At 44.9% G+C, this 144,179-nt stretch overlaps 1 protein-coding gene and 1 pseudogene across 3 annotated transcripts; one reads left to right on the top strand and one right to left on the bottom strand.

The window, feature by feature from the left end:
- Positions 1–26,486: 26,486 nt before the first annotated feature.
- On the bottom strand, positions 26,487–108,609 carry Katnal1 (katanin catalytic subunit A1 like 1). 3 transcript variants are annotated; one of them, XM_045154520.1, is made up of 11 exons: positions 108,488–108,609; positions 92,072–92,247; positions 89,458–89,618; positions 74,223–74,388; positions 61,165–61,292; positions 60,673–60,778; positions 49,505–49,663; positions 48,156–48,282; positions 45,408–45,542; positions 28,767–28,893; positions 26,487–27,415 (listed from the first exon to the last, which is right to left on the bottom strand). In XM_045154520.1, exons 2-11 carry the CDS (start codon positions 92,231–92,233, stop codon positions 27,217–27,219), a joined length of 1,470 nt encoding a protein of 489 aa, XP_045010455.1. In that variant the 5' UTR covers positions 92,234–92,247; positions 108,488–108,609; the 3' UTR covers positions 26,487–27,216. The 3 variants fall into 3 exon arrangements, with proteins under 3 accessions (XP_045010455.1, XP_004660043.1, XP_045010456.1); XM_004659986.2 differs by lacking the exon at positions 108,488–108,609 and adding an exon at positions 108,123–108,254; XM_045154521.1 differs by lacking the exon at positions 108,488–108,609 and adding an exon at positions 107,940–107,998.
- A 2,541-nt stretch (positions 108,610–111,150) lies between these two features.
- LOC123462394 lies at positions 111,151–111,273 on the top strand (annotated as a pseudogene).
- The last annotated feature ends 32,906 nt before the right edge of the window (positions 111,274–144,179 follow it).

The raw sequence follows: 144,179 nt of genomic DNA on the forward strand, positions 1-144,179 counted from the left end.
GGCATGATGACAAATTGTCAAATACAAGTGAAATGCTGTCAGGCAAGTGTCCCTGTCTGTCTTGCTAATTTGTGAGCAGACAGGCATGGGTATCTGTGCCACACATACATATAGTCAGGTCTCAGCAGTAAGTAAAGCTTGGGACGATGTGAATCTAATGTATTTTAATGATGCATACAGTCATGATAGTGCTAATTAAATAGGAAGGATGACGTGCTCCACACAATTGGCATTGCTGAAACAACTCCCATTTACAATTAGGAGAAGTCCTACCAAGGACTGTAATAGACCCTCCTTGGCCCAGCGTTCCCAGTCTGCAGCTGAATTAGCCAGCTGGGGACCTGAGTAGACAAAAAGAGTCGAAGAATACTTTTCCAGTTGTCTGAGAGGAGAGAATGGTCTCTGGAAAGCCAATTCTGGAAGTTCGCGTGCAAGGTAAGAACCTCCATCTATTTTATTAGGCAAGAAGGAGTAGGCTACGTGTACAAGAGTTGCTTTCCTCTGACTGCATGTGTGCACTGTGTGTGCATTGTGTGCGTATGTGGAGGTCACAGGCTCCCACTGGCTGGCTACTCATTCTCCACCTTATTTTATTGAAACAGGATCTCTCTCTCTCTCTCTCTCTCTCTCTCACGGAGGCTAGAGCTCCTGGATTTAGTTGACTAGCTAGTTAGCCCCAAGGATCCTCCTGTCTCCACCTCCCCAACACTGGGGTCGCAGGTACACCTCCACACATGGGTTTTACACGGGATCTGAACTCAGGTCCTCATGTGCCCACAGTAAGCACTTGACCCACTGAGACAACTCCCTAGCCCATTTGGGAGTTCTTGCCAAGGGTGTCTACTCGAATCACCTAGGAATCATTCATGAAATATGAGCCAGAGGCCGGGTGTGGTGGCACAACCCTTTAATCCCAGCACTTGGGAGGATCACTGTGAGTTCAAGGCCACCCTGAGACTACATGGTGAATTCCAGTGTTAGCCTGGGCTGGAGGTAGACCCTACCTCCAAAAACCAACCAACCAACAAACAAACAAAGTTCAGTTCTCTGAAACCTACCAAATCAAGAGTTTCAAGGAAGGGGGCTTGGAGATAGGTGCTTTTTTTGTTTGTTTTTTTGAGGTAGGGTCTCACTCCAGCCCTGGCTAACATGGAATATACTGTGGAGTTTCAGGATGGCCTCTAACTCATAGTAATCCTCCTGCCTCTGCCTCCCAAGTGCAAGGATTAAAGGAAAAGTACATTGAATAACTTTCTGTAGTCCTGATAACTACCCAGAGATAATCATTACATGAAATAGATTCTGTCTCCAGGGATGACTAGAAATTGTAGCCAAAGAAGAAAGACCAGGAAGAGCAGAATGAGGAGGCAGTAGCTGCTAAGTGCCCGAATTTCACCACAGACAACCAAGGTCCATCCATGCTGCCTGGACACATCTATCGTCTAGACCAGCAGCATTCTGGGGTGAGATGAGGTGAGGTGAGGTGGGGTGAGGTGAGGTGGGGTGGTGTGGGGTGAGGTGAGGTGGGGTGGGGTGGGGTGGGGTGAGGTGAGATGAGGTGAGGTGGGGTGAGGTGAAGTGAGGTGAGGTGGGGTGGGGTGAGGTGAGGAGAGGTGAGGAGAGGTGAGGTGAGGTGGGGTAGGGTGAGGTGGGGTGAGGTGAGGTGAGGTGAGGTGGGGTGGGGTGAGGTGAGGAGAGGTGAGGAGAGGTGAGGTGAGGTGGGATGAGGTGAGGAGAGGTGAGGTGAGGTGGGGTGAGGTGAGGTGAGGTGAGGTGGGGTAGGGTGAGGTGGGGTGAGGTGAGGTGAGGTGGGGTGGGGTGAGGTGAGGAGAGGTGAGGAGAGGTGAGGTGAGGTGGGGTGAGGTGAGGTGGGGTAGGGTGAGGTGGGGTGGGGGGGGTGGGGTGGGGTGGGGGGGGTGGGGTGGGGTGGGGGGGGTGGGGTGAGGTGAGGTGAGGTGAGGTGGGGTGAGGTGAGGTGAGGTGAGGAGAGGTGAGGTGAGGTGGTGTGAGGTGAGGAGAGGTGAGGTGGGGTGGGGTGAGGTGAGGTGAGGTGAGGAGAGGTGAGGTCAGGTGAGGTGAGGTGGGGTAGGGTGAGGTGAGGTGAGGTGAGGTGAGGAGAGGTGAGGTGAGGTGAGGAGAGGTGAGGTGAGGTGAGGAGAGGTGAGGTGAGGTGAGGTGAGGTGGGGTGGGGTGAGGTGAGGTGAGGTGGGGTGGTGTGGGGTGAGGTGGGGTGGGGTGGGGTGAGGTGGGGTGGGGTGAGGTGAAGTGAGGTGAGGTGGGGTGGGGTGAGATGAGGTGAGGTGAGGTGGGGTAAGGTGAGGTGGGGTGGTGTGGGGTGAGGTGAGGTGGGGTGGGGTGGGGTGGGGTGAGGTGAGATGAGGTGAGGTGGGGTGAGGTGAAGTGAGGTGAGGTGAGGTGGGGTGGGGTGAGGTGAGGAGAGGTGAGGAGAGGTGAGGTGAGGTGAGGAGAGGTGAGGTGAGGTGGGGTGAGGTGAGGTGAGGTGAGGTGGGGTGGGGTGAGGTGAGGAGAGGTGAGGAGAGGTGAGGTGAGGTGGGGTGAGGTGAGGAGAGGTGAGGTGAGGTGGGGTGAGGTGAGGTGAGGTGAGGTGGGGTAGGGTGAGGTGGGGTGAGGTGAGGAGAGGTGAGGAGAGGTGAGGTGAGGTGGGGTGAGGTGAGGAGAGGTGAGGAGAGGTGGGGTGAGGTAAGGTGAGGTGAGGTGGGGTGGGGTGAGGTGAGGAGAGGTGAGGTGGGGTGGGGTGAGGTGAGGTGAGGTGGGGTAGGGTGAGGTGAGGTGAGGTGAGGAGAGGTGAGGTCAGGTGAGGTGAGGTGGGGTAGGGTGAGGTGAGGTGAGGTGAGGTGAGGAGAGGTGAGGTGGGGTGAGATGAGGTGAGGTGAGGTGAGGAGAGGTGAGGTGAGGTGAGGTGAGGTGAGGTGGGGTGAGGTGAGGTGAGGTGGGGTGGGGTGAGGTGAGATGAGGTGAGGTGAGGTGAGGTGAGGTGAGGTGGGGTGGTGTGGGGTGTGGTGGGGTGGGGTGAGGTGAGGTGAGGTGAGGTGGGGTGAGGTGAGGTGGGGTGGTGTGGGGTGAGGTGAGGTGGGGTGGGGTGGGGTGGGGTGAGGTGAGATGAGGTGAGGTGGGGTGAGGTGAAGTGAGGTGAGGTGAGGTGGGGTAGGGTGAGATGAGGTGAGGTGAGGTGGGGTGAGGTGGGGTAGGGTGGGGTGAGGTGAGGTGAGGTGAGGTGGGGTGAGGTGAGGTGAGGTCAGGTGGGGTGAGGTGAGGTGAGGTGAGGTGGGGTGAGGTGAGGTGAGGTGAGGTGGGGTGGGGTGGGGTGAGGTGAGGTGAGGTGAGGTGAGGTGAGGTGGGTGGTGTGAGGTGAGGTGGGGTAGTGTGGTGTGAGGTGAGGTGAGGTGAGGTGGGGTGAGGTGAGGTGAGGTGGGGTGAGGTGAGGTGAGGTGAGTTGGGTGAGGTGAGGTGAGGTGGGGTGAGGTGAGGTGAGGTGGGGTGAGGTGGGGTGAGGTGAAGTGAGGTGAGGTGGGGTGGGGTGAGATGAGGTGAGGTGAGGTGGGGTGAGGTGAGGTGAGGTGGGGTGAGGTGAGGTGAGGTGAGGTGGGGTAGGGTGAGGTGGGGTGAGGTGAGGAGAGGTGAGGAGAGGTGAGGTGAGGTGGGGTGAGGTGAGGAGAGGTGAGGAGAGGTGGGGTGAGGTAAGGTGAGGTGAGGTGGGGTGGGGTGAGGTGAGGAGAGGTGAGGTGGGGTGGGGTGAGGTGAGGTGAGGTGGGGTAGGGTGAGGTGAGGTGAGGTGAGGAGAGGTGAGGTCAGGTGAGGTGAGGTGGGGTAGGGTGAGGTGAGGTGAGGTGAGGTGAGGAGAGGTGAGGTGGGGTGAGATGAGGTGAGGTGAGGTGAGGAGAGGTGAGATGAGGTGAGGTGAGGTGAGGTGAGGTGAGGTGGGGTGGGGTGAGGTGAGATGAGGTGAGGTGAGGTGAGGTGAGGTGAGGTGGGGTGGTGTGGGGTGTGGTGGGGTGGGGTGAGGTGAGGTGAGGTGAGGTGAGGTGGGGTGGTGTGGGGTGAGGTGAGGTGGGGTGGGGTGGGGTGGGGTGAGGTGAGATGAGGTGAGGTGGGGTGAGGTGAAGTGAGGTGAGGTGAGGTGGGGTAGGGTGAGATGAGGTGAGGTGAGGTGGGGTGAGGTGAGGTGAGGTGGGGTAGGGTGGGGTGAGGTGAGGTGAGGTGAGGTGGGGTGAGGTGAGGTGAGGTCAGGTGGGGTGAGGTGAGGTGAGGTGAGGTGGGGTGAGGTGAGGTGAGGTGAGGTGGGGTGTGGTGGGGTGAGGTGAGGTGAGGTGAGGTGAGGTGGGTGGTGTGAGGTGAGGTGGGGTAGTGTGGTGTGAGGTGAGGTGAGGTGAGGTGGGGTGAGGTGAGGTGAGGTGGGGTGAGGTGAGGTGAGGTGAGTTGGGTGAGGTGAGGTGAGGTGGGGTGAGGTGAGGTGAGGTGGGGTGAGGTGGGGTGAGGTGAAGTGAGGTGAGGTGGGGTGGGGTGAGATGAGGTGAGGTGAGGTGGGGTGAGGTGAGGTGAGGTGGGGTAGGGTGGGGTGAGGTGAGGTGAGGTGGGGTGAGGTGAAGTGATGTGAGGTGGGGTGGGGTGAGATGAGGTGAGGTGAGGTGGGGTGAGGTGAGGTGAGGTGGGGTGGGGTGTGGTGAGGTGAGGTGAGGTGAGGTGAGGTGAGGTGGGTGAGGTGAGGTGAGGTGGTGTGGGGTGCGGTGAGGTGAGGTGGGGTGGGGTTGGGGTGGGGTGAGGTGTGGTGGGGTGAGGTGAGGTGAGGTGAGGTAAGGTGAGGTCAGGTGAGGAGAGGTGGGGTGAGGTAAGGTGAGGTGAGGTGGGGTGAAGAGAGATGGGGTGAGGTGAGGTGAGGAGGGTTGGGGAAGGTGATTCTGACAGGAGGTGAGGATGCTGAGCAATCTTTGATACCATGAGTCTTTGGAAAGATTAAATGAACAGGGCACTTTGTTCACAGGAAGATGTTTTTTGAAATAGAAAGGCAGAAAGTCGTTTTTCCATATTTTGGTCGGACTTATTTTGCTTTCAGTGTCCACATGCCAGGTTGTTTTTTGTTTTTCCTTTCAGTGAATTTCTCTTACATGCATCCCTGCCTATGCCGAGAAAAGGGAGCACGGATTTAAGTTGTGTTGATCACAGAAGTAACAGACTTTAGAATGTGAAGCTCCAAGGCAGAGATGCAGCCACCCATCACGTGTGTTTGCTCACGAACTCCCTCAGACAAACGGACCAGTGCAATACGTAACCTAGGCTTGCTGGGACACGCAGCCAATGTGCCATGCAAGTTCCCTCCTAACCTGGCAGCTCATGCAGTAAGTACTTTGGCTTCTCCTGTGGCCGTCTCCTCCCACAGTAGTGACAGCTCACACCTGGTCTGTATCTACTGCCTCCCGCCTCTGTCCTGCACCGGGAAGCGTCTCAGGTGCCTACCTGGTGCCCTCTTCAGTGATCACTGACCTCAGAATTTGAAATCTGTAAAGCACACGTGTGGTGCTGGGAAAATCAGGGACTGAATAAATAAAGGTTACCCACAATTCACACAGGCAATGCTGGCCCTTGTTATTATTATTTTTTTAAATATATTTATGTGAGAGAAACAGAGAGAAAGAGAGAGAGAGAGAATGGGCCCACCAGGGCCTCTTACAACTGCAAATTAACTCCAGATATATGCACCACTTTGTACATCTAGCTTTATGCGGGTACTGGGGAATCAAACCTGAGTCATTAGGCTTTGCAGCCAAGTGCCTTAACTGCTGAGCCATCTCTCCAGACCCTGTTATTATTTTTTTTATCAGATGAGCCGCACGCAAACATTAGCAGCCCACAAACTACCCTCTGAATAGCTCTTGCCCAGGTCAATGTCCCCAGTATGAAGAGTCATCTACCTTCTGCTCCTCTATGCAAAAGATGAAAGGAAACACGCTCAAAACTATACGCAGGTTACATTTAAAACCAAACCAGCACATGGTGCACTGTTTGTAAAATACAAATGCAATTTGCCTTGGCAGGAACTGTGACTTATCAAAGTATGAAACAGCTCCTGGTGCTGTGTTGATGCCACATAATCAATTTAAATGAGTTCGCTGGAACTGGGGAAAAGAATGGATAGAAAACAAAGCTAGTTCTCACTTCCAAACTGACCACTCAGGTTCTGTTTTATGTTTCTGTCTCCCAGAGGGGAGCGATTTCAGGGACAACAAAGCGTTTTCTTTCACAATGAGCAAAGTGGCAATTCTCTGCTAACATTTTCCCAAGCTGATGTGAAGGAAGTGCCCATTGGCCGTATGACCTTGGTTCTCACTGGAAACGCAAGAGTACTAGATAAAATCTTCAATGTCCACCCAGCCCCAGAGCCTCCTGACTTTCCGGTCTTTACATTTCCAAATAATAATAATAATAATAGCGTGGACGTTAAGAACAATGTCACACTGAATAGTTCCATCTGCCGGTGCACAATGGATGTGTCAGCTGTGACAGAGAATGCTCTTGTTTCCAGGTACTTAACCTCCCTCCCTGGACTGACTGCCATGTAACGCTTTGCACAGGCCATGTCAGAAGCTCTTTCTTGTGCCACATACTTCCTAAAGGCATCATGATCTCCAGGCAACGCGAGGCACAGAGCAGAATCCTGGGCTAAGCAGAGTGGCAGGTGACATGTACAGACGCCTACGTGTGACCAAGAAACGCACCTTTGTTGGGCTGGAGAGATGGCTCAGTGGTTAAGGGGCTTGCCTGCAAAGTCTACCGACACTGGTTCAAGTCCCCAGTACCCATGTAAAGCTAGATGTACCAAGTGGTACGTGCATCTGGAGTGCATTTGCAATAGCTGGAGAACAAGGCATGTCCATTCTGTGTGTGTGTGTGTCTGTCTGTCTTCTCTGTTTCTGTGTATAAATAAATAAAATAAATATATTTTTTAAAGAAATGCACGTTTGTTATCACAAGCTACTGGCCTTTGGGGTTGTTTCAGTATCTCAGTGTCCTTGAGAAAGCTGACTCACCTGCTGTCCCTCCAACAGGCATATGGATAAAACCCTGAAGAAAGTTGAGCAAAGAGCTTAAGGAACCTTAGGAAAGAACTGGCAGCAGAAGCCTTCTCAGTACTACGGTGCTGTGGACATCAGACAGACACAACCACTCAAATATGCAGCTTCTACTGGGTGTGGTGGCGCATGCCTTTAATCCCAGCACTTGGGAGGCAGAGGTAGGAGGATCACCGTGAGTTCGAGGCCACCCTGATGACATAGTGAATTCCAGCTCAGGCTGGGCCAGAGTGAGACCCTACCTCAAAAAAACAAAAATATATATATAATAATAATAATAATAATAAAATATGCAGCTCCCGCTGTGGAGCCAGTGTGATATAACCTCTGTGGAGTCCCCTGTGGTGAAAAGGACTCTGGACCTCAGGTCACTCCCGAGTGGGCAGGCTTAGGAGCCCGGCAGGCGACCACGTAGATCCCGGGCTTCCATCCAAACTCCTTCCCATGAGTCAAGTGTTTCTGTTTGCTTGTGGGTGTTCATTTACATGAAAGTGCAACATTTCAAATTTTCTCATCGAACAAATGGGCTCTAGCTTAGTCTAAAATATGTATTTCTTTATTTACAAGCCAAGAGAGAAAAGAGACAGAGAGAACAGGTGTGCCAGGACCTTCAGACGCGGCAGATGAATTCCAGGTGCATGCGCCACTTTGTGCATCTGGCTTCATGTGGGTATTGGGGAATCAAACCTGGGTTGTTAGGCTTTGCAGGCAAGTGCCTTAACTGCTGAGCCATCTCTCCTGTCCCTTAGTCTAAACTATGACAACATACAAACCTTAAAACATTACCCAATCTGGACATGACTTCCCCTGCCGCTTCACAGGCCGGCACCACATCTATTAAGGACACACATCAACTTGATGCATCACATTACGGCGGGGGGTGGGGGGGGGGGGGGACAGAAGAATTTTCTAAGTGAACTGACAAGATAATTTAAGAAAAACACAGTTACAGGCAAAGTTGCCCTCACTTAGCCGACTTTGTTCAGAGAGCAATGCCTACATTACTTTAAGATTAAAAAAAGAGAAAGAACTAATTAGATTTACAATCTGCGAACAAAATCAAAATAAAGAGCTCAAATCCAGCGCCCCCCCCCTTCTCCTATGTTGCCTGAGGGCAATAGCCAAGAGAAATTACTATTAAGTGTGAGTAATGCAAAATAGATTGTGTGAATTTCTATCTGAAATGTGTGAATTTAATATACAACTGCAAATTGGGAAGTGCCTTTTGATTTTCAAAGTTGGCTAGTTTCACAAATGTAAAAAAAAAAAAAAAAAAAAAAAAAAAAAAAAGCCACACTACTGACAACTCCAAGATGGGCCAACAGCCTGCATGGGGACTTGGAGAAGTGAAGGGGCATTTCAGAGCCCCGAAGAGATGAGGAGACTGTGGAGCAGAATCACCATTCATAACACGTAGAAATGAAACCGAAAATGAAAGAAGGAAAGAAAAACAAAAAGAGAGAGAGAGAGAGAAAGAAAGAAATTAAACCAAGATCAGCCACAGCAGGTCAGTGGCATGGCTGTGGGGAACCTCAGTGGCCAGGTAACCACTGCCCTCCTCTTGAGCTGGCAGAGGAGTTTATCAGTGACGCCACAACGAGCCATTAGATGTTTCCTTCCAGATACATGCCAGTGAGAGGAAAGTTTACAGAGCAGACCCACAGACCAAACACTGACTTTTTCTTTTCTTTTCTTTTTTTTAAAAAAAGAAGAATCAAATGTATTTATCTATTTAAAAGAAAAAGAGGCAGCAGAAGAGAGAGAGTGGGGGAGACAGAGAGGGAGAAAATGGGTGCACCAGCCACTGCAAACGAACTCCAGGTGCATGCACCATCTTGTGCATCTGGCTGACATGGGCCCTGGGGAATTGAACCTCGGTCCTTAGGCTTTATAGGCAAGCACCTTAACTGCTCAGCCATCTCTCCAGCCCATTTTTTTAAAATTATTATTTATTTGAGAGATAACAAAACAGAGAGACAGGCAGAGGGGGAGAGAATGGGCGTGCTAGGGCCTCTTAGCCACTCCAAAGGAACTCCAGACACCAGCGCCACTTTGTGCATCTGGCTTTTGTGGGTCCTGAGAAATCAAACCAGGGTCCTTAGGCTTCGCAGGCATGTGCCTTAACCACTAAGCCATCTCTCCAGCAACGCCCCCCCCCCCACCATGTGCCTCTTTATGGAGAAACTGCTTGCTGTTTAGTTTCTACTGAACACAGGGGAAAATGTGACTGCAGGAGACAGTAAACTAGGTGACTACCTTGGCTGGAAGAGGAAACGGGAGATTTCACTAGCACCATGCCAAAACACTTGCATGCACACGTGTCTGTCATGAACACTAGGTAAGCTGTGACCACTGGGGGATTTGGAACTTTTCTCAAAAGTCTAACGGCAGTGTGGACATAGCCTAGGGGCCAGCGAGTGACAGGGGAGTGGACACTTTGGTCTGATTTTCATAACTACTTTAAAAGGGACCAGCCCTTCACTTTGGCACGTGCCAAAGCAGCCATCCATCTCGTGGAGCCCCGAAGCCTTCAGTTGCCATTGACTCCATGCACCGTGACCAGTCAAGGTCAGGAGCAGCGTTCATCGTCACGGCGACAGGTGTGTGACATTGACAGAGTGAGCGAGCCTGTGAGGCACTGGGAATATGGCTCACAGAGGACTGTTGGTAAACCAGCTCTCCAGAGGGGCTGGGCTAGAGAGAGCCGAGACTTCCAGTGGGGCATGACCAGAGGGGCATATGCCCATCCCATTTTCTTTCCACAAGAAAGAAAAGACGTGGCATGACTGCAGAGGGGCTCAGGTTCCATTGAGGAGATTTTCCCGAGGTCTCCCGTAAGTAAGTTTCTCCATGGTGTTACACCAGGACTTCTTTTCCCATCTGTCCAGTTTCCATGGTGTTGGATACTCTCATCACGGCTAATCAACAGCTGAAAGTCCGAGAACATCCCTTAACAACCAACAGCTGGCTCTGGAAGTTTTTGGTCCGCACCAGCATTCACCCGTCGGCGGTGGTCACTTTATCTTCAGCACCTCATGTAACCTCTCCAAGACAGCCATTCAAAAACAACCATCCCTTGGCTTAGCGGTTAAGCGCTTGCCTGTGAAGCCTAAGGACCTCAGTTCGAGGCTCTATTCCCCAGGACCCACGTTAGCCAGATTCACAAGGGGCGCATGCGCCAGGAGTTTGTTTGTAGAGGCTGGAGGCCCTGGCGCGCCCATTTTCTCTATCTGCCTCTTTCTCTCTCTGTGGCTTTTAAGTAAATAAATAAAAATAACAACAACAACAAAAAATCCTTGCTGTGCTCTCCATTGTAAAGTGAAATAGCACAGGCGTAGAGAGGTTACATAATGCGCCCCAAATCCCACAACTTGGCTGGAGTTGAAATCCAGGTCTGATCGCACAGCTGAAGTCCTTACACCACCAAGATACCTGTCCTTTTTTTTTAAAAAAAAAAAAATTATTTATTTGAAAGAGAGAGAGAAAGAGAAAGAGGCAGACAGAGAGAATGTGAACACCAGGGCCTCCAGCCACTGCAAACGAACTCGAGACGCATATGTCACCTTGTGCATCTGGCTTACATGAGTCCTGGGGAATCGAACCTGGGTCCTTAGGCTTTGCAGGCAAGCACCTTAACCGCTTAGCCACCTCTCCAGCCCCCAGTGCCTTTCTTGATCTGATGGATGCTCAGAGGCATCTAGCGGAAGGGCAGGAATGATCACTCCCACCAACCTTCCTTGCTCAGTCACAACAGCCAACATCGGGGTTCCTTTTCTGTGAAAACTCAGCATCCTCCCACTTTTTTTTTTTGATTCTTCTTTCCAATCTGTGACACCTAACTTTTTCCTATTAGCAACTCCGAGTCTCTGTTCTGCTCTGTTTTTTTTTTCTTGAATGATTCTGGGCCCATGCCATGGAAGACTACTGCCACTCATGGTTAAGGCCAGCCAGCCAGCAGCCAAGGGAGCTCAGAGCTGACCTGTTCCACAGTGGCGCCAGAGTCCCAGGGACCTGGCCCCTCTCCTAAGGACACTCTTTACATAAGATGGGGAGGCATGGACAGCGGCCTGTTTGTGAAAAGTGAAGAAACCTTGATGATATATTCAAGTCAGGATTTTAAGACTGTGGATAAATGAATTTCATGGGAGAATATTGCAGCTCCTTACACACAAGGGCAACAAACCCCACCTTTATCCATTGTTTAGTTATGTACATATGCATATTTATGTAAAATGAAGTGTTCGCAATCATCTACCACATCATTCTCTTAAAGACGTATGAGGAAATAACTACTGCTTAAAAGAAATCTGTTCTATGAAGACAAATGATGTTGAGAAATGTTTCCATTGTTACGATTTTGTTGCCCAAAACATTGAGTCTGTTATTAAAAAACTTAAACTTGAAACAACTTTTCCTATTTGCTTAAAAAATCTTCCAGAGGAAGAGGTTCACTGGAGTCTGAACTGGTAATATAAAATGCAACCTTCCAATTAATGTGGAAGAATGCAGTGACATCACGGAAAATGCAAATTGCACAGCCAAAGTTAAACAAAAACTTCTGCATAATTAGTGGGCATGATTAAAAATGAAGCTCGGTAAGGAGCTGATCTCATACAAGCAGAGAACAAAATAAGAGTTTAGCAGAGCGCAGGGGAGAATGTGGGGGAGGGGAGGCTACAGAAAGGTTGGCTAAGAGGTTCCAGGGTGAAGCCAGATGAGAGGAACGGAAGCCTTCGCCGTCCTGCTGCAGATCAGCATGGTAACTGCAAGTGAGCATTTCACAGCGCCTACTAGAGGGGATGCCGAATGCGTCAGCACAAAGAAATGTTTCCAACGAGAAGCTCGCCACTTCAGAGATGCACACAATTTCCTTCCGTCTGGACCTATGTGCACTTTCACAATGTGGTTTTGGCAGCTCATCACCCAGGTGGCAACGGAAATAAGAGAATTCATTGTCCTTAAATTGTTCCCTCCGCAAAAAAAAAAAAAAAAAAAAAAATTATTGAGATACATTTACCTTATGACTATCAACACATAAAGCACTCACATTTTCCCCAAGGATTTTGCACTAAAAATTTGCCTTTACAACGTTTTCAAGTCTAGCCTTTAAATTCTTTATGCTGCATTTTCATCAATCATATACAAATGCTGTCAGTTACAAACTTTTTGTGAGCTAGCAACAGAGTAATGGGGTGTTGCTTTTTGTTGTTGTTTTGTTTTTTCTTGCTAGCGAAAATCCAGGCAGGTGCTCTACCACTGAACTATACCCCCGGCTCCTGCATTTTTTTTTAATTCATTTTTATTTATTTCGAGAGTGACAGAGAAAGAAAGAGAGAGAGAGAGAATGGGCACGCCAGGGCCTCCAGCCACTGCAAATGAACTCCAGATGTGTGCGCCCCCTTGTGCATCTGGCTAACGTGGGTCCTGGGGAATCGAGCCTCGAACTGGGGTCCTTAGGCTTCACAGGCAAGCACTTAACCGCTAAGCCATCTCTCCAGCCCAGGCTCCTGCATTTTTGAGACAAGGTCTTGCTATGTCGTTCAATCTTTCCTGAACGCCGACGTACTAGGCGCCCCAAGCTGGCCTCCCCACCCCCAAGGGCTCGACTGCAAGTGTGCACCACTATCCCTGGCTGTAGCTCACATTTTATCGCTGGCACAGTGTGCTCAGAGCTCGGGGAAGACTTTCCTAGCCTAGTGAACAGGACTGGTCCAATCTGGCCCCACGGGTCAAGTGGAAAGGTGCTGAAAGCCGCAATACCTTTTGAGAAGGAGAAAGAAAGTCACTGATTTGATTTCTATAAACATTACTCCTAAAACCTCAATCATTTTATAATTACATTTCTTTTTTTTTAATGTTTTTATTAGCATTTTCCATGATTATTAAAAAAATCCCATGGTAATTCCCTCCCTCCCGCCCCCCACGCTTTCCGCTTTGAAATTCCATTCTCCATCATATTACCTCCCCATCACAATCATTGTACTTACATATATACAATATCAACCTATTAAATACCCTCCTCCCTTCCTTTCTCTTCCCTTTATGTCTCCTTTTTAACTTACTGGCCTCTGCTATTAAGTATTTTCATTCTCATGCAGAAGCCCAATCATCTGTAGCTAGGATCCACATATATAATTACATTTCTTATATAAAGAAATTATCACATGAAAAAGGGATAAAGAGGTAAAATCATGTCTCCTAACGTAGGAGATTTTGCATCTTCGTTTAAATAAAGAAAAAGATTTTAGAGCCGGGTGTGGTGGCGCACACCTTTACTCCCAGCACTCGGGAGGCAGAGGTAGGAGGATCTATGTGAGTTCGAGGCCAGCCTGAGACTACATAGTGAATTCCAGGTCAGACTGGGCTAGAGTGTGACCCTAGCTCGAGAAACAACAACAAAAAGATTTTAATTAATTTGTGTGTGGGGGGGGGTTGCATGTGGATGTGTGTACCAAGGTCTTTATTTGCTGCAAAGGATGTTCGTCAGGCTTTGCGTGACTATTGGGGAATTGAACCCAGACTGGCAGACTTTGCAAGCAAGCACCTTTAACCACTGAGCCATCTCCCCGCCCCTCAAAAACTTTAAGTGTTCTTAAAAAATTAATCTAGGGCTGGAGAGATGGCTTAGCAGTTAAGTGCTTGCCTGTGAAGCCTAAGGACCCTGGCTCAAGGCTCAATTCCCCAGTACCCATGTTAGCCAAATGCACAAGGGGGCGCACGCATCTGGAGTTCGTTTGCAGTGGCTGGAAGCCCTGGCGTGCCCATTCTCTCTCCCCACCCCCGCTCTCTCTCTGCCTCTTTCTCTCTCTGTCACTCTCAAATAAATAAATAAATACATAATAAATTTATAATTGTTTAAAAAAATTAATCTAGCATTAAAGTTTTTCCTAAAATATTAAGAGTCCTTTTATAGCACAAACTAATTAAATATATAAGCAATTGTCTGACTTTGAAAAGATGTTTCTCCTCAGTAAGGAACTCAGAGGAAAAACATGAAAGTTTCTATTAAAAGTAAGGACTGAAGGTTATTTCTCAGGACTAGTAAAATTGCATTTCATACAGTTTCCTACCAAGAACTGTTGGAAATGGTGTCTTTCTGGAAGCATATTTGAGTGCAGCGTCTGGCTGCCTTAAGCAAACTGCTTTTGTTGCTACGTTTCTGCAGATCTTTCCCAGAGTCACGGCGGCTTCTGACATTTTGTACAATTAGTTGTCAGCATGTCTCCTTCTACCTTACTGCAATGACCTTACTTTTCTAAGAAGATTCCATACCATTAACTTGTTCAATTAGAGCCAAACAAAAAAGCTGTTCTCAAAACCCGACTGCTAGGCAACGGAAACATGGTGAACAAAATCTCAGGTGAAAAAATACTCCTCAAATAAATAAGAACAATTATAGTAACTCCACAATAAATTATTAATCCAACCGAGGATAGTATCTTGTTAAAATTTGCAACTATGAGTTGAGAATCCCTAATCTGAAAATCCCAACTTTTAAAACACTGATGTGATGCTCACATTTTTCAAGATTTTTGAGCATTTTGGATGTCAGACTTTTGGATTGTGGATGTTCAACTTATAAAAATCTATGCAAACAATCTAAAATCCAAAGAATTTCAAAATCTGAACCTCTTAGTCCTCAGCATTTTGGATAAGGGATACTAAACCTATCCAGGTAAAGCCTAAAAAGGTAACCACCTGGAATTTAAATGAGTATTTTTTCAGGTATATAAATACAAATTCATATAAATTCAGCATAAATAACAGGTAACTTGTCTGGTCTACCTGAGCTGCTCACCTCTGCTGAATCTGGGAGACATTCAGCATAAATGCTCTGTGTCTTCAAGAGCACTCAGTTATTATAAAGCCCTTTATTGATACTCACTTAAAAAAAAAAAAAAAAGAAGAGCAGTTCTCACAGCAGCAAAAGCAGAGTAATTTATTAGCCTAACTTCAAGGCTAGCTCAGATTTTGAAATATGGGCTCTGAATCATAAACTGAACTAAAACAGTCCATCCACACTTATTTATCACAGGGGGAAAGTTCTGAGCAGGAGAAAGGCTCTTGAAGGCTATGAGAATTCACGAGAAGGGTTCCTAGAACTTCTTGGAAACCAAACTGTTCTTAAACAATAACTTTGATGAATTAAGTGCAACTGGATCAGAAACACATGGTTTAAACTTCCCTTCAAATGATTTAAAAATTAGAGGAAATGTGTAAAGTATGCTAGAGAAGTGTTACAAAACGTATTTCAGAATGCTATAACAATAGCTCGAGGTGTTTGACAAACCCCAAATGAACACAACTCATCCATCCCTAATTGCACACCAAGTACGCACACTATAGTTTTAAGATTTATGTTATGGGATACAGTAGCTGAGCTGCGGTTAGTTATTTGTTTAAGACGTTATTTAAGATGTGCTAATTAAATGACATGTTGAGCGTCGGGCACTAGACTCAGCTCTAGAGCAGAGCTTCCTGGAAACTGATGACAGCCATACATCTAGCTGAGGGCCCTCGGGCTGTCAGTTGGTCAGTAGGGAAGTAATAGAAATCGCATTACAGCTCCATGCCCCTTAAGTTGGTGGCCTGGATGTAATTCATGGATGCTCCTAGAATGATTTAGTTCACTTCGTAAAAGCTTTGTCTTAAGAAACCACAGTCACACGTGTGCATTCTGATGTGGCAACAGCATCAAGTTCATTTAAATCCCATGACACACGTATATGTAAAAATATAATACATAAATATACTATGCTGTATTTTATAATCATATATGACATCATGATATTAAAAATATTATATTTACATTATTATATATGAAAGATATAAAAAGCAACCAGGGCCTATTATGGTAGTCTTCCTACAAATCCTCAAGAGACCAGAAGGTCAGGAGAGACGTAACAGTTCAGAACTTCAGGAAACAAGGTGAACGCGCTATTTGAAGAACTGGTGTGCTCCACGTGCGGGCTTAGCTTTGCAGAGAATAATCTTGGAATACAGCAGAAGCAAGACTCTTGGACCGACACCAAGCTGGGTTCTAATCCTCTTCCTGCTCCTTGGGCACCTTGCACTGACAGCGGGTCAGGTCACTCGACAGCCCGCTTGCCGCCGCCTTCTTCTTCTTTTTTCCAGAAGGTAATGTAGGACCTTAATAAGGCAATAAGTATACAGCATGTGCTGAACATTATGGACGTTAGTTCCGGGTCTTGGGAACCAGTTTCTTAATTATCACCAATGAATGAATAGGTTGAGCATCTCTACTTCAACACGGTCCAAATTCTGAATTCCTGACAAGATGCCACAAGTGGGAAATGCCACAGCTGACTTCATCACAGGTCGCAGTTGAAAATATAGGTGCATTAACTGGGGTGACTCAAAAGCCATCACAATGCTGAGAAGTGACAGTGGAGTGAGAATTGAGGCAGCTCTATCACAACTTCTAAGGCTCAGGGTCCATTGTGGAAGAGGTGGTGGAAAGAATGTAAGGGCCAAAGGAAGGGCAGGACTCCTTACAATGCACTCTTCCAGACACAAAACGGTCTTGGATATCCATGACCTCACAGTGCCTGATGCTACCTTACCTACACAAGACCATCATAATAGGAGGAAAAGATCATGACATCAAAATAAAAGAAAGACTGATTGAGAAGAGGAGGGGATATGATGTAGAGTGGATTTGAGGGTGGAGAATGGAGGTGGGGAAGGGAATTATCATGGTTTATTGTCTACAATTACGGAGGCTGTCAATAAAAAGTTCAAAATAGGGCTGGAGAGATGGCTTAGTGGTTAAGCGCTTGCCTGTGAAGCCTAAGGACCCTGGTTCGAGGCTCGGTTCTCCAGGACCCAAGTTAGCCAGATGCATAAGGGGGCGCATGTGAGTGGAGTTCGTTTGCAGTGACTGAAAGCCCTGGTGCACCCATTCTCTCTCTCTCTATCTGCCTCTTTCTCTCTCTGTCACTCTCAAATAAATAAATAAAAATGAACAGAAAGTTGAAAAATATATTAAGATCACTTCCTACCTTTGGGTATGGAGTATATGTGAAATTTGGGTTTAGGCTTGGGTCTCCTTCTAACATAAGTATATATATACACACACACACACTCCAAAATCCAAAAAAAGTTTAAAGTCTTAACTGCTTCACACAGTCTTAAAAGCCCTCAGCAGATGTCTTGCTGTCTCCTGTGCTGACTTGCTGGAAGCCTTGTCGGCAGCTGGCTTCTCTATCAGAGCTACACGTATGTCCTCAGGTCTCCATGGGATCATCTCTTCACCCTGAAGATGAGAGGACAGGACTGTTGTCATTTGCTCCCCATTTCAGGTCTGGGTGACGGCGAGACTCTCAAGACTCGCATGGACGGTCTGAAGACAACGTCGGGAAAGCAAAGAGCTCCACTAACCATCAGGGGAACAACAGAAAGCAATTACGGCCACCCGAGTCTCCTCAAGGTCCTGCGGGAGCAATGGTGACACGGAAGGCCCAGGGGTGCCCGGCGGAACCCTGGCCAGGCGCAAGAGGTTGTGGAGGGAAGCACGTCAGTGCCAGCTTCCAGAGTGGAGCTGACGGAACTGGCCAGGTGACACGTGGAACCTGTCGCGGTCGGGTTCGCATTGCTGGTCGAAATCACCTGACCAAGAGGTTTATTTTGGCTTACAGGCTCGAGGGGGAAGCTCCACAATGGCAGGGAAAATGATGGCATGAGCAGAGGGTGGACATCACCTCCAGGCCAACCTAAGGTGGTCATTAGCATCAGGAGAGCGTGCCAAACACTAAAAAGGGGGACACTGGCTATAACACCCATGAGCCCGCCCCCAACAATACACTCCCTCCAGGAGGTGTTAATTCCCAAATCTCCATCAGCTGGGAACTAGCATTCAGAACACCTCAGTTTATGAGGGACGCCTGAATCAAACCACCACAGAATTCATGCTTGTCTTCCTGCCTGGACCTTGGAAAGGAAGCAGCGGACGCAGGAAAGTTCCAGGCAATGCTCCCTACCCTCTCTCATGGTGGTTTCTGGCTCAACTCCTGGTTTTTATGGGCAAGCCTCCAACAACGAACCATGCCCTGCCCCAACCATGTCACGTCCCCAGGCAGCACTGGACCCGGGTGCTGGACACAGTGGACAAGGCTGTCGGCAGAGTAGGACACTTCTGATCCCTGACCCCTCTGCTCCCGCTTACCAAATTCTTTGCCTTAATACATTTCAAGAGATCCAAACATGGCTCACAGTCACAGGATGAAGAAGGGAGGAAGACCACAGGATTGTTTCCGGGCGCACTGCCCATGCAGATGTAACCCAAATGCACGGCTGCTGAACCGCACACAAATACTGATACCAACTTGGACTTCCTGGGGCACCTCTGGGACCCAGAAGCAAAGTTCAAAATGCCATGGAGTCCGGAGACATGGTGGAGGCAGGCACAGCGCTCTGAGAGCAAAACTCCGCCCTCCTCTCTAAAGAGCCGCAGTCACTTCTCGCGGCTCACTGGTCAGTCTAGTGATGGTGAGGATTGGAGAAGGAAGACAGGCCGTCAGTCTGATGCTCATGTGTGGAAGAAAACAAATACCAACCAAGTGCTTGGTTCCCACAACAATGCCGAACCACAAAAAAGAAAATCGTTCAAGATCTCTAATTTAGGATCTCAGGGTACAAGTGTGATGTACTTTCACCTCATCTAACCACAAACTAAGCAAGTTAAACCAATTACACACCTATCAGAATGGCAACCAGCAAGCCAGTGCCATCACCAGATGCTGATGAGGATTGAACAACAGAACTCTTGCTGCTTGCCTATGCAAAATGCAAAATGCAAAATGGGGCAGCCGCTTTCGAACACAGTTTGGCAGTTTCTTAGAAAAGTAAAAATACAAGCTGGGCATGGTGGCACATACCTTTTATCCCAGCACTTGGGAGGCAGAGGTAGGGGGATCACTGTGAGTCGGAGGGCAGCCTAGGGCTACAGAGTGAGTTCCAGGTCAGCTAGAATGACAAGAGAGAAACCATGCTTCAAGGGGGGGAAAAAAAAAATCACAAGAAAGGGGCCGGGAAGATTGCTCAGTGGTTAAAGGCGCTCATTTGCAAAGCTTGCCAAACCCAGGTTCAATTCCCAAGCCAAACATGTAAGGCAGCCTCAAAAAGTAGTGCAAGTGTTGGGTGTTCATTTGTAGAGGGAAGAAGCTCTTCAGAGCCTGTACACACACACACACACACACACACACAAATTAAGGTTGGGTTGGAGAGATGGCTAAGCAGTTAAGGTGCTTGCCTGCAAAGCCAAGGCCCTCATTTAATTCCCCAGGACCCATGTAACCCAGATGCACAAGGCGGCACATACATCTGGAGTTCATTTGCAGGAGCTGGAAGCCCTGGTGCACCCATTCCCTCTTTCAAATAAATAAATAAATAAAAACATTTTATAAAAAAATTAAAGTACCATGTTCCAGGGATCACACCTGTAGGCATTGCTCAAATGAGCTGAAAGCACAGGTGCGTGTGCACAGCGACACCTGGGCACAGGTGTTCATCGTGGCTTCACTTCTAACTGCGGGGCTTGGCGGCGTTGAGACATCTTGAGTAAGTGAAAGCTCGAGTGAATTAGGCTCAAGCCGAATGTGGCAGCGCCATGCAATGGAACTTTGTTTGGTGCTAACAAGAAATCAGCCGCCAAGTGAAAAGATGTGGAGACTCGTGTGCGTCTGCCTGAATAAAGCACAGCGTCTGAGGGGGACCCGTTCTGTGATTCCAATGACACTCCATCCTGGGAAAGGTTAAGCTAGAGGCTGGGAAGAAGCACAGAGAGGAGTGGAGCGGTGAAAAGATTCTGTATGGAACATTACGGGAGGGCACGGCATGATGCTTGGGTCAAAACTGGCAGCGCCGTGCATCACAGACCGAAGCCGGATGGGAACGCTAGACGTTAGCAGCAGGAACGAATCGGTTCTGGACACGAGGTGGTGGCTACTTCCTGCTCTCACAAGGGCTCTTGTTACCTCCACAAGACCCACACAACAGTGAGCCCCTCAACATTCCTACATGGATGATGGGGGAGGCGCAAGCACAATGAAACATACCAAAACGGAAGAGGGACTAGCTGGAAAGAAAGAAGCGTTCAGTGGAAGGGAATGGGGAGTGAGACGAGAAGGTAATGTCAGGGCATTATGATCTAACTACGCTATGTTCACATATGAAAATTAACAAACAGTTGAACATAATGGGTCAGTATCAGTTCCTAAAAGGAACACATGTACCACACCAATGCAACATAATAAAGGGGATCTGGGAGAACTGGCAGGGAGTGTATGTATGTGTATATATGGATAGCCTTGGTACTTTCTGCTCTAATCTACTGATTCAAGCCAGTGTTGGGGGATCATAAAATAAACTAACTCAATGGTCTGGAAAATCACCATACAGAACATCCATCTTTACAACAGTGCTACACACATTTTTATTTAAGCAATTAATTGAAAAAAAAAACTTCTTATCTTGTACCAGCCTTAAAATTATTAATATACTGCACAGGAAACAATGTAGTCAAGTTTCCCCCATATGATTTTATGAGAATCAGAAACAAGATTCTGGGGAAAGTCATTTCCGATTAGTGAGGGGTTCACAGTTGCTAGTGGCAGCGAGAAGTATGCCAGTGAATATACCAAAAACAAACCACAAAGGAAACACAACAATCAGTCCTATAGAAATTTATTGTCAAATCACAGCTTATACACAAACATAATTAGCCTCAAAACTAGCAAACATAGCACAGATGTAAGGAAAAGCATATTTAATAAATACAATTTTGATATGTTTCCTCTAAATTAGGTTCAAATACTGGATAACAAATCAGGAACCAAAATCTTCACAAACTGACAAGCCACTGTGGCTGTAGTGACCCCACTGGACACTCTTTGCAGCAGTGTCTGCAGAGCCAATGCCCAGTGCCCACGCCACCACAGGACACAGGTTTATCCAAGCGTGTGTATTTTCACCGAGTACTCAGGTCCTCAACGAATGGACGCGGGAATGGCTAGGCTCTGAGCACTGGTTGGTCTTCACAAAGCTGTGAGAAAAACACAGGACGTGTGCTGTGTTTGCACTTACTCTTCGGAATGAAGTTTGCCCAAACACAAGAGCTGACTGACCACACTGAGGGAAAGTGACCTGGGCACCACCTCCCAGGTCCTCAAAGCGGTGCCTGGCTTTGCCAGAGGAAGAACAGCAAAATACCTGTTTTTAAAGAATCCAAGTTTAAGCTGGGCGTGGTGCCGCACACTTTTAATCCCAGCACTCACAAGGCTGAGGTAGGAGGACTGCCATGAGTTCAAGGCCAGCCTGAGGCTACAGAGTGAGTTCCAGGTAAACTTGGACTAGAATGAGACCCTGCCTCAAACAAAACAAAACAAAATCCCAGTATAAATTAAAAAGTCACCAGGGGGAAGTAAGAGTGGGAAGGTAGGATGTTCTTAAAGAAACCATCCTAGCACGTGTGACTGTCTTGGGGGGACGGGGCAGCACACGCTGGGAAGACTGGGGAGTTTCTAACAGGTGGCTGCCGTCGGTTCCAAGAGGTGCAAGTCAAAGTGCTGGGCGTAGTTTTGAATGTGAAAAGCCCACGAAAGCTCTCACAGGCTTTCATAGGCAGGAAGCTTTTCTATAGGAACCCCTACTTGTGGTGCCAAACGTACCAATTTCATGCACTGACAGTGATAAACCAATATTCAGGTTTTATCTTTTTATTTTCTCAAGAAATGAGAAAAGTAAAGCAAAAAATAATTTCATGATGTTACCTTAATATTTCTGTTTTTGTTAACAAGACACTTGCAATTTAGAATATATCATCAAAACTAGAGCTGTCCAGAGCCAAAACCAAATAAAAATTACTGTTAATAAGATGAATGTGTAAAAATATATTATCACAGAAATTAGATTTTTAAATACCCAGCTTCCACATTAAGAAACAATATTAAAAACAAATGACCAAAAATAATTAAATAAATAAGTATGAAAGGCCTAAATTAAAAGTATAAATAAGTTAACTTGTAGTAATTGCAACAGAGTAAAAATAAATACAAAAATAATTAGTGAAGATGATAGTTAAACATTTGCAGTTTAAATAATTTTATCCCCTGACAGGTCCTCCAACTTGTTCCCACTGTTTTTGTTGTTGTGACACTCTTAGATTTACATAAATATTTAATTAAAAACATTATATTATCAAAAGAGTGAAGGGACAAAACTCAATTACAAAAAGTTAGAATGATCATGATTTTTTTCCCTCATAAGTGACCTTTTCTTAGAAAAGGTCAAAATAAATCCTTAACATACTATTCCTAAAGCGTAAGCTATGTCCTCACAGGAGTTCTCTTTAACACATAAAGAGCAACTGTATTAGTGCTCAGATAAGGTGAGAAGGAAGCAGGCGTGCGCATCACACAAGCCCTGGCAGCCTCCACATGTCTTGAGCTGGGGAAGGCGGGGGGGGGGGGGGGGGGGGGGGGGGGGGGGGGAGGTGGGGGAGGGGGGGAATGTGTGCAACTCTGTAAGCTGGCTACTGTCTCTTGACCCTGCTCTCCAGCTCAACTAATGCGCAGCAGCTTACTTCCAAGAACTCAGTTTACGTAAAACCTAAAGATGCCAAGACTTCCAAGTCCTCCAGGGTCAGGACACACGCCGAAGAAACTGGCCGTGAACAGTGAAAGCTTGGCCTGCATACGTACCTGGCCCAAGTAGGGCTGTTCCTACTGCGTTTGCTAGATACCTCCTTGCTCATTGCTGAGTAGTGATTTCAACCTATTCCTTGAGATATATGATGGTTAAATAATTGCTTCATGGCATCTGCTATCTCAGGAGCTCAATGAAGCCCTACTTATATGGCCAGAGCACAGCGTGGTCCTCCTTGTATAGTATTCTGGGTGTTTTTGGAGACAGGAGCCAGTCTGAAGTGAGCTTAGGTCACTGAAATGCTCGGCTGCAGTGAACAGAGGTGAGGGCTGGGATGCATCCCCCATTTCCCACCAGATAACTAACAGTTACCTAAAGTTAACTTAGAACTAGACGCTAGCTGCAGCCCTCTTTGATCTGCTACATTTCCACAGGACTAACTTCCTTAAATGAAAGTAATGGAAGCAAAATGTTTCGAGTAAGTACGCTGCCTATGTACATGCTTACTGTAATGGTACAAAGGAAATGGAAAATGATAAAAATGGCTGTGTTAAAATGGATCTATCATGGACTTTGTACAGCTTAAATAAATGAATATCACATCCCAATTTTAAAGCCTATTCAAGAGCAAAAGGAAAGGGAAAAATCTTTTACATGTTGTCTCAAAACACACAGAGATTCCCATGCCTACCTATGATCTAAACTCTTGTTTCAACAGAGAAGCCACAAGTTCCATGGAAAAGGACACGTCAAGTCTGACCGTCGCTGCCTGGCCCAGCTCTGCAAGCCACAGAGCTCCCACAACCGTCTTATGGACAGAAAGCAGCCAACACAAGCTGCCATGAAGGGACTGTCCAGTCAGCCGCCTGTAGAACACGACTGTACACAAGTCAGCCCCAAAGCTGTGTGTTGCAGCACCCAGCTCTCAAGCGTTCACAAGCAGAAGAGGACCCAAGTATTTCTGCATGGACGATGCACCTGCTATCAAACACGGAAGAGCAAACAGAATTAGGTTGCCTATCTCGTTCTGAGCAAGGCCACACAGTGCCACGGTGTCAGACAGAACATGTGAGGAAATCTCTTCAGGATCCTTTACGAAGTGCACAGCTTTCACCATCCACCAATGCAGCAACATGGAAAAGGAGGGAAACAGGAAGCTCATCTGACATATGGGTCAAGATGAGCTTCCGGGAAATGTCAGTCTCAAAATACTGCAGAACTGGTGATAAACAATCAAATTACCCAGGCCATTATCTATGAAGCACTCAGGAAAAACTTAAGTTTATGGCAAGATAAGATAAATACAAAATCCAGAAAACGTCTGCTAAGCAGTTACAGCGAAGTGTTAACAGGCGTAGCACTATTGGATGGCAATGGTGATTGTAGAGGGATTGCTCTTTGCCACTTCTTCATGCATGCACACGTGTGTGTGTGTGTGTGTGTGTGTGTGAGAGAGAGAGAGAGAGAGAGAGAGCGAGCGAGCACTGGTGCACACTGCCATGGCACACACACGGCGGTCAGAGGACAACTTCGGGTCCCCAACTCTCCGCCTCACTTGAGGCGGGGTTCTGGCTCCGGACCTCACTCTGCTGTCTTCTTTGCTGCTCACTGAGAGCTTCTGGGAAATTCTCCCGCCACTGCCATCCATCCTGCTCAGTGCGCTGGGACCGCAGCCCTCCGCGCCTTCTGCTTACAATGTGGGGCTTGGGGAGGGCTGAGCTCGGGTGCTCAGACCCGAGTGGGGCACTTTCCTCGCTGAGCCTCCCTCAGCCTCGTCGCTCTCTCTTTTGAAGACAAAGTCTGGCTACCTCGCCCAGGCTGGCCTCAAACTCATCATTCCCCTGCCTCAGCCTCCAGATTATTTATTTTAAAAGTTCACGATTAAGCTGGATTCAATGACCTGTGCTTACAGTCCCAGCTACTCAGGAGGCTGAGGCAGATGATGTCCTGAGTCCAGGAGTTCAAGACTAGCATGAGCAACATAGCAAGACCCTGTCTCAAGTAAACAAAGAAACAATAAAGTGTGTGAAATAAGGGGAAGTCCTACATGTCAATTTTTCAAGATGAATTACAGTAACATCATGGGACACAAAATGGACATCCATATGCATGCACACTCACTAGTGAAAGAAAATCACAATGCCTTATGATTTGAAACTTTGTAATAATCTGTGTCTCAGAAGAAGAAAGAGCAATCAGATGAACACTGAGGTTTAAATAAAGCCAACTTATGTCATCTGAAAAGAGCACAAAACATTTCTCTTAATCAAAGTACTAAGAGTTTTTAAAGTGCCTGTAGATGCTATCCACAAGTGAGAAGTCAGGATATCTTCAAGGTGTAAAGTTGACTGTTATAGCTGACCTGTCTAATAATCCAAGCGGGGCAGTGTAACTGACTACAAAGGACTGCTACGACCAGGTCCATGTCATTTGCTTCCCTGGCTCCCCTGAGCCGTCCAATCCCACTGAGCTGAGTAAGCATGCCAGATTTCTATCCTAAGCCTACTCTGGACACTGTTCTTGACTTATCAGAAAGACCTGAGATGTCGTCAAAGGAACACCACTCATGATGCATGTTGTTGTTATGTTAAACAGGCTGGAAAATTACAGTTTGTTTTGTATTAGCTAGAGAAACTAGACTTATACTTATGTTCTAAAGTCAAGCAAAACTCAATGTTGGCACTAAGAAAAGCAATAGCTATATCCATTTGAACATACTAAAAAGAGTAAAAACAAATAGACATCTAGAATGAATAACAATGCTTCTAATGCAATCATATTTTTCTTATCTTTCCAATATGAGGTACAAGAAACACTGGCAAAAAATAATAACTACAAACCAGAGAAGCAATCTGGCAAAATTATTCAAAAACCACATATTATGGGATATTCCTTGATATAGCTCAAGAAATAATACAACAGCTGGCAGTAGATCTGTTGGGGGAAGGAGCAGAAAAAAATTTAACTTGATTACCTGCCTGAGGTAAAATGTAGGACCCCATTACTGAAGACATTGTAGGCTGCTGACACAGAGCACAGAGACCTGGCTAGAGTCCAGAAGAGAGCCATTGGTCCCCAGACAATTAGGCCACCTAGTGCACTATATGAGCTACTGAGGGAAAGAGGTCAACAACGGTGTGAGCAAGCAGAGCTCTAAGTTACTCAGAAGCAACCAGCCTAACAAGAAGTACACACCCATGCAATGGTGGCACACAGCCTTGGTGGGTAACCAATGGCTTTCTGATGGGCTAAGAGATCTGTTTGCAGACAAATATTATGCTGTCCAATATCAAGCTCCCACCAGTCTTTGTCTAAAAGGGGGGCTACATCCATCAAATTCCCCCTAAATTAATAATGTTTATCCACTTTAACCTATGCTGACTTCACTCTCAGTGTGAGAATCTATTTTTCTTTTCCAGAAGGAAGCAAGGCCCGAGATAAGCCACCCCTTGCATTTTAGCCAAGTCCCAGGTGAAACCACAGAGCAAGTGGGGAGAGGGCTGCTTTCATGGTGAGCCTGACAATCAGCGCCAGGGAGAAGGAGGCAGACGCCGAGGACACTCAACACTTTCCAAAGCAGAGATCCGGAAGTTCCTGAGAGCTCATTGCTGAAGCAGACTCAAAACTCACCCACCACGGCTCAGGGAAGTTGTCAGAAGAGGGGGGAAGATTGTGAGAGCCACAGGTTGGGCACTGCCTCCCCCCAATAACTGGCTGCTGCTCCCACAAGGCCCCATGGGGAATATCAGCAACCCCACTGAGGAGCGCACCCTGTGGATGGGGGCAGGGAGGAGGGAAAGATGGTACCAACACATGATGTGTCCATACAAAATGTGTTCTTAATAAAAAAAGAAAAAATTAGCTATATGTTGAGTCTAACAGTAAGAATTAAATTCTATAGATTTCACTAACAAATTCACTTTTTCCTGCAGAATTTACTATCACTCTTCTCATAATGACAATTAATTTGACACAAACCCAGGTTTTTGTTAAAAACACATATATAATGTTTTAACATATATTATGTTATTATATTAACATATATTAATATATTATATATACTTCATGTTCACAGAGCAAAGAATTGAAACAAATTAAACAGGAATGGATGCAAGTGAGAAAAAAGAAATTCCTGCACTTTTTGTAAGCCAGTTCCTCCCACAGTACACTGCTGCTTTTGTGGGCACCCTGGTATACTGGTTTGGGTTTAACATTAACGCATGGGTATGCAGCATATCAGCACAAGGCTGGGAATTGGGGTGGCACCAGGAGACTTCCTATATGAGCTTTTCTACTAAATTAGATATCTTTGTAGTTCCAGATTCTCCCCCTCTGCCCCCTTGGCCTCCAAGTGAAATCTCTCCAATGAAAGATTCCAAACCTCTTTTTACTTTAAAAAAATAAAAAGGCAGAAATTTCTTCACATTTTATAAACCAAAGTACCAGGAGTCAAAGAGCTGACAAAACCTCAAGCAGATCCAAATTCAACCATCCACTTCTCATACTTCTCCAAGTCCGCGGCAGAAACGGACTTGGCGATTTTCTTGAGAGCCGACTCGAAGTCGCCCCTGGTGACGGGCATCTGGAGCTCCTCCTTGGAAAGGGCACGGATCTCTTCCGGGCTTAGGCCGTTGATGCGCCGCCGCATGGCCATCAGGGAAGCGTCCCTACAAACAGCCCAGTCAGTCAGTGGCAAGTCCCACAACCCTTCCCCCACACAAAGTTAGAGGAACACATGCTCAAGAGCCTTTTACATGCTTCTGATGCCACTTAGGTCCCCTTCACAGACCTAAGGGTCCAAGAAAGAGTATAGAAGAAACAAAGGACCCAAAGCATGAATGTTTACTAAACACTAAAGTCTGGGCTGAGCAGAAAATACTCAATTTGCTTTTCCTACCTGTGACTCAAAATTAGCCAGGAAATTTAGAAAGCCAAAACCAAATTTCGAAATACAGAAATAAATTCTTAGAAATGAATGCATGGCTAATGCTGAGATAATTCAAGCCATATATTAGTCTGCCTATCACCAAAGTACAGGGAGGAACCCCTCTCTCTTGAGCATGAACATACCCATCTGTAGTGGACAGGGAATATCTGTGGGCAACTAGAGGTATAACTTAGGCCTCTCACGAGCTCATTTGCCAGTTCTGTTTGACCAACTGGCAATCAACACGAAGGCTTGCAAGAAGTGGATGAGGCACACTCAAAGGACAGGCCAAGGAAACACTGAAGGTGTAAATGGTTTACTGCTGTGATGTGCAGGAACAATTGTGAGCTGACTGTGGGCTGCTAAACTTGGATGCACCTAAGAAAAACACTGAGAGAGAGAGAGAGAGACAGACAGACAGACAATAAGGCTTCAAAGAGAGGCCGCCAAAGCCAGTGTAAGGGGAGCTGCAGGAGGACACACAGAAGAAACCCTCTTTATCGAGTGATGTGAATTGTCTAAAAATTATGATGTCACTAAGTTGAAAGAAAACTTTTTCGAAGTGTGTTTCTCCCAATGCTCAAATTTTGTTCATGTGCAGATGGTAAAAAAAAAATAATAAAAGCCCAGTTAATTAAATAATATTGCTTATGTTGATGCAGCTAGGGTCCAACACAGAGCTAATTAACTATAGGTTGTTCTGCTATTATCACCAAGTTAAGCACAACAGTTTTTTAAAAATCAAAGCTCAAAACCTAAGTGAAAATGGGGCTTTAGCTCAGTGGAAAAGCACTTGCTCGGCATGAGCCATGTGCCTAGCATTTTAATTCCCAATATGGGAGAAACAGCCCTTCAGAGTGAGGCAAGGCAGGAGTCACACAGACCCGAGGACAGTTTGGACCTCTAGCTTAAGAACTAAAAGAAAACAAAGTGATTGTATTTTTATGCTTATTTATCTAACGAAGACCAGTGAAGCTGTATGTTAAAGAAAACAGTTTACAAGCTGGAAAACCTTTCAGGGAAACTAGTAGTTGCTTTCAGGTCAGGCGTCCTACAAAATCCACAGGAGCGCCTCAGTCACCCCAGCATACCTGCAGACGTTGGTTATGTCGGCACCAGAGTAACCCTCAATCTTCTCCGCTATGTCCTCCAGCTGGATGTCGGGGTCCAATTCCACCTCGCGGAGACTGATCTTCAGAAGCTCAGCTCTCCCCTTAGCTGTTGGAAGAAGTTGTTGTTACATGTTTTATTTTGCAAACCATTTTGCTGAAAATCACCTGCTGACATCCAGAAAAGGGCAATGCAAAACAGAGTCAATAACTGCAAGTCCCCCAGCATTATCAACACATCCCATGACTCAGGGAATCGTTCAACTTCTGCTCGGCTTGCAATCACAAAAGCATGGAAACCACTTCATTTTCTTTATTGACGGGCAAAGAACCTGCTTCTACGAACAAGGGTCTAAGAACCTTTACAAACACAAGCACAAACGCTAGTGTGTGCCGGCACCAGAACCGCTTTCAGTCAAAACTATTTGGCTTAGTTTTATAAAGTTAGACTGCAGAGTGTAATTCCTATGAATAGCTCTGTTCCAATTTTAGTATGGCAAAGGAGATTTACAGAACTCTCATCAGTATTTCAGACAACTCCTAAATCTCAACAACTGGCACAACAGCTCATTAATATATATATTTTTTAATTTGTAGAGTCGGCCCAGAGATACTCACTGTTCCACTATGAGTCTTCCCTGGTGCTGGGTTTAGAAGTTGCTCTACCACTGAGCTGCAATATCCCCAACCCTACATAAGGTCTGTAAATAACCAGTCCACACCTGACTGCTTTTAGTGGCAGCTCTGCTTAAAAGAGCACACTAGGGGACTGGAGAGATGGCTTAGCAGTTCATGTGTTTGCCTGCAAAGCCAAAAGATCCCAGTTCGATTCTCCAGGACCCACATAAGCCAGATGCACAAAGGGGTGCATCTGGAGTTTGTTTACAGTGGCTGGAGGCCCTGGCATGCCTATTCTCTCTCTCTCAAATAAATAAATAAAATAAAAACCCAGCACACTAGGGCTGGAGAGATGGTTTAGCAGTCCACCAAAATCCTTATGAACCTCAAGCTTTGGAAAGTGACTGTATTTGGAGACAGGCTTTCACAAAGGAGATTAAGGTAAACTGAGGTCAAAAAGGTTTCCCCTAACCCAATAAGACAGATATTATATTTTTAAATTTTTATTTATTTGAGAGAGATAGAGGCTGATAGGGAGAGAATTGGTGTGCCAGGGCCTCTAGCCACTGGAAACAAACTCCCAAAGCATGTGCCACTTTGTGTAGCTGGCTTACATGGGTCCTGGAGAATCAAACCTGGGTCCTTAGGCTTTGCAGGCAAGCACCTTAACCACTAAACCATCTCTACAGCCCAGGACTGATGTTCTTATGATAAGAGGTTATGGGAAAAGATACATGAAGAAAGCAGAGGAAGACAGCCATCTACCAGACGAGGAGAGACAAGACATTCCACTACACACCTTTGATGCCAAGGGCAAACCCAAATAACTTGCTCAGGGGACTTAGAGGACACACAGCAATACATTTATGAGCTCCCCAGCAGTTCTGCCACAGTAAGTGTGCGTTAGCTTTTGACATAAGACAAAAATGTTATCATCTACAAAGTTTACATGAGAAAACATTGCAATTAGATGACAAAAAATAATTGCCAGCTCAAAAGATGTCTGCAAAGCCTGATGACCTGGATTCAATTCCCCAGTACCCAGGTAAAACCAGATGTACAAACTGGTACATGTACCTGGAGTTCGTCTGCAGTGGCTACAGGCCCTAGCACACCCATTTTCTCTCTGCTTGCAAATAAAGAAAATATTTTAAAATAATTGCAAAAAAAATCACCGAGCAGGGTGGTGCACGCCCTTAATCCCAGTACTCAGGAGACTGAGGTAGGAGGATCACAGTGAGTTCAAGACCTGCCTGAGACTACGGAGTGAGTTCCTAGTCAGCCTGGGCTACAGCGAGACCCTACCTCAAAAACAAACAAACACGTCCTGTTTAAGTTTACAGTTCCATGTTGGGCTGCATCCATGTTGATCCTCAGCGGACTGCATCTGACACAGCGCGAGGGCCACAGGGCGGACGTGCTTCAGGGAGAGAGTACCTCGGCAGTGGGGCATGGTCATGGTGGCACAGGCTACTTTCTGGGAACTTGGAGGCTAGTTTTGCAGAAAACATTGGCTCTTTATTTGGGCCTGAAGATGTTCAAATAGATGCTCTATTACCTTACCCTTTGGGTCAGATTCTACTTGTTCATCACCCAAGAAATGTTTTGACCAGAACTATAATTCAGTGTTAACATGATCTAGAATTGCCTAGTCTATCTCCCCATGTCAAAGTCACAGTCGCCTACTGGCCACCTGACCAGGAATGCCAGACCTTGACAGGAGTGATGAGATAGCACTCGCGTTCCTAGAAAGGCTCTGGTGATTCCCAAAAAGGAAGAAACTTCCTCCCTGGTATTACCTGCCAGTGTTCATTCTTACCCTGTACCTGTCACCCAGTTCCCTGGAGCTGAGAAACTCACTGTGAACAAAGACCCCTTTTCTCCATGTTTCGGGCATTAAATAAGCTTTTCTTTGCCTCCAGTACTCATTTCCCAGAGACTGGCTTTCCATGGGATGAGCTTCCAGACCTGAGCTCAGTAATATCTTGTACTTGGGTAGTTAGGCCTCCAGAGCTATGAGCATGTTAATTTCTATTGTCTATTCCAACCAGCATTTGGTATTCATGATGGCAGCCCTAGAAAACAAGTTAATGGAATACCACATAGCAACAAAAATTAACCACATCTATATGTGATAACAGATGAATCTCTAAAATATACCAAGCAAAAAAATACAAATAAACACAATCTGTGTGATTTTGTTTATGCAAAATTTCAAAGGAGGTAAAACTTTTTGAATGCATTATTAAGCGATAGTGTTACAAAGAAAAGCCATAAATTAGCTCCGTAAGAGGGCCCACAGTCGTTCCTGGGGGTCAGGAAGGGAGGTACTTGGAGGAAGCACACAGGGGAGCTGAGCTGTTGCTTCTCAGGATGTGCCATTCTTTCCTATAAGTAGTTACATGGCTGTTTGGTTTGCCAGTTATTGGGTAAGCTGAAAATTTTGATGCATGTTTCTGTACTTGAGTTTTGTTTCCACACATGCACACCTAGTAAGCCAAAGCAAGGCAAGGCAAAGTGCATCCCTGTTGCAAATGAGCAGTCCGGGTGGGAGGAGAAGCTGGCCTATCTGAAGCTGTCCAGAGAAAAATGAAAGGAAGGGAATGACCAGAAAACCTTCATCTCCTAAGCGCCTTAATCAGGCCCTAAGCCAGCAGGTCCACGGTACAGTCCACAGGAGTCAAGTACGTGGTCTGACTAAAGCACCCTCTCTCCGGTAGATGGTCAGGACTGGGCAGAAAGAGGGAAGGGTACCAAGGAGTGGTGTCATTTGCTGCTAGACACCTGACTGTGTGGCTTTGGTCTTTGGAGCTGATTTTCAAGAGGAATGTGGAAGGATTTAAAACATTGGCCTAAGAGATGCCTTGCAGTGCTGTAAGTACAGCTTGATGGAGTATTCTGGTCAGAGTTGAAAGACATGAATGCAGTAAGAACTACGGACTGTGAGATTTGGCTTGTGAAGGTGAGAAAGAGCTTTGCCTGGACTGGTCTAGAAGCAGGCGGTGTGAGAGGCTTGTTGTAATGTCCGTGTCCTGAGAAGTTGTGCAGGGTTGCTTTGCATAGAAATGGACTGGTGTGAGCAGAGGTATGACAGGACACAGAAATGAAATCTTTGGGCTGAAACTGCTACCCATTCAGCTGCAATTGTATGAGAGATTACAACCATTGAGACTGGGCCAACTGACCCGCATTGGGACAATAGGAAGAATGCAGACTCTTTTGAAGGGGCCTAGATGCTCAAAGAATGTCCTATTCTTCAAAGTCTGCTTTATTCCCCCCTGATTTAACAAACTGGCACCCCACCTGGTATTATGCAGTATAAGAAATGCAGGAAAGAGAGGGTCACTGAATTTGCAACAAGGTCTTGTATTTGGAAATAGCCATGGGCAGTGTGAAGCAGGTTTGCTGGATGCCTCCATGGAGACCTGATGGAGGCGTGAGGATGGACCATGGCTTGCAATGGAGACCCAGTGGAGATGCCAGAACCATGAGATGGCTGCCAAGGAGAGCTGCCAGTCCTGGATGAAGTTTTCCAGGATTGTGAGTAGCCTAGCTGGAGAGGCAGAATTAGAGACTTGTCAATGACTAGAGTTGTTGGACTTGGAGCTACAGAGTTCGGGGCTTGCCTTGTTTAAATCTTGTATTGCCTGAGTATTTCTTTGCTATGCCCAATGCCATCTTTTGCAATGTGAGTGCTTATTCTGTGCCATTATGGGTTTTCTGGGGACACCCGCCACTGCACAGGCTGCCATTCCCAAGGGGTAACCAGGCTCCTGAAAAAGCCAGTGTGTGTGCTGAAGTAGCAGCATGTAATTCTTCAGCCCAGTGTCGGAACACCAGTGTACACACAGGTGTCTCACTGTGGCTGAGACCACGCCCTGCCTCGATAGGACGTAATATATTCTCCTACAGAATTCAAGTCCCAGGCAGCTGGCTTCCAAGGACCTGCCCCTAAAGGAAGACCTTCTGGCTTTGGAACATGGTAGGCCACCCACAGGAACTAGGACTTTGGGAGCAATTAACTTTTAATAGCAGCCATATCTGTAATTTGTTAAGAAGATTTTTCAGTGAAATTTATTAGCTCTGTAAAAAGGAATTAATGATATTTAATATCCTTGTGAAAAGATTTAACAAGGAACTGTGTTAGTAATAGTATAATGAACTTCCAATGCTATATAACAATGTCCACACACATTTTAAGTACAAATAAGCAAAGTTAAAAATACACACTCCAAGAAAGAATGAATGCAGGGGGTGAAAAAGGTCTTGGTAGGGGGTAGGAGGAAGGGAGGGTGGGGGAGAGTTATACAAAACTAATGACAACATAATCAATTCTATAGAAACCTTCTTCGTAGGTAGCATTCTATAAGATATAACCCTCAAAAGGGGGGGGGGGGGAGAAGGACCCAAACAGAAGAGTCCCGTAGAAGATGGAGAAACCATGGGCACTGGCTGGTAAACCTCAGTGACAGAACTGGGTTGCCCCCCACAGTGAGCTGTTGGTCAAGGAGACACATGAGGATCCCCAAATAATGTAGGCGATTGCGAAAGCAACTTGGTCACCTGCCATAGCTACACAGTGAGACCCTATTGCTGAAGACACCACAGCCCGCAATCGCAGGACATGGGGAGACCATGTCTGAAGCAAGAAGAAAACCAGTTCCCCTCCTGGCTAGTCCTCCTAGTGCTGGGTAGTGCTGTGGGAGCTGCTGGGGAATAGCAGTTGTTAATAGAGTGAATAAGCAGGAGAATACTAGGGAGATTCAGGAGACATCACTGCCTACCATGAGATGGGTCATCTCCACCACATCTACCAGGGCCCAGGAGTCACTGCACAGGAAATGGCAACATGAGTACAGCTCTCATTGCTAGCCTGACAACCAGTTCCAAGGAGATGATGACAGACACTGTGGTCACTCAAACCTCATCAGAACAGATCCAGAGGCTACAGAGAACACTAAGTCAGATTTCTAAGGGGGAAAGATTGGAAAAGCCCCAGGGAGGATGAGAATAAGCTGAGACTCCCCTCACCCCTGCCACCACAGAGACTGACTTCAGCCTTTAGGGACCCTCACTGAATACCAGTAACTCTACTGGAGGACCTCCCCTCAGTAGAATGGTGGCAGGGGAGAGGGGATAAGGAGTACAACCTTTTTATAAAACATCAATATTTTTTTTTAAAAAAGGAAAGTTCACACCTTACCTCTTATTTTCACAACCACTCGAGCTGACCAGGGAGCCCTGCTCACATGCCTGTGGGGCGGCGGCCCTCACTGAACCTCCGAGTTTCCCACTTCCTCTCCTGTGCCATCCGAGCCAGACAGAAGTCTACGGCATCAGACTACCTCAACATTAATAAATGTTCTCGGCACCCTGCCCCAAGTCAATTAACAGACAGGCCACGGAGAGTCCGAGAAAATTCGGAGTCCCTTCCACGGACAAGTACCTGGAAAGTACAGCACGCGCCAAGGTGAGACCAGTGTGGGAGAGAAGACTGCAAGGAGGGGACGCGTGCTAAAACGGGCTTCGAGTCACGGGAAGGTACAGAGGACAAGCTAGGATACAGGGCGCCTCAAACAATGACTTGGGAATGAAAAAGTTCAATGGAGCCAGGTGTGGTGGTGCATGCTGTAATCCAAGCACTGGGAAGGCTGTGGCAGAAGCGTCACAGGGTCAAGGCTGGCCTGAGTGACAGAGACAGAATGTCTCAAAAAGTAAAATAAAATGTAGTAAGGAGGAAGAGGAGGAGGAGTTTCCACCTTCATACCATAAAGCCTGCTCCTTGATATCTGAGCTTCCCTCACAGGCTCAGGAAATTGCTTCATCACTGTTTTCTAATGTGTTCCCCTCCTCGCTATGGTGAATTAAAAGTCCAGTCTGCTTCTGCATGCTGCTGGAACGACGCGCACTTCCACTAGTCAGACCTGCGGCCCTCCACTGCCTACTCCTGACGTACAGTCACAACAACGCAGTAGTACAACTGAAGCTCAGCCCACGTACACCAGATATCACATATATGCTGAGAAAGCACAGAAACTGGGGGCAAGACGAAATTTTAAAATCAGAAATAAAGCCGGGTGTGGTGGCACACACCTTTAATCCTAGCACTCGGGAAGCAGAGGTAGGAGGATCGCCGTGAGTTCAAGGCCTCCCTGAGAATACAGAGTGAATTCCAGGTCAACTTGGGCAAGAGTGAGACCCTACCTTGAAAAACAAAACAAAAATCAGAAATAAGAGCAAATTCACCTACATGTCACATTGTCATCTGTCTGTGACAGGACCAGACAGGGGAGCTGCTTCTAAAAGTGTGACAGTCCAGGTGGCTTCATTTCTAAGTCAAATGACTTCCACTACTGCATTAAGCAAGCTTATTATTCTATGAGCTCAATCAGCAAATTAAGCACTATTTTAAGAAAGTTATTAAGTAGTAGTATCATCAAATTTAACAGAATGAAGAGTAACAGCTAGGACAGGCAACATAAGACAGACCTGCAGGCTAAAATTTTACCCATTAATTATGTTAACTGTACAGCCTGGAGGTCTAGTCATAAACACAAAGAGCATCTTATGAAAATTAAATTTCAAAGGTCATAGGGCAGGCTTCCCTGTCTAGTCCCTGAGGAAGAGAATGGTTTCAGATTTGTCCTCCTATAGCTCAAAACCATAAAATGCAAGAAAAATACAAGGCAACTGTTCTCAAGCTTCAGCCAACAGGTAGCAAAGAAGTGTAAGTCCTTAGGTCTACCTGTAGTCCGAGTGACTGCCATAATGCCCTTTCAAGGAAGTAGCATGGCCCCAAGTCCCTCCAACAGAAAATGACTAGATACATTAGAAACAGAAAAGATGCAACCCATAAACCAAGAAAACAAAAAAATTACCAATTGAGACACAGTAACTAAATGTTAAGATTAACAAGTCAAAGGTAGAAAGCAGCATATTATCTATTTCTGAGTGTAAATTATACTAAAACTTGAGGTTTAAAACAATTTATTAGCCTTACAGTTTTTGTGAATAAAGAATGTTGAAACAGCTTAGCCAGACAATTCTAGCTAGGGGTGTGGGATGGTGCGTTTTGTAGGCTCAGTTAGGCTGGAGCACAGTACTCAAATACTGGTCAAACTTTATTCTGGAGAGTAACATTTAAACTGGTGGATTTCAGTCAGGCAGATCACTCCACCCAGTAGGGGCTGGGGGTGGGGGGGAACTGACCTTAGCCATCAGTTCAAGGTCTGTACAGTATAAGACTGGCTTCTCTAAGGAAGAAGGAACTTGGCATCAGGTGGTCTTCAGACTTGAACTGTGGGATCTGGTCCTCCTAGGTCTCCACTATGCCAACTCACCTGGAAGACTGTGGACTTGCAAACCCTGCAACCAGCCAATGTCCTGGAATTCCTTTCTGTGTACAACGGTAGCAGGAGTCTCATGAGGCTGCAGTCAAGATATGGGCTAAACAAGTTGTCCAGGGTAGCTCATCTGAATGACTGGCAAGGTAGCCTGGGTAAAGTAGGAAACTTCAGCACCTTCCTATTTGGGCTTCTTGAAAGCCAAGGGAGTATCCTCATGATAAAAACCAGGGAGGGAGGGCGCGGCAGGAACCACTATGAGACAGCCTCCAAAGTCTTTTGGCATCACTTCTGCCATATGCCATTCCTTAGAAGCAGACCTGGTATGGTGGCAAATGACTATAATCCCAGTTCTTGAGACCCTGAGGTAGGAGGACCATCTTGAGTTAGAGGCCACTCTGAGCTATAAAGTGAGTTCCAGGCCAGTCTTGTATTGTGCTGTAGTCAGCTCCATGTTGCTGGGATGAACACCAAACTAGGCATAGTTTAGGGGAGGAACAGGATTTATTCCAGGGGAAAGTACCATCAATGGTGGAAGAAGCTGGCTCCCATTCATAGATCCAAGCAGAGAGAATCCACCACCAGGCAGCAGACGCCAAAACCAGCCAGCACAAACTCAGAGCAAGCAGGACTCTGCAGAGCTTACACGTGCCTGCAGACTTTGGGCTGGAATTCAGATCTGCCCCCGTCGGAGCCCCCCCTGCCATGACACCTTAGGGCTGTTCTCCAGGACCCATCCCCAGTTATAGCTTAGGGCTGGACTCGAGGATCCGGCCCCAGTGACACCTCCTCCACCCAAGCAGCTGGAGGCAAGCTTTAAAAAAATACATTCGAACTATCATATTCTGTCATGGCCTCCAGTAGACTCATGACCATCTCACATTGCAAACTGTATTAAAGGTCCCCATAGGTTTTACCAATTTAACATAGTTACAAAGTCCTAAATCTCATTTGAGAATTAAATCTATCTCATAACTGTGAGTCCTGTAAAATCAAACAAATGTCAACATATAATGGCACAGAGTAAAAATTTCCATTACTATCAGGCATAACAAAGAGAGACTAGACTGATTCTAAAACCAATAATCATTAGTCAAACATCAAACATCTGCAGTTCAAGTTTGATATCTATAACTAGTGACTGACAGTCTCCAAATTCAGAATTTCCAATTCTGCCCCTCTAGCTGGGCTGAGCAACTAGGGAAAACTTAAATCTTTCAGTTTTATATCTTTCACCAAGAACATCAAATTATTTTCAAATTCAACCTTGATCAAACTTTTAGGGCTTGGGCAGCAAAACGTAGCCAGCCCTTATGCCAGTAGCCAGGTTCCAACAAAGTTCTTTGTGGTCTTTCCTTTTCCTTTGAGAGTTCATAAGCGGAGCCTCCAAACACAATTCTCTCTTCATTTAGCATTTTCAAATTCTCACCAACTAGCCCCTAAAATTTGGCTTACCAGCCCAGAAGCCATCTTTAGTTGCAAGTACCAAGTTCTGTCCCATTCCTCCAGCACGGAAGTTCCAAAAGACCAAAATCCACATGGTCAGATATAGCTTAACAACGCCACCCCCACTTTTTTGTACCAATTTATGTTGTAGTCAGCTCCACATTACTGGGATGAATCTCTAAACAAGGCAAAGTTTATGGGAGTAAGGGTGTTGTAGTCAGGTTTGCATTGCTGGCAGAAATCACCTGGCCAAGAGAAGCTTGTGGGGAAAAAAAAAAAAAAAGGTTTCTTTTGGCTTACAGACTCGAGGGGAAGCCCCATGATGGCAGGGAAAGCGATGGCACGAGCCAAGGTTGGACACCACCGCCTGGCCAATATCAGGTGAACAACAGGAACTGGAGAGTGTGCCAAACACTGGCAAGGGGAAATTGGCTATAATACACATAAGCCCACCCCCAACAATACAATGCCTCCAAGAGGCATTAATTCCCAAATCTCCATCAGCTGGGAGCCTAGCATTCAGAACACCTAAGCTTATGGAGGACACATGAATCAACCACCACAAAGGGTTTACTTTACAGATCCACAAGGAAGTCCCATCAGTGGCAGAAGAAGCTGGCTCCCACTCATAGATCCCAGCAGAGACACCACCACCGGCTAGCAACACAGCTAGCACCAACGGACAGGAGAGCAGCAGGTGTCTCGGCAGTGCTCAGATCTCTCTGCATGTCTTTGGCCTGGAAACCAGATACGCACCAGTAACACCTTAGAGCCAGACCCCAGGACCTACGCCCCCGGTGACACCTTAGAGCCAGACCCCAGGACCTACGCCCCCGGTGACACCTTAGAGCCAGACCCCAGGACCTACGCCCCCAGTGACACCTTAGAGCCAGACCCCGGGACCTACGCCCCCGGTGACACCTTAGAGCCAGACCCCGGGACCTACGCCCCCGGTGACACCTTAGAGCCAGACCCCGGGACCTACGCCCCAGTGACACCTCCTCCAGCTAGGCAGCTGGAGGCAAGCTTTCATAAAGCACCTGAGTCTACTGGGGGGCATACATTCAAACTACCGCACTGGCCTAGAGTGAGACTTGCTTTAAAAGAAAAGTTTCTAAAACTCTATTCCTTAAGAGAAGACCACCAAACCTATGTTTGAGGGAGAGTGGTGAGTCACACATCTTGAAAGAAAGAAAGTCAAAGAATTAAAGAGACAGAGGGAGAGGAAAAAAAACAGTACAAATGAGATTTTTTCAATATTATCTAGAAAAATTAACAAGGCAGAATACAGATAAGTAAGCAAAGACAGATAACTAAGAAAAGATTGGTGAACACAGAGAGATGAATATACATTATCCTACCTCAGAAAAAAAGATATGAAAAAAATATCAAAATGTCTAATCTGTACGCAGGACAAAAAAGAGGAAAATATATCACAGAAAGAGAGACATCAGAGTCAACCTGAAGAAAAACAATGATAAATAAATTATCTTAAAAACAACCAGAAAAGGGCTAGAGAGATGGCTTAGCAGTTAAGCGCTTGCCTGTGAAGCCTAAGGACCCTGGTTCGAGGCTCAATTACCCAGGACCCACATTAGCCAGATGCACAAGGGGGCACATGCATCTGGAGTTCATTTGCAGTGGCTGGAGGCCCTGGCGTGCCCATTCTCACTTTCTCTATCTGCCTCTCTCTCTATGTGTATCAGACACTTTCAAATAAATAAATAAAAAGAAAAAGAAAAAACAGAGAAGACAGTGACTGAAAGAAATTCCAACCCAATGTCTCTAAACATATACTACACCAAATGCCATCATTTCCCTTCTAAATATCTATGCAAGAAAAATGAAAGCACATGCCCACACAGATTCCTATTAATACACATGAGAGCTTTATTCATGATAGTCCCAAAGGGGGATGGATAAACAATTTGTGACATGCCCACACAATGGACCACTACTCACCAATAAAAACAAGCAATGTGGATGAAACTCTAAATTGCTATGCTGCGAGAAACAAGTCACACAATAATACTGATATGATCTTTATATATGAAATTCAAAAGAACTTACAGAGACAAAAGTTGAGATCCAGCCAGGCATGGTGGCATACACCTTTAATCCCAGCACTTGGGAGGCAGAGGTAGGAGGATCTCTGTAAGTTTAAGGTCACTCTGAGACTACTTAGTGAGTTCCAGGTCAGCCTGGGCTCCAGAGAAAGACCCTACCTTGAACAATACAAAACAAAAAAATCAGATCTGTGGTTATTGTGGCAGGGTGGGGGGTGTGGGAGAAGGAAGGAAGGAAGGAAGGGCACAAGAAATCCTCTCTCTATGAAGGGCATGCTGGCATCGATTGTGGTGGTTTCAGAGTGGCACACGACTGCTAAAACTCTGAACTTTAAATGAATGAAGTTTATTCTGTAAGTTATTCAATAAAGCTAATTTAAAAATAAGTAGCCAAAGGGGAAAAGACAAGATAAAAAGTAATACTCATGTGAATGATGGCTAATATTACACCAAAAAGAGAGGCCAACCATCAACATTCTATCATGGATGATGGAGGGTGCATATGACAAGGCCTTCATTCCTTCCAGAGAAGTTACTGGCAGAGAATGGTGGTGAGGGAGTGGAAGACATTTTGTGCAGGGGTGTAGACCACATGCTCGGACAGTGACCTCCACCATGCTCATGTAGGCAGCCTAACTAAATTCAGTGGGTTACAAGTGCATGTACACACACGGAAAAACGGACATCAAAGTAGAGGAGGGAAGGGGATCAGTGAATGGGGATGTGAAGGGGCATCAAGAAAAGACAATTGGAGGAGATTATGATCAAAATATGTTGTATACATATATGAAAACTGTCAATAAAATATTGTTAAAAGATAAAATTTTATTTAAAAGGCCTAGAGTGACATTGACGACACTGACATAAGAAACCCTTGATGTTGTTCCCTGCTGACAATGGGAAGACAATGATAACATCAGCGTATGGTTCAGAATGTTATTATGAGAACTCTGGAAACCAGTCAACAGATCACAGCCCCCGGCAAGCTTAACATCTGGGACTGCCCTGGGCAGGTAAGGAAAGCTGTTTCATTCACTTCAGCTGACTCAATCTTCCCAGGCTAACACAGCTCAGGAGAGGAGGAGGAACAGCCAACTGGAAGCTTCTCCTTGGAAGGGAAAGAGAAGAGTGAGGCACGCCATGTAGCTTTCCGTGGAACTTTACCTCAAAGACTGCATTAGAGCTCAGACCAGAACCAATGAGGAGGAATAAGCACACCATGGATGCCTGGGGGCCACTGAAGACCCAAGAGAACACAGCAGCGCCACAGGACTGGGAGAAACTGCCCCGAGAGGAAAGGAGAAGAATGGAACCCATGTCGGAAGTACCCAAGAGACTACTTGTGTCGCCTTGACTTGGGGCACCGACAGAACTGGTGTATCCTGGAGCCTAAGGGCCACAGGGACCGTGAACAGCTTAGCTTGTTCAAGGCTAGAGAGCTAACAGCGCCACCGACAAATGCCAGAGGGAGCAAGAGAACACAGGCTCCTGGGAAAGAAAGCAGCAACCCTTTAAAAATTGGAAAATTAGTGCTGGAGAAATGCCTTAGCATTAAGGCGCTTGCCTGCAAAGCCTAAGGACGCATGCTGAACCCTCCAGGCCCATGGAGGCCAGATGTACCAAGTGATGCAAGGGTGCAAGGTCGCACATGTGCACAAGGGGGTGCACACAACTGGAGTTTGATTACAGTGGCTGGAGGCCCTGGCACACCCATTCTCTTTCTCACTCTCTCTCTCACTCTCATATTAAAAAAATAAATAAATAAATAAAAAGACAGTCTGTTGGGCTTGCCTAAAAAAAAAAAAAAAAAAATTGGAAAAGGAGTTGCACCATGGTGGTGAATCCCAGCACTCACGAGGCAGAAGTGAGAGGATAGCCCTGAGTTTGAGGCCAGCCTGAGGGTACACAGTGAGTCCCAGGTCAGCCTGGGCTAGAGTGAGACCCTTCCTGGAAAAGATAAAGAGAAATATTTGGGAAATTATATACAAAAACCCAGAGAAGTGTTCCCACAAAGTTTGTGAGGCCCAGACGCCCGCTCCCCCTGCACACAAAGCCAATTTGTAACAGGAAGAGGTCCTTGTTCCTTCAGCACAGAAATCCCCGTGAAGAGTACAAGGGCATGAGAGAACCACCGCCCAGCTGAAGGGAGAGTGCTACTAAGGACCTCTACAACAACGAAACTTAAGCATTACTTGTCAAGAGTTCAAAATAATTATTATAAGGAACCTCAGAGCTTTACAAGAACACAGATAACAGCTAAATGTAAGGAAAATGTTTGCTTTGTTAACTTTCGATTTTCTATTTCGTTGATTTCTTGTCTCATTTTCACTTTTCCTTTATATTTTGAGTTTAATTTTCTCATTTGTCTGAAGTTAGAAATGGAGTACTGATTTTAAGCCTTTTCTTCTATAATGTAAAAACTTACAGCTGTGAATTTTAATGGCTTATGTGGTCCACACTAATCCAAACACAATGAAGAAAATTCTGAAAAATGAAATTCCAACTTTGTTTAATAACATAATGCTGATTCACATGCCTCATTTTTTTTTATTGCCTGTAAGATCTGTGGTGATGACTCATTTTTCATTCCTAATATTGGCAATTTATTTTACCTCTTGCTGTTGATCATTCTTCCAGAGACTTATCAATATTAGTTTCTTCAAAGAACCCAAGTTTTGTTATGTTTATTATATATTATTTCATTTGTTTCTTCTTATTTGTATTTTTCCTCTACACTTTGCGCTTAATTTTTCTTTTTTACTTTTCATTTTTTTGAAGCTAGAAGCAGAATACTGATTCTAAGCCTTTCTTCTTTATTTCAATGGAAACATCAACAGCTATAAATTTCCCTTGGAGCAATGAGTGGGCTTCCTCTCACAAATTTTGATATTTCATGTTTGTTTCTACTTCTAAGTTAATATAATTATCTGTTTTTCCTCTTGTCCTTGGTTATCTAGAATTAACTTGTTTAATAGCAGAACACTGGGGATATTCTAGGTATATGAGTGATCTCGTGTTGGCTTCTAATTTAATTCCATTACTGTCAGTATTATACTCTGCTAGATGCTAACTTTCAAGTTTTGAGTTAATGTTTCTCAATAAAGAAACATTTGTGGTGATAAAAAGTGGTGATAGAACAACTGGATACACATATATGGGAAAAACTGGATACACGTATATGGGAAAAATAAAACTCAACCTCTGTCCCCCAGCACCCTGCCCAACTAATCCAGCCTCCATCTCCCCACCACTCCCAACTGATCCTCCAGCCTCCGTCTCCCCACCACCCCCAGCTGATCCAGCCTCCGGCTCCCCACCACCCCTAGCTGATCCAGCCTCCGGCTTCCCATCACACCCAACTAATCCAGCCTGTCTTCCCACCACACCCAACTGATCCAGCCTCTGTCTTCTCCCTCTCCCATATACAACTAATTCAACCTGTGTCCCCCAACACATGTAGGCAACTAATTCAACCTCTGTTTCCTCCCTAATACATAATTAATTGAAGGGATTCAAGATCTATATAGTTTCCAAAAGTAAACAGAGGAGAAAAGCTCTGCAGCCTTTTAAAGTAAGCAAAGATATTTTAAGATTTAAAAACCAAGGGCTGGAGAGATGGCTTAGTGGTGAAGAAGCTTGCCTGCAAAGCCAAAGAAAACAAGTTCAATTCCCCAGTTTGTTTGCAAATAAATAATTTTTTAAAAAGATATAAAAGCCACCATTTATGGAAGAAAAAATTAACAGAAAGATTTTTCCAAAATTAAATTTTTCTGGTTATCAACAGACACCAATAAAGAAAATTCAAAGTCAAACTACAAAATGAAAGAAGAAATCACAAGTCATATATTTGATAACAAACACAAATACAACATTAATAAAACATTGTGTGGCATAATCACATGAAGAAGCAACTATGTACATGCCATGTACAGCCAGATAGAGACTCCATTTACATGAAGTTTGGCAAAACTAGGCTGTGGAGATGAAATGAAATCAGGTAAAGTTAGTGTTCAATAGGGTCTGAATTAACTGGTGAGACATACAGAAACCTTTTGGGTGACAGAAATGCCCTCCATCCCTAATTAGGAAACTGGCTAAAATAGCACATTATTCAAAACTCATTAAATTGCACACTTAAGATACACTTTTACTGTGTATAAAATTTTTCTCAAAAAGATAAAATTTTCAACATTCATCAAAATGAAATCTTTTCAAAAGAATACTTTTCAAAGAAGACTATTTTGAAAGACTACAAGAGAACTTTATTTTTAACACTTAAAAGTTTAATTAAAACTTATCAAATTTAGGGCTGGAGAGACGGCTCAGCACTTAAGATGCTTGCCTACAAATCCTAATGATCCAGGTTTCATTCCCCAGCACCCATATAAAGCCAAACACACAAAGTGGTGCATGTGCCTGGAGTTCGTCTGCAGTGACTAGAGGCCCTGGCATGCCCATTTTCTCTCTGTGCGTCTGTCTTTCTTCTATCTCTTTCTGCTTATGAATAAAAAATTATACATTCTGGGCTGGAGAGATGGCTTAGCGGTTAAGCGCTTGCCTGTGAAGCCTAAGGACCCCGGTTCAAGGCTCGGTTCCCCAGGTCCCACGTTAGCCAGATGCACAAGGGGGCGCACGCGTCTGGAGTTCGTTTGCAGAGGCTGGAAGCCCTGGCGCGCCCATTCTCTCTCTCTCCCTCTATCTGTCTTTCTCTCTGTGTCTGTCGCTCTCAAATAAATAAATAAAAAAATTATACATTCTTTTAAGCTGGGCATGGTGGCACATGCCTTTAATCCTAACACTTGGGAGGTAGAGGTAGGAGGATCATCACGAGTTTGAGGTTACCCTGAGACTACATAGTGAATTCCAGGTCAGCCTGGGCTAAAGTGAGGCCCTACCTCAAAAAACCAAAAAGGAAAAAAAAAAAACAAAACTTGTCACATTTCAAAGTAAAAACACAAGTGCTACAAATCTTGCTAACAAAAAAAGCTGCTCTGAATGGAAGTTTCTCTAAAATGCAAAGTACTTTAACAGCATACTGTTGTCTCAGTTTCTGTCCACTAGAAATTGGTTTCATAATGATGCAACGAGGTGAAGGAACAGGAAAGGAAGCCGAAGTGGCAGACAGGCCAGACAGGAGGAAGGCACCCTACCTGTTGGGAGAGGGATGTATATCCTTTTCTCTAATCTCCTTCGCAAAGCTTCATCAATGTCCCACGGGAAATTAGTAGCAGCCAATACCATGACCATCTTTGAGGGATCGTCATTTTCCAAGGCTCCTCCAACCCCTAGACACAGGAAGTAGGGAAAATGTCATGATAACCCTTTATTCTTTCACTCAATGTGTGTAAATGTGTGAATGGTACAGGATCCATGAGGAAGACTTGGTCTCTTTGACCTTATGTGTTGGTGGTAAAACCAGACACATCAACCCATAACTACAAAACAAGCAAAAGGCATCATATTATCCGGTTCTAATTCAAGACAAACCAAATTTTCAATAAGAAAATAATGCAGATTTCTTCTGAAATGAAAAGACATTAAAGATTAGGTTCTGCTTCATTCCTTTAGGGTTTTTTTTTTATCATAATTTGCCTCAAAACCTTTCTTTTTCAAGTTTTGAGTTTAATTTAGTTGATCTTCTCAAGAAACAAGAAGAGCTGCAAGTTTACACTTGCTTCATACTGTGAAAGCCAGGATGAATTGTAATTATCTTCAAACTTGCAAATAACTCACAACAGTAAAGGGAAGGATTTCAGGAATTAATCCCATCGCCAGCACTGCTCGAGCACTGGACAGTGTTCTCAACCACAGACAAGCACGCAGAGCCCACTCTTGCATGATTTGATGTTTCTTTGCCAGGTAAGGTCAGCCCAGGCTGACCTGGAATTCCCTCTGTAGTCTCAGACCAGCCTTGAACTCACAGTGATCCTCCTACCTCTCTGCCTCCTCTGGGCTTGGACTAAACATGTGTAACACCACACTTGGCAGTGATTAAAATCTTACGAATGAAAATATCAGATCACATGACATTTACTCTGGACAATGTACAGTGAGATAAGTAGTATGTATGTGTACAGTTATATACATGTAAAACTCACAGGCTTTATTGACATGACTTTCTAACAAAGTAGATTTAGAACAACTAAGTTCAATATGTACCTTCTTATAAATTAATATTAAACTCCTCTTCAATCATTATCACAAAGAATAAACTTCTCAAGCTAATAAGCAATGGTTGTGAACACTCTTCAATGAGATTCTGTTAGCTAAATCTGTATTTAGTCATTTTTTTGTTTCTAATTTTAAGCACCCAATGTCTCCTTTACATCCTCCTCCGTCACCAAGTAAAAGCATTTATTCCTTTACACATAACTAAAAGCGGTAAGCTCGCTGGGGCAGGGTGCTCGGTGCACAGAGCAGTTACTTGTCTTGCCCGGCCCGGCAGTGGCGTCGCACATCACCCGTACTGTCAGTGTTCACTGCGAGTGCCCGCGGCTGCTGAATGGTTTGCAACAACACTCTCTGGACAGTAACAGGTTTTTATCTCTTGTCATGATTTGCTTAAATTGCCTATCATCTGTAACACAACTACCAAGTAAGGTATCTACAGACAGCAGCTCTGAATCCTAACCCTCTTCCTTCTCCGGCTCCCCAGATACCTTTGCTTCGGACAGCTCCAACCAGTGTTTCAAAGCAGCCCAGCTAGCCCCTTCCATGCCTCCTACCTCTGACGAATATGATTCCTACTATGTTTTCACTGCACCCAGACCTCACTTCTAACACAGAAAGTACCACATATACTATACGTTGTGGGTCTCAAAACATTTTGGTTTCTGGACCCTTTTTCACCCTTACAAATTACTGGGAGATCCAAAGAGTGGTGTGTGTGTGTGTGTGTGTGTGTGTGTAATATACCTATCAATATTCATCACTAGACATTAAAACAAAGGGGCTATGGTGTAGCAGTGCTGAGCTCTGATTCATGAAGATAAGCATGTTTTATGAAAAACAAGCACATTTTTCAAAACAAAGGTTAGTAACAAGACTTCGGCAAATATTTTAATGTCTAGGTAAGCTGAACTCTGCCATCTGCTTCTGCTTGCCATCTTCCCTGACACTCCCTGGTCTTACAGCCTCAGGAAAACTCCTTTGTACTTGTGAGAGAAGCAAAGTTGCGTCTTGATGGCACTTTTCAAATAGTTTAGACCTTGTGGACCCTTTAGGTGTCTCAAAACCCGGCCAGCCTGAGACTATAGAGTGAGTTCCAGATCAGCCTGGGCTAGACTGAGACACCCTGCCCCCCCCCCCAAAAAAAGGTCCCAAGACTCCTGGGACTCTAGGCCACATTTTTAGAGCCCTAGCTCTAATAGTAACTTCCTTAAGGCCATGGAAATCAATTTCTCAATAATCTAGAAGCTGGAATGGCACATGACTACACGTGATGAATGAAGGCTTTCTGAATGCACGAATAGAAGGGTAGATGAAAAACAAAAGTTACAGCCGTCTTCCAGCCCATTTGTGGTGTTTTGGGTCAGCCGTCCCCTATAAACTCATGAGTCTTGTGTACTTGGTCCTCAGCTGGTGGCAATGTGGGAGGTGAAGCCTCGCAGAGGAGGTGTGTTGTTGAGGGTTGGGGTTATGCATGTTGGGGTGAGCTCCCCTCGCCATTACCCATGTCACCCTCCTGCCGCTGCTGTCCACCCCTGCTTATGCCACGCTTTCCTGTCGTCATGAAACCTCCCCTCGAGGCTGAAAAGCAGAGTAATTTTCTCCCATCAGCTACTGGGGGTTGAGTGCTTTGTCCCAGCAATGAGAAGGTGACTACACCACCGTTCATTGAGGCCTTTCCAAGTTCAGAAAGGCAGGCATATTTGAGACGATCGCTACACATCAGTTACCATCCATCTGGATGAGGAGCTCAGCCTTGACTCTGCGACTTGCTTCGTGCTCGTCCGAGGTTCCTCTCCGGCTGCAGATAGAGTCGATTTCATCAATGAAGATTGTGGTGGGAGCATAAAACCTAGCCTTGGTGAAAATATTTTAGAAAAATATTCAATGATCTCATAAAGCAATCTGAATGTTTTAAGTAACATCTTCTTGTTTTTAAAATAATGGCAAATGGAAAATGAAAGCTGAAATTTCTCCCTACTAAAGTGCCACAACCATATGGTTATTGACATAGGTTAAATCAATTACTCATATAAGAATAAGAGAAATTCTAAAAATAAGAGGTATATGGCTGGTGGAGTTTGGGTGACAGATACATGGGGAGTCACTGTACTATTCTTTCTACTTTCATGGTTGGAAATTTCCATCATGAAAAGTAATTTATTGAACAAAGTTAAATGAGAAATCAACCTCTGCTCAAGCATGTATTCTTGCTTTAAATTTATTTTATTTATTAACAGAGACAGAGAGACAGGCAGAGAAAGAGAGAATGGGAGCACCAGGACCCTTAGCCACTGCAACTGAACACTAGACATATGTGCTACCTTGTGCATCTGGCGTCTGTGGGTGGGTCCTGGGGAATTGAACCTGTGTCCTTTAGCTTATAGGCAAGTGCCTTGACTGCCAAGCCATCCCTACACCTCAAGCACACATTCTTAACTAAATACTGCAAATCTTTTATGAAAAAGGAACCTCTATACTCAAGCATGCATTCTTCTTCTGAGAGAGATAGAAGAGAGACACAGAGAGGATGGATGCACCAGGGCCTCCAGCCACTGCAAACAAACTGCAGACACATGCGCCACCTTGTGCATCTGGTTTTACGTGGGTCCTGGGGAATTGGACCAGGGTCGTTAGGCTTTGCAGGCAAGCGCCTTAACAGGTGTGCCATCTTTCCAGCTCCAAGCATGCTTTCTTAACTAAACACTGCAAATCCTTTATGAAAAAGGAACACACTTTAATTATAGGTCAGTTTTTAGCTGGTTTTAAAACTATGTATTAAAAGACTCTTCTGCTCTCCCAGTGCTCTCCACATCCAGCAATGTCCGTCATGCACACACAGCCCCAGTCCCCTCACTCCTGCTGGACAGGACATCAAAGGGCGTTCTTGCATCTCCAAGAGAAGACACACCAACTACCCCACAAAATGCACTGTCACTAGTGTGTCCTCTACCACTAAAGGACAACCATGATGCTGTTCCAGAAAAGATTCCTTAGTGAACGCACCATATGACAGGCAGGGGATTACACAGCCACACAAGCAGTACTTGGTTGGAAATCCGGAAACATCATCACTCACCATTTCAAACAACAGACGGACTAACTTCTCAGATTCACCTCGGTATTTAGATGTCAGCGTGGAAGAGGAGACGTTGAAGAACGTTGTACCGCATTCAGTGGCAACAGCCTTAGCTAGCATTGTCTTACCAGTGCCTGGGGGTCCCACCATCAGCACACCCTGAAATGTCAAGACCAGTTAAGCAGCTGACCAGATTGAAATACTTTTCAACTATTAATTATCAACTGCTAATGTTGAAGCTCGTGAAGACTTTCCCATCAAAGTAAAACTCAATTGTCACACAATGTGTTTGGCAAAAGCACCATTTATAGATTAACAAAAAGAAAACAGTTTTCATAAAATGTCTCAAATCAGAGCTAGTCAGAGATATGTTAATAAATTTGGGCTGAGACAGAGGTGGATATGGCGGCACGTGCCTATGACCTAAGCGTGGAGAAGTGGAGACTGCGAGCTCAGAGGTGGAGGCTAGCCCAGGCGACAGTGTGTTTCGTCTCACAAAAGCAAAATGAAGGTAAGATGGGAGAACAAAGACAGTGGGGTGTGGTGGCGTACCCCTTTAATTCCAGCACTTGGGAGACAGAGGTAAGCGGACTGCTGTGAGTTCAAGGCCAGCCTCAGACTACATAGTGAAGTCCCAGTCAATCTGAGCTAGAATGAGACCCTGCCTTGAAAAACCAAGAACTAGGACCACCACAACAAAAACTTTCCTGTATATTTAGAGAGAACGTCTCTTGGATCTACAATATTTACCTAGGAGCTGGGGAGATGTCTCAGCAGTAAACACACCTGAGTTCAGATCCTGAGCACTCACATCAGATGCTGTGCGTGGGGGAGCGGACCTGAGGGCCCAGCACAGGCGCGGCAGACGAGGATCCCTGCGGCTCGCTGGCTAACAAGGCTAGCTGAACTGGCAATCTCCAGGGTTAGTGAGAAATTCAGTCTCAAAAAGTAAGGTGGAGAATGATAAAGGAAGACATGCAGTGTCCACCTCTAGCCTCTACCTACATGCACCTGTATACACATGTCTACATGCACACACATGCTCACCACAACACACACAAGTAAGGTGTTTGTGCATGACTTTAGAGTAATTGCTGACTAAATACAATGAAAGTATAAATTCCACTCCATGCAGAACCATACATTCCTTGCACTCTAAAGGGCAAATCCTAGCTTCTAGAAGTGATTTATACTGCATAGCTTTTAGTCAAAAATAGAACTCCAGCTGGGTGGTGCACGCCTTTAATCCCAGCACTTGGGAGGCAGTGGTAGGAGGATCACCATGAGTTTGAGGCCACCCTGAGACTCCACAGTGAATTCCAGGTCAGCCTGGGCTACAGCAAGACCGGACCTTGAAAAAGAACAACAAAAATAATAGGTACAAGTAACTCTAACTGTGCTGAAGAGCTAACAAGTGACACGCAGACCCCGCGATGCTGGGGCTGTGCCAGTCCCGCGCTCTGGCTCTCACACACGGCAGTGGGGTTTGCGTTTTGTTTTGTTTGTTTCCAGGTAGGGTCTCGCTCTAGCCCAGGCTGACCTGGAATTCACTCTGTAGTATCAGGGTGCCCTCGAGCTCACTGCAATCCTCCTACCTCTACATTCTGAGTGCTGGGATTAAAAGCGAGCGCCACCACGCCCGGCAAGATTTTCATCTGCATGGTGTTGGGGGGGGGGAGGCAAGCCATTCATGCAGTCAAGCCTCTTTTCCCAACTGGCTCCTGGGCCTTCTTAAACCCTCAAGGAGAGACCTTGTGTTCCTGAGGTAGATAACCACATAGATGACCAAACAGCTTGAATTACACCCCAGTCCAGCCCTGTCAACGTTAACAGAGGACATGGTCCCTGGAGAGGTAACACCAGCAGGTGGTTCAAACCCCAGCCAGGGTGGGTTAGTCAAGAGGAGTTGGAGCTCAAATCAGAGGTAGGCTAGGTTTAGTTTACCAAGGTTGTCTGGCAGTGTAACAGAATTAGAGATGGCGCAACCCTTCAGGAGTCTCCCCTGTGGCCACCTCCTCCTCTTCCTCTCCTTCCTCCCGCCTTCAAGGGCGGCACTTGCACACCAGGCGCCATTACTGCCTGTCTTCCTGTGCTCTCCTCTGCTAGAGAGTGGATTTCCAGGGTCCTTAGTTTGGCCAACTTGGGATGAAAGAAAAAAGCAGTCATTTTAAAATCAAGATGTTGCTACTTGCTCAGCCAGCCCGGGCTGGGGATCTGGGTCGGCTGGTCGAGCTCTTCCCTGGCATGCACAGAGCCCTGGGTTCTATCCTCAGCATTATACAAACCCGTAATCCCAACACTCGGGAAGTGGAGGCAGGAGGGCCAAAAGCTCAAGGTCGTCCTCAGCTACGTGGTGAGTTCCAGGCCAGCCTGGGATATGTGAGGCCCTGACAATGATTTATCTCTTGTGCTTTAACATGGATAGGCAACAAGGGTAAGTGGATACCCAAAGGAAAGAAGACAGACAAAAAAATGAAGGCAGAGATGCAAAGCACTGTTCTATCACTGTCCTAGAACGAAATGCAAGTCCATTCTATTCAGAAACAGAAAAGGATGGACCACCCAGTGAAGACACAGACTGGCTAAAACTGCTGGTGAACTCAGAGGAATATAAGACTCAGTTGCTCCAAGCAGATAAAGAAAAAATTATTAAGGGACTTAATGACTCATGGTACCTGGGAAAGAGATAGGAACTGTTCTAGGCACTGTGCCACTGGGGAAAAGGTGCCAAAGTCCACAATCCAGAGTCATCAAGGCCTGTCTGCTCTGTCTCCATAATCACCCAAGAGACGAACAAGCTACCTCCTCTCCTAACCTAGGACAAAGGATAAACACAGTCTGAGGAAGATGAACAAATGCATGCTGTTCCAATGCTTCTCTGTCAGATATTGCTGTCACTATCACTTCTGACACCTTGTCAAGGTAGGGAGAGGCCTGCCCCTCAAGATAGATAGAGGCCTATTCCGCTCTTTCAACACTAAAAGAATTTACATTATCCCCTGAAATGAAGGCTTCCTTCTCCATCTTCACAGCCTCAAAAGCATCTTGAAGACATGCCACTCACACCTGTCTGCCAACTGTGAAGACCTCACAGTTCTCTTCAAGCAAGAGAAGAGGATGTCCTAACTTCTCAAACGCCAAGATACGTCTTATTCATAAGTCTTTCAGTAGCTGTAACCTTCCTAATGTTGTAGGTTTCCTCATCACTGTTTTCTGTCATTGGTGGTATGAAACATACTCAATGATTAAGCCTCACACTATTTTCCTTTTCATCTATCCCATCACTGGATTCTTTTTTGAAATTGTTCTTCGGTATTCCGCTATGTTCTCAATATATAGCCATCAGCACATTCTTACAGCCAGAGGGAGCCACTCCCAAACCCAAGTTAAAGGGAAGACAGCTGCAGTAGGAGACGGAAGCTCCTGACATCCCGCAGCCAAGGGAGACCAGCCTGCCGCAAGCTGCCTGGGTCAACTCAGACAAATTCAAGACAGAATTAAGAAGTTAACGAAGCATCTTACCTCTGGGGGCAGCTGCATAGGACGGACGCCCTGGGGTAGGTATGGTCATAGCTTTTCAGGATCTTGCCCTTTGGTTAGAGGCACTGGTTGGCATAATCGTGTTACTCTTCTTTGTCTGCATTTTTAACCTCATAAAATTGTGTCTTCTAGAGTAAGCAAACTCCTGTGATATAAGGATTCCAGCCCATCTCTACTGGGGGGTTCCAGACCCTTATCTGCCACCACTGGGCAGAAGGCAGTTCTGTGGTCCCTCTTAGGAGGAGGCTGTACCTCTCAGAAACATGGACACCCTTCCAGGAGACAACGGACCATATCCTTCAGCCCTGAAAGGTTTCTGCGCCCAGCTCCATAAAAACAAAAAGTACACCTCTTAACTAAAAAATAGTTTACAGCTAAAAAAGTAAACAATAATTTGACTTGCTGGAAAAATGTCAAAAAGCTTGCTCAACATAAACCTTCAATTTACTTCAAATATGTGTGTGTGTGTGTCTGTATATTCAAACTGCAAGCTACAGTATGAAGACAGAATACAATATCCCTTTTCTTCAATTTTATCCATCTCTATAATTCTAGATAACCAAATTTGTGAATCCTGGGCTGGAGGGATGGCTTAGCAGTTAAGGCACTTGCCTGCAAAGCCAAAGGGCTCAGGTCTGATTACCCAGGACCCACGTAAGCCAGATGTACATGGGGGTGTATGCATCTGGAGTTCTTCTGCAATGGCTGGAGGCCCTGGCGTGCCCATTCTTTCTCTCTCTCTCTGCCTATTTCCGTATCTCTCTTTCAAATAAATAAATAAAATAAAATATTTAAACTTATGAATCCTACATTCTTGAATTATTAAACAATTTGGAGAGAAATACTATAATGTCGTCTTACCCCACATTCCCCTGATGAAGGCAGAAGCAGCAGGATCGTCAAGGAGCGCGAAAGCCCGAGACAGCGGCTCAAAGAGTGAAGCGCCCGGGCTGGGCTCTCCTCACCGCCTCCCCCACTGGTGGACCAGACCTCCTACCGGGGAAGGGAAGCTGGAATCCTGCAACAAGCCCACTGCTGCCGCGGCCAAACACCCTACTCAGGAGCCTCCTGCGTCCCTCACATGACCAGCGGAGAGCTCAGGTGGCTGAAATGCCGCAGGAAAGGAGTCCATGCCGCACACCCCGTTACCACACTCCACGAGCAAAGCTGCCACTGCCAGGGGCCATCTTGAAGCTGGACTCGCTGCGGGGTGCTCCCGCCCCGAGGGTGGAAGGACGCCTTCGCGTGCCTCTACTCTCGACCTCGGCTCTCATTCTACCTGGTCCGCTCAAGCGGCCTGTGCTCTGTGTTACATAAAATGTAGACCAAGAAGAAAAGCCAAGACCGTGGATTCTCCCACCCCTCACTATGCCCTGGCCCCTGGGGAACAGATGGAGTGACGGACACAAAGGCCACACACAGGCAGCAACCCCAAACACACACATGCCAGCCTAGCTTTACTGCCAGCCGGGCCTGACCCCTCTGGAGAACCCACTCCTCAGCTGCCAGGACACAGCACCTCTGAGTAACCGACAGCTCCAGAGCTAGCCAGATGGCAGCCTCGTCCCCCAGAAAACCGTATACCACTGTAGTCACAAACACGCCCAAGCTGGTCCCCTGACACAACCACAGATGTTGCTGACAAAGGTCACAGCTGAAAAAGCCTGACAGAAACCCCACCACTTTGTCCATCCAGAATTAGAGCTAACAGACCATACCCACCCACCCAGCATCCACCGCGGGGAGAAAAAAAGACAAAAACCTCCATAAAAATCAGAAAAAGCAACTAGTGCATTAGCTGCAGGTATCCATGTGCTGCACAAGAAGTATCCCCCCCCCCACTAATTCCCCAGTTAACTCCTCAGTAACGGATCCCAGAGAAAATGAGATTTAAGAAATATTTTGCACACACTTCTGCCCGAGATTCCTTGGTAGTATGTCAATGGAAGACCTTTGTTGCCATCACATCACCAGGGTTCTGGCTGTCCCCAACATGCATGAGTGCATTTTCCATTCATATTGGCCACACGGGTGTCCAAATTGGCAGTGACTTCTGGGAGCTCCACTAGTGGCATGTGGCACCCAGACCAATGATGGCCAAATGCCAGGTGACGAGGCCAACGGAGGAGGAGATGGCTCCTTCTACACCTGCAGGGCACAGCCGCTGGCAAGCATGCGACCTGCCCAGGGCAGTGTCTGTACACCTGAACCACAGTCACGGACGGAGGTGACACTGGTACCTACGGCCAGTTCTTCCACCCAGAGCAGCTCCTCACAGGTAAGGAAGATGCTGCCAATAACCAGTCTGTGGTGAGGACATGGCAGCATTGGCAAAAGGGTTGCTGACCTGATCTCAGACAGAACCTAGAAGCTGGGTGACCAGTACACAGGTTTTCAGGGACTGTTTCCCAAAGCTTTTGTGTGGGAAGTGGCTGGGGTTCACCTCTCTGTCGACAGACCAGCTCTCTGCTGATTACAGCAAGAAGTACAGGTTACAGTCCACTATTTACCCAGCCCCTCAGATTTCCCCCCTTTCAGGTGAGCCCTACGACTCCATCTCCACCCCCCACCACCCAGAAGCCTGCATGGTGGACAGTGAGGCTACTGTGACAGCTGTCACAGGATGCACAGTACGGAGCACCCAGCCTGAACTAACCTCCCAGCTCATCGGCCAGACTGTCTGCTGGCCCAGCTTCCTCTGATTGGATGGAGCCATGAAATTTGATCTGACAGAATTTCAGACCAACCTGGTGCCCTACTTCCACATCCAGTTCTCTCTGGCCACATATATCCCTATTATGTTCACTGACAAAGCCAACCATGGCAGCTTTGGTAGCAGAGATCACCAATGCCTGCGCCGAGCCAGCCGATCAGATGGGAGCTGTGGCCTTTGCAATGGTAAATACATGGCTTGCTACCTGCTGCCTGCTGCACTGTGTTGATGTGATTCTCAAACATGTCAATGCTGCCACTGCCCCCATCACAGCATCCGGCTTGAGGACCAGTGTCTCCATGGCTTCAAGCCTGGCATTTATTACTAACCTCCCACCATGACACGTGGTAGAGACCTGGCCCAGGTACAGTGCCGCGGGCACGCTGGGCAGTGTATGCTATATGCTGTCTGTGGAGAGGGCATGGAGGAAGGGGTTTTCTGAGGCCCAAGAGGACCTGTCCTCCCTGGAGAAGATGGCAAAGCTGGCACTGGAGTAGATGGAGGGGCCTTAATATTAGCCATGTTCAGCAATTCTATACTCCATGGTCTTGGAACTCTTTTTTCTGTTTTATGGAAAACGATAACATGAGCAGAGGGTGGATATCACCCCCTGGCCAACATAAGGTGGACCATATCAGCAGGAGTGTGCCCAGCACTGGCAAGGGGAAATGGCTATAACACCCATCAGCCCGCCCCCAACAATCCACTCCCTCCAAGAGGCGTTAATTCCCAAATCTGCATCAGCTGGGAACCTAGCATTCAGAACACCTAAGTTTATGGGGGACACCTGAATCAAACATCCACACATAGTATAGCAGACAGCTTCAGGTTTGCTGAAATGAACTTCCAGACCAGGCACAGTTATGGAGGAAGGGATTTGTTGAAGGTTACATATCCAGGGGAAGTTCCATAATGGCAGAAGAAGTTGGGCCCCTCTTAAAGGACCAGGCAAAGAGAGAAAAAGCCAAAAGCCACACAGCACAGCACACTTCAGGAACTCTAGCTAGGCACACTTTGCATATCTTTAGATTGAAATCTCAAACCCACCTTAAGATCTGCCCAGTGACACTGCCTCCATCCAGATAGCTATAAATGCAAAACTACAAACTAATAAAACACTAACTATATTGGGGGCCATTTATTCAAACTACCACATGTGGGTACTGGGGACTCGAATCCAGGCTGTCAGTCTTTGCAAGCAACAGCCTTTAACACTCTGAGCCATCTTTCCAGCCTCCAAATTCAATACTTCTTTGACAAGAGCTCTCAAAAAATTAAGCACAGAAAGAATATACTTTAATACAAATAAAGCCATGTTTGACAAACTCACAGTGTCATACTCAATTGGCATAAGTTGAAAACATTGCCTCAGAAACCTGACACAAGAATGCCCTCTCTTACCAGTCATATTCAGCATGGTACTGTAAGGCTTACCCCACAGTAATTAAAAAGGAAAGACAAATTATACGGACAGAAGTCAAACTAGTGCTTCTTTCAATATTACAAACTTTTATATAAACAAAACCAAAGATACCACTAAAATATTATCAGCTCCAGTAAAGGAACCAACAAAGACTAAGGACACAGGAGCACACATCAGGAAAGGGACAGCCTCTCTTTGGTGACTGGGAGGGAAAGCTATTTGCAGATAGGAGGCAGCTACCCCCACCTCTTGCCACATGTAAGTGCCAAAAAGTGGATCAAAAATTCTCAAACCAGTAAGGTAAAAAGGAGACATAAAGGGTACAGAAAGGAAGGGAGGAGGATACTTATAGGTTGATATTGTATATATGTAATTACAATGATTGTAATGGGGAGGTAATATGATGGAGAATGGAATTTCAAATGGGAACGTGTGGGGGTGGGGAGGGAGGGAATTACCATGGGATATATTTTATAATCATGGAAAATGTTAATAAAAATTTAAAAAAAATTAAAAAATAATTCTCAAACCATAAAACTACCAAAAACAAACAACAAAAAAAAATCCAGCAAAAATACCTTAGGAGGGGCTGGAGAGATGGCTTAGCAGTTAAACGCTTGCCTGTGAAGCCTAAGGACCTCGGTTCAAGGCTCGATTCCCTAGGACCCACGTTAGCCAGATGCACAATGGGGCGCATGCATCTGGAGTTCATTTGCAGTGGCTGGAAGCCCTGGCTCTGTCTGCCTCTCTCTCTGTCTGTTGCTCTCAAATAAATGAACAAAAAATATTTTTAAATAAAAAAAAAAACAAAAAAATACTGTAGGACATTGGTCTAGACAAAGACTTTTTTTGGATATAACCTCAAAAGCTCTTAGAAAAATTAACAAAGGGCATTGTGTCAAATTTAAAAGCTTCTAGGGGCTTGGGGAGATTGCATAGTGCTTAAGGGTACTGCTTGCAAAGCCTATCAGCTGGGTTCAATTCCCTAGCACCCACATAATTCCACATCCAAAGTAGTGCATGGATCTGGCATTCCTTTACAGCAGCAGAAGAGCCTGGCACATCCACAAATATGTGCATGTACACACACACACACACACACACACACACACACACGTAATAAAATAAAAATTCAGACAGCTTCTACACAGCAAACAAAATAACTCACACAGCTTTAAAAAAAGAAACTACAGCATGGAAGAAAATACTAGACAACCACTTATCTAGATTACATATGGAACTCAAACGACTCAGTGCAAGCTCACCAAGGAAAATCACCTTCACAGATATTTCAAAAGAAAATATACAAATGGCAAACAAGTACAACAAAAATACTCAACATCATTTGACTGTCGGGGGAATGCAAATCAAAATGACAATAAGGTATCACCTCATCCAAGATAGAAGGGCTGTTATCAAATACAACAGACAAAATGACTAACAAGAAAAAAAGATTTTTTAAAGGGCTGGAGAGATGGCTTAGTGGTTAAGCGCTTGCCTGTGAAGCCTAAGGACCTCGGTTCGAGGTTCGATTCCCCAGGACCCACGTTAGCCAGATGCACAAGTGGGCACACGCATCTGGAGTTCGTTTGCAGTGGCTGGAGGCCCTGGCGCGCCCATTCTCTTTGTCTCTCTGCCTTCACTCTGTAGTCTCAGGGTGGCCTTGAACTCTCAGCAATCCTCCTACCTCTGCCTCCCGAGTGCTGGGATTAAAGGCATGCACCACCACGCCCGGCTAAGATTTTTTAAAAAAACAAGTGCTGGTGAGGAAATGGAGCAAGGGCAAGTCCTACACTCTGTCTGCCACTACGGGAACAGTACAGAGGTTTCAAATCTTTAGAAAGAAAACTGCCCCCCCCCCCCGCCTGTCATTCCAACCCCGAGGGCCGCGCAGTTCTCCCCTTCACAGTCACCCCAGCCGTCAGCCAGGGCGGCGCGGAACGAGGCAGGCGCAGAGGCGGCGGTTGCTCTCGCTGACGCAGAGCAGGCTCGCCAGAAGCCCGGGAGCATGGTGGCCGCGAAGAAAGGACTCCAGAGCGGGTAACGGATTTCTCTTCCTCTCTTTCCAGCTTTTCAGCACACAACAGAGGAGGCACCAGGCAGAGGAACAGCCTGCTAGCTAAGCAGGAAGGGCAAATGGGCGGCCGCTTTCCTTTCCTTCTGCTGGCTGGGCAGGGAAAGCAAGGGTCGGCCTCCTCCAGACCACGCAGGCCGCCGCGGAGACGGGAACCTGCAGGCGGCCCGGGAGACTCTTTAACAAGCCAAAAGGAACACGCTAGATCAGGATGAATGCGTGCTAGAGGGTTTCAAGCTCTTGAGAGGGAAAGCAAGCTGGACACAAACAAGCACTCTGCTGACGTCTGGGAATTATACTGAGCCTAGGTGACAAACAACATATTTAATGAGTAGTCAGAAATGGTTAAGCTGCTAAAAACGTATTTAATCAAAAAATACATAAGATTATACACCACTGCTGTTGACTTTGCTTAAGTTCTTATGTACATAAACAGACATCCAGAAAAATGTGTGTGTGGGGAGGGGGTATGTGTGCTCTCCTGTGTGTGGATACAGGAGGGCGCACGTGCATGTGTGTACAGGTGCTCTGCTGTGTGGATACATACGTATGTACGTATAGTATGTGTATGTGTGTACGGTATGTGCTCTCCTGCGTGTGGATACAGGTGGCTGCATGGGTGTGTATGTGTGTACAGTATGGGCTCGCATGTGCATGTGCTCTCCTGTGTGTGGATGCAGGTGGCTGCATGGGTGTGTATGTGTGTACAGTATGTGTTCGCATGTGTATGTGCTCTCCTGTGTGTGGATGCAGGTGGCTGCATGGGTGTGTATGTGTGTACAGTATGTGTTCGCATGTGTATGTGCTCTCCTGTGTGTGGATGCAGGTGGCTGCATGGGTGTGTATGTGTGTACAGTATGGGCTTGCATGTATATATGCTCTTTTGTGGGTGCATGTGGAAGCCAAGGGCTGGCCGCTCATGTCGTCCTTTGCTCTCCAGCTTTGTTTAGTCAGACTCAGTCTCTCACTTGGACCCAGAGCTCACCAATTTGGCTAGGCCAGCTAGCTGGCCCCAAGGGCTCTGTCTTCACCTCCCAAGCACTGGGACTGCTGGAGGCCACCACACCTGCTTGGCATTCATGGGGTGCAGGGATGTGAACTCAGATCCTCATGCTTCCCTGGCAAGTGCTTTACCAGCTAAGCCATCTCCTCAGCCCGAGAAAATTCTTAAATCAACCTCCAGCTGAGCACCTGAGAGGTGACTCTAAAGACAACAGTTTCAACACGGGCCAACCTCTCCTGCCATGAAGCTGCAGCGCTTCAACGAACTTCGGGATCTACCCCAGGTGTCTCGGGTCTGTTCAAACCTCCCCCACCTTAACAGGCTGTGCTAAACACATAAAAAGTGATGGCAGCATCGCCTTTCATTGTCACGCGAACAGCATTCGTACTTCAAAACCAGTGTAACAAATTCTCACCTTCCATGGCCTCCTAATGCCTTTGAAAAAGTCAGGCATCCACATCGGAAGAACAACAGCTTCCCTTAGCAACTTCTTAGCTTCCTCCAGATCTGCTATGTCGTCCCTTTGAAAGAGGAAAGTCTCATGTTTATTTAAGGTACAGGTACACCTTTGATCTATGGTCAAAACTAATCTACATTTTTTCACTTACCAAATTATTCTTGTATTAAGACATTTCTCTAATTCTTAATGTATAAAATGACTGGCAAAAGCGTATTATAGTTATTAACCAGAACATGTTATTTGGCTAATGAATTCTGTCAGTATGTTAATGATAAATTAACATGCAAAGTATCCTTGGCTAGACTCTGGCAGAGCTGCTCTGTATGTCCGTAGTTCACATGAAGGCATCACCAGTAGACTACTGGATAGGAAAAGAAGAGTCACAGCAAGCCCACTGGTGACTTATCCTCTCCTCTACTTGAATTCAAGCACTCAGAAGACCCTCACCAGTGAATGCTAGGGTTCCTGGACACAATGTCTCTCTCAAGGGCTTCCACCAGGTCCTTATCATATCCAGCACCATCAAATTTTGGAATTTCACCATCATTTGCACCATCTTGTATATTTTTCCTTCCCTGAGGATATAGATAAAAAGTCATGGTTAATAACAAAACAGCTTTAATTAACATCATTAAGTTTTCAAAATACAATGTAATTTGTGAGTGATGTGTTGCTAGGAATAGAACTCAGAGCATTGTACATGCTAGGCAAGTGCTCTACCACTGAGCTACATCCCAAGCCCATGTAATTACTTTTCTTATAATCTAAAAATAGTAATTTCTGATTGCCCAAATGCCATCTTACTCTATTTAATTATCACAAATAGAGCAGGAAGACTAAAATAGTCATTACTAGGTCCCAACACACTGGGAAAGACTACCTCTTAATTGGTAGATTCAAAAGGTATGTATCTCCTGGTGTGGTGGGAGACGCCTTTAATCCCAGCATTCAGGAGGCAGAGGCTCGCTATGAGTTCCAGGCCACCCTGAGACTCCATAGTGAATTCCAGGTCAGCCTAGGCTAGAGAGAGACCCTACCGTGAAAAACCAAAAAGGTATGCACCACTACTAGGAAACAATAATGGTATTAATGTACAAGACGAAAGTCAGTTACTGAGAAATTACTGTGTGGCAGAAAATCTCGATATATTATCTCATTTAATACAGCAGCAGTATATGGTGTTACTATTTCCCTTCTTTTTGTAGATACGGGCACTAGGCCTCACAAGAGAATCACTTCTTAGTCTTGTGGCTAAGGTTAAATGTACAGGTAAGCTGGGCAATGTAGGGAGAGATCATTTCGCCTCTATTACTAGCCCTCCACCCCTTGCCACAACTCCCTTCTGCCCAGCTCTTCAGTTTCTTCCTTTTCCTCACTTTTAGTCACACTCACTAAAGGACTTTTTTTTTTGAAGTGGGGTTTCACTCCAGCCCAGGCTGACCATGAATTCACTATGGAGTCTCAGGGTGGCCTCGAACTCACAGTGATCCCACTACTTCAGCCTCCCGAGTGCTGGGATTAAAGGAGTGCACCACCACGCCCAGCATAATCATATTACTAAGACCATTAAAGCAAATACTTTACTCTAAATTTTTCCTTCACTAACCTTGTAGCTTGGCTGTGGGGGAATGATTCTGTGTTAAAGGCACTGGCTTGCAAAGCCTGCCAATCTAGGTTCAATTCCCCAAATGTGTACATAAAGCCAGACGTACAACATGGGACATGTATTTGCAGTTCATTTTCAGTAGGAAGTGGCCTGGGCATTCCCATCTTCTTGTCTTCTCTCTTCTCTCTCTCCCAGTCCCTCCTTATCTCTTTCTCTCAAACAAATAAAGATTTTTTAAGGAGATAATATTATGACTTAAAAAGAAAGAATTCTAGGCTACTGTTTCTACGAGCTATGGGGTTCTGCCAAGATTTGCTCACACTGAAGAGCCGAGTGTTGAGCTGCACTGAATTCTCAGAGACATTTCAACTACAGGAACTAGTTTATTAGGTAGAGCCAAATTCCTTCTCAGAGCTTCAGCCCTCATTCACTGTCTGATGTGCACAGGAAGGTAAAGTGCTCAAAACGAGCCAATCTCCTCTACAGGAAGTGGGAAAGAGACAGCAGAACCAGAGGAACTGGTTGGATCGGCTTAAGTGCCAAAAGGGGACCAAATGGCTCCCTTGGCAGATATTCCAGTTCTTTTAGCCCCAAGGTGAATAACCAAACAGTGATCTAGTGACCTGACCTCAAAAATTCTTTTATCCAGGAAACATGACAGTTGTATAAAGTTAAAAGTTTAGAAATTCAATTGGCATAGAATGATATTAAAATGAGTGAATTTCAGATATAATGACCCAACAGACCTAACATTAACAAATGTAAAATGAGCTCTTCCCAGGATCAAAACAAAGCCACTTCAGACAGATCATTGAGAACATGCACTAAGTTTACAATATTTTTAATTTTTATTTATTTATTTATTTATTAGAGACACAGAGAGAGAACGGGCGTGCCAATGCATTGCAGTGCCAGCCATTGCAAATGAACTCCAGACGCATGCACCACCATGTATATCTGGCTTATGTGAGAACTGAAGAGTCAATCAAACCTGGGTCCTTAAGCTTCCCAGGCAAGCGCCTTAACTGCTAAGCCAGCTCTCCAATCCAGTTTACAGTATTTTAAAACAAGCCTACTGAAGAGTCCAAGGAAAACAGATGTATCTAGGAGTTACAAAGTCTTCCCATGGCTTTGCAATTCGAAATTGACCAAAGTCAGTTAAAGCTCAAGTTTTATTCTAACATGAATGTCCAAGTGACAGAGAGGACTTGATAAGTGCTACACCAAGAGAAAGGAGAAGCTGCACACCTGCCTCAGAGAAACAGAGGTCAGACAGCTTTACGAAAAGAGCTGTGCATTCGGGGTCAGGGCGGTGAGTGGAGCTGCCCCACCTGCCCACATCGCACACCCAGTGTAGCGGGAACAGCAACAAGTGGACCAAGCCAACACATATCACACACTGTGAAAGAGCTGTGTTGTCCATAAAGGATACAGAGCACAGCGAACCAGCTATAGGGATGTGCCCAAAGGACTTGGGATATTATACTATAAGCACAGAAGAACAGGGATGACCCCCTTTAAATGACCATTCTGGCTACTGCAGGAGATGGAGTGGAGGGACAGAATCAAAGAAGTAATGCTGCACAGAAGAGGAAATGTGGGTCTAAGCTCACTAAACGACCTGCCCAAGAACCAAACATTTCTCGGCAGTATAGATGAGAAACTCTACCATCAGGTACTCCAATGAAGACTTAGAAAGATACTGCTTAAAATGATGAGGTGATAGAGAAAGACAACTTGATAAAACTAAAACTAAAACTGCTTCTTAAAAAAGTCTGTAAGGGGGCTGGAGAGATGGCTTAGCAGTTAAGCGCTTGCCTGTGAAGCCTAAGGACCCTGGTTCGAGGCTCGTTTCCCCAGGACCCACGTTAGCCAGATGCACAAGGGGTTGCATGCATCTGGAGTTCATTTACAGTGGCTGGAAGCCCTGGCATGTCCATTCCCTCTCTATCTGTCTTTCTCTCCCTCTCTGTCACTTTCAAATAAATAAATAAAAATGAACAAAAAATATTTTAAAAAAAAAAGTCTGTAAGGGCTGGAAAGATGGCTTGGCGGTTAAGATGCTTACCTGTGAAGCCTAAGAACTCATGTTTGACTCTCCAGGTCCCAGGAAGCCAGATGCAGTGATGCATGCAGGCAATGCCACACAGGTGCACAGGGGCACAGGCGTCTGGAGTTCATTCACAGGAGCTGAAGGCCCTGGCACACCCATTCTCTCTCTTTCTCTCTCTCTGTTGCTTTTTCTTTCTCTCTCAAAAAAAAAAAAGTCTGTAAAATGGGTGGCAACTGTTTTATTACAAATACTTAAGAGAAACTGAACAAGAATATCAAATATAAATAACTGATATATATGAATAAACCAAGTAATTAGCCACAATATCTTAAAGACCTGTTCTCAAGCAATAAAGCTAGCCTCTCCCAAGAACTATGACTATATATAAGACACATACAGTGTCACTGAAAAGAAACATTTTTTCATGAAATCAAAACACTTCAGCTTCTTTGTACTACTACCTAAACTATTCACATTTTTAAAAAAAAGCTTCCTTGGGCTGGAGAGATAGCTCAACAGTTAAGGAACTTGCCTGCAGAGCCTAATGATCCAGGTTCGATTCCCTAGTACCCACATAAAGACAGATGCATAAAGTGTCATATGTGTCTGGAGTATGTTTATAGCAGCTGGAGGCCTGGCACACCCACTGTTTCTATCTATCTCTCTTCTATATCTCTCTGCTTCCAAATAAATAAATAAATATATTTTTTAAAAGCTTCCTTAAGGATATTTTATGAGTAATGAGTAACCATTCTATCTGAAGAAAATGAGGCTCGAAGTGATTAACCAAATGCTATTCCTGTAGTCAATAGATAGATTGTCCCAAAATAAAAATCATGTTTTTTGCATTTGATAATGTAGCTTCTTACGTTGTCAGATTAAGTGACATATGGTCAGTTATTAGGTCTGTGTCATGTTTTAAAGGCATACTGGCCAATGGTGACCAGGGAAGAATGGCCTGTGGTAGTGCTCACAGGTCAGGCTATATGGAGGTGGACTGAGGAAACTAGTGAATGTAAACTGAAGAAGAAACATCAACGGAGCAACATGACCCACTAGCTTGTCCTGACTTACTCAAAAGGAAGGAGTCAGAGCCAATGCAAAGCCACAACCGAAGTGGATTTCAGGTCAGCAGAAGACTTTTCTAACAGTGGTTCTAACCAACAAAGGAGCCAGCTCCCATGTCAGGTAGTGGGCTTTACCCGACATCAGGATTACAAGCTAGCTAGCAAGAAAAGTCTCTGGCCCTCAGTGACAAGCATGTCCAAGCTGAATTAAGCTGACATGTGATTCTTCCTGAAACGACACTGCGTCTCACAGGCTCAAACTATCCTCCATTGCCTGGATTCAGTGGCCAAAACCTAGTGTAAAATTTTATGGTCAGTATCTGATTCTTTCTTTCCCTCCCCCTCTTCTGTCAGTGCTGGGGGTGGGGAATCAAACCCAGGGCCCTGTGCAGGCGGGGCAGGTGCCCTCACACTGAGGTACATCCTCAGCCAGACCCAAGTCAATCTAGTCTGGGGTCAATGCCTTCAGGCGCTTTTTATCACATGGAGCACTGATGCACAGCCCGCTCTGCTCCCACCCGTGTGAGAAGCAAGCACAGGAAAAGTAAGACAAGGTCTCCACATTGCACCCTGCCCTACGAAACACTACAGTTTCACAAAGAAAAACAGGCCGGTAAGTGCAAAACCATGTTTACTGATTTTGAGCCATGCCCTGCACTGGCATGTCAAACTCATTCAGGTTGAAATACTAAATACACAGCATTCTGCATTCTTACCAACTTACCTGTTTTCCAGCAATATTTATGAGTACTTAGAGTGTGTCAGGTTCTATTCTAAAAACAGCAAGTACGACAATAAAGCAAATGGACAGAAGAAGCATCTGACCTCAGGAGACATACGTTCAAGCTAAAGTAAAACATACGCACCTAGGAATAAACCTCACCAAGACAGGAAAAGACCTCCACAATGAAAACGTTAAGACACTGAAAGGAAACTGTAAATATACTCGACAACAGAAAGCTGCTCCATGCTCCTAGCATGGCAGAAGTAATACAGTGAGAATGGCTGTTCCCAAAAGTCATCTACAGATTCAGTGCGCTCCCATCAAAATCCCAGTAACACTCTTCACAGAACTAGAGACAACAACACAAAACTGCACGCGCAAACCCACAAGTGCATGAATCGCTGAAGCAAGGCCATGGAGAAAAGCCCCTGCTGGAAGTACACAGTAGCTGGCCTCAAATGGCACCTCAGAGCCACCGTAGCAAGGAGAGAAGGCTTGTGTCCATAGAGTTCAACCTCTTCTACAATAGTCAACATGGTATCCTTAGGCTGAGGGACTTGAATGCATCTCAATCTTGCTTAGTAAGCATTCTTAAACTTCTTTATTTATTCTTTTTTGATTGTTAATTTTGTTTATTTGTTTGTCTTTTGAGGTAAGGTCTCACTGTAGCCCAGGCTGACTTGGAATTCACCATGTAATCTCAGGGTGGCTTTGAACTCATGGTATGTGTCACCATGCCTGGCTTGATTTTTAAAATTTTATTTATTTACTTGAAAGAGAGAGAAAATTGGTGCACTAAGACCTCTAGCCACTGAAAATGAGCTCCAGATGCATGTGCCACCATGTACATTTGACTTATGTGGGTTCTGGGAAGTTGAACCTGGGTCCTTAGGCTTTGCAGGCAAGCAACTTAACCACTAAGCCATCTATCTCTCCAGTTCAAGAAAATATTTTTATTTTTTTTAATTTTATTTGGTTTTCTGAGATAGAATCTCACTCTAGCTCAGGCTGACCTGGAATTCATTATGTAGTCTCAGGGTGGCCTTGAACTCATGGTGATCCTCCTACCTCTGCCTCCTGAGTGCTGGGATTAAAGGTGTGAGCCACCATGCCTGGCCCAAGAAAGTATTTTTAAAACACCACATTTTATTCAGGTATAACAAAAATATGGGGGAAGGAAAAACCTGAGGGTTGAAGAAGGGAAAGTAAAGTAGGGAGAAGGGAGATATGCCACATGGAACCCAGAAGCCCATGTAAACGAACATGAATCTTAGATTAAAAGAAAAAAAAAACATGAAAAGAGATTTAAAAGAAACAAAAATGCACTTCTAAAAAAATTAAAGATTAATAAAAACAAGAAGTGTCCCTTCTTATGGCTGCCGGGGTGGAGAGGGAAGGGTTACCAGCAAGAAGACACATATACTGGAAAAGAAAGCCAATCATAGATTTCAGAGGCTGTATGTATGGAATATACAGAGAGGATAAGGAGCAGAGGATGTGGAGAAGAGGTTGGAAAGGGAAGGAAGCTCTATGTGCTGCGTGAGGAAGAGCAGTGGAGAGTTCACAGTAGTACACCAAGTAGAGAAAAATGTAAAACCACCCTAAAATCCAACTGAGCAATATCCAAACTCAAACAAAACCATCATGAAATATATATGCATGAGTTGAGATTTTTTTAAAAGGCACTAAAAGAATATTTTTTAATTACAGAAGTTAACCCCAACACAATTTTGGTAAAGTAAACTAAACATGTATCAAATCCAAAAAGAAAGCTACCGCATTGGTCAGCAGTTCAGCACTGGGTTTGAATTCTTTCCCTCCCTCTAATGTTTCCTTTAGCAAATAGCCCTGATAGGATGGAACATGGAGACTGTGGTACACTGAGATGTGACAAGATGGACACATCTGTTTACATCATAGAATCAGCAAACGCTACAAATCAGGGCTGATTTATTGTGTTAGCTATCAGTGATAATGCAGATTAAAATTAAAGGTGTCATCTCTATTGGTTTTACATTGTAAAAAAACGCAAAAAAATTAATATTCTGCCAATATTTGAAAATTATCCAATTTGTCAATGTTGCATAAGTCATGGCGACTGAGTGAAATTTCAACATTTCTGAAATATTTATTTATTTATTTATTTGCAAGCAGAGACAAACAGAGACAGAGTAGGTGCTCCAGGGCCTCCAGCCACTGCAAACAAACTCCAGATGCATGTGTCACCTTGTGCATCTGGCTTTATGTGGGTCCTGGGGGATTGAACTCGGTTGTTAGGTTTTGTAGGCAAGACACTATGCCATCTCTCCAGCCCTCAACATGTTTTTGTTGTTTCACTATCATCTGACTAATAAAAACAAATTATCAACCAACATTCATAGCTGTTCTTGACTCTTCTATTCATCACAATCATAGGTTGGCTGTAGAATCAAGCATTGAGCCAAAATCAGCAAAAGCATCTTGTGGAGCCCACTGGCTCCATGAATTCATACTAAATAGCAGTGGGCATTTAAAAAATATTTATTTTTTTTATTTATTTGACAGAGAAAGATGGGGGTGGGAGGGAGAGAGAATGGGCGCGCCAGGGCCTCCAGCCATTGCAAACGAACTCCAGATGCATACGCCCCCTTGTGCATCTGGCTAACATGAGTCCTGGGGAATCGAACCTGGGTCCTTTGGCTTTCCAGGCAAATGCCTTATCTGCTAAGCCATCTCCCTGGCCCCAGACATTTTTATTATGTACCAATTATGAGCTATTTATTCTTTATGTTGGTCAGATTTATAACAAACACATGTGAATGTGTACATATGTGTGAACACATGTACACTAGTGTGATGATCTACATTCAATTAGAATTTGTGAACTCTTCTTTCAGGTTTGGAGAACTTGCTCACTTGTCACTGTTCCCTGGTACGATCACCAATCAGTAAGCCTCAAAAGAATATCCCACTGGACTCTGCAACATCTCTGCTACATATATCCCCCTAAGCTTCCTCCTAAGAAGGAAACATTCATGATGCCATTTACTATGTACAATCCAGTGAGACAGCCTTCAAAGTTTAATAACTTGAAGATTAATTCGGTGACTGTAACCTGCCCTGTGTTAAGCTCGATCCCATTTCAAAGCACACATAATGTTAATCATGAGATCGGGAGAGAAGCACCGCTCATCCTATCTCACTAAGAACTAACTGTGAAGGCAGAGCCTGAGGATTATCTGAGAAAAAGACTTTTATGACTTAAATTTGGGGCTATAATACAAAAACACTTCTGCTACTACTGAATATTTTATTTCCAGTCTATCCTTTATAAATTAAAAATAGCATTTATTATTGCTCTATGTTTCTATACATAAAACTCTGATTCTCAGGTATTTTTTAAATTATAGCTTTCCAGTTAAGTCGTGGTAAAATGAGCAGTCTTATTATCTCATGAATAAAGCTATATATGCTTTTAAATAGAATTCAGATTAAAGGAGGGTAAATGACATTTCTTAGTATATTTCTATACTGATCAAAGCTCAAATGACAAAATATTAATAAATGCAATTTCCTGAAATAAACAAGCAGAAAGTGTTCTTCCACACTTCGTGCTGAAACCTAGTCCTAAATGTGCCAGGATGAAAATGTGGACAGTTGTGCTCTCGGGAGTGAGATGTGCACCGTTACACAAGTGCCCAGGGGTCTTTTCCCTGTACCTCCCAGAAGCCTCACCAGAAACATGAACTTTCCAGCCTCCAGAAGTGTAAATAATACGTTTCTATTATTCACAAATCAGCCAGTATTTTGCTACAGCAGCACAGGCAGACGAAGTTACCAGGTCCGTTATATAGGACTGACTTTGTTCATCGCACTCCCTCTCAATGGGAAAAAGCTGAAGCTCAAGTCCTGTTCTCGCTTTTCTTTCTCTTGCTTTTTTCCCCTTGAGACAGACGCACTGCTTAGCCGAGCTGGCCCCACGTCCTCCTGCTTCAGCCACCTGAGTGTGGGATGACATGTTCAGCACCAAGAGGTGTGATGCGCACAGAGCACAGACAAGCCTTATGGGTGACCCTGTGGGCCTCAGGGTTACAACCAATCATTACACAAAGTGAGTGTTACTTACTAAAAACAGAATTTTAAGCTCAGACCTAGTCTGAAGCCTGTCAATAGCTTAAAAGAATAAAGAGAAATGATATAACCTCTCATAAAATTAGCCAATATTCTTTTGTAGAAAGAATCTGCCCTCATGACTTATTCATGACAAACTGAAAAGCAAAACATAGTGATTCAAACCTCAGGCACACATTTAGAACTTTCCCAATCCTGGCTCCACCGTCTCCTTGCAGTTAAGATTTAAGTGCCTCAACTTCAGATGTAAAAGTGCGAAATAATGCCAAGTTCATAGAACAGTGTAGGAATCAAATAAACCAATATACATGTAAAGCTTCAGAAGGGACATTTTTACAGAAAACTTCAAAACCTAAGTGCACTTCACTTAGGCAAGAGTAATATTTGCTACTATGGCCATTATCCAGTTCTCAACATTAAGCTAGAAAGGCAAATATATTAAAGAGCCCGAGAAGACACAGAATTCCTCTTACTGTCACTTTTTCATGCCCATGAAGTTAGGGAAGTGGTTAGAAGACAGCAGTAGCTGTTAAAATTCTGATTATTGAGCCGGGCGTGGTGGCACACAGCTTTAATCCCAGCACTCGGGAGGCAGAGGTAGAAGGATTGCTGTGAGTTCGAGGCCGCTCTGAGACTACAGAGTGGATGCCAGGTCAATTTCACTTCAAAACAAACAAACAAACAAACAAAATCTAATTATTGTACAAAGTAATAGGTCTCAGATCATGACTCTACACAAGTATGTACACAAAACTAAACTTTTATATAATTACATAACTAAACTTTTCCTCATGATAATACTGTCTTTTTACTAGATGTAATAAACTCCAGTTTTCCAAGTCTATTTCATTTTTTAAGCTAGGTCCAACACACAACAAATAAGGGGAAAAAAACAGGTAAACTATAATACTTCTGAAAAGCCTTTGATACTCAGTTTTACCAAAGCTTCTTCAAACCTAATCATAGCATTCAATTTATTTTGGAAACTAATCTTAAATATTTGAATGGTTTTCATAATCAGAACTAAACAAAATACATTTCTCAAATTATAATGAACTATGTTTGTTTTTCAAAATTGTAGCTTGGGCCTGAGGAGATGGCTCAGCAGTTCAAGGCATTTACTTGCAAAGTCTGATAGCCCAGGTTTAATTCCCCAACCACCTACACAAAGTTAGACCGACATTCAATTACAGTGGCAAGAGACCCTAGCTCACCTATACCCACGCACATATGCAAATCAATAAATGTTTTTCTTAAAATATATTGAGTTCCTTTTATTTCCACAATGATTCAGAAAAATCTCTCCTATCTCCCAAACAACTGTAAAATTCTTTAAAAAGGGGGTTGGTGAGGATGAAGAATATTACATCATTCCAATGACTGTATGAATACTTAGCATATCAATATAAGAATTTAGAAAATTACTTGGAAACATTATAAATAAAAAGCCATTTCAGCTTCAAAAAAAATGTGTTTGACATTCAACAAATACTGTTCAGCTATTTTGTTCTTAGCTCAAGAATCATGCTTAAAAATCAGTATTTAGGGCTGGAGAGATGGCTTAGAAGTTAAGGCACTTGCCTGCAAAGCCTACAGACTCAGGTTCGAGTCCCGTGAACCCATGTAAGCCAGGTGCACATGGTAACATATATGTCTGGAGTTCATTTGCAGTGACTAGAGGCCACGGCAGGTCTATTCTCTCTCTCTCTCCAATAAACAAACAAGGGTTGGAGAGATGGCTTAGCTTGCCTACAAAGCTTAAGGACTCATAGTCAATTCCCTAGATCCCACATACGCCAGACACACAAGGCGATGCATGTGCAAGATCACACATACACTCAAGGGGGCACATGCATCTGGAGTTCACGTACAGTGTCTGGAGGCCGTGGCATGCCAATTCTCTCTCTCACACACAAAGGCATGTGCCACCATGCCCAGCAAAAATAAATAAATAAAAATCGATATTTATTTAATTGTTATAGATGGAATTTTATTCTCAAATCCAATCTGGATTTTAAATCCAGCTTGGTAGACAGGGATACGGCATAATATGAAATATCTTAAGGTAAACAGAAAAAATTGGTATGCAACTTTACAAATTCCATTCCTCCAGGTCCCATTCTTTACTCTAAGACCTTCAGTAAACTTGGTGTCTACCTCTAAAAGGGGACTAGGATTATTTCAGGAATAATTCACAAATATTACCTAGCAAAGAAGCATCCAATGACCCATGGGCAGATTAACCCTCCTGTGTTAGGCAAAATCAAGACTCAAAGTCCTGAATTTATACAAAAACCACTCTATTCAAATCCAGGCAAAGCCTCCACAGAGCACTACGGTGTGAGTGTTTCAGGCTTTTTCACTCACATATTAAAAAAAAAAAAAAAACTTTTGGGCTAGACAGTTGGCTATTAGGCATGCTTCCTGTGCCAGACTGAGGGTCTGATGGGAGCTGAGACTGCCCAAGTTCAAATCCCCAGATCCCACGCACAGAGCTGGGCGGACACAGGCAACCCTAACCCCGTGCTGCAAGAGCGCAAAGCCTGCAGAATGGAAGGAGTCCCAAGCTCTGGAAAGAAGAAGCGCTGCCTCAAACACCACCCAGCGGAACAGCAGTGGGTGGACACCCAGTGGAACAGCAGTGGCTGGACACCCAGCGGAACAGCAGTGGCTGGACACCCAGCAGAACAGCAGTGGGTGGACACCCAGCGGAACAGCAGTGGCTGGACACCCAGCGGAACAGCAGTGGCTGGACACCCAGCGCTCCACTCGGGCCACCAAAGGTGAGCCAGCCCTGCAGCAGGACAGAGCACGGGGCACCACAAGGACACACACATGTGCACATGCCACACACACATTACACATGCACACACGCATGCGCAGAAGGAAAAAAACCACTTTCTTCTTTGAGCTGGCTGGTCGGGCATTTTCTTAGAAGTAATAATGCTCTACATGTCCTACTGAACATGGGACATAAAAGTCAATTAGAGAAGAAATCATAGCAGCGATTCTCTCACTGAACCAAATTCATCAATACCTTCTCAATCACTAGTATATATGAATCATACCAAATATATGTGTATTTGTCACATTTAGGATGAAATTCTACATGGAAAATTTTGATCTTCCCATTATGTTTCTAAATTTATAGAACTAGGGCTGGAGAGATGGCCTAGCGGTTAAGCGCTTGCCTGTGAAGCCTAAGGACCCCAGTTCGAGGCTCGGTTCCCCAGGTCCCACGTTAGCCAGATGCACAAGGGGGCGCACGCGTCTGGAAGCCCTGGCGCGCCCATTCTCTCTCTCCCTCTATCTGTCTTTCTCTCTGTGTCTGTCGTTCTCAAATAAATAAATAAATAAATAATTTAAAAAAATAAAATAAATTTATAGAACTAAACTAATGCATCTGTAAATCATATTCTTAGACAAATGATTATATTAGCCTAAAATTCTTGAATAATCTTTCATTTTAAGGGACATGCAGATGTTACATTTGTTGTTAGTATACCACTAATTTTTTTGGATAGCAAAGAAATGGTTTTCGCTATTATACTTTCAAATATGTCTATCTCAGTGCACTTCGTTCTTTTTTGCCCCCCCCCCCGCCCCCCGTCCTCGTGCGGCCCCCTTACTCTGCCCACAGTAACTTCCTCTTCTGTTTCTTAACATAAATGATTTTGTTGAAAACATTTTCAAAACGTTTTTAAACTACTTGGAATGGAATGCTACTACAAGAGGTCCACTTCACTGGACGCATTCCCACTGTGTGTACACGTACGGTGTTTCTGAAGTCACGGGCACTGCAGCAGGCCTTCAAAATTAAAAGCTCACGGAGGTTTTGAGCCAGACTTTAACTTTTCCCCATCAACACCTAAATCTCAACAAATATTGTAACACCCATCCAAGCCATGGGCTTCCGGTCAGTGAGTCACAAAGAGACCAGCTTGCCTTGTCATCTCTCCCTCTTGCTCTGTAATCCTTGTCCCGACCTGCGGGCTTGTCACTTTTTGATATAGGGTGCGCTCGGCCGACAGGTGCCCGGGCTCCCGCTCCCGCCATTTCCTTCCGCAGAGGCCTTATTTCTCGATTGGGACGTCTGATGTGAGGTGGTGCCCTGCCAAACAAAAGACGGCAAAACAAAAATTGATCAGACAAAAGTATTTCAATACTACTGAGTCAATAAAATGTATTTTTTCTCTAAAGTACAATTTCTGAAATAATTATTAAATACATGTAAATAATACATATGGAAGCAATTGTTTTGACAAAAATAACTACTAATCACCAATAGAGGGCCACACAAACTAGCTCCATCTGTTAATCTTAACAATGAAAAGTCAGTAATTTTATTCATTACTATCCTAAATCAAGAAAACACTGGGTGTGGTGGCGTACACCTTTAATTCTAGCACTCAGGAGGCTGAGGAAGGAGGATCACCATGAGTTTGAGGCCACACTAAGAATACATAGCAAATTCCAGGTCAGCTTGGGCTAGAGCAAGACCATACCTCAAAAAAAAAAAAATAGTTAATTTTTTTAAAGATTTAAGAATTCAAAATACAAGTCTCTCTATAATTTTAACAACTTATTTATATAACCAAGATGCAAGATGATTTCCTCTGCCTATAGTAGATAGAAATTATTTCATTAATTACAAAAGACAGGACTCAATACTGAAATATTCTTTCTTTTTTTTTCCTTTGGTTTTATGAGGTAGGGTCTCACTCTAGCTCAGGCTGTCCTAGAATTCACTATGTAGTCTCAGGGTGGCCTCAAACTCACCGCAATCCTCCTACCTCTGCAAAACAATAGGATCATTCCAATTATATAGGACTCCAAATGTGATTAAGAATTTTGGAGCCAGGCATGGTGGCACATTCCTTTAATCTCAGCACTGGGGAGGCAGAGGTAGGAGGATCACCATGAGTTCAAGACCACCCTGAGACTACATACTGAATTCCAGGTCATCCTGGGCTAGAGCGAGACCCTACCTCAAAAGACCAAGAAAGAATTTTGGTAAACATATAAATGACACTAATGTATCCAAAGATATTTGGCTTCATATAATGTGAAATACAATTTCAAATAGTAAATTTTCAAGGTTTCTCAAGACAGCATTTAGTTGTCTCTTGGAGGGATTACTGCTCTCTGTCTAGTCTCAAGCCTTCCTCGAACTGTCTCTTCCTCTATTTTCTTGACTCTTTTTTTCTTCTTGGCTGATTTCTGTAGCATTTCAGATCCCCTAAGCTACTGCTTGTTCGCCTCTGTACTGTGTCTATGATCCCTTTTTCCAGGCTCATGTTTTTAATTGACCTGATTCATCAGTTCAGTTCCTGCTATTTGAAAAAGTGGCATACTGAGAAGCCAAGCTGGAGCTGAACTGGAAGCTTCCTTCCTACTGGCTGTCAGGGTGCGGGAGGAGCTGCACCGCACGCAGCCTTCGGGAGGGGAAAGGCATCAATGGTCTTAACCAGCAGTGGACCCTGGAAATGTAGCTGGCCTCCCAAGCACATGTACAAATTGGTGCAATGGTGGCATGTCTGTTTTGGGGGAAACCAACTGCTCTCTGGATGTGAGGCCTGCTTTATGTAGGGAATTCATATCTGGTACTGAAAACCTAGTCAAAAGCCTATGGCTCAGAAGGTCATAAGCCCCATAAGGGAAACTACTACCACGGTCTTGCTAAGTGGGCATATTATACCCACCAAACTGCCCTCAAAACACTTGGGCTGGAGAGATGGCTTAGAAGTTAAGGCACTTGGGCTGGAGAGCTGGCTTAGCAGTTAAGTGCTTGCCTGTGAAGCCTAAGGACCCCGGTTCAAGGCTCAGTTCCCCAGGTCCCACATTAGCCAGATGCACAAGGGGGCGCACGCGTCTGGAGTTCGTTTGTAGTGGCTGGAAGCCCTGGCTCGCCCATTCTCTCTCTTTCCCTCTGTCTTTCTCTCTGTCACTCTCAAATAAATAAATAAATAAATAATAAAATAAAAGACAGAAGTTAAGGCACTTGCCTACGAAGCCTAAAGAGCCAGGTTCGATCCCCCAGTATCCACATAAGCCAGATGCACAAAGTAGAACATGTGTCTGGAGTTTGTTTGCAGTGGCTAGAGGCCCTGGTGTGCCCATTCTCTATCTGCCTCTTTCTCTCTCTAATAAATAAATTAAATTAAATTTTAAAAATACTTATGTTAAAGGTTGATATTGTATATATGTAAGTACAATGATTGTGAAGGGACGCTAATATGATGGAGAATGGAATTACAAAGGGGAAAGTGTGGGGGGTGGGGAGGGAGGGAATTACCATGGGACTTTTTTTATAATCATAGAAAATGCTAATAAAAATTTTAAAAAATACTTATGTTTATGCCCGTATGTTTGTTAATCCTACTCTCACTTTTGGTTAGAGAAGCTTCTTTTCAGATGGCAGTGACAATTGGAGTTACTCAAAACTCACCAAAGTGCTGAGAAGAAGTGACAGTGGAGTGTTTAGCATTAAGTGAGACAGCTAGGTCTCACTCTCCTAGGCTCAGGAACCATGTGGAAGAGGTGAAGGAAAGAACATAAAAGCTAAAAGGAAAAGGAGGTGTGCTTACAAATGTTGTCTTCCAGATACAAAGTGGCCTTGAATATATGTGACCTCACAGTGCTGATACTACCTACACAAGACCTGCATAATAGGAGGGGAAAACACAATGGCATCAAAACAGAAGACAGACTCGTTGGAAAGAAGTCAGCGAAGGGGAGATTTGGGAGGAGGAAAAAGGAATGATGGGAAGGGATTATGATCAAGATGCATCATCTATATTTATGGAAGTTGGGTCAATAAAAGTTTTAAAAAAGGAAAGAAAAAGTGAGTAATAATGAATCTAGTAGGAAAATGGAGGAAACACCATAACAGTTGTAAACTCAGGATTAAAAAAAAAAAAAAAAAAAAAAGATTAACGTTGTCAAGATGTTGCAAGCCTAATACAAAGTCCCGATCTGAGTGTGGTGTGGGAGGCTCTGGGGCCGTTAGGGGACGAGGTCTGGTGCTGGAGTGGGTTACCAGGGGCGGCCTAGAAGGTTAAGTGCAGCTTTGTCCCATCTCTGCCTCCTGGTCAGCCAAGTGAGCCGCTGCTCCACATTCCTGCCCACCTATGCTGAGTCACTGTGCCAGTCCTACTGGCATTCCTGCCCTACCATGATGGACTGAGATGCCCAAAACCATGAACCAAAGTCCAGGACTCCTCCCCGAAGTTGCCTCTGTCAGGTGTTGTATCACAGTGATGAGAAAAGTAGCCAATAAGTAAGACATCTTTAGACTGTTGGAATGAGACAATTACCTAAGATGGCCGAGGATCAGAATGGCTGGTGGAAGCATGGCCATCTGTTAACCTCCCACACACTGACGTCTTAATCCTTGGAGTATGCTTCGGTTAAACACTGACTGAACAACCACTAAGTCGTATTCAGCCAGTAGACAGAGCTGGCTCCAGGAGACCAGGAGAAGCAAAGATAAATGAGCAATCATGGGGGGAAAGGCCACAGGAAAGGAACCACAGACAGTTCATAGTAAAGTGGCTATAAGGCACTTTGAAAATTAAAGAATTATTACATTATTGGTTCTAGGGCACTTTTAGTATTATAAGTATTTTGTCAATGAAATAAAAATGTGAAGACACTGGTAGGAATTAAGACTAATAATGATAAACTGCCTTATTTCTAGTATTTCAGGTTTGTGGGCCTAAGTGGTAGAGTGTTTGCCTGACAAGCAGAGTCCCAGGTTCAATGCCAGTAAGGGGAGGGGGAGCAGGGAAAGCTTCAAACCTTCCAGTATTTCTGTGCAGCCAGTTCGTTTGCAGTTTTGGGTGTTTTGCCTCACTTTTTTCTGTTCTGAAAAGGGGTAGAAGGTAGTGAACTACAGATCTGTGTATGCAGAAAAGTCCACACTGAACCAGACTCATGGGTACAGCCCAAGACAGTGAAACGAGGCACACAGTCACTCTCCGCAGAACACACATTATTTTGCCCTTTTGCTAGCCGCTGTGCCTCTGTGTCAACGGCCCGCCATTGCGGTCCAGCCTTCCCACTCCGCAACCCGCGTGCAGCGTGCAGTGTGCAGCGTGCAGCGGTGCTCTCCAGCCGCAACGCGCTGTAGCCGGGGCGCCTTCCTCCCCAGAGAATGGTCACACACCCTGAAGCCACCTCCAGCTCTCTCGGCTGCTGCTTCCCGCACTTGGGCCTGCTGCTGGTTAAGCGCTGCTCAGTGACGCTGTGCTGTAGGATGGCTTCCCAGGTTTGCTGCTGCTGACCTTGCCCTGCCACTCAGCATCCTGATGGGCTTGCAAAAGGTCTGAATGACCGGCTCAACAAGCCAGATAAGCCGTTAGTGGCAAGTCAGAGTCCTATAGGAAGCGCGCCGATGCCTTGTAAGTCTTCAGTTCCATCTCGCTGCAGCTTGATATCGCCTGTGTCACGGACTGCCAAGCTCCCAGGTGACGTCCTTGACGCTGCTCCGCACTTCCCAGCCCGTGCGCGCCGCACTCACAACACCAGGCTTCACTGTGAAGACTCAGTGACGGTTTCCAGGTAGTGTAAACAGGAAACCTCACGAAGCTTCCTTTGTGAGGCTCTCTTTTTAAAAATATTTCTATTTTTATTTATTTTATTTTTTTATTATTTTTTTGCAATAGGGTCACACTACAGCCCAGGCTGACCTGTATGTAATTCACTATGTAGTCTCAGCAATTCTCCTACCTCTGCTTCCCAAGTGCTGGGATTAAAGGCGTGTGCCATCACATCTGGCTTTTATTTCTATTTATTTGACAGCAAAAAGAATGGGTCACTAGGGCCTCCTGCCACTGAAAACAAACTCCAGATGCATGCGCCACTGTGTGCATCTGGCTTTACATGGGTACTGGGGAATCAAACCCAGGCTGGCAGAATTTGCAAGCAAGTGCCTTTAGCCTTTACTACTGAGCCACCTCTCCAGCCCATAAGTCTTTAAAAAGAGACTTTAGGGCTGGAGAGATGGCTTAGTGGTTAAGGCATTTTCCTGCAAGCCCAAAGGACCCTGGTTTGATTTCCCAGGACCCACATAAGCCAGATGCACAAGGTGGTGCATGCTCTGGAGTTTGTTTGCAGCAACTAAAGGCCCTGGCATGCCCCTTCTCTCTCTGTCTGTCAAAAAAATAACACAAATGAGTAAATAAAATTTTTAAAAAGAGAGACTTTAGTGTGGCTACCCAGCATCACTGACCTTTTTACATATGCTGAGCTCTTTAAATATAGAAACTGGCATGTCATATTCAAAGCATGTAGAATGAACTACAAACTAGTATTCTATACTAAACTATTGGTTATGAGTGTTTTCAGAGTCAGCAGTGCAGCGCAGGGCACAGCGTAACTGACAGCTTGGGTGTGGATAAAAGACTGTTATCCAGTGACTGGTCTGCCATGGAGGGAAAGCAAATCTGGATGGACAGATGCAGGCTGCAAAACTCCTCACTCCAAGTATGGCCACACAGACAACGTGGAGAGGAGAGTAGAAAATGAGAAGATTAATGCAGAAAAGTCATCAGAACAGAAGGTGGATCTACAATCTTTGCCAACCCGTGCCTACCTGGATCAGAGAGTGGTGCCTATCTTATTACGGGAGCTTACTGTGCTTGCAAAGGAGAGACTTCCAAATCCCACTGAACTTCTAACATCTTGCCTTTTAAAAAGTAAGACGTGATTTGAAGATCAAAACTGACTTTTTGGGAAGAAAAGAAAACTTTACTTGCTGCTGTGGATTGGACATGATTACGAGCAGCTTGACTTGCCATGGTTGCTCCCCTTTCGGATGTACGTCAGCCTCCAGGATGACAGAACTTACTTCTGAATTGCAGAAGAGAACATATTTCCCTTATTCTGATTAATCACCACACTTACTTAATGAGTGTCAACTGGGCATTTTTCTTCTCAGATCATTTTTAACTTTGTCTTTAAAATGACTTTCAAAATAAACCATCAAAACACCAAAAAAAAAAAAAAAATGTTTTCAGGGCAAAAACTAGTAGTTTGCCACTAACTGGGCCTTTCTAATTAAGAACTGCTAAATATACTTCAGTAAAGATGAAAATGAATCAGGCAGACTGAGGTACATGGAATGGAAAACAAGCAGTGAGACACAGGTGGATGTAAATGAGCACTTTAGTTATTTACTCGCTCTTTCAACAGATACTTATCAACTGCTTACCTGTGCCTGCCAGACACCGTGCTGGTCTGGGAGGTGCAGCAGTGAGCACAGCGAAGGCCCAACTTTCTAATCACAGAGGGTAGGAGGTGACAAGGCCACGAAGACAAGGTCATAAAGACCGGGCCAGGAGAAGCCGGCAAGGAGGCCCAGGCGCGGAGGACTGGGCAATGGAGTCCTTACCTAGCATGTTTCTACTCCTTAGTCTATCTCAGTTGCCTTTTCTGAAACGTAAATATCAAATACCAAGTTTTTAGGCACTCAACGCAGTAAGCATCTAGAATTCCAGAATACAAATTTTAAATGAGTGGCCACTGAATTGTACAAAATATTATTCTCTTCAGAAAACTTACATAAAAGCAGCAATAACGGTCTGGGGAGATGGCTCAGTGGTTAAAGGTGCTTGCTTGCAAAGCCTAACCACCAAGGCCCAATTCCGCAGTACCCACGTAAAGCCATATGCCCAAAGTAGCACATCTGGAGGACCTAGTCTCCCTCCCTTTTCTCTCTCTCAAGTAGACTAATAAACATATTTCTATAAAAACACAATACATTTTTAAACCAAAGAACAAAGTCCGTAAGTGTGCACTCTGACCCTGAAGTACACCTGGCCCCTTGCCCTTACAGGAGGTCTGGCTTGCTTCTGCCTTCCTCCGTGAAATAACCTCAGAAGAAGCTGCCTAGGGGCTTCACCTCCCAAGGGTGCCCTCGTCCCTGGCCCTCCCCCTCGGGACTCCCCGCCGCCTCCTCCACCAGTTCCGCATCTCAGCCCTGAAGGCCACTGTCCAGCCGTGGCGCGGCACCCTCGACCACAGTGCTCCACGTAGCACCTGAGCGCTGCCGCTCCTCTCTTCTCCAAAATCACCGACCTGGACTCTGGCCTTCCCCGACTACTGCTCCATTTTCCTTCTCCCCTTGCCAGCAAGACTTGGTGAAAAAAATTATAGGCTTCTTGGGCTGGAGAGATGGCTTAGCAGTTAAACGCTTGCCTGTGAAGCCTAAGGACCCCGGTTCGAGGCTCGGTTCCCCAGGTCCCACGTTAGCCAGACGCACAAGGGGGCGCACGCGTCTGGAGTTCGTTTGCAGAGGCTGGAAGCCCTGGCGCGCCCATTCTCTCTCTCTCCCTCTATCTGTCTTTCTCTCTGTGTCTGTCGCTCTCAAATAAATAAATTTTAAAAAGTTATAGACTTCTTGTCTTGTGTTCCTCTTTCCCATTCTCTGAACCCATTTCATCATTCTCTACCATTCCACTGAAACTGTGCACAAAGTGCTGAGACCTGAAGGGGACTGAGGCAGAGGAGATACATGTACACACACACACAAACACATGTGCACTAATGCCACCTCAGCTTACAGTGCAATTCCATCTAGTTTCAGCACTTGTGCTATGGAGCCCCACACACCATTTGATGAAGTATTACATCTTAAAAGCAAGAGTCTTCTTTTAAGTAAAAACAACAATAACAACAGTGCCTATTTTGTGATAGGTTGGGAAGATTTAAGTAATAAACTATGTAAAAAGTTAACTTGATAACTTTATTACTGGGACTAGTTACCTGCACTCTGCTCACCATGTAAAATCAACCCCTATGCCTCATGTCAGAAACAACCCGTAGGATAATACAACTCCAGAGTGTGAAGAAAATGGTGCATTCTCGCGCTGCCTCGGTGTTAGGCAAGTAACCTGGTTCATCATGAAGAATGACCTTGAAAATGGCTGCCTTAGTATCAGTTGTTTACAACTGATTGAAAAGTAACTGCCACTATTCCCAAGCTCTCTCCAAGTCTGTTCTCATTTCTAATTCCTATCCCATAGCTTGATCTAGGTACTTAATTATCCATTCCAATTTTGCTCATTCGCTCTGTCTCATGAATCACCAAATCCAGTGTATTCTACCCAGTACCATCGACAGGGCAAACACAAAGGACAGGGCTCTTCTACCTCTACTCCATCGTGTGCACAGGACCAAGCACAGCCCTTGGCAGATGACAGGTGCCAGGATCCAAGCTCAGGCTTCCTAGGACTGTTTCCTCCCGGTGGCTTCTTGAGGCCACAGCCTCTGGGATCTCATTATTACTCCTATGCTGCCTACAGGGCCAAAGGCACATGTCTAGCATATGGTGGATATTTATTAAATACACGTTGACTAGACTGGCAGTCTTCTGCTTTTCTTCCTAAGACCTCAGAGCAATTTTACAAAGCAATCTCATCTGGTAGACACTTTCAGAGGGAAATCAGCACACAAAGAAGTAAACCTGGAGGATGCCTGAGTTAGCAGTAGGGCCACTACAACAGTTTGTTCTCCAGCCTTCTAATACCAGACAGGTAGCTGAGACAGCGCCCAGGTAAAATACCTGCATGGAAAAGATGGTAGTTTCTTCCCACCAACACTTGTCATTAGCCTTAAGTGACCTTTTTCATTATAAACTAGGGTTTTAATTTTTTTTTTTTTTTTTTTTTGGTTTTTCAAGGTAGGGTCTCACTGTAGCTCAGGCTGACCTTGATTCACTATTTAGTCTCAGGGTGGCCTCGAACTCACAGTGATCCTCCTACCTTTGCCTCCCAAGTGCTGGGATTAAAGGCATGCACCACCACACCCAGCAAGGGTTTTAATATTTTATTTATTTGTTTGAGAGAGAGATGCAGATACAGAGAGAGAATGGGTGTGTCAGGGTCTCCAGCCACTGCAAACGAACTCCAGATGCATGCACCACCTTGTGCATCTGGTTTACATGGGTACTGGAGAATTGAACCTGGGTCCTTTAATTTGGCAGGTAAGTGCCTTAATTGCTAAGCCATCTCTCCTGCCCTGAACTGGGATTTTTAATGCTACCAGTTACTTCAGCTTGTTAGGTGTCCAAAGAAGCAAATAGCAATAGCTATATTATCAAGTCAGTAAGAACTCCCTTTGATGAAATGTTAGAAAACAGCAGTTTAAGGGGGAAAAAAATCAATCTTATCATTTAAATGTACTCAGCCTGATGAGATAACAATAGAAGTTCTACTAGAGTTTTAGTCACAAAATTACCTATACAGAGTGAGTCAAGTGATTAAGTTAAGTTTGAATGGCCTGTTCTTAACCCATCCTTCCCTAAATGTATGGTTTTAAAAATCTATTGCATAGGGATGCAAATCAGTACAATCATAGAGAATACAATAGTAACTCCTCAACAATCAAAAATAGAGCTATCATCTGATCCAGTAACCCAAATTCTGAGTACTTATCCAAAGAAAATGAAGTCACTAAGTTGAAATGGCATCTTAACTCCTATGATTATTTCAACATTATACACAATAGTCAAGACACATAAACAATCTAGATGTCCACCAACAGATGAAAATGTAGAGTATATACAATGGAATATTACTCAGCATTCAAAAGGAAGGAAATTTTGGGCTGGAAAGATGGCTCAGCTATTAAGGCACTTGATTGCAAAGCCTCACGGCCTGGGTTCAATTCCCCAATGGCCATATAAGCCAGATGTACAAGGTGGCACATGCATCTGGAGTTTGTTTGCAGTGTCTAGAAGCCCTGGCACATTCATTCTCTCTTTCTCTCTCTCTCTATGTCTCATAAGTATATAAACATGTTTAAAAAAGATAATCTCATGAAGAGGAGATGACTAATAACTGTTATCATTCTTTCCCTAAAAATGAACACAAATTCACGAGACTTGACATGTAGAAAGCCATATTCAGGCTGGGAAGATGGCTCAGTGGTTAAGGTGCTTACCTGAAAAGCCTAATGACCCTAGTTCAATTCCCCAGTACCCAAATAAAGCCAGATGTAAAGTGGCACATGCACCTGGAGTTCATTTGCAGTGGCTGGAGGCCCTGGCACATCCATTCTCCCCACCCCCTGCAAATAAATAAAATTAAATTTAAAAAAAACTAAAAATTGGAACTGGAGAGATGGCTTAGTGGTTAAAGCACTTGCCTGCAAAGCCTAAGGGCCCATGTTTGTCTCCCCAGATACCACAAAAGCCAGATGCATGAGGGGATCCATGCGCAAAGTGGCGCATGTGCCCAAGGTAGTGCCCACATCTGGAGTTCGAATGCAGTGTCTGGAAGACCTGGCGTCCCAATTCTCTCTCTCTTGCTCACTCTCTCATTCAAAAAAACCCAAAAACTAAAGAGTAATGTAGAATTTGTAGGAAGAAAAAAATTATGTGAAGTTCATGAATGATACAATCATCCTTTAATTCTGCTCTCCTCTTATTATTTCTCTGAAAGAATAGCATAGTACTTTTCTGTGTTGACTATTAATTTTAATTATTACACATTAGTTACCATCTTATACATTCTCTTGAATTCTCTTATTTAGCTCCATGAAGTAGAAACCTCCTTTGTATAGACAGTGAAATCAATGTCTAGAGATCAGGTAACAAAGGTCACAGAGCAAGCAGGTGTCAGACAGCCAACTCAGAACATGCACTCAAGCCGAGCTTCCTGTCTAACAACTATGCCCTCCAGACAGTATCTCTAACTGAAATTTTATTACATTTGTTTTACATAACCTGGGGAAGAGACAAACTGTGTAAAAAGGAGAAAAATTATATACAACTCTGACCTTGTACAACTTTAACCCTAAACTTGGAATATTTACTCATTTTACCTGCCATTGTACACATTATGAACAACAACAATTTGCCTTACATACATGTCACTAAAACAGTCTTAATTGCTGATAAATCTACTGTTTATGTGAAGACTGTTCAAGAAATTTTAAACCAGTAGTCCCACATGTTTACTCAAGATAGTCAACATAGTTCCTTCTCTGGGACACTTTTAGGAGTTGTTTGATGTCGTTTCCGTCGTGTGTTGTACATTTTGGCCCCCAGCTGGTGGCACTGTTTTAGAGGGCTGTGGAACCCAACTAGAAGAAGGTCACTTAGGCATGTCCTTATTGTGTCCCGGGCACTTCACTCCTGCTCCCCGCTTTCCATGAGGTGAACAGCTCTGCTTTGCCACACGCTTCCACCACTAAGATGTTCTGCCTAAGAACATGCAGCCAAGTACTCATGGGCTAACCCTCTGAACACTGAGAAAAGCAAATCTCTCCTCCTCACCTGTGCTTTCAGGTGTGTCTCAGTGACACCAACGTGACAAACACATGTTAAAGTGAGATTCTTTTTTCCAGGGAATGTACAGTCATAGATTTATTTGTATTAAAAGTTTCTACTCCTGCTTTCTAAGTATTTCAATTTATAACCATAGATTAGTACTGTTGTCTGCTTTGGTTAAAGAAGCTTTTTCCGACAGATAGTGACTACTGCAAAGACTCAAAACTCAATAAAGTGCTGAGAATAAGTGACTGTGAATCCTAAATGGAACATCTGTATCACGCCCTCCACAGCTCAGGGAAAGCTGCAAAACTGGGCAGCAAGAACGTCCAGAGCTGGCACTGGGGAAGAGTCTGAGGAATGCTGGGCTCCCGACACGACTCGGCCACTGCGCTCAGGAGCTGCCCGCAGCCGGCATCACCTGCACAAGGCCGGGCGGCCAGCATGCCATACGGGCCCATGAGGCCCAGCCTCCTGGCAGAGCTGCTGGTGAGCAGCGGTTGTAGGGAAAGGACACTTCTGTTAGTGGCTCAGCTACTAGTAAGTCGCCATGCTCTGGCAAATGCCCCACATGTGCTCATGCCAACAGTCCTAACTGGATCCGGGGGTCACAACAAAAGAAAATGCATCAAATACAAGTGTGACAAGTTAGGAAGAAGGGTTCAGGTGGAAGGTGGAAGGAGAGGGAGAGAAACAAGGGAAAGTAACAAGGGATGAATATAATCAAAATACATCGTGTGTGTGTGTGTGTGTGTGTGTGTGTAAATTATCAAAAAATAAAATTTTTAGCTGGGTGTGGTGGCACATGCCTTTAATACCAATACTCGGGAGGCAGAGGTAGGATGATCTCCATGAGTTTGAGGCCAGCCTCAGACTACATAGTGAATTCCAGGTCAGCCTGAGCTAGAGTGAGGCCCTACCTCAAAAAAACAAAACATAAAATAAAAATGATTTTTTTAAAAACAAAGAATGAACTTTGAAAATCTATAAAGCAGAAATAAATGTTTCGAACCTATAAGGAAACATACACATTCAACACATACGACAGCCATGCATAAGAGAAAGTTTTTTTTTAATTTAGTATGAAGAAAGAACATTTGAAAACTACATTCTGGTCCATTCATATTTTTACTTTCATTATGAAAAAGTAGCCAGGCTTGGTGGTGCATGCCTTTAATCCCAGCATTCAGGAGGCTGAGGTAGGAGGATCACCATGAGTTTAAGGCCAGCCTAGGCTACAGGGTATGTTCCATATCAATATAGGCTCGAGTGAGGCACTGCTTCAAAAAAAAAAATATGAAGAAATCATTAAAAAATAAGTACACACTGAGTCAGCTCTATGTTACAGGCATGTAAGGAAGGACATAGAAAAGAAGGAACTGGGCTAGTATTTGCCCAGTGAGGAAGTTTCCAGATTGGTATTCATTCATCAATAAAAAAAATTGACAAATTTTTATTTGGTCTGAGTCACAAATGTTGGTTAATATCTGTGTATACTGCTTGCTGAAATTAAGTCATGATGAGCTGGCAATTGAGAACATGCATTTCCATGTTTAATTTCATTGTTAACTTTTACCTTTAAGCCAGAAGTATATTTTAGAATTAATGACTTTCAGGTATTCATTATATACATTACAGAAAGGTCGGAGGTCCAATAGAGTACAGTGTCATTATTTCTTATTCCAATATTTACTTTGGAACTTCCATGATAACAATCCTATGACTCTTGATACAGTATCTTAGGACTAAAGGATCAGGGTTGCCTTAATCCAATTACAACAGAGGAAAAACCTGTATTTTCCTGAAAAAAGAATCTCAGGTTGGGGACATGGCTTAGTGGATAAAGCGCTCATCACTCAAGCCAGAATACCCAAGTTCAATACCCAGAACTCAACATAAAAAGTTGGAAGCCATAGTGGGCTTCTGCAATCCCAGCATACTGACTGCAAGATGGGAGGGAGAGGCAGGAGAATTTTCTAGAAGCTCATGGTGAGCCAGCAAAGACCAACAGAGTGAGACTCTGAGAGAAAGAGACTTGGCCTCAAAATCAGGGTGAAAATGTATAAACCAGGCCAAAACTTGACTTCTACATGAGTGCTGTGGTGTGTGTGTCCTAACTTGCACACTCACACATAAACATACCTATGAACAGTCACACATTATAGAAACACACACATAAAAGTTAAGTAAACAAAGAATCCTTATTCAGTTCTTTACCAGGGGAATAATAATACAATTTGTTACTCAGTGGAAAAAATTCTGAAAGAATTAGGCTGGGTGTGGGTATGCAACTATGACACCAGCTCTCAGGAGCCTGATGTGGAAGGATCAGAGCTTGAGGGCAAACTAGGCTACACAGCAAGTTCCAGGCTAGCCTGGGCTACATGCCAAAATCCTGTTTCAAGACAAAATAACAACAACAAATTAACTAGTGTCACAGTCCTTTAAATGTTTTCGGAGAGCCAGGCATGATGGTTCATACCTTTAATCCCAGCACTGGGGAGGCAGAGGTAGGAGGATCACCATGAGTTCGAGGCTACCCTGAAACTACGCAGTGAAACTACATAGGTCAGCCTGGGCTAGAGTGAGACCCTACCTCAGATAAAAACAAACAAACAAAAAATGTTATTGGAAAACTTCAAGAGTTTAGCTGGTTAAACAGATGACCCCAGCTACAGACAAAAAGGCCAATTTACTTCCTATGGTGCGCAGTACCACTTCACAATAAAGGAGAAGGATATAAAGATATAATGTCAGGTCCTGGTCTATCCTAACTTGTAAGTCAGGATCTCTCAGGTCTCCCTGTCTTTACTTGCAGAATAAGTGGACTCACTCCGCATTTTTCTACTATGCACCACTCCTACATTAGCAAGAGAAGCTGGCTTTTAAGTAAGTAAAACCGCAGTCCTTGCACTTACACGGCCTCTAATCTCAGGAGAAGACAGACAAATGCAGCAGGATAACTGCCTGCCCGGCAAAGAGAAAGAGCAGCCACCTGCCTAACTTCAGCGCTTAGCCGGAAGTGGGAGTTGCAGTCCTCCCTGAAGAAAGAGCACGCTGTGCACAGATAAGACCATGGGAAAGAGGAAGAACGTGGTCTAATAGAGCTGCGCATATACATATACATATACATATACATATACATATACATATACGTATACATATACATATACATATACATACACATACACATACACATACACATACACACATACGTATACATATACACATGTATATATCTCCATCCTGTGGGCCGGAGACACTGCAGACACAAGTACTCTATCCGCCACACCGAGAAAGCTGACCTGTGAGCAATGACAAACCCCTCCGGCCTTCTGGGTGACGTTTCTTCTACACAAGACACTGAGCTGTGGCTGCAGGCCCAACCACATGAACCCATTTCTCCACCATTTCACCTGAAGTTGGTCTCTTCAAGTCAAACAACAAACTATCCAAGTTTTGATGCAGATACTATGAAGCCTAAAAGACTTCTCTCTTTTAAAACAAAATATTTTTATTTATTTGCAAGCACAGCAAGATAAAAGAAAGAATGGGTGTGTCAGGGCCTCTAGGCACTGCAAAAAACTCCAAACACATGTACTACTTCGTGTATTTGGCTTTACATGGGTACTGGGGAATTTAACCCAAATCATTAGGCTTTCCAAACAAGCACTTTAACCACTGAGCAATCTCTCCAGCCCTCAAAGATCTCTCTTTAACTGATCTCTTTTTGGACATCTATTATATCACCATAGTAATAAAGCAACTCAGAGACATGACAGAGGTTTACTATGGAAGCCTACAAGGCACAGATATGATAAACTTGTAATTCCCCCCCCACACACACACACCCCACTCTGAAGGTCATTTCTCTGTAAGTTCCTCGTGAGTCTGAGTGTCAGTTACCTGTGCTCTGCAGGGACAGGAGGAGGCCATACTGCAGGGTCTCGAAATGGTTCATCCTGACAAGACACAGGGAAGTCGGGGGGCCTGTCGATTTTAAAGCTTTCTAAAGTGCTGACAATACTTTTAACTTGTTCATATTCTTCCAGTAGTTCTTGCCGGACCTTGAACAGAAAGACTTTATGCTAGAAATCATATCAAATTTATAAAAAGTTATAAATAATAAATAGCTACAGGGTGCAAGTTTTCTTAATGCTATTCAAGGCATGTAAAAATGAGTCTTTAAAACATTCAAAACTAAAAAACAATACTATTAAGAATACAATACACAGAAGAGCAGAGTGTGTTTAAAAAGACATTATACTTTTCCATAAGGGAAGAAGTTACATATCTTTCATAACTGAACTCTATTAAATGTGGTAATCTTTAGTATAATTTAGCCACTCCCAGAAATCTATAACAGGATAACTTCTTTTTAAATACTTACAGATGCCAAAAAGAATCAACCAAAAATGTTACCTGCATTTCCTTTTCCTATTAACACTAGACAGGAAATGCCTGCTCTGAGTGTCTGAAAGGCCAAGGCACCATAATGCCAAGAACTACACACTTCCAACTTGTATTTAAATTCTCCTTCAGCGGTTAGTTCTCCTTTATCTCACTGTTTCTATTGGCCTTAAGTCCCTTCAAGTCTTGAGTAGGTATTATCTTGAATGTAAGTCAAAATTTTCCCTATATTTGACAGTTGAGGAGAGGTTCAGCAGGGATGGGGGATAAAAGATAATGGAAGGTGAATATGATCAAAATATATTTCATACATATATTAAAGTTGTCAATGAATTATTTTAGGAATTTTTCCTACATTTAAAAACTTAACAGAAAGAAAAAAATAAAAATAAAAACGTAACTGAACATCTACTATGTAGAAATTGTGATTTCAAACTCTAAGCCCACACTGATTCTCAAAAGCAAACAAAAGGGCTGGAGAGATGGCTTAGCAGTTAAGGTGCTTGCCTGCAAAGCCAAAGAATCCAGGTTCAATTCCCCAGGAGCCAGGTGGCACATGTGTCTGGAGCTCATTTGCAGTGGCTAGAGGCCCTGAAGGCCCTGGTGTACCCTTCTCTCTCTCTTTATCTGCCTCTTTCTCTATTTCTCTTGTGCTTGCTCTCTGTCTCTCTCAAATAAATAAAATAAATTCAAAAGGGCAAACAAAGATTAAACATTATATTTATAAATTTGAGCTGGGTGTGGTGGTACACACCTTTATCCCAGCACTTAGGAGGCAGAGAGGTAGGAGGGGCATGGTGAATTCGAGGCCATGCTGAGAATACACAGTGAATTCCAAGTCAGCCTGGGCTAGAGTGAGACCCTGCCTCGAAAAACCAAAAAAAAAAAAAAAAAAAAAATTATATGTGTGTGTGTATTTATAAATATATATATGCATATATATTTAAAAATTCATTTTCACAATTATAATTTTTTAACTAGAAAGCACAGGCAGAAAAAAATTCCCCTTGAACAGTATATTGAAAATAACATATAAATAAAAACCTTGGTGAAAATCAACTGCTAATATATGCAGTTACATAACATGCTATACTGGAAGAAAGGAAATTTCAATTCAGCAGAATATATGAACAGAAATGGTCCCTATTTTTAAAAAGACAAGCCAAGCCAGGAGTGGTGGCGCACACCTTTAATCCCAGCACTCGGGAGGCAGAGGTAGGAGGATCACCATAAATTCAAGGCCACCCTGAGATTACATAGTGAATTCCAGACCAGCCTGAACTAGAGTGAGACCCTACCTCTAAAAACCAAAAAGAAAAAACAAAACAAAGCTGCCCTGCCTCTGAGTAGTATACAGAACAAGAGAAGTAGAAATTTCAGTCTGAGTTAGAACATTCTGATGCTCTTATTCAGTGTTATTTGGTAAGACTTAAGTTGGAAAATAAGCCAAACTCGCCCTCAAACCTTAGTAAAACACTAATTTCTGACTAGTGGAAAAATTAGGAGAAACACTTAAAAGGCATCAGGACATAAAATGGAAACTTCAAAGAGATGTTCAACTTTGTACTTTTAATTTTAAAAGGATTTTAAGTTTTAACAATAATTGGGGAAATTATAATTCAAGTTTTTAATAACTGTACTATTATATAATCAAGTTGTATGGTCAAAAGGCAGAAAATATATTATTGTATTTTATTAGATTATTGGCTTATTTGTACTTGTAAGGAGACTTTCAAAGAAAAATTTTGTGAAATACACCAGAACGACATTCAAAAATGAGAGAAGCAAGGACAAGTAGAAATATCTTATTTCAGAAATGTACTGTCAGACACTATTAGGTGCATGATCATGAAACTTTCAAAAATTAAAGACAGACTCAGTTAAAGCTAAATATCTTCGAACTAGACCTCATAAGACATATGACCAAAACTACATAAAGCACTAAGTAACACATCAGCATTTTCGTGAGGTCTGCCGGAAGTGGATTTCGGTATTTGGACAAATAAGGGCACTTTGTAAAGCCTCCATTTCATCTTCCGGCTCTGATCTCTCCAGAATACAGAATAGTGCCACCTTCGTTTGTCAGATGCTCAGAGGTGACCGACCTTACCTGGTGCCATTTGCCTTTGATAGCGGGGTCTCTCACTGACTGGCAGTGCCTCTGAATCTGCTGAATCACCCCCTGGTAATACACCATTGAGGAGTCATAATTCCCAAGGAGTGCATATTCTCTTCCTTTCTTTGCATTGTCACAAATCTCAGCCAAATTCATCTTCTTTCAGAGACCTGAACAATAAAATATAATGACTTTAAAAAAAGTTGTTAGCACTGACTTGAAAATGATTTTCATCTTTCTTTTTGAATTTTATTTATTTAAGTGAGCGAGACAAAGAAATGGGCACACCAGGGCCTCTAGCCACTGCAAATGACCAGACACATGCACCTCATTGTGCTTCTGGCTTACATGGGTACTGGGGAATTGAACATGGGTCTTTTGGCTTTGCAAGCAAGCACCTTAACTGCTAAGCCATCTCTCTAGCCCAGTTTTCATCATCCTTTAAAACATTTGCTTAAAACTACTTTGGAAGTCAAAATACTGGTCTATCATTCCTAAGTTTATCTGAAATCATAATACTGAATAAAATATCTAATTTTGGAAGTATAAAGGGGATCACAATGGGACACTCAAATAGATAACAGAGAAAGAAGTTTATAAATCAAATTAGGGACCAGGCATGGTGGTAGATGTCTTTAATACCAACTCTGGCTGAAGTAGGAGGGTCACTGTGAGTTTGAGGCCAGCCTGGAGCTACAGAGTTCAGCCTGGGCTAGAATGAGACTCTGCCTTTTAAAAAAATAATGGCTTCTAAAAATGAATGTTAGTGTTCTTTACTCATTTACAATTACCACAAAGTACAATAATAGTAAGATATATTTTGAAGATTTTCTATTGTTTATTCTTGACAATGTAAAGTATAAAAATTTCATAAGTACATGAATATTTTATGTTTCTTCTGAGACCTTTTGGCCTTGAAAGTAAGAAGTCACTCCTCAGGGCACATCTTGAAGAAAAGCTGATAGCTACCCACACATCATCTACATGTTTTGATTGTACCACACAACTTGAATTTAAGCAAAACACAACACAAAACAAAAAACCTAGGACTTGAACTAAGAGAGCCTTTCGACATCTCAAATTATAAATTTTGTCATTTTCTACAGCTTTTTGGCTATGTAAATAACTATTACTAATCTCTATTTGCTGTATGATGCTAAAAATAATGTCCTCTGAGCCTTTGGTTTCCACCACAGTTCCCCATCCCAGTAAACCTGGCTTTTCTACAGACATTCCAAAAGTCTCCTAAAATTACCTGCGGCTTCTAGGCAAAAATACTTTCCTCCCAAGAATATAGGCACAGGAATTCTAGAGATATAAATGACGATATTGGGGGGAAATCCAAATGGTCTCAATCTCATTTTGTGAAATTATAAACTAATTCAATATATCTAGGGGAGAATATCAAAGTATTTCTATATGCCTTCTTAGAGGAATTAAATTTTGGTAGTTTCGCCATCTCTGACTATCTTATATATTCTTAAGAAGCTCAAAAATTCTTCATTAAAATTACCATAACTAGATTGGAACATGTCAACAGACTCCAAACCATACTTTAAGACAAGATGGTTTCCTTTTTGTGTTTTAGTCTACTCTGTATCCCTTACTTAAAATTTAGTTCCTCAAAGGCAGCATTTTGTTACTTGACGATGCACCACTTTCCCACAGTGAGAAATGTCAGTGTTACTATAGATCTGCCCACAGAACACAGGGCCATCATGGAAAACCTCATCCTCGGATGGACAACCACCTCAAGACAATACAGGGCGGTGGTTCACCTCCACTGCCAACTGGAATGAACCAAGAAACGCCTAGGAGATGAGTCAAGTTCTCCTCTGCTATACCTGGCAGGTGTTTCCAGAGGGGATTCACTGTGAGAAGCATGTCCTACATCCGGCTGCCAACATCTCACAGACTGGGATCCCGGGGGGAGCAAAGGGGAAAGAGACTCTCTGCTTCCTGGGTGCTGCCAAGTTAAACAGCTCAGCTCCACCACAGGCTCAAGCACACAGCACCAGCCCACCACAGCTTGAAGCCAATGGTTTACCTGAGGTATTTGTGACAACAACACAAAGTCTTAACATGTCAAGTTTTATTACACTGACTAAGCCATTCTGAAGCCCAGCAGAAAGCACGCTGCTCAATAAATTACTCTTTTCTCAAGTCACAGTCAGCTAGCACTGACTCTGCAATCATCTACAGGCAATTTTATATTTTGTAATGGCAGGGTTTGTGTACTGTTTTGCAAAAGGCCAGACAATAAATATTTAGTTTTAAAGACTAACAAGCAAAATGGAAAATATCGTGTAGGCATGCATAAGACAAAATTTTCCTTACTTTATTGATGAAATTAAAAATATTATAATATATACTATAATAGTATTATATATATAATAGTAGAAACTTTCTGTAAAACAAGTCTTCTAATGAGAATAAAACTCTTCAAGGGTAGTATTTCAATTAGTAGCAAATACTCTCTTAATTCTATCAAAAACAATCATAGGGCTAGGGAGATGGCTCAGTGGTTAAGGCATTTGCCTGCAAAGTCTAATGACCTGAGTTCAACTCCCCAGTACCCACAGAAAGCCAGATGCACAAAGTGGCACATGCATCTGGAGCTCATTTGAAGTGGCTGGAGGCCCCGCCCTGGCGCACCCATTCTCTCCTCTCTATTTCTCTCTGCTTGCAAATAAATAAAAATACTTTTCAAAAGCCAATCATAAATCTTTACATGTGACGAGTACTGATCTTTATGTAGTCTGTACTTCATCTGTGAAAAGATCTTGTCCTAGGAAGTACCAGCAGGCGCTGTCACACACTGAAAACCAGCAATGCGCATCATTTCCATTCACCATAGTCACTGCTTACAAGGCAGCCGAGGACGCTGTCTCCGCTTCCTAACAGCCTGCACAGGCCACCACATCATTGCGGGTTAACCAAGTCCAACTAAAAGTTAGGCAGAAGTATTCAACTGCCAAGCTAAATGGATTCTGTAATATGGAAATCATCATCAATGTCTCAAAAATGAGGCTGAAACAAGTCTGAGTTCAGAGGACGCACTGTCAGCCCCTCGGGTAAGATGACACGCTCACTAGTTGACAGAAGGAAAGCGCTATAGACAGCCTAATACTACATGCAGAGACGTTAGTTAGCATTGCAATGACTTTACCTTGGTATTAATTTCAACATAAGCACTGTTTTGCTTAGATATTTTGGGTTGAATTCATTAAGAAACATTATTTAGTCTATAGCAAAGCCTGACAAAAGCCACCCAGTGTTCAGTAATAATGACTGGGGGCAGGTCCTCTTTAATTCCAAAAAAATTTATTCTCCACCCTAAGCTCAAAAGTGTAAACAGAGTTGGAGAAAAGACTTACTGGTTAAGGTACTTGTGCCTATAAAGCCTAAGGACCCAGGTTCAAAAACCAGGACCCAGCAAAGCCAGATGGCACATGTTTCTGGAGTTCACTTACAGTGGCTGGCGGCCCTGGTGCACCCAATTCTCTCTCTACCTTCCTCTTTCTTTTCAAATAAATAAAATAAAATAAAACGTACTTTTTTAAGTATACAATGAAACTTGCCAGTACTAAACCATAAATGGCTGTGTGGTTAAAGCAAGTAATGGCATTCAGTTTCTATTTCTGACAAAAAAAAAAAAAAAAAAAATCCATAGAACTGACAATGTCTAATTCGGTAAGAGCAACCACTAATGGTTCCTTACAAGCAAACATTCTCTGCAAAGTAATAGAGGGCTGGAGAGTTGGCTTAGTAATTAAGGCGCTTGCCTGAGAAACCTAAGGACCCAGGTTTGATTCCTCAAAATCCACATAAAGCCAGATGCACATTGTGGCATATGCGTCTGGAGTTCATTTATAATGGCTAGAGGTCCTGGAGAGCCAATTCTCATTCTCTTTCTCTCGATCTCCACCCTCTGTACCACTCTCTCTCTAATAAATAAATAAAAGTAAAATTAAGAAAAAACTTTTTAAAGAAATCTAGTAAGTCTTCAAGTCTTTCATGGCCAGAGCTTTACAAACTAGTTCACCTGAGCTTATCTCTGTTCTATGGAAGTGTTCGCACCCGTCAGCCGTAACCGTGCGTTCTACTTCAGGTGGTATGGAGCCTGTGTTTGTTGGGTTTGGGTTTTGGTTTTGCCCCCCTCCCCACACACAAGGTAGGGTCTTGATCAAGCCTGGGCTGACCTGGAATTCACCATGCAGTCTCAGGGTGGCCTTGAACTCACGGCGATCCTCCTACACCCTCCAGTCAGGCACAGAGAGAGAGAGCGCACACAAGCGCAAGCAGCAGGGCCTCCAGCGGCTACGACTGACTCCAGATGCACGTGCCGCCTTGTGCAGGTGGCTTTACGTGATTATGGGGGAGTCGAACTCGGGTCGTTAGGCTTTGCAGGCAAGCGCCTTAACCACTGAGCTACCTCTCCGGCCCCAGTACTTTCTTAACTTCCTGAAAACATGCTTGTGTGCAGTCATCCCCCACTCAGGACTCATGAGAACTAATTCTTCAATAACTTCAGGCTCGGCTTTGACTTCTGAAATAAACCACCACCGAGCAGTATTGCTAGCATCTGCCCACTCATCAAGAGCCAAGGAAAACCACTCAAAACCATTCCCTTTGTTTCTTAATTGATTAATGATGGCCTCGGCTCTTGCAGCAACTGCTCATGCCAAACGGCTAATGGTTTTAAACAAGTTTATTTTCTCCAGACACAATTCTGTGCCTGCTGCAATGCAACTTGATGGAGTTAACTCGCCATTGGTAAATTACTTCCTTGCTTGGCTAACAAATGACCCATTTGGAAATTTACTCTAGGGGCTGCCTCGTTTTCATTTTTCAATCCTGTGAAGGAATTCTACGGAGTAAGACATAGCCATTACTTTTTGGTGAGTTGGGAACAGTGTGATGCATGCCCAGTCTGGCAAGGCTGGAGCGCACACTTTTCAGCACAGCCGCAGAGACACTGAAGAAACACAGTGTTTTCCATCTACTCCAGTAACCCTCACTCCTCTGTGCTCAGGAAGCCTACTATTCCCAATGCGTCTCTCCTTTTTCCTTACTTTGACGTGAGTGTGCGCTGAAGCACATCCACCACGTACCAAGCGGTGGACACGCCTGTCTCTGGCACAATGGCTCACCTCTGCTGCTCCATCAGAAAGCAGCCATGCGGGGTATGTAAAACCCACGTGTGGTCTCCTGCCAGTGACACTTATTTACAAGTACTGAAATCTGAGTTTCCTTTAATTTCCATTGGCCATTGCATATTTGCTTGATTTTTTTCGACTATTTAAAGAAATGGAAAAGTCACTCCTAGTTCATAGGCCACTAAAGAACAGCAGGCTGGCTGATCATGACCCGGGACTGCAGTTGGTTGGCTCTTGAGAGTAGGATCCACCTCCAGAATTCAGGGGATCAAAAGCAAATGAAACCCAAAAGAAGCAGAAAAGAAAAACATAATAAAGAGGAAAAGATCAATGAAATAAAAAGAAAACAGAAAACTTCAACATGGCCAGGACTAAGTTCTTTAGAAAGTTGAAAAATGAGTAAATCTTTAGTAAAGCTGGCCACCTCACCCCTAAAAAAATATTCCAGTCCCAATGGCTTCACTGTGACTTCTACCAAGTACCCAGCAAAGAAAATAAATTCTACAGAAACTCTTCCAGAAAAGTGGGGGAGGCAAAAATACTTTTATGGCCACCCAATATAAGGTCTTCCTAAATTACCTAGTCTGGCCTTGAACTCACAATCCTCTGACATAATCTGCCATAGAGATGGGATTCCAGGCATGCACCACCAGAATTTAGAGCTCACAAATCTCCTCTAAGATCATATTACATTATGTTCAATTATGAACACTGTCCCATAAATAAATATCTCCTTTAACAAAGATTTAAAATTTCCAAGAGTTTTAAGAGGTCATATTAAATCAAAAGAGAACATGACATATTTTAGCAATGTCAATACCTGACATTAGTTCTATTTTGAGTTATATGTATTCAAAAAATACAGCAGTATTTACTATAGAAATGACCAGGCAATGCAGTCTCCATAGAATGTTCTAATTATATCTTCTAGGAGGGTTCTGTACTCAGATTGAGAAGAGCTTAATTCAACTTCATGTTCCGACTAAGAAAGCAGAATACTGTTTTCTTTGGCCCCAGATAATTGTGTCACTCTTCCCTGACTCAGATCTGAACAAAGCCATAAAGACATGGTTCCAAACTATCAGTTCAGCTGCATGCCCACCAACCAGACTCGCTTTCTCTCCCAGCATGCCTGCGTCGCCTCACCCTGCCACTGAAGCTCAGGAAATGAAGCAATAGCTCGTGTCCAGAGCGCAACTCCGCTTGGCATGTCATCAACATAATTCTCTTTGCTAATGAAATCATGGTAGCTACAATCCTTTTGTCTTCACAGTAATGATTTTACATAGGAAAGAAAACATTTTTCCCAACTAACTGCATAAGAATGATGTCTAAATCAACTGTTTTTACAACACATATGGGGCTAAGAAAAAAATCTATTTTAAACTATTTTCATTCTCATACTTTGATATTTTTCTCACACTGCTTGTTTCCCTTCTATGAGTTAAAAATTCCTGAAAGTTAGATACTTATTTTAGACCCACTGAAGCAGCCTTATGTGAACTAGATAACACTAGTGACAGGGCAGCAAAACAGATCAGGTTTGAACGTTGGATTTTGTACCATCTGGAATGTTATCGATGTCTAAGCCCCACTTAATATGTTTCTTCAAGTCATCAAAGTCCTCATGCAATGAATTCCATAAATACAAGCAAAAAAAAAAATGCGCTGCCACAGCCTCTCAAATTAATGCATCTTGAAGTGTTTTTTTTTTTAACTTCATTTATGTATTTATTTGCAAGCACAGAGAGAGGATGGGCATGCCAGGGTCTCTAGCCACTGCAAACAAACTCCAGACACATGCACCACTTTCTGTACCTGGCTTACATAGGTCCTGGGGAATTGAACCTGGGTCCTGTGGCTTTGCAGGCAAGTGCCTTAACCACTAAGCCATCTCTCCAGCCCTTGAAGCGTGTTTTAATAGCAATAAGTTCACCTAGTAAGTGAACACTCATCACCAAAATAGTTAACTCTGAAACCACAGTGACTCCCATCTCCTTTTTAAAAATATTTATTTCTTTGTTTATTTGCAAGCAGAGAGACACAGGGAGAATGGGCACACCAGGGCTTCTAGCTGCTGCAAACAAACTCCAGATGCATGTGCCACTTCATGCTTTATATGGGTACTGAGGAGTCAAACGCAGGTCATTAGGTTTTGCAGGCAAGCGCATTAACTGCTGAGCCACTTCTCCAGCCTTCCTCTTCATGTTAGGTGATAATCTTAAGGACTGACCAGCTTGCCATCAGAAACAAATGTACATCAATCACAAACCCATAGAGATAAAAGGTGGTTCTGTAGCAATGAGACCTTTTCATTTATTTCTGTACCTGATACACTTTAGAAACAGAAACACAACTGTCCATGAAAGAGAAAAAAAAATCTAGATATTTGGTTCTAAGAACATGTGCATTCCTGGTAGGCAATCATCAAGTTAATTTCTGCCTCTGTACTCAATTCCATTGGCATCTTGAAAACAGTTATCAAGGATACAAAATGTCCCCAGCCACTTTGTCTCAAGACGGCAGCTTAAACTGCATATGTTACCTTAAATGTATGAATACTCCCTCAGCATGAAAATAATAGTAACATTGATTGCTCACTCCACATCAGACCATGTGATAAAAATATTGTTCTAGCCACTAGCCTATTTAATCCCTACAACACGACAAAATGAAAACCGGCCACCTCCCATTCAATAGAGGAGGCAGCTGAGGCTTGCAAGACAGTTGTTCATGCAGCCTGGTTTTGGGCCCAGGTATGTCTAGCTCAGAGCCCTCCTGGTTTGTTTTATTATTATTATTGTCACATTAAAAAGCATAAGATTTTTAAAGAAGAGAGCTCAGTGGTTAAAGGCACCTGTTTGCAAGGTCTGCAAGCCCAGGTTCAATTCCCAGGGCCCATGTAGAGTCAAATGCAAAGCACACACATCTGGAGTTCATTTGCAATGACAGGAAGCTTTGGTGTACCTATGTTAGTTCCTTCCCTCCCTCCCTCTCTCTCTCTCTTTCTGTCTGTTCACAAAGAAAAATATTCTAAAAAAAAAATTTGTTTTTAAAGAAAAAAACCAGAGCAGATGGCTCACGGTTAAGGCACTTGCCTGTCAAGGCTAATGGCCTGGATTTGATTCCTCAGTACCATGTACAGCCGATGCACAAGTGGGGCGCGTATCTGAAGTTCATTTGCAGCGGCTTGGAGGCCCTGGTGGCACTACCATTCATTCTCATTTTCTCTCTCTTCTTTGCAAATATTTTTTAAAAATTAAAAAATATAAAAACGTAAGAGTGCACCATAATTAGGTATTTTCTGAGCACTGACTAGAAGTAGTAATAATCTTAAATTCCTTCAAAATATATCAGATGCTTTAAGTTATATCAATAATCCAAAATAAAAGGCTGCCCAGGCAAGAAGGGATAATGTATTTTGATTCACCTGCCTATATGAGTAAAAATTATTTGGCAGGCTAGAGAAATGGTTTAGCAGTTAAGACACTTGCCTGCGAAGCCTAAGGACTCAGGTTCAATTCTCCAGGTCCCATGTAAACTAGATGCACAAGGCGGCACATGCATATGGAGCTCGTTTGCAGTGGCTAAAGGCCCTGGCACTCCCATTCTCTTTCTCTCTCCCTCTCTCTCGGTATCAAATAAAAATAAATTTTAAAAAACTTAAACTAGTAATTCACAGTATCTGAATGATATAAGACTTTTTTCCAATTAGATACACACACACACATATATTTACCCATGCCATAACTCCAACGTAAGAAAGATCTTTTAACATTCAAAAGAACTGCATCAGGCATGGTAGCTCTAACCTGTAATTCCAGCACTCCAGAGGCTGAAGTGACAGGGTCACTATGAGTTCAAGACCAGCCTGGGCTACCGAGGGAGTTCTTGGTGAGCCTGGGCTAGAGCAAGACCTTGCCTCAAAAAGCTGAAAGAATTGGTTCCTTCTGTGCTCTGATCAAATCTCAAGACAGAGTGGAAAACATGTTCCTTTACCAGTGGCCAAGGTGAGTTAGAAACCCAGTCAGACTGAAGGCTGACAGGCAAAAACATTCCTAAGGCAACACCATGAAAAGGAAAATGAAGTCTAGACAAGTTTTAACGTTAAAAAATGCTACTTCTCAGTCTATCAGTGGTGAGCCAGGAAAGCCATGTGGCCACTTTCCCCATAGCCAGACAATGACTTTGTCTTCCACAAGGACACCTGGTCCAGCATAGGCTGTGAGGACAGCTGCAATTGAACCTTGCCTCTAGATTACTAGCCAGTGAAAGCAGCACGATTCTTAGGGTCAAGAATTGTCACATGTGTTGAGGTGAAGCTTTCTGGACAGCAGTGGAGGACTGCCTGCTCAGTCAGGTGTGTGGTAGGGGGGAGGACAGGTGATCAGTGAAAGGGGAGGTCTCAGGAGCAGGTTCCAGAAGCGACAGGCCCAAGCTTGAGGGTCTCTCATGAGTGCTGGTGGTCGCAGCTGCCTCTTATGCAGACAGCAATGGTGTTCTTCGCAGAGGCCAGCGTCACACTTCACTCCATCCTCTCCATCACTCTTGCATTCTCCTGTCCCCTTCCCTTCCCCAGTGTTCCCTGAGCCTCCCAGGGGTGATGTGGAGTTCATCTTCCTCCACTCATAGGTGAGTGCTGAGCCATCATGTCACAGTGACAGTCAGCTACAGAAACCTGGCTGCCGGGAGCTTCTGCAGTATCCTCCACTACCACAAAAATGTCCTCTCCCCCAGCAGCAGGGAGCTGTGGGAGCCGCACCGCTTCCAGTCCAGGCTGTCTTGTTTCTCCATGTGCTACAAGCAACGTGAGCCATGTCTCCAGCCACAGCCTCCTATCTAGCTCTGGAGACCAACAGCAGTGACAAGAGCCTTCATCCTCCTGAGGGTCCCGGGGGCCAGCCTGGCCAACCACTCTCAGGCAACAACCCAGCTCCAGCTCTGGGGTTCTCGTGTAACCATATGGTTTCTGGGGTGCCTTTCCCTCCTACACAAGGGGCTCTTACACTGAAACTTGTTCCAGCACCCCACATCTTCTCAGTTAACCTAGCCCCAGGGAGGGCGAGAGGCAGGTGGAGCACCATGGCACCTGACTGCCCTCAGCCCCTTTTGCACCTCGTGTCTGAATTGGCGGCCCTGTCAGTGAGTCCTCCGTGGCCCCTCGCACAGTGCTGACTTGGGTGAGATCCTTGAGGGCAGGTTCAGCTGTTGCTCGCTTGTAAGGAAATGCTTACAAGGGGCCTGTGGCTGTGTTCACACATGGGAGTGCATATTCACACCCCTCACTGACAAGAATAGACTCTAAAGTCTGCCTGCCAGTCTCTCACAGGTAGGCCAAAGTAACTGTCCCATCACAGGGATCTGGAGCAGTCCTCACATGACTGCATGGCCCACTTCAAGTCAGACTATTCTATGGGAATGCCAGTGGCTTTGCTACTTGCCATCCTGTGCTGGCTCCCTGTGGCCACACATTATGTGAATCCCATGAGCAGCCTCTGGTGGCACCTGTGGCTCATACATTGGTAAGGGCATCTGCTTCTTGATTTCAGTGAGGACCCAATGGGCTGTTGTGTGGTAAACTATCAGGATTCCTGATTACTGTTCAATTCTACTATATATTCCTTCCATGTCTGTTGTCCCATAGTGGCCAACCACATGTCCATCAATTCTTTGCCCACCTCTCCACTGGTCATACCTGGTTGCCGAGGGTCCTAACTTAAGTGATCAACTTCTGTCTCTGGTGCACTTTTTGCACTCTGTGGAGAGAACTACCCAACCCGGGACAAGCTTGGTCCTTTGCACCTGCACTATCCCATCATTCATGACTCGAAGAACGGTTCTTCCATCTTCAAAGCCACCCAGAGGCTCACCAGCACATCATATGACTTTCTACCCATTTCTTGTTTAGGAACCTTGCCTTGACCCAAATCGTGCCACCGTTGATTCTGCGTCATCTGGGCAGTCCGTTCCCTTTCCTGGTTTTTCTTCTCTCTTTATAGTTTTACCAGATTCACATGCTCATGGATCACTAAAATCTGCCAAAGCAGCTCCTGCCTCGTAGAAACCAGGGCTCAGCAAGGTCACCAAGGCGCCAAACCAGTCCTCTTGCCACATCAACTTCTTAACTCTTGAGCGAACACAGCTGTATCTGGCCCCGTGGACTGGCTACCACACCACCTCTGGTCCCTCCTCGGTAGTTTTCCAGTCCTTGGAATTCAGGGGGACCTCAGCTGGTTATAACCAAGTGGCCCTGATAGCTGGGAGGAACTAATTCCCCTGCACGCAGCCTGTGTGTCCAGGAGGGATGCGTGCTTCCATTACCGCTCCTTCCCTGGGCTGCCACAGTGCTCAGGCGAGCCACGCGCCACGCCAGGAGACGCTTGTTCCCATCCCAGCAGGGCAGGTGCTCAGCCCTCCCCAGTCGCGCGGGCTCCTCACACTCCAGTGACCAAGGCCCCGCCTGCATGCTGAAGCACGGATGGACCCGTCTTTGCATTAGAAATCAGACCTCGGGTGTTTCCTACCATTTTTACCTCATTTTCACCCTCTTGTCTCTCCAATTCTTCCTATGACTTCCAAGTTTTGGGTTCCCAGGAGAGGATTTTTTTTTTAATGAGCGAGAAGAAGAGAGAATTGGCACACCAGGGCCTCCAACCACTGAAACTGAGCTCCAAGATGCACACACCACCTTGTGCACATGTGCAACCTTTCACTCTTGCATCACCTTGTGTATCTGGCTTACATGGGACCTGGAGAGTCAAACATGGGTCCTTGGGCTTTGCAGACAAGTGCCCTAACCACTAAGCCATGTCTCCATGCCCCCGGAGGGGATTTTTTAACACTGACCTAACTGTGCTCTTTCCCTTCCAGCCCCCCAGCCCTAGAATAAGCAAGTCAACACTTCTATCCCCTCCTCTCTAACCCAATGTACACAGCAGATCAGAAGCTGGCGTGGAGGGCGCTAGTCACGGGTCTCTTTCGCTTGTAACTCCTCCTTTACACAATCAGATGCCCTCTGACCGGCTATCCTGGCCTCAGACACCCACCTTAGTTCACACCACACGGCCACACAGCCTCCATGGCAGCTTGCCCACTCCTGCCCCTTACATGCCCCTCACAGGGACTGCGATGTGTGCTCTGGGCCTTCTGCCATTGTCAGGGCATCTCCCCAACAAAGGTATCATGCAACAGTTGGTGCCCAAACAGGGGCCAACAGAACTAAAGATGGAACCCCATACTTGGATGGTGAACCCCACTCATCAAGCAGGCCACCTAGGGGGAGACTGCCACCCAGGATTCCTCCCCCAGACACTTTACTTCTGGATGGCGTAGCCCCAGTTACAAATCCCACTAACCAAAACAGGGCCCACGCAACCACTGTCCTGGCAAGGTGCGCCATCATGCGTGGGGAGAGACCACCTTGTCAGGGTTTCCTGCATGGGTGCCCCCTAAACAGCTCAGCCCTGGTTCGTGTCCCACTGGCCAAAGCAAGGGCCATGCAATGGCTGCTCCTAAACTCATCTTGAGCTCTGCTTGGGCCCTATTAGGGCACCAAGTTGTGCATGAAACCTTTTCTGGGGAGATGCCAAGCAGGGAACCCACAACAGCCTAAAGTAAGATCCCACCAAGTCCAACCTGACAAACCAATGACTTTATTGTGCTTCCCTACAAAGCGGGGTGAGGGGCTACTTTCAGGAGCATGAGGGACCCCAAAGTTGCTGTAGTACTGAGGCCTCACCCCAGCATGGATGACCTCCCATAGCAGCATGATGCTCCCTGTTCCCCGCTCTTCCCCTCTGCATGCACCACTGCATACAGCCAGCACAGAGCTCTCCAGTGATGGCCCGACAACCTCCCGCACACCCCTCTGTGGAGGAAGGTTGACAGACCCCACCTTGAGGGTCTCTCCCAAGTGGCCGCAGTGGCTTCTGACAAAGATGGCAATAGTTGTTTTTCTCAGAGGACAGCATCACCCAACAGAGCTAGAATGAACTTGTTTTGTGTTTCTTGTGCCAAATAAACACTACCAAACTTTCCTTTACCTAGTGTGGCCAATGTCAAGATCTTTCTAAGTCCGTTGCATGTGTGTGCATGTGCGTGTGTGTGTGCGTGTTGGATCTTTATTCTCGGTGTCAATGTCCATTCCCCATTCCATCCCTTTCCAGGACTGTTTCCAGGGGTTCCTGGGTGGGGCTGCTCACTCTGCTGGGGGTTACTCACTGACTTGGAGACATGCTGGTGACCTGCTTCTAAACTGACTGTAGACAAATTTGTGCACTTGAGAAGGAGCAAGCTGGGAGGAAGTAGGACACAGGCCAGCTGGGCCTAGCTGCTTGTGGACCAACCTACAAGTACCTCTGCCCATTCTCATTCCTTTCTCCTTAGCAACTCTCTTATCAACACAGCCTGCGACCTAGGAATGCATCTAAGCACTTATCTTATACCTATGAAGAGTGATGAATTCAAGAACAACCCTTTCACCCTGCCCACCCCCACCCTTACCACACTTCCACGGATCTCTATCAACTCCTCCCTTTTCACATCCTACATCTTCAAAAGTCTTTACTGGTTCTTTCCCCAATGGCTTGTGGATCTTTGGGGGGGAAATCATCCTACTAATGTTCTTAGTTACTTCCTCATCTTCTGTTCTCTTCATTAGTAAAGCTCCTTTAAAAAGCAACAGGACTAGAAATTTATATTAAGGAAGTACTATCAGATAGGATAAAGATAGTACAGACATGTACATTTTTGTGTTTTGTTTTGTTGGTAGGTTGGTTTATTTTTGAGGCAGGGTCTCACACTAGCCCAGGCTGACCTGGAACTCACTCTGTATGTGGCCCAGGCCGGCCTTGAACTCACAGTGACCCTCCAACCTCAGCCTCCCAAGTACTGGGGTGAAAGGTGTGCACCACCATGCCCAGCTTTACAGTTACAGCTGGTAAACAGACTCTTAAAAATTTTAAAGATGAATATACATTTAAAAATATGCTGAGTTTAGCTTCACAATAACCCTGCTGAGGGTACAAAGGTACAGATTAAATTGAAACTGGAATCTTCAAGATACGTGAGAATTACATGCTAATTTCTTTTCTATTATACATGTACCACTATGGGAAAGTTAACCCTCCCCCTCCCCAAAGCTCTCCTCATCCTCTAGCTGTTACATTCTTTCCACCCTATCTTGCTCCCTCTTCCACAATATGCCCTGAGCCTTGGAGGGCGCAGCAGAGATGCCTCACTTAGCACTGGGCAATAAGTCACTCTCCCAGCTCGCTGATGAGTTCTGAGTCTCCCCAGTAGTTACAGTCAACTACACAAAGATGATTCTCCAGCCAAAAGTGAGAGCAGCTCTTATCTATGGGCATGAACACAAATATTTCGAAGGTAATCTGATGTGCACAACATATCCATACAGCCAAACAACAGTAATACTTCTCCGAGGGCCTGTGACCTCAACCACAGGCTTCTGACTAGGTTTTCCATATCAGGCATGAGTTCTCTCCATGGAGTGGGCCACAAATCCAAGAAAAACTTGTACGTACTTATTTTTTTTAAGACAAGGCCTTGCTATATAGCATGAGTGGCTTTGAACTTCTAGCAATCTTCCTGCCTCAGTTTCCCAATCACTGGTATTCCAAGCATGTGCCACCATGCCCAGCTTTTAAACACTTCCGAAGAAGTTCTTACTTACTGGCTCTTCTTCCATCTATGCAAAGTTTTTAAATGATTTCTGGCCACCAAATCCATTGGGCACTTCCTACACCTACTTTAAATGATACTGTTTTCAGAGAGGTCCTCATACAACCCTCTTCCTTCATTTCTGGCCATTTCCCCTATAAGCTTCAGCCAGCCATGGCCCCCCCGGTGCACCCAATTCTCTTATTAAACCCAGTTTGTCTCATGAAAGATTACTTCATTAAATAAATTCACAGAGGCCAGCATCATTGAGAGAAAAAAGCGTTTTTTTTTTCCTGGCCATTTTGGTGGTTGTTGTTGCTTCTAAAAACAGACATAAAACATAAGCTCACACTACGAATGATTTCCCAACTCACAGCATAAACTATCTAACTTTAGGGGCTTATCCACCCTATTGAAAAGCTTTAACGAATAGCAGTGGCTGGTTTTCTATGTCCATTTCCTTACCACTAGGCCTCAACTCAGCTGGTGACTAAGATGTATTCCATGGCATAGCATTAAAAAAAAAAAAAAGTTAGGACATAGCATTTTTCATTCTGAAATAAGAACTTCAGAAATTTTATTTTGAAAAACACTGAAATAATCAAAGAAAATAATCCTAGGCATTGTTGTTATAAAAAAAAAAGTGCTTTAGTGGTTACTAGTCACTTAAAGCTAAACTACTCTTCAAAATAGAATAAAAATATGTGTAGGCAATGCTTATGCTGCTAAATGGGGACCAAGAGGGGAGTGTACTTACTTCAAAACCTTCAACCCTAGTAAATAAAAATGCAAACGGTAACAATACCAGATACCACCATATAACAGTAATCTTTTGATCCACGTTCACGACTGCTCTTTAAAAATTACTGCCTTTTTGAGTACTTACTAATGAATGGGTTTGCTATGCCAACGGCTCTTAACTACTTTAAAATAAGCATTGTTTAAACACCCAGAAACAAGGGCGAGAGGCCTGTCAAAACTAAGGCTATCTCTCGGGTTTTGCATCAATCTTGGGCCATACATACGGTTCTGCACCAAGAGGCAGCACACCCTAGGAGGGTGGAGACGAGGCAGGCCCAAGGCCCTGCAGCTCGGGCGGCTGCTTCTCCCCGAGCCAGGGCGGACCGTGGCGCCGCGGGGTGGGACTGGCAGTGCACAGCTCTCTGCCCGGGGCAGGCCAAACCGCAACGGGGAGGCCCACGTCTCACCTCCACTTTCCCTTTCCCAGTTCCGCGACCACCCAAGAGCCCCCTCCAGACAAAGAGCGACCATGCACTCCTTCAGGATCCGCTCCAAGTTCATCGCTCGGTCTCAATGGTGGGGGCCGCCGGGCTTTGTAGTTCGCGGGTACGAGTTACCCAGCCAAGACCCGCGAGGCCGAGAAGCCGCCGAACTACAAAGCCCATGATGCCCCGCGAGCCTGGCGCTCCGGCTCTCTTTCCCACAGGGCGGTCCCCAGCGCCCTCGGAAACCCCGCCAAGCGTTCCCCGGTGGCAGGACCGTCCACTTGGGCACCCCAGCCCTGCTCGTCCCCCACCCGCGCGCCCCGGTCCCCCCCCCCCGGAGTCACTACCTAGGTTCCGCAGATCGGCGGCGCCGGCGGGAGATGCGGTCCTCTGGGTGGGGTGGGGTGCGGTGCGGGCGGGGCGCCGGCCGCCCGGGGAAGTCCGTTAGTTCGCGACGGGCGTGGAGAGGCCGCGGCGCGCGGTTGCCATGGCGGCCGCGGCGGGGAGGGCGCGGGCTCCCGGGCGAGCTCTGGGAGGAGCCTGGGGACAGGGAGGTGGCGGGGGCGGCCGAGCGCGGAGAGGCCCGGGGCGCCACGTCGAAGGGGGTGGGTGCCTGGGGATCCCCGAGCTGCGGCGCCCGAGCATCCCCGGTGCCCGCGGCGTGGGCACGGGACGCGCACAGCTGCGTGGGTGAAGGGCATGTGCTGACCCCCACCCCTCGCTGGCCCGGCCAGGACCCAAGTGTGGAACCTCAGCCAGCTCTGTGTTTCTAGAACAAAAGTCGAGTGTGCCTCTCTGCCTTTTATCTCTCTCCCTCCCTCCCTCCCCCCCTCCCTCTCCCTCTCTCTCTCTCTCTCTCTGCTTGCAAATAAATAATTTTAAAAAGAAAGAAAACAGGAAGGACTGGGTTCGATTCTCCAGTACCCACCCACGTAAAGCCAGATGCACAAAGTGGTGCATGCATCTGGAGTTTGTTTGCAGTGACTGGAGGCCGTGGTATGCCTATTCTCATATTCTCAAACTTGCTTTCTTTTTGATTTGGGGGGGGCGGATTTTGAAGTAGGGTCTCACCCTAGCCCAGGCTGACCTGGAATTCATAATGGAGTCTCAGGGTGGCCTCAAACTCATGGATCCTCCTACCTCTGCCTCCTGAGTGCTGGGATTAAAGGTGTGCGCCACCACGCCCGGCTTGTCTTTCTTCTCTCTCTTGCTGCTTGCTAATAAAAATATTTTTTTTTAAAAAAAAAGAGCTGGAAAAATAAAAAAGAAGAGCTGAGCATGGTGATGGACACCTTTAAATATCAACACTTGGGAGGCAGAGGTAGGAGGATCGCTGTGAGTTCGGGGCCACCCTGAGCTAGGGTGAGACCCTACTTTGAAAAAAAAAAAAAAGAAAAAGAAAATCGAATTTGCAGCTTCTCACAGCCCCCTTTTTGCAAAGTGGGATAAAAATGAAATGCACGCACAGCTTTGGGATGAATTATTCAGGAGGGCTGGGAACTTTAAAACGGCATTGGTCTCGATTGGATTTGCAACTACGGTATTTCTCAGGCAGCCATTTGTGGCCTCTCCAGGATCGTCAGTATGGTATATGCATGTTCAGAACATGAGTTTCTAAAGCTGGTTCTAAAGAGTCTTGGCTGGCTGCTTTGTAGCTGTTGACACAGGTCACCATGCAGGCTGTGATCCTGAGTGTTTTAGTCTGCGAAAGGGAGAGGTCTAGATCAGTTGTTGTGAGAGATGAGCATTAATACTGAATGAAGCAGTATGGAACACAGCCTGGCAACTAACGCTGTGAGATATCTAATCCATTGTGATAAAAGCCAAAAGAGTGGCTTGGCTGGCCATTAAAGGAGGAGGGCTGGCTGAGAAGGGAATTTTTCTGCAGTGATGAAGCGCTTAGGTTACAGGAGTGTTTGCAGTTGTGAAAGGTCACGGAATTGCGCCGTTACTATTTGCACATTTTACTGTGTGTAAATTTACCTCAAAGGGAACATAACATGTCGTCAGAGCTCTAATAGAAATCCTAGAAATATCCTAGGCCCAATCTCCAGCTTTTATAGATGAGGAAATTGATATGTGGGGATGAGGGGGTGGAGAGATGGCTCAGCGGTTAGGGTGCTGGCCTGCACTCTGGTTCCCCAAAATGCACGTAAAAGCCAGATGCACAAAAGTGGCACATGCATCTGGAGTTCGTTTGCAGCGGTTGGAGGGCCCGGCACATCCATTTTCACACTTGTCTCTGTTCTATCTCTCTGCTTGCAATAAATAAAACTTTTTTTTTTTTTAATGAAGAAAGTCTTTGGATGGGAAAGGAGGAGGGATGGAAAGGGGGTTACTGATCTGGATATTTTCTAACAGTAAATGTCTCATGAGAACTAATCGAGCTGAGCGTGATCGCTCACACCTGTGATCTCAGCACTCGGGAGAGTGAGAACGGAGGGTTGGCTCAATTTGGAGATCAGCCTAAAGTACATTGTAAATTCCTGACCACTCTGGGCTACAGAGTAAGACTGTCTCAGAGAGGAAGACAAGCTGCTGTGTTGTCAGGATCATCCTGTCACGGACATTTTGTTAAAACTGGCTCAAATCTCTTCTCCACCGCTGTGGGGAGGCCCAGTGCTCTCCAGGACTGCACAATTCCTGGGGGCATACAATCTCATGGTCACTTCTGGCTCTGAATTTTTTCTTCAAGCAGACTCCCTCATATCTCACTTGCAACTCTTTTCTCTCCTGCTGGCACAGAACATAGAAAGCAACCACTTTTCTTTGGTTTATACAGCATGCATTTAAGGGGAGTAGTTGTTGGTGTGTGTGTGTGTGTGTGTGTGTGTGTGTGTGTGTGTGTGTCTTGAAGTAGGGTCTCACTCTAGCCCAAGCTGAACTGAAAGTCACTATGAACTCTCAGGCTGGCCTCGAACTCACAGTCATCCTCCTACCTCTGCCTCCCGAGTGCTGGGATTAAAGCACACCACACCTGGCTGTCATATGTGGTTTTAAATGAAGAACAATTGCTTCTCAGCCTTTTGGCTAAGGTCAAGTTTAGTACCTATTCTTATCAGTTTAATGAAAGACAAAATAATTAGAAACCTCTCCTTTTAAAAGTCCTTTATTTCCACCCACGGTACTTTCTCTCTCCAGCTCCCTCCCATCCCTTCAGCATAAGCCACGATTTGCCGCTACCCACTCTCTCCAGTCTAACACCCCCTTCCCTCTCTATTTATACAGTATTTTTTGTTATGTTTATCTCCTAACCCATACCTTCATGATTACCTACCACACTTAAACTGTGTATCGGAGTGTTGTCCTATGCAAAAAAAAAACAAACCAAAAAACAGGGCTGGCTGGAGAGATAGCGGCTTAGCTGTTAAGGCGCTTGCCTGCAAAGCCAAAGAACCCAGGTTTGATTCCCCAGGACCCACATAAGCCAGATGCACAAGGTGGCACATGTGTCTGGAGTTCATTTAAAGCAGCCAAAGGCCCTGATACACATATCATTTTATAGGCCTCCCTCTCTCTTTCTCTCAAATAAAATTAATTAATTAATTAATTAAAAACTTACTTCCCTAAGAGGAACTCTAGTGCCAGCAATTGAAAAAAATTTTTCCACACTATAGTATATAGTTCACCTTCTATTTGATTTAGTCCACAGGGCAGTAACTCGGTAAGTATTAAGCAGTTATGTACGTGGCTTGCCAGGCTGTTTTCATAGTTGTTTCAATTATGAAAATTACTTTATTACATCCATGACTAGAGTGGTTTTATCCTACTTCATGTCAGTAGAGAAGCAGATGAAATACCTGAAACCTGTTATTTAAGAGGAAAAAAAAAATCTACATCATCTTAGCATATATTAGGCAGAGGAAATGACATCACTTTAAGCCATAAAGGCCAGTACAAGTGACATCCTTAGAGTAGCAACTCCTGGACCTATTGCTCTTTGGTCAGAGCTCTGTATATGTAATGAGCGTGTGGACTCTCCTTTACTGTAGATGAGATGGACCTGCTACCAGCTGAACACATGTTTCTGTAGTGGGGATTAGGTTCACCTGATCCATCTAGCTCTCACCTGGTTTCCCTCGTGACCTCGTGTTTCTGCGAGGCTGCTGGCCAGGGTTCTGCAGCCGCGAAGACTCTCCAAAGGCAAGAGACCCATGCCTTGCCCTCCTTGTTTTGGGTATTGGGATCCCAGAGAATGTGCTCAGCCAGAGGAGCCATTTGAGAATGGGTGACAGCCGGGGAAGCAGACAGCTGTGCGAGCTGCAGGGGGCCAGTCATGAACCACTGAAGCATAGCCTTGAAACACCCCAAAGCTGGGTCAGAATAAGAGCCAACAAGAAACCTATTTTCATTGGATACAGAGGGCCCATTCAAGTGCTAAACACTCTGCAAACCACAACAACAAAAAAAGTGGAATTGAAAGTAACAGATGAATCCCACCTTTGGTTAAAGAGACAACATAAAATGTCAGGTGTCAACTCTCTCTGCTTGCTCTCCCCCACTCTTTCAAAATAAATAAATAAAATATTTTTTAAAAATCTTAAAGGGGCTACAGAGATGGCTTAGCGGTTAAGGCATTTGCCAGCAAAGCCTAAGGACCCAGGTTCAGTTCAGTTCCCCCAAGACCTACATAAAGCCAGATGCACAAGGTGGTGCATGGGTCTGGAGTTTGTTTGCAGTGGCTGAAGACCCTGGCTTGCCCATTCTCTCTCTCTCTGCCTCTTTCCCTCTCTCAAGATAAATAAACAAAATATTTTTTTAAAAAGATGTGGGGGGTGAAGAGGGTGCTCAGCAGTTAGAGTGCTTGCTTGCAAAGCATGACGGTCCCTGTTCCATTCCCCAGTACCCACATAAAGCCACACACTAGGTGGTACATACACTCAGAGTTCGTTTGCAGTGGCAAGAAGCCTTGGCACACCCATTCCTCCTTTCTCTCTCTCCCTCTCTCTCTTTATTTTTTTGAGGTAGGGTCTCACTCTAGCCCAGGCTGACCTGGAATTCACTATGGAGTCTCAGGGTGGCCTTGAACTCACGGCGATCCTCCCACCTCTGCCTCCCAGAGTGCTGGGATTAAAGGCACGCACCACCACGCCCAGCTCTTTCTCTCTCTTAAATAAATAATGTTTTAAAAATTCAGATGTTTCCTTAGGTCCTCTGTCTTCTTGGGCTCTGTAGCATGGCTTCTAATCACCCTCCGTGGTGACCCATGACCTTTGTTCTCATGAGAGCTCTCTTCTGCCCGTCACTATTATTTGCCGCTCTTCTTCTACCCACTCCTTCAACGCGAGGGTCATTTCCAAGGTTCTAACTCCACATCGTCCCGTTTCCAAGGTTTCACCTCACAGCCTGCTTGGTGCTCAGCTTCCCTTGGCTGGTCCTGGCCCCAGGTTCCAGTGCTGCACCAAGTGGTCCCTGCGCGTCCTTGGGCCCATTTCCGTCGCCTCTGTTCTCTTCCCCTCGCTGCCATCATCTAAATCCTACCTGTTCTTCGTGAAGTCTTTCCAGGTCTTTCCTGCTTGTATTGCTATCACCCTGCACCCTACTCACTTGACAACTAACACCATTGCCTAGAGGCAGTTCATCTATTGTTTGTTGCTTGACTTTTGTATTTTCTCCTCACTCTGTTTCAAGCTTTTCCCAAAAACACCTCGATAATACCATATGTGAGATATGAACACAATAAATATGTTGAGGGGCTGGAGAGAGAGCTCAGTGGTTATGGTGCTTGCTGCAAAGCCCAACGACCTGGGATCTATCCCCCAGTATCCACATAAAGCCAGATGCACAAAGTGGCACATTCGTCTGGAGTTTCTTTTTAGTGGCTAGAGGCCCTGGTGTGACCATCCTCTCTTGCCTATCTCTCTCTGCTTGTAAATGAATAAATTTTTTGTTGTTGTTTTGTTTTTTTCTTTTTTGAGGTAGGGTCTCACTCTAGCCCAGGCTGACCTAAAATTCACTATGGAGTCTCAGGGTGGCCTCCGACTCACAGCGATCCTCCACCTCTGCCTCCCGAGAGCTGGGATTAAAGACGTGCGCCACCACGTCCAGTTTAAATAAATGTTTTGATTGACGGTCCCTTACGTTTTCTCCAGTACTCCTGTAGTCCCTTGTTTATGGGAGATTTTCCAAGGCCCAGGGTGGATTGTATGGAATCCTAATATGTGATTTTTTCCTAAAGACACATCCTCATGATAAGGTTTGGTTTATAAATTAGGCATAATAAGAGATCAACAATAACTGATAGACCCGAATAGATGCAGTCTAACAAAATTATTTAAAACCTACAGGTGGTTTGTTTCTGGAATTTTCTATTTAACATTTTGAACCTTTGTTGGGTGTGGGTAACTAAAACTGCAGGAAGCAAACTCAGGGATCTGAGGGCACTAACTGCATGCAAAATGTTTGCCTCACGTGAATATCAACATTCCTGGAGCCTAGAGAAATTCAGCCCCACATGGGTTCAGTGAAGAGGCCCCTTGCAAGTTATGTTGCTGTGGGAGGAGTCAGGAGGAAAGCCAGGCTGGATGCCAGCGCGTGGTCCAGCACTTTGATAAAGCAGTTTTTCTTCTACTTGCATGGTCATGAGATCAGTGTGATGGAGCTCTCCAAGCTTTTAAAAAATTTTTTAAATATTATAAGCTGGGCGTGGTGGCGCACGCCTTTAATCCCAGCGCTCGGGAGGCAGAGGTAGGAGGATCGCTGTGAGTCGGAGGCCACCCTGAGACTCCATAGTGAATTCCAGGTCAGCCTGGGCTAGAGTGAGACCCTACCTCGAAAAAAAAAATTTTTTTTAAATATTTTTATTTATTTGCAAGGAGACAGAGAGAAAGAATGGCTATGCCAGGACCTCTTGCCATAGCAAAGTAAATCCAGATACATGTGCCATTTTGTGCATCTGGCTTTATGTGAGTACTGGAGAATTAAACCCAACCCAGCAGGTTTTACAAGCAAGTACTTTTAACCACTGAGCCATCTCCCCAGCCGGAAGCTTTTTTTTTTTTTTTTCTTTAAATAAACTGGGTCTCACTGTAGCCCTGATTGGCCTAGAACTTGTTATGTTGACTACATTGCCCTCAAAATTGCACTGCCCCTCCTGCCTGGGTCTTCAATACTGGGGTTACAGGTGTGTACCACTCTCCCAACTTTTTTTTTTTTTTTCGAAGTAGAGTCTCACTCTAGCCCAGGCTGACCTGGAATTCACTATGGAGTCTCAGGGTGGCCTCAAACTCACAGCGATCCTCCTACCTCTGCCTCCCGAGTGCTGGGATTAAAGGCGTGCACCACCATGCCCTGCTTCTCCCATCTTTTTAACATTTCAAACATGATAAACAAGGTGGTACATAAAAGGTAAAGTAAAATATAACAATATGCAGCTAAAACAAAAAAAATCATGGTACTTGGCCTGGGGAGATGTCTCAGTGGCTAAAGTACTTGCCACACAAATGTGAGTGCCCAGAAGCCACGAAAAAGCCAAATGCTGGAGCACAAACATCCGTAATCCCAGCTCAGGAGAATTGTCCAGAAGCTCATGGGCCAGCTAACCTGCTGAAATGCCGGGCTGAGCAACAAGAGATCCTGCCTCAAATGAGACAGCAGGCAGAGTTGGCACCTGAAGTTGTCCTCTGACCTCGGCACGCTCACCGTGGCATGCGTGCGTCCACGCACACATGCACATCACGTACACACGCGACCAGGGTGCGTGCCCACAGTTAAGGTACCTACGGCGGTAGCTCAGCTTTAACCCATCGGTTTCAAGTCTACCCCCCTCTCCTCCATTTTGTCAGGGAGGAGCTGGAAGCGGGCACACCATGTGTGGTAGTTTGGATGTCCTCCAGTAGATTCAGGAGTTTTATACAAGCTTGTAACTTGCTGTCACTGTGGGTGGATCCTAGTGTCCAGCGCGATGGTGTCGGGGCACACCTGGAACTCCAGCCTAGAGCGCTGGAGTTCTGCCTGGGGTTCCTGGAGCAAGCTGCCTTGTGGTGCTGGTGGCGGTATTTCTCTGTGTGTGGACCTGTGAAAGGGGGCCAGCTTCTTTTGTCATGATGGAACTTCCCCGGGATCTGTAAGCTTCAAATAAATCCCTCCTTCCCTAAACCGTGTCTAGACACAATACTTCTCCTTCACCTGTCTGACAGGGGCGCTAGAGTAAGGGACAAGGCTGGAGGACAGGGGAGTGATGTCCACTGCCGATCCACCAGGGACCTTTTAGCCCAATAGCAGGCTGCCTGGTTCTAACTTTCTACTGCGCTTCCAGAACCATCAAGTGTCTTCTCACTTGGCCCAGAGCTACCAGCTCAGCCAGCCAGTGTCCCTTTCCAGATGTTCAAGTCACGTCTCTGCGGATCCGCCTCCCAGCTTCTGGGCTCTGATAACCCCAACCTGCTCCCCTCCCAGAGGCCACAGCTGCCTTGGGCAGTTACATGCGCCTTTGTAAAGTTTTCTTCCTCCAACATCTGTTTCCTCAAGTCCGTACTTTAAATTTCCTGTTGAAGTATTGATTTCTTCTTTCGAGGATTGTGAAGTAAAACGTACTCTCCTGTGCTATCGTCCAAAACGCCTAAGAAACCCTACCATTAGACGAGTGGGCGCTTCATAAGTAGATCCCCTCAGTGCTGTGGGACCAGAGAAACTCTAGATTTCAGGTTTATGGGGCTGGGGAGATGGCTTAGCAGTTAAGGCACTTGCCTGCAAAGCCAAAGGATCTAGGTTCAATTCCCCAGGACCCACGTAAGCCAGATGCACAACGTGGCGCACGCGTCTGAAGTCCGTTTGTGGCTGGAAGCCCTGGAGCACCCATTCTCTCTCTCTCTCAACTAAATAAATAAATAAAATATTTAAGAAAGAAGACTTATATAGAGCGGGGATCCACTATCATGACAGCAGGTACCGTTGTCAGACCCCAGGCCCTGCCCAGCCTGCGGGGCCGGCCGCCAGCGAGCCTGCGTTTGCCCACCAGAGCCTGGCCTGAGCCCTGAGCTTCGTGTGGAACCTGACCTCTCTCAGACACGGAAACTCAGCTTTCTGGCTTACTGTACTTGTACTCATTACCAGCAAGTGGGAGGGAGCAAAAGGTTAAGCATGAAGAAAGCCAGGACTCAGTGCCAGAGACCTCAGAGCGAAGCGGAACTCGAGGAATACAGGGGATGGCTTAACCAGCAAAGGAGATGTTCACCGTGGCAGGTTGGGGCTGGGAGATGGCTCAGCAGCTAAAGACACTTGCTTGCAAAGCCTTCCAGCCCAGATTTGATGGCTCAGTAGCTAAAGACGCTTGCAAAGCCTGCCAGCCTGGATTCGATTCCCCAGTACCCACATAAAGGCAGATGCACAAAGTGGTACATACAACATATGGAATTCATTTGCAATGGCAAGAGGCCCTGGCATACTCATTCTCATTCTCTCTGTCTCTGTCTCCTTAAAAAATAATAAATAAAAATGTATTTTTTTTTTCAAGGTAGGGTCTCACTGTAGCCTAGGCTGACTTGGAACTTACTATGTAGTCTCAGACTGGCTTCAAACTCATGGTGAGCCTCTTACCTCTGCCTCCCGAGTGCTGGGATTAAAGGCATTCACCACCATGCCCAGCAATAAAATATTTTTTTAAATGACAGTTTTGCCTTGGATACTGCCATTTCTTGTCCGTGATATAAAAAGATAATTGACAAGAGAAATGGATAAAGAGCCTTCTGCCTTATTCCTACATTGCTGCCTACTTTTATACTTTTTATTCGTGAACTTGCACTGTTTGTACCTCTGCGTCCCAGTAGAAGCAAGACCCAATCACATCTTCCTAATGAAAAGGCTGCTGCACATTTCAGGAATTCAGATATTCCTTACGTATGCCCCCCCCCAAAAAAAAAAGAACGAACCTCTTGGCAGCAGTGTGAGAATTCTCCTTATTTATGATGTTGCATTTCTTTGTGCTAGTTTAAAAATGTGAACAGAAAACCCGGGACTTGAGGCTGGTAAGGAGATGTTACCCTCTGGAGTATTGTGGGCACATCACTCATTGAACGGCCAGTGATCTGGGAGGCTGGAGTACAGCGTTCTCACTGAACACAGCGGTAAGTCACTGTGGAGACTCCACTAGAAACCACTTCATCAGCAACTCTCCTCTCACTTACTCAGGCCCTCGCATTCGGTGAAGGAATTCCCAACCACATGTGAGTTATTCAGACAACTGTTGGCAAGAGTGGCGAGATTTGTGGCATGCAGAGCATCTTCCAGCGAATTGAAAAGCGTGTCACCTTCTGATTTATGCACGGAAGCATGGTGCCATGTAGGTGGTGTGTCCCGGTGGAAAAGCAGCTTGAAATCGGGTTTTCTACTCATGGAAGGCAGCATTGTGCCACACAGCCCCAGTCACAGAGCACTTCCAATGTCAATGAGAAGGAAAGGGACAGCAACAGCCGGGCTCCCATTTCCCTTTCTAAGAATATGCCAACCGCTCCTGAGGGTATCTCCCGACCCCTGGTAGCCTTTTCTCTTCCTGGTGTTCTCGTGCCCTGCTTTACCTCAGCTGCAGAGGATTTACAGTGATGGGTTGATGGGAAGCAAAAAAAAAAAAAAGCCATCTCCTTTGTCTCTTGTTTCTTTGGTGCAGGTTGGGCCTTGTTTATGATGTATGTGCGTAGTAACAAAGAACACAATTGTGGGCGAATGTGAATTGCTCCTAGGAGCTCAGCCCTTCGAGCAAGCTGTCCACCACCCCATGCTCCTTGACACTGACCCCTTGGGTTCACCATGCCGCGTCTCTTCTTTCTCAAATCTCTCCTCAGATTTTACGCATCCAGAAAGAATCGTGACTGTCAGTGAAGAACTGCTCTGTGTTATGTCTTGAATGTGAAATGTCCTCCACTGGCTGTTGGGATATTTGCTCCCCAGCTGGTGGTGGCATTTTGGGAGGCTGCAGAACTGCATATACAAGGCTGCAGGGGAAGGGGGCTAGAAGGTCCTACAGGCCTCCCCTCCACGTAAGACAGTTCTGGCTAGAAAGCACTGCTACTTGGCCAGCCACCTCGAGCTTGGAGCCCATGGGCATAATTGGACAATGAGGAGGGAGAGAGAGTGAGGCCAAAGAGATAGAAAATAGTGGTCGATGGGGCTGGAGAGATGGCTTAGCGGTTAAGCGCTTGCCTGTGAAGCCTAAGGACCCCGGTTCGAGGCTCGGTTCCCCAGGTCCCACGTTAGCCAGATGCACAAGGGGGCGCACGCGTCTGGAGTTCGTTTGCAGAGGCTGGAAGCCCTGGCGTGCCCATTCTCTCTCTCTCCCTCTATCTGTCTTTCTCTCTGTGTCTGTCCCTCTCAAATAAATAAATTAAAAAAAAAATTAAAAAAAAAAAAAAAGAAAATAGTGGTCGGGTCCACCCAACTGCAGATGAAGGAGAAAAATCCATTACTCAGCATGCAGTGGCCCAGTATAGGAAAGGATGATAGCTGGGGAGAATTCTGCTTTGGAAGTACTTGAGTTGGGACAGACTTTTATTTATTTATTTATACTTTATTATTATTATTATTTTGGTTTTTTGAGGTAGGGTCTCACTCTAGCTCAGGCTGACCTGGAATTCACTATGTAGTCTCAGAGTGGTCTCGAACTCATGGCGATCCTCCTACCTCTGCCTCCCGAGTCCTGGGATTACAGGCGTGCGCCGCCACGCCCGGCAGGGACAGGCTTTTTAAACAAGAAATGGAAGAGCCTCTCATGGTCTGGTTTGTGGGGTTTGGGGCCATGGGGGCAGATGGGATCGGTCTAAGTGCTATGGAAGCAGAGACTGAGTAAAGCGACCACCCGTCCCTCCTTGAGACAAAGCCTGCATAGCCCGAAGCAATGGGAGGGAAGTGCTCATAGACGGGCTCATGTAAGTCACATCACTAGGGACTCTGGTCATTGTCACATGAGATCCCCATGGATATCAGGGACTGGAGAACAGTTCGGGAAGAACAGACATGGCTGAGGACACTGAACATGTGACAGGCGGAGTTTGATACCCCCCCCCCAGTCTATCTGGATGCATAGAAATATTCAAGGACAGTTAAGAAATAATCATTCCCAGCCTGGGCATGGCAGAGCACACCTTTAATCCCAGGACTCGGGAGGCAGAGGTACGAGGATCGCCATGAGTTCAAGGCTACTCTGAGGATACATAGTGAATTTCAGATCAGCCTGGGCTAGAGCCAGACCCAACTTTGAAAAATAAAGTTAAGTCAGCAAGGACCTGGGGTCTGAGATGGGACTTTAGTTGCTTAAATGAGCCCCAAGGTGGATCATGTGAGGTAGGAGAGGCTCTGACAGATCAAAATAATTTAGTCTGGCACTAAAACCAGGTTTGGAAAGTGCTAAAGTATTCAGGAGGGGATGGAAGAGGAGAAAGCAAACGATGGGCCTATCTGGGTCACTGGAAAGTATATGTGGCAAGATTTGTATCCAGCCAGAGTCCTGGAGGAAAACAATTATCAGAAAGCCAAATTCAGTGCTTGTGAGCCTCTAAAATGATCTAAAATCATGTACTCTAGAAAGTGTTAGCCAGACATGGTGACATACGCCTTTAATCCCAGCACTCAGTAGGCAGAGGTAGGAGGATGACTGTGAGTTCAAGGCCAGCCTGGGCTAGAGTGAGACTCTATCTCAAATAAAAAGAAAAAAAAAAAAAAGGAAAAGAAAGAAGAAAGGAAGCATTATCATCGTAAGGAATGAGATTTTTTTTTCTAACAATAAAAGCCAGAGTCTGTAGTTATCGAATCACCAAAGAAAATCATTTCATAGTACATTGACTAGAAGCTAGGCTCCACTTATATGCAAGGGGGAATAGATAACTCAGAAAGGGAATACCAAGAGGTAGGATTATCACTGTCTTAAAGTCTATGTCCCACAGACAAGTTCACTAGCTAAAGGTGGTGGTTACTCTGCCTTTACAGATCCTCATAACAATGGCTTAAATAAGAGGGGGGATTCATTTCTCACTTCAGACTCAGGTAGACTGCTTTAGCAGCTCCATGGTCTTTAGGAACCCCATGTCCCTCTGTCTCCCTGTCATTGCCATTCACAACATTACCTTCTCCTCACTGGACGAGACAGTTGCCTCAGCACTTGCCGCTGAGATGCAACCCAGCCTGAAACCCATCCTACAAACAGTAGCCAAGATGATTGATACATTAAGATGCAACTGGAGAGAGGACTTTGTGGTTAAGGCGCTTTCCTGTGAAGCCTAAGAACTCATGTTTGAATCTCCAGGTCCCATGTAGCCAGACGCAGGGATGCAAGCGTGCAATGTTACTCATGTGCCACAAGAGGGTGCACGCATCTGGGGTTCGTTAGCAGCGGCTGAAGGCCCTGGTGTGCCCATTCTCTCTCTGTCTTGGTCTCTCTCTCAAAAATAAGATAATAAAAAAAAAAAGATGCAAATCTGCCCCCCTCTTTTTTTTTTTTTTTTGCTGGCTGTTCATCTCTCCTGAACTTCCAGGTCCTGGTAAGCCTCTCTACCATTACCGTCACATGGGCTCTCTGCCACTCCTGCCCTCCACATGGCAGGAACTGATGGAGCTTTCTCCTCTCTCTTTTTCATGATCTTATAAAGTCTCTCTACACCTTTAAAAAAAAAAAAAAAAAGATGCAAATCTGATCACATCACTTGTCGGGGGGGGGCGGGGGGGGAACCCTCGGTACTTCTGGTCTACCATAAAATGTCCCAAACATTGTTTTTTTTAAAAAATTTTTTTTGTTTATTTATTTGACAGCAACAGAGAGAGAAAGAGGCAGAGAGAGAGAGAGAGAATGGGCGTGCCAGGACTTCCAGCCTCTGCAAACAAACTCCAGACACATGCGCCCCCTTGTGCATCTGGCTAACATGGGTCCTGGGGAACTGAGCCTCGAACCGGGGTCCTTAGGCTTCACAGGCAAGCGCTTAACCGCTAAGCCATCTCTCCAGCCCCCAAACATTTGTTTTTTGCTATGAACCCCTGTAGTCAGTTCAAACATAGCTATACAGATAGATATAACTGGGCTGGAGAGATGGCTTAGCAGTTGAGGCATTTGCCGGCAAAGCCAAAAGGATCTTGGTTCAATTCCCCAGAACCCACGTTAGCCAGATGCACAAGGTGACGCACTCGTCTGGAGTTTGTTTGCAGTGGCTGGAGGCCCTGGAGCGCCCATTCTCTCTCTCTTTCCCTGTTTCTCTGCCAAATAAGTAAATTATTAAATTATAATCAATCAACGTGGTAGTTGAAGCTGGCTACCACCCTGAAGGAAACGCTAGTGAAAATCTATTACCTGTAGAGCATTATGCTAGAGAGAACTGTGAAGAAATAGTATAACTTGACCATACACTTAAAAAAAAAAAAAGGTGTAAGGAGACTGGGGGCAAGGGTCAGTGGCTAAACTTGCTCCACAAGCCTGGTGTGACCAGAGTTTGGATCTTCTCAGTACTCCTACAACAAGAAGGAAGGCAGAGCCAGGAGAATCCCAGAAGCTCACAGGACAGCTGGCCTGGCATAGACAGCTCAAACAAGAGACCCCGTCTCACAGTGGGAGGTTAGGAGTGACAGCCTGAAGCTGTCCTTTGATCTGCACATGTATGCTGTGGTCAAGTGTGTGCATGTACACACACACACACACACACACAAAAAAAAAAAAAAAAGTTCAAAATAGGTTTAAAATTGGAGCAGGGCATGGTGGCACACACCTTTAATCCCAGCACTCGCGAGGCAGAGGTAGGAGGATCACAGTGAGTTCAAGGCCAACCTGAGACCATATAGTGAATTCCAGGCCAGCCTGGACTAGAGTGAGACTCTATCTTGAAAAACAAACAAACAAAGAAAGTATAAAATTACCCATATTCATAAATAAGACCCATCTTCATATCTATCGACAAATGTCCCATTGATGGTGGATTGAAAGAATTTATTTCATCTGTTCTCTGAGCTATTTCTCTGTGCTTACCTCTCATAAACCTCAAACTGTGCTCTGCTAACCCAGGTCTGCACTCAGACAGGAGGCCCAGTATGGACCAAAGGAAGTTCAAGTGATTTTTTTTCATCAAGTGTCCCACATGGCTAATCCAGGCTCTCCAAAATAGCCCCAGAGAACCAAAATGAGGCATGTGTGAACTAGAGGGGAGCTAAGGACATGTCCAGAGCTGCTCCCAGGTACTATTATTAGCCAGAAAATTCCAGAATGCAGCAGAAGAAAGGAGGTTGAAACCAAATTAGACTCAGTGTCACCTTTCTAACACTTCTTTGACCCAAGGAAACCCAGTCAGCTGAGGTCAATGTTGCAGCCCCTGTCTGTTAAATTAATAAAGAAACCAAAAAAAAAAAAAATAAACCACCCAGATGTGGGCTATATTTTAAAACAACTCATGCTTTGGAATTACTTATAATTACAAAAGCAGAATGGCAACATTAAAAATATCGTAGCCCCTCTCAGATTACTGCTTTCTCCATTTAATTAATTAGTAATAGTAGCAATAGCTTATGTATGTACTGAGAACTGTGTTCTGTCCTGTGCTTGATCTCATTTTATTCTCACAGCAGTCTGAATGTTAGTCCTATTTTATAGATGAGGAAACTGAGGTCCACTGTGTGTTCATGGGGCACATAGCAAGGGGATGATTCGAATCACTTGGGATTCCACTGTATCATAGTGCCAATTTGTTACAGAGCAAGAACAGCCAGAAACCTGCATTCCAAGTCCAAGGCTGATATTAAGCTGGGATCTTCCCCTTCTCTGCCTTTCTTAGCTTCCTTTCTTTGCCTCAGGAAGATTCACAGTGACCCCCTTTCTGTCTGCCTCCCAGGGAGCTTATGAGGACAGTACAGATGTTATGAGTAAAAATCCAGGGATGTCACACATTAGCAATCTTTTTAAAATTTTTATTTATTTTATTTATTTATCTGAGAGCGACAGACAGAGAAAGAGAGAGAATGGGCATGCCAGGGCTTCCAGCCACTGCAAACGTACTCCAGATACGTGCATCCCCTTGTGCATCTGGCTAATGTAGGTCCTGGGGAATCGAGCCTTGAACCGGGGTCCTTAGGCTTCACAGGCAAGCACTTAACCACTAAGCCATCTCTCCAACCCAAGCAATCTCTTCTAACAGTGATCACAGAACACTTCTTGCCATCTTTCTAACAGGGATCACAGTAATATCTGCTATGATCTTTTTCTCTTTTTTTTTAAGATATTTTATTTATTTGTTTATTTGACAGAGAAAGAGGGAGACAGAGAGAGGAGGGAATTGGTGTGCCAGTGCCTCCAGCCACTGCAAACAAACTGGAGACACATGTGCCACCTTGTGCATCTGGCTTATGGGGTACTGGGGAATTGAACCTGGGCCCTTAGGTTTCATAGGCAAGTGCCTTAATTGCTAAGCCATCTCTCTGGCTCAAATCTGCTATCATCTTTTAATCTTGGCAATGCTCTTCATTCTCGCCATTCATTAATTTTGCAGTTTATTGTTACCTAGGACATGCCCCCACAGCTTGCATCGCTATTGGTGCACCAGCCACAGATCAATAAGTGAGGAAGGAGCTCTTTGTTCTCAACATGACTTTAGAGCAGTGTCTCTCACAGTTGTAACTATTGGTACCACCTGGGGAATGTGGGAGCTCTAGATGGAGAAACCCCACCCTGGCTGTGTTAGTTATCTTTGTCATCACTGTGTCAAAATACCTCCCAGAACAACTTATAGGAGGTACTATTTATCTTGGCATATGGTTTCAGAGGGTTCAGTCCATGGTCATTTGGCCCCAGGTGCTTGGACAAAAATATCATTCGTTGTAGTCAGCACCATGTTGCTGGGATGAATATCCAACTAGGCACAATTTATGGGAGGAAGGGGTTTATTTCAGCTTACAAAGTCCTGGGGAAACTCCACCAGTGGCAGGAGAACCTGCTTACTTCCATAGATTCAAGCAGAGGGAAACAATGGCATCCAGAAAACATCAAAGAGAAGCCAGCACAAACCACCAGCGTTCAAACTGCTCCCTCCGTATCTTTGGGCTGGAACTGGATCTGCCCCCAGTGGCATGCCAACTCAGCTGTAGTAAAACACCCGAGTCTACGGGGCCATACCATTACACTGTCACACTCAAACTGCCACAATCATGGCAGTGAGAATGTGTAGCGTGGGATACCTACTCACTCACTTCATGGTCAACCAGGAAACAGAAGAACGAGAACAGAAGATAGGGACAAGTGAGATATGCCTATTGGGCTCTACCTCCTTCCTACCTGTCATTACCTCTATGATAGTTGAGTCTATCAATATATTGAACCGTTTATATACACCTCAAAGTCCACATGATCTAATCATGTCTGGCAGTGACCTCATGGGCACACCCAATGGTGTGCTGTGCCAACTGGTTCTCAGTCCTTCAGGGTGACAGCCCGCTTCAACTCTCACATTGACTGATTATGATTTAATATTTTATTCACCTATTTGACAGAGAAAGAGGGAAAGAGAGAGAAGGAAAGAGAGAATGGGCACACCAGGGCCTCCAGCCACTACAAATGAACTCCAGATGCGTGCGCCCCCTTGTGCCTCTGGCTAACGTAGGTCCTGGGGAATTGAACCTGAGTCCTTTGGCTTTGCAGGCAAACGCCTTAACTGTTAAGCCATCCCTCCGGCCTGACTGATTATAATTTAAATCAGGGCAGGGAGGAACTGAGCCTTAGCACTTTTTTCTTTTTTAAGTTTCTAAAGCCATTCTAAGATGCAACGAAGATGGGCGCCGCTACTCTTGAGACTGTCCGCATCTTCAAGGCTACTGAGCCCCATTTTAAAAGAAGACAATTTGTAGTTGTGGGAAAATCGATCCCTTTATTATAGACATGGGAGGAAAAAATCAGTAGAACTGAGGGATCTTGGGAAAGCTATCCCCAGGAGTTAGACCTTGAGCTTGAATCATAATAATCCTACATTCTACTAATACACATGTGGCCTCCTGTAGCCAGCTTCCCATAACTGTGGCTAGATACCCAAGATATTTAACTTGAAAGGACAGAAGAGATTGGAGAGAGGGCTTAGCGGTTAAGGTGCCCGCCTGAAAAGCCAAGCTACCCAGGTTCGATTTCCCAGAACACATGTAAGCCAGATGCACAAGGTGGCGCAGGCATCTGGAGTTCATTTATAGCAGCTGGATGCCCTGGTGCACCCATTCTCTCTTTCTCTCAAATAAGTAAATAATATTAGAAATATTTTTTAAAGTGAGAGAAGACTTGTTTTGGCTCATGGTTTCACAGTCCATTGTCTGGTTTTGCAGCTGTGTGCCCGTGACAGCTTGGCACTGGGGAGAAGGTATGGTCAGGAAGGCCTCTCGACCAAATGGCAACGGGGAAGCAAATAAGAAAGGGCCAATGTCCCAGTAATCCCCTTCAAGGACACCCCTCCAGTGATCTAACTTCCTCCCACTAGGTCCCAGCTCCTAAAGCTGCACTAGTTCCCAATAGTGGGTTATCTCGACTGTGAACTTGTGTGGACCTAGAATGATCTGGGAGACAAATTTCTGGATATATCCATGAGGAAGAGTGTAGAGGGCACTTATGGGCTAGGAGCTCAGCCTGAATAAAAAGGAGAAAGCTAGACGCAGAGCAGTTTGATTGTTCGTTTCAGTAGCATCGTTGCTTAGATAGGCGACTGCGGCACTTGGCTGGGCTCCCATCCAAAGCTGCCCTTCCAGAGGCTAAGAGACATCAGCCAGGACTTCAAACCAACGTGAGGTTTCAGTGTGAGGCCATTGGTACACTCTGGGAGGCCGGTGCGGCGTTCCTGGTGGATTTGTGTGAAGACACTAATCCATGTGCCATCCATGCCAAGAGAGTGATCATCATGCCCAAAGATACCCAACTGGCTCGCCGGATACGGGGAGAGAGAGCTTAAGTGAAGGCAGTTTTTATGGCGTTTTGTAGTAAATTCTGTAAAATACTTTGGTTTACTTTGTGACCTTTTTTGTAAGAAATTGTTTATAATATGTTGCATTTATGCTTAGGTCATTGCATCTTTCCTCAGGATGAATGAGAAAAGTGACCGTTCACAGACCTCAGTGATGTGAGCACCGTGGCTCAGGAGTGACAAGTTGCTAATATGCAGAAGGGTCGGGTGATATTCCTTGCTTCTCATGACACGTGTTTCTGTATGTTTATGACTTGTTGGGTAGCTATTAAGGTACTAGAATTGATAAATAAATGTGTACAGGGTCCTTTTGCAATAAAACTGGTTATGACTTGACCCAAGTGTTTAACAATTGAGGCTCTTAAGTCTGACCATACATCACTGTGATAGAATGTGGGCTTTTTCAAGGGTTGAAGATACAAGTCTTAACCACAGTGTAACTTACAGTTTCCTAAAAAAAAAAAAAAAGAAAGAAAGAAAGAAAGAAAGAAAGAAAGAAAGAGAAAAAAGAAAAGAAAGTAAACCTGGCAGCTATAGAATACACTATGTGCATTTATAATAGCTATTTTATATATTGTAGTGTCAACATTTTTAAATTAAATGTTTTACATTCACGAGCAGTGGGGAGTCTTGTCATTAAGGTGTGTAATTTAGAGTCCAGTTGGTTTTCCTCTAACTAGACTGCACTTGCTTTCATAGCAGTGAAATGCTATGCATATTATACCTTGCATAAGTCCTCATTCTACATGTTAACTAACCCTCTAGCTGATAATGCATGCACTAACGGGGGAATTTTATTTATAAGGGCTCTAGAATAAATAAGTTGTTCACACCAGCAGCTGTTACTAATATTCTAAACTAGATAGTGCAGCTTTTCATTGTGTTTTTGTCTTATAGCTAGGTTTCAGGGTTTTTTTTATGTTCCCCCCTTTCTAAGGAATTCGACATTCCTTGTGGAGTTTTAGTGTGAATGTGTTGGGGAGGAGTGTAGCTCCAGGTTATTAGGCCTCTGCCACTTAAGATGGCATGGGGACTTCCGGTTAAGATGGCGGCGTAGGTACCACGCCAAAGCAGCCTAGGGGGGAAAAAGACCAAAAAAAAAAAAAACTCAGCAAAATACACACTTTTACTAAAAAGTGAGGTGTATAGGAAACTGAAGCGGCAGCGGAGAAGTAGGAGAGATCCAGAGCATCCAGAGCCCGCACAGGCTGGCAAAAGTGGCTCCGGCAGCTCCGCCAACCGCTGCGGCGGCAGGGCACACCAGAAAGCCGCCAGACTCGTCTCGAGACGCAGGAAAAGCCAGGTACGGGATTTTCCCCTCACACCGCGCTCTCCGCAACTCGGGACACGTGAGGGGAGAGCGGCAGCGAGCAGCGGAGGAGCAGACCGCGAGGTAGAACACGTGGAGCAGCGAGACAACCAGAGCAGCCGCGGCTCCCTCCCCTCCCCCACCGCCTGAGCCCAGCTCCAGCGAACACAGCAGCGGCCCGGGACCTGGCCATGCCAACTTGAGCCGACAGCGGGACCCAAGCAGGAGCAGAGTTCGGCAGCAACATCAGCGGCTCCAGCACCAGTAACAGGGGCCCAGCAGCGGTGGATCCAGTAGCGGCAGCTTCACTGGCAGCAGTGGCAGATCCTGCAGCAGTGGTGATGGACCCAGCAGCGGCAGCTTCAGCAGCAGCAGTAGTGGTTCCAGCAGCGGGGGAGCCAATCTGCAGGGCCACAGTTGCCAGGCTTGGTTTGCCCCGCAATAAAAGCCAGTGCCCAGCTCCAGAAATCAGAACAGCAGCCCAACGACCCAGCCAGCAACTTGACTGAGACCAAAATCATCCAAAAAGGTAACTGGGATTGATTGCACCAGGGAAGGGTCTCACTTGGTCACAAGCTGACTTGGATCCCTCAATAGACCAGAAATCTTAACCTCTTTGTTGATAGAGGATCTGGTTGTTATAATAACTACTCTTGCATAAATACTCGGCAGTTCTAAGAGGTAAATTTATAGCCTTAACTGCCTATATTAAGAAATTAGAAAAAAAAGAGAAAGAAATTAGAAAGGTCACAAGTAAACAACCTAATGCTTCACCTTAAAGCCTTGGAAAAAGAAGAACAAGGCAAACCAAAAACCAGTAGACGGAAAGAAATAATAAAGATTAGGGCAGAAATTAATGAAATAGAAACAAAAATAACAATTCAAAGAATTAATGAAAAAAAGAGTTGGTTCTTTGAAAGAATAAACAAGATTGATAAACCCTTAGCAAATCTGACCAAAAGAAAGAGAGAAGAGACACAAATTAATAAAATCAGAGATGAAAAAGATAACATCACAACAGATTCCATAGAAATTCAAAAAATCATAGGGACATATATAAAAGCATATACACCACAAAGTATGAAAATCTAAAAGAAATGGATGATTTCCTTGATTTATATTACCTACCTAAATTAAATCAAGATGAGATTAATCACTTAAATAGACCTATAACAAGGGCTGGAGAGATGGCTTAGTGGTTAAGCACTTGCCTGTGAAGCCTAAGGACCCTGGTTCAAGGCTCAATTTCCCAGGACCCACATTAGCCAGACACACAAGGGGGCGCACGCATCTGGAGTTCATTTGCAGTGGCTGGAGGCCCTGGCGTGCCCACTCTGCTCTCTCTCTCTCTCTCTGCCTCTTTATCTCTCTGTCTGTTGCTCTCAAATAAATAAATTAAAAATAAAAATAAAAATAAATAGATCTATAACAAGCATGGAGATCCGAACAGTTATCAAATAATCTCCCAACTAAAAAAAGCCCAGGCCCAGATGGATTCACTGCTGAATTTTACCAGACCTTCAAGGAAGAGCTAACACCATTGCTTCTTAAGCTTTTCCAGGAAACAGAAAAAGAAGGAATTCTACCAAATTCCTTCTATGAAGCCAGCATCACCCTGATACCAAAACCAGGCAAAGATAAAACAAAAAAAGAAAATTACAGACCAATCTCCCTCATGAACATAGATGCAAAAATTCTCAACAAAATGTTGGCAAACAGAATACAAGAATATATCAAAAAGATCCTTCACCCTGACCAAGTAGGCTTTATCCCAGAGATTCAGGGATGTTTCAATATACGCAATCTATAAATGTAATACATTATATAAATGGGTTGAAGGACAAAAATCACATGATCATCTCATTAGACACAGAGAAAGCATTCAACACAATCCAACATCCCTTCATGATAAAAGTCCTACAGAGACTGGGAATAGAAGGAACATATCTCAATATAATAAAGGCTATTTATGACAAGCCTACAGCCAACATATTACTAAATGGGGAAAACTGGAAGCTTTTCCACTAAAATCAGGAACAAGACAAGGCTGTCCACTGTCCCCACTTTTATTTAATATAGTTTTGGAAGTCTTAGCCATAGCAATAAGGCAAGAGTCACGCATAAAAGGGATACAAATTGGAAAGGAAGAGATCAAGTTATCATTTGCAGATGAAATGATTCTATACATAAAGGACCCTAAAGACTCTACTAGCAAACTGTTAGAGCTGATAAAAACCTACAGCCATGTAGCAGGATACAAAATAAATACACAGGAATCAGTAGCCTTCATATATGCTAACAACAAACACAAAGAAGATGAAATCAGAGAATCACTCCCATTCACAATTGCATCAAAAAAATAAATAAAGTACCTTGGAATAAACCTAATCAAGGAAGTAAAGAATCTCTACAATGAGAACTTTAAAACACTCAAGTGAGAAATTGCAGAAGACACTAGAAAGTGGAGAAACATCCCTTGTTCCTGGATTGGAAGAATCAATATTGTGAAAATGGCAATCTTACCAAAAGCAATCTACACATTTAATGCAATCCCTATCAAAATTCCAAAGGCATCCTTCATGGAAATAGAAAAAACAATCCAAAAATTCATTTGGAATCACAGAAAACCTCGAATATCTAAAATAATACTGAGCAACAAAAATAAGGCTGGTGGTATCATCATACCTGATTTTAACCTATACTACAGAGCCATAGTAACAAAAACAGCATGGTACTGGCACAAAAACAGACATGTAGATCAATGGAACAGAATAGAGAACCCAGATGTAAGTCCAGGTAGCTATAGCCACCTGATATTCGATAAAAATGCCAAAAATACTCATTGGAGAAAAGACAGCCTCTTCAGCAAGTGGTGTTGGGAAAACTGGATATATATCTGTAGAAGGATGAAAATAGATTCTTCTCTCTCGCCATGCACAAGAATTAAATCCAAATGGACTAAAGACCTTAACATCAGACCTGAAACTCTGAAACTGCTAGAGGAAAAAGTAGGGGATACCCTTCAACATATTGGTCTTGGCAAAGACTTTCTGAATACAACCCCAATTGCTCAGGCAATAAAACCACAGATTAATCACTGGGACCTCATAAAATTACAAAGATTTTGCACTGCAAAGGACACAGTGAAAAAAGCAAAGAGGCAACCTATGGAATGGAAAAAAATCTTCACCAGCTATGTATCTGATAGAGGATTAATATCTAGAATATACAAAGAACTCAAAAAGTTAAATAATAAGGAATCAAACAAGCCAATCAAAAAATGGGCTATGGAGCTAAATAGAGCATTCTCAAAGGAAGAAATACGAATGGCATATAATCATCTAAAAAATGTTCTACGTCACTAGTCATCAGGGAAATGCAGATTAAAACTACATTGAGATTCCATCTCATTCCTGTCAGATTGGCTACCATCATGAAAACAAATGATCATAAATGTTGGTGGGGATGTGGAAAAAGAGGAACCCTTCTACACTGCTGGTGGGAATGCAATCTGGTCCATACCTTGTGGAAATCAGTGTGGAGGTTCCTAAAACAGCTAAAGATTGATCTACCATATGACCCAGCTATAGCAATCCTAGGCATATATTCTAAGGACTCATCTCATTTCCTTAGAAGTACATGCTCAACCATGTTTATTGCTGCTCAATTCCCCAGTACCCACATAAGCCAGATGCACAAGGTGACTCATGTGTCTAGATTTAATCTGCAATGGCTAGAAGCCCTGGCATGCCAATTTTCTCTCTATATTTGCCTCTCTCTCTCAAATAAATAAAAAATATCTTTTAAATGTGCTGTTTCACAAGAAAAAGAACAAGAGCATACATTTAATCCCAGCACTTTGGAAGCACAGGTAGGAGGATCACTGAGTTTGAGGCCAGCCTGGGACTACAGAGTGAGTTCCAGATCAGTCTGGGCTAGAGTAAGACCTTGTCACAGAAGAAAGTTAAAAAAAAGAATGAGTTCAAAAGTGCAAACAAGCCCCCCAGACATAAAATGGCCTGGATATCCATGACCTCACAGTGCCTGACACTACCTACACAAGACCATCATAAGAAGAGGAAAAGATCATGACATCAAAATAAAAGAAAGCCGGGCGTGGTGGCGCACGACTCTAACCCAGTAGTCAGGAGGCAGAGGTAGGAGGATCACTGTGAGTTCGAGGCCACCCTGAGACTCCATAGTGAATTCCAGGTCAGCCTGGGCCAGAGTGAGACCCAACCTCAAAAAAACAAAAAATAAAAATAAGTAAATAAATAAAAGAGAGACCCTGCATTCAGCCAGTCTCGGCAAGCTCGGGCTGAGAAAAGCTGATCTTGTATCACCCACCACAGCGCTTCTTACGTCGGGGCCAAACTGGCATTTTATAGATTCTCAGCCTGTTCCTCAGCCACTAATGGACTCATGAATATGTCAACCGCATTATTCAATTTGTGCACCCTGCCCAATGGGCCCGTCACCTCACAAAACGTGCTGTACAGTTGTGTGTGCTAGAGCACACGGCTGGTGTTTGGACCTTTCTAGAGACAGAGAGCTGTGAGAGTTTCAGTCCTTAAAGAAGGAAGCAGAACCTTCTAGAGATGAAATGAAATCTTCAACCACACACTGCTGGAGCAGCCTGGATAACGGCTCTGGTTAATGCAAGGCCTCAGATCGCCACATTTCTTCCCTCACCTGGCAGTACAAATGAGATCCTCCTGGAGGGGAGAGCTTATCCCTTGAGTCCCACTGGCAAGAACAGCTCCCCTGGAATCCGTCAGGTCTCGCTGCAGAGCAGCTTTCCCCCGCAGATGGTTGTAGCCCAGGTCTTGACATGTAAGAACCTCATTTGCTCCCCAGAAGCATTCCACGGCTGCTTCCTGTTATTTGGGTCTATCATTCTGCCCTGATGTCACATGGCTTCATTCCCGGTCTGGTGGAGAGTGGATCAAGAAAAAGACAAGCAAGTTTCCAGTGAATCTTACAAGGAGATGCAGCCCAGCAGTATTTCTGATATGGGGCGACCCCCAGGGACTTGGTTCTCAGTGTGGCACAGTTGGGAAGGCATAGGGTCCAGTGGGAGAGCCTTGGGCCATTGAGGGAGTGCCCTCAAAGGGCATTATGGGACCCCAGTCTTTTCCTCTCTCTTTTCATTTTCCGGCCGTGATGGGAATGATCTGGCTGTCGCTGCTTCCACTATGACGTGCTGCCTCACCACCCTGGGCACGTGATCGACTGGAGCCTCAAAAATTGTTGCCACCCTGAGACTCCATAGTGAATTCCAGGTCAGCCTGGGCCAGAGTGAGACCCTACCTCAAACCCACCCCCCCCAAAAAAAATTGTGAGCCAAAATAAACCAAACTTTAAAAAAAAAAAATTTAAAGTAAGAGTTCATTCAGAAAAAAAAAAAAAATTATCAGGGAGGTAAAGGGAAAGTATGGGCTCAACAGGGCCTCCTGCCACTGCAAACCAACTCCAGACACATGCACCACTTGGTGCATCTGGCTTTTTACATGGTCACTGGGGAATCGAACTCAGGCTGTCAGGCTTTGTAAGCAAGTGCCTTTAACTATCTTGCCATCCCTCCAGCTCAATCCTCTCTTTGCATATGTCGTTCATCTCGGGCACTTGACCAAGCAAGCTGACCAACACGTGGATTTATCCAATGGGCCACGGTCAAATCCACAGACAGGGAAGCTGCTGCCCTAAGTGCCAAACTGCTGACCAGACAGAAGCAGCCCTCGCTCTATCCGCGGCAGCACAGGAGGAGATGACAACCACCCTAGTCTGTGACAAGGATTTTTGTCCCTCCGTGAGTCTTCACACTGCCTAAAGCGACCTGCATTGTGCGTTTTCTGTCCTCACTAAGCAGTCTCACACACAAGCGTGAAGCCTCATGTGTCCAGCACATGCCACCGTGAACTCTGGGGATAGCATGGCTATTCTACCATTCAGCAGAAAAGTGCCCCGAGTCCTCAGACCAATCGGATGCAAAGAAAATGGCCCAGCCAAAGTCAAAGGCAGGGCATGGCTTAGTGGTTAAAGTGCTTGCCTGCAAAGTCTAAGGACCCAGGTTCGATTCCCCCAGTACCCATGTAAGGCAGATACACAAGGTGCCAATGTGTCTGGAGTTCATTTGCAGTGGCTAGAAGGCCCTAGCATGCCCAGTCTGTCTCTTTGTATCTGTCTCTTCTCTCTCACCATCTCATTCATACATACATACACACATATTTTAAGACATTTTAAAATTTTTTTATTTATTTGAGAGCAACAGAGAGAGAGAGAGAGGAAAAGGAAGAGAGAGAGAGAGAATGGGTGTGCCAGGGCCTTCAGCCATTGCCAACGAACTCCAGATGCATGTGCTTCCTTGTGCATCTGGCTAACATGGGTCCTGGGGAATCGAGCCTTGAACCGGGGTCCTTAGGCTTCAAGGCAAGCGCTTAACCACTAAGCCTCTCTCCAGCCCCCTACACACACATTTTTTAAGTCAAAAGCAGATCCTGATTCTGCTTCTCTTCTCCCATACATGCAGCTATAATACCTGGGCAGATACAAGGAGCAGGCAGCCTTGTGAGGACTCTTGAGATAGCAGACAGCTATAAGGAAGCTATACCTGTTGTTTGGCTAAGTGGATATGTAATGCCTGTCAAATTGCTCTCTAAATATTAATGCTTATGTCCATGGATAATGCTGCTCTCACTTTTAGTTGCAGAAGCTTCTCTTTTCAGGTGGTGGTGAACTACTGGGAAGACTCAAAAGTCAGCCCAGTGTTAAGAAGAAGTGACAGTTGAGTATTCAGAACTAAATGAGATGTCTCTATCACATCCTCCAAGGCTTCGAGAACATTGTGAGAAAGGTGGAGGAAAGACTATAGCAGCCATGGTGGAAAGAACGTGAGAGTCCAAGGGAGGAAGGGAGTGCTTGCAATTCTGCCTTTCAGACCCACAGCGGCCTTGACACTCATGGCCTCACAGTGGTTGAAGCTACCTATACCTACGCAATACCAGAAGGGAAATGATGACATCGACGTAGAAGAGAGACAAGTTGGAAAGAAGGGATTCAGTGGATGGGGTGCTGTAGCCGGTTCCATGTTGCGGGGACAAACATCCAACCCGGCACAGCTTATGGGAGGACAGGAGTGCAGAGTCCAGGGGAACACCATCAGTGGTGGGAGAAGTCGGCTCCCTCACGTAGATCAAAGCACAGAGAAGCGCAGAAAGCGAACTCCAGCACCAGCAAGCACCAACCACCAGAGCGCACACTGCGCTCCGCGCCTCTTGGGACCAGACTCAGATCTGCCCCCAGATACACTTAGAGCTGGACTCCCAGACCCATCCCCCCAGCCCGCACTGAAACACCCCCTAGTTAGAGACCTGCCCGCTAGGGTCTTAAATAGGAAGTTCAGGTTTTTTTTTTTTAATTTATTTATTTGAGAGCGACAGACACAGAGAGAAAGACAGATAGAGGGAGACAGAGAGAGAATGGGCGCGCCAGGGCTTCCAGCCTCTGCAGGTGAACTCCAGACACCGTGCGCCCCCTTGTGCATCTGGCTAACGTGGGACCTGGGGAACCGAACCTCGAACCGGGGTCCTTAGGCTTCACAGGCAAGCGCTTAACCGCTCAGCCACCTCTCCAGCCCGGAATTTCAGTTTTAATAAAGCACCTGAGTTAGACTGGAGAGATGGCTTAGTGGTTAAGGCGCTTGCCTGTGAAGTCTAAGGACCCAGGTTTGATTGCCTAGTGCCCACGCAGCCAGATGCAGATGCACAAGGTAGCATATGCATCTGGAGTACATTTGCAGTGGCTAGAGGCCCTGAAACATTTATTCTCTATCTATCTATCTGCCTCATTTTCTCTCCTGCATAAATAAAAAACAAACAAATAAATAAATAGACTATTTCGGGGAAAGAGAACACCTGAGTCTATGGGGCCATACAGTCAAACTAACATGGGTGGGGAATTTGGGAGGGGGGCAAGGGAGGGTGGTGAGAGGGGACTATGATCATGGTATGTTGTCTATATTTATGAAAGTTGTCAATAAAACATTTAAAAAATAAAAAGGAAAAAAAAAGAATATAAGAGCCAGAAGATTGGAAGGTGAGTTTTGGAATGCTGTTTTTTTAAAAAAATTTTATTTAGTTATTAGAGACAGAAAGAGGGAGAGAGAGAGAGAGAGAGAGAGACAGCAAGAATGGGTGCACCAGGGCCTCCAGCCACTGCAAATGAACTCCAGACGCATGCGCTGCCATGTGCATCTGGCTTACGTGGGACCTGGAGAATCAAACCTGGGTCCTTAGGTTTTGCAAGCATGCACCTTAACCGCTGAACTGTCTCTCCAGCCCTGGATGTTGTTTCTTGAACAGGATTGGCTGTGACATTCATGACTTCATGGCGGCTGTTGTTACCTGCACAATATTGGGCCCATCAACAAGCCATGGATGATGGGGGAGGACAAAAAACAGAAGAAGGACTAGTTGGGAAGAAAAAGGGGTTCAGCCGGGCATGATGATTCACGCCTTTAATTCCAGCACTTGGGAGGAAGAGGTAGGAGGATCACTATGAGTTCAAGGCCAGTCTGGGACTACAGAACAAATTTCAGGTCATCCTGGGCTAGAGTAAGACCCTAACACACAAAGAAAAAAGAAAGAAAAGAAAAGAAATAAAAGAAGGTTCATTGGGAGGGGAATGGTGGGCAGAAGAAAGTAATAGGAAGGAATTATGGTCAAAATACATTGTGTACATGTATAAAGATTGTCAAGAATAATGTTTTTTAAGCTAGGTGCAGTGGCACACACCTTTAATCCCATCACTTAAGAGGCAGAGGTAGGAGGATCGCTGTGCGTTCAAGGCCAGCCTGGGACTGCTGAGTGAATTCCAGGTCATCCTGGGCTAGAGTGAGACCCTAGTGTGAAACACACACGATTTTTTTTCTCAATTTTAATTTTTCTTTATTTATTTGAGAGAGAAAGAGAAATAGGCAGAGGGGGAGAGAGAGAGAGAATGGGTGCACCAGGGCCTCCAGCCTCTGCAAATGCACTCCAGATGTGTGTGTCCCCCTTGTGCATCTGGCTTATGTGGGAATTGAACCTGGGTCCTTTGGCTTTGCAGGCAAGCTCCTTAACCACTAAGCCATTTCTCCAGCCCACAAAATGTTTTTTAAAAACTATTTAAGCCAAGTGTGGTGGCTCACGCCTTTAATCCCAGCACTTGGGAGGCAGAGGTAGGAGGATTGCCATGAGTTCGAGGCCACCCTGAGACTCCATAGTGAATTCCAGGTCAGCCTGAGCTAGAGTGAGACCCTACCTTGAAAACAACAACAACAACAAAAAAATCTATTTAAAAAGTGGGGCTTGCCACTGCCATGGTGGTGCATGACTTTTATCCCAGCACTCAGGTGGCATGGGTAGGAGGATTGCCATGAGTTTGAGGCTATCCTGAGACTACATAGTGAATTCCAGGTTAGCGTGGGCTAGGGCAAAACCCTACTTCGAAAAAAAAAAAGCGGGCTGGAAAGATAGTTTAATGGGTAAGATGTTTGCCTGCAAAGCCTAAAGACCATGTTCAACTCTCCAGGTCCACGTAAACCAGACGTACCAAGCAACACAAGTGAGTAAGGTCCAACGTGTGCGCACAAGGTGGCATACAGGTGTGGAGTTTGATTTCAGTGGCTGGAGTCCCTGGTGCGTGCCCCCTCTCTCTCTCTCTCTCTCTCTCTTGCCCTTGCACATTAAAAAAAAAACTACTAAAAACGTGGAAAGAACAAAGTCGATAGGGAAAAACAATTAGGATCCAAAGGTCCACCAAGCTAGCTGTGGATTTGTTAACTTTTGCTTCTGGCAGCCCCTGGATAGGACTCAATCTCGCCTGAACCCAGAAGAAAGGACTCCTGCACAAGCCTTGCGGGGCAGGCTCAGGTGACAGAATGCCTTGGAGGGGCAGCTAGGCGTGGGAGGCCACAGAGTGGGAAATGCTGTCGAAGTGACCTTCCTCTTCACCAAGGAAGCACTATCCCCACCCCTTTTTTCCCCCCCAAGGTAGGGTCTCACTCTAGCCCAGGCTGACCTGGAATTCACTATGGAGTCTCAGGGTGGCCTTGAACTCACAGTGATCCTCCTACCTCTGCCTCCCGAGTGCTGGGATTAAAGGCGTGCGCCACCGCGCCTGGCTTGAAGCACTATCCCAAGAACAGGCTTTTTCTTTGAGCTTTCACCACTTGGTCCAGGAAAGAGGCAGAATATTTACTGGAGAGTCTCCTTCAGCCATACTGGCAAATCTTTCCCTGTTTGGGAGTTGATTGATGAACTTTAGTGAGGTCGCTTTTCTTTAGACAACAAAAGTGCATTCTTTTACTTTTTATTGTTTGAGATAGGGTTTTACTCCAGCTCAGGCTGAGCTGGAACTCACCCTATCACCCCAGGCTGGCCTCAAACTTAAGGTACCCTCCTACTTCAGCTTCCAGAGTGCTGGGATTAAAGGTGTGCACCACCATGCCCATCTAAGGGTACATTCTTTTTTTTTAAAAAAAGTGTACTCTTTTTTTGAGAGAGAGAGAAAGAGAAAAGGTGTACCAGAGCCTCCAGCCTCTGCAACTGAACTCCAGACGCGTGTACCTTGTGTGCATGTGTGACCTTGTGTGCTGGGGTCATCTTGTGCGTCTGGTTTACATGGGATCTGAAGAGTCAAACATGGGTCCTTAGGTTTTGCAGTCAAACGCCTTAACCACTAAGCCATCTCTCCAGCCCTTACGTGCATTCTTAACCATGAGTAACATGTAACTCCAAGTAGCTGATGTAGTTTAGTACATTTAATTATATGTATCTAAATATATATGTACCCATACACACACACACACACACACACACACATATTTACATACATATATATAATTGTTTTTTATAAAAGGCTCAAATCATCATTGAGCCTATTTGGGAGATTGTTACATCTTTATTTTATTTTTAGTTATTTGAGAGAGAGATAGAAAGAGGCAGAGAGAGAGGAGAGAGAGAATGAGTGTGTCAGGGCCCTCAGCTACTGTAAATGAACTCCAGACACACATGCCTGCCACCTTATACATGTGGCTTACGTGGGTCCTGGGGAATAGAACCAGGGTCCTTTGGCTTCCCAGGCAATGCTTTAACTGCTAAGCCATCTCTCCAGCCCTATGTTTCTTTTTAAAAGGTAGAGAGGGGCCTGGAGGAATGGCTCAGCAGTTAAAGGCACTTGCCCATGAAGCCTAATAGCCTGGGTTCAGTTCCCCAGTATCCTCATAAAGCCAGATGCACAAAGTGGCACATGTATCTGGAGTTCATTTGCATCAGCTAGACATGCCCTTTCTCTCTCCCTCTCCCTTTCTCTCTTTCTCCTTGCAAATGAAGTAAATAATAAAACACAAAAAGGTAGAGCGTAGGGAAACAGAGGACACTACTGGACCCATGGGTGCAGAAAGGGTGTGCCATCAGGCAGTCATTTGGACAGAAACATGAAAAAAGGGTATTCAGACCACAGAGAATCCAAGATATAAAAATGAGGAATAAAGCAGACATCATGGCTGGGCAGTCTCATGCCTATAGTGCAGTACTCAGGAGGCAGAAGGATTGCCATGAGTTTGAGGGTGGCCTGGGCTATGATGGGATAGTCTATCTACAAATATATATATATATATATATATTTGAAAAAAGGAAAGCAAGACAATGACAGAGACTCCATCAGTGTTGAGGAAGCCACCTCTGTACAGAGGCCTCAGTGTTGACAAGACACCCCGAAGTCCCCCCAAAAGTACTGTTTTCATGAAAGGGAGTTGGTTATAGGATTCATGGTTAGTATGAAAACAAGATATAGTAAAGTTGTTTTATGCAGTCTAATCCCACATGTTAAGAATTTAAGCTCATAATGGTATGTCACTGTGGGATACAATTCCCTGCTGATTTCCCGCTCGCCCCTGCACCATGGCTGCTGACTGCCTTCGGAAGGATGTTCCTATGGCAAGCAACCTCGAAAAATAATCACGTCAACCCTGGAGCAGAGGACAAGTTTTCCTCAACCCCTGTGAGTTGAGTTAACATCCGCCCCTGAAGTAAGGGCCTGCGTGCGTGATGGTCGTTATGACAGACGCAGCAGGGACCCTGGGCTGGGAATCCCATCCTGAAATGCACCCAGTGCATATGCTGACATCATTGAGCCCCTTGGGTCACTGTTTTTGTTGTTTGTTCCTTTGGTTTTTCGAGGTAGGGTCTCACTCTGGCCCAGGCTGACCTGGAATTCACTATTTCATCTCAGGGTGGCCTTGAACTCATGGTGATCCTCCTACCTCTGCCACCCAAGTGCTGGGATTAAAGGTGTGCACCACCATGCCCAGCTCCTTGGTCACTTTGGAGAGCTCAGAGTGCAGCACACAGTTGAAAACACACACAGAGGACCTGTCTCCCTCTCTGACTGTGAATCTCTGGCCCACTCTGCGGTCTTTCCCGGTACTCAGGAAATGGTAGCAAGCTTACCTGTAAGCTTACAAGTGGGATAAAAGCTCAGACCCTTCAAAATTCTTGCCTTTCCCAATTATTCCTTTCTCAATTACATGGGATTTTTTGACTAATGACAAAAGCCTTCCTCACCACATTTCCAAAGTCTAACTTGTCACTTAGGAATTGCATCTAACATTAAAAGGTTGGAAAAAAAAAAAAAAGAGAGAGAGAGAGTTCAATTAAGGATTTCTCAAAATGTTGTCAATTTCTAAGCCTTGGGGCTGTGGGACAAGCATTTGCCTGTTGTTTTTTGTTTGTTTGTTTGTTTTGTTTTGTTTTTGTTTTTCAAGGTAGTGTCTCATTCTAGCCCAGGCTGACCTGGAATTCACTATGTAGTCTCAGGGTGGCCTTGAACTCACAGTAATCCTCCTACCTCTGCCTCCCAAGTACTGGGATCAAAGGCCGGTGCCACCAGGCCAAGCTCATTTTCCTGCATTTTTTAGAAAGTTATTTTGCTGCTACTGTTATGAAGATTCTCCTTATGTTTCAGGAGTAGTAGGTTTTCCCACTGTCTGGATCTTTCTCATTGCCTTCCTGCTACCACAGAAACTTAGAATGTTCCCGTCTCTCAGTGATGTCTTGTAACTTGGTAGCTACATCTGGAAGCTTGATTGCATTTCAGCTTGGTTTGTTTGTTTGTTTGTTTGTTTGTTTGAGAGGGACAGGGGAAGCTACAGAGAGAACAGGAGTGTCAGGTCCTCTAGCCACTACAAATGAACTCCAAACACATGTGCGACCTTGTGCATCTGGCTTATGTGGATACTGGGGACTTGAACCTGGGTCCTTAGGCCTTAATCATAAAGCCATCTTTCCAGACCCAGCATGGTGTTTGAACATGCATTCTTCACAGGTGTGAACTTCCATCAGCTGGCCCAGAATAAAAATGTTGGGCTGAGGACTGGAGAGATGATGGCTCAGCAGTTAAGGTACTTGCCTGAAAAGGCTAAAGACCTGGGTTTGATTCCCCACTACCCATGTAAAGCCAGATGCACAAAGTGGCACATGCATCTGAAGTTCATTTGCAGCATCTGGAATTCATTTGCACCAGCTGGAGGCCTTGGCATGCCCATTCTCTCTCTCTTGTTCTCTAGCTCTCCCTCTTTGAAAATAAATATTTTTAAATTAAAAAAAAATGTTGAGCCAGGCATGGTGGCACACAGCTTTAATCCCAGCACTTGGGGGCAGAGGTAGAAAGATTGCTGTGAGTTTGAGGCCACGCTGAGATTACATAGTGAATTTCAGGTCAGCCTGGACTAGAATGAGACCCTACCTTGAAAAACAAACAACAACAACAACAAAAAAAGTTGAGCAGGGAATGTGGACCAGCGGTAGAACACTTGCCTAATACATGTAAGGCCTTGGGTTTGATCCCCAGCACCACAAAAAAATAAAAATTTTGTTGTTTTTTCCAGGTAGGGTCTCACTCTAACTCAGGCTAACCTGATCTGATCTGGAAGTCACTATGTAGTCTCAGGGTGGCCTCGAACTCCTACCTCTGCCTCTCAAGTGCTGGGATTAAAGGTGTGCACCACCACCCCGGCAAAATCAAATTTTTTGAAAATATCAAATGCTGTCTTGCTTTTTCATCAGGCAACTAGCCACTGCTGACCATTCATAATGGCCACCCCCCCTCCCCACCTCATTGTTGGTTTGTACGTAAACCTGAGTGCTCTGGACAGGGTTTGCACACGTAGCAGGATGCTGTCTTCCACTGGGGCCCTTGGTTTTCCATCTAGCTGCATTCCAGGCAGAAAGACACTGGGGAAAGGAACTAACCGAAGAAAGAGAACGCTCTGAATTATCAAAGCAACAGTGTTCCAAGAAATCTCTAGATGATTTCCAGGAGAAACTCTCTGGTCAGCATCAGTCTTTCGCATTTTAGTGTCTCTGGAATGGCGAAGTCACAAGTGATGTTCTTAGAATCAGCAGCAGGCACGTTTAGTACTGATCTTTAGAACTGGGAACTAGAACCCAGACTGGCAGACTATACAAACAAGTGCCTCTACTTATTTACTTATTTATTTAAGAGAGAGAGAGGGGACACGCTAGGGTCTCTTGCCACTACAAATGACCTCAAGATGCATGCACCAGTTTGAGTATCTGGCTTTACATGGATACTGGGGAACAGAATCTGGGTCCTTTGGTTTTACATGCAAGTGCCTTAAGCACTGAGAAATCTCTCCAGCCCTGAGTAAGTGCCTTTAACTGCTGAACCATCTTCCCAGTTCTTAAATTATAGTTTTAATTACCTATCAAATAAACAGGCTGGGGCTGGAGAGATGGCTTAGCAGTTAAACGCTTGCCTGTGAAGCCTAAGGACCCTGGTTCGAGGCTCGGTTCCCCAGAACCCACGTTAGCCAGATGCACAAGGGGGCGCACATGTCTGGAGTTCATTTGCAGTGGCTGGAGGCCTTGGCATGCCCATTCTCTCCCTCCCTCCCTCTCCCTCTCCCTCTCCCTCTCTCTCTGTCGCTCTCAAATAAATAAATAAAAATAACAACAAAAAAATTAAAAAAATAAACAGGCTGTCATATGACTTTTTTTCATCCATCTTTAGTTTTGGGTAACCTCCTTCCTCCCCCCGATCTGCCCCTTCCCCCCATGCCATCTTAAACCTTCCCACTCCTAGTGATCTGCCCCTGCTTTCCTATCTGCTATCCCTCCTTTTAAGCACTCCTTCCCTGACTCCTTTCTAGTTTCCTGACCTCGACTGATATTACTCCAACTTACATACAAATCTAAAACTTTGAAGCTAGGATTCACATACAAGAGAAAACATGCAACACTAAGCATGTTTTTACTTTTGTTGTAGTTTGGGGTTTTTTTGTTGTTGTTTTGTTTTGTTTTGTTTTGTTTTGTTTTGTTTTGAGGCAGGGTCTCACTCTAGCCCAGGCTGACCTGGAACTCGCTCTGTAGTCCCAGGCTGGCCTCGAACTCACAGCAATCCTCCTACCTCTGCCCTCCTGAGTGCTGGGATGAAAGGCTTGAGACTCTATCTTGGCGGGAGTGGATGGGGGGATATTTATAGGGGCCAGGCACAATGGCACACACGCTTAATTCTAGCACTCTGGAAGCCTGAGGTAGGAAGATACAGGAGTTTAAAGCCAGCCTGGGGCAACAGAGTGAGTTCTAGGTCAGCGTGGGCCAGAGTGAGACCCTACCTGGAAAAATTATCATCAACAATAACAACAACAACAAAATATTCAGAGAGAAAGTGTCTTGGGGGAGATTCAAAATGACAGTGTTGAGGAGTTCGGAAAAATAATTTATCACTGAAAATTCTTGCACAGTGAGATGCAAAGTCTGTCTTCTAGAGGAAGAGAGCACC

This window comes from Jaculus jaculus, chromosome 7, assembly GCF_020740685.1.
Source record: "Jaculus jaculus isolate mJacJac1 chromosome 7, mJacJac1.mat.Y.cur, whole genome shotgun sequence".
Taxonomy (NCBI): Eukaryota; Metazoa; Chordata; class Mammalia; order Rodentia; family Dipodidae; genus Jaculus; species Jaculus jaculus.

Excerpts from the sequence above, each read along its gene's own strand:
- Katnal1 (XM_045154520.1), bottom strand. The coding sequence starts at position 92,233 with ATGAATTTGGCTGAGATTTGTGACAATGCAAAGAAAGGAAGAGAATAT. Across the intron at positions 61,293-74,222 it reads CAAGAGGGAGAGATGACAAG|GGAAGGAAAAATATACAAGA; the intron begins GCAAGCTGGTCT and ends CTATATCCTCAG. Across the intron at positions 60,779-61,164 it reads AGGAACCCTAGCATTCACTG|GGACGACATAGCAGATCTGG; the intron begins GTGAGGGTCTTC and ends CCTCTTTCAAAG.